The 132,260-nt window shown below is 40.2% G+C and overlaps 4 protein-coding genes and 8 non-coding genes across 13 annotated transcripts; 11 read left to right on the forward strand and 1 right to left on the reverse strand.

Moving 5' to 3' along the window:
- Positions 1-16,724: 16,724 nt before the first annotated feature.
- Positions 16,725-46,729, forward strand: emilin1a (elastin microfibril interfacer 1a). The gene is made up of 12 exons (XM_058613829.1): positions 16,725-17,103; positions 31,524-31,640; positions 34,896-35,098; positions 36,852-36,951; positions 37,358-37,466; positions 37,553-37,738; positions 39,035-40,312; positions 41,875-42,289; positions 42,643-42,768; positions 42,925-42,942; positions 43,029-43,163; positions 45,132-46,729. Exons 1-12 carry the CDS (start codon positions 16,967-16,969, stop codon positions 45,449-45,451), a joined length of 3,144 nt encoding a protein of 1,047 aa, XP_058469812.1. The 5' UTR covers positions 16,725-16,966; the 3' UTR covers positions 45,452-46,729.
- A 3,642-nt stretch (positions 46,730-50,371) lies between these two features.
- Positions 50,372-50,444, forward strand: trnaa-agc (transfer RNA alanine (anticodon AGC)). Its single transcript has one exon. It is a non-coding gene; the product is annotated as a tRNA-Ala (tRNA).
- Positions 50,445-53,264: 2,820 nt separating this feature from the next.
- trnaa-agc (transfer RNA alanine (anticodon AGC)) lies at positions 53,265-53,337 on the forward strand. Its single transcript has one exon. It is a non-coding gene; the product is annotated as a tRNA-Ala (tRNA).
- Positions 53,338-56,193: 2,856 nt separating this feature from the next.
- trnaa-agc (transfer RNA alanine (anticodon AGC)) lies at positions 56,194-56,266 on the forward strand. The gene has a single exon. It is a non-coding gene; the product is annotated as a tRNA-Ala (tRNA).
- Positions 56,267-58,137: 1,871 nt separating this feature from the next.
- trnaa-agc (transfer RNA alanine (anticodon AGC)) lies at positions 58,138-58,210 on the forward strand. The gene has a single exon. It is a non-coding gene; the product is annotated as a tRNA-Ala (tRNA).
- Positions 58,211-61,408: 3,198 nt separating this feature from the next.
- On the forward strand, positions 61,409-61,481 carry trnaa-agc (transfer RNA alanine (anticodon AGC)). Its single transcript has one exon. It is a non-coding gene; the product is annotated as a tRNA-Ala (tRNA).
- A 2,362-nt stretch (positions 61,482-63,843) lies between these two features.
- Positions 63,844-63,916, forward strand: trnaa-agc (transfer RNA alanine (anticodon AGC)). Its single transcript has one exon. It is a non-coding gene; the product is annotated as a tRNA-Ala (tRNA).
- A 1,430-nt stretch (positions 63,917-65,346) lies between these two features.
- On the forward strand, positions 65,347-65,419 carry trnaa-agc (transfer RNA alanine (anticodon AGC)). Its single transcript has one exon. It is a non-coding gene; the product is annotated as a tRNA-Ala (tRNA).
- A 923-nt stretch (positions 65,420-66,342) lies between these two features.
- Positions 66,343-66,415, forward strand: trnaa-agc (transfer RNA alanine (anticodon AGC)). Its single transcript has one exon. It is a non-coding gene; the product is annotated as a tRNA-Ala (tRNA).
- A 2,668-nt stretch (positions 66,416-69,083) lies between these two features.
- On the forward strand, positions 69,084-79,489 carry ankef1a (ankyrin repeat and EF-hand domain containing 1a). Its single transcript, XM_058613831.1, has 11 exons — positions 69,084-69,228; positions 69,971-70,178; positions 70,722-70,883; positions 73,302-73,501; positions 73,665-73,814; positions 73,941-74,064; positions 74,378-75,212; positions 75,869-76,095; positions 76,329-76,477; positions 78,663-78,815; positions 79,055-79,489. Exons 2-11 carry the CDS (start codon positions 69,989-69,991, stop codon positions 79,196-79,198), a joined length of 2,334 nt encoding a protein of 777 aa, XP_058469814.1. The 5' UTR covers positions 69,084-69,228; positions 69,971-69,988; the 3' UTR covers positions 79,199-79,489.
- A 17,369-nt stretch (positions 79,490-96,858) lies between these two features.
- snap25a (synaptosome associated protein 25a) lies at positions 96,859-131,399 on the forward strand. 2 transcript variants are annotated; one of them, XM_058612709.1, is made up of 8 exons: positions 96,859-97,022; positions 109,815-109,958; positions 111,213-111,254; positions 116,114-116,162; positions 119,238-119,355; positions 124,744-124,863; positions 125,836-125,980; positions 129,764-131,399. In XM_058612709.1, the coding sequence occupies exons 2-8, from the start codon at positions 109,887-109,889 to the stop codon at positions 129,830-129,832; spliced, it is 615 nt and encodes a 204-aa protein (XP_058468692.1). In that variant the 5' UTR covers positions 96,859-97,022; positions 109,815-109,886; the 3' UTR covers positions 129,833-131,399. The 2 variants fall into 2 exon arrangements, with proteins under 2 accessions (XP_058468692.1, XP_058468691.1); XM_058612708.1 differs by lacking the exon at positions 119,238-119,355 and adding an exon at positions 119,590-119,707 and having other exon boundaries at positions 96,870-97,022.
- LOC131443258 (heat shock 70 kDa protein) lies at positions 126,593-129,416 on the reverse strand. The gene has a single exon (XM_058612707.1). It carries the CDS (start codon positions 128,658-128,660, stop codon positions 126,744-126,746), a length of 1,917 nt encoding a protein of 638 aa, XP_058468690.1. The 5' UTR covers positions 128,661-129,416; the 3' UTR covers positions 126,593-126,743.
- Positions 131,400-132,260: the final 861 nt, after the last annotated feature.

Here is a 132,260-nt window from a genome sequence, read left to right on the forward strand (position 1 = left end):
ATTTGACATGGACAGTGCACATTAATAAACATACAATGTAAATGTGCCAGAATTAGCCAAAATGGCTATTTTCCGTCTGTTGTCAATAAATATAATATAAATATAAAATCAATAAAATCAAATAAAAATAAAATATAAATCAAACCATGAATGATTGCTTGAGATTATGTGAGTAGGTCCACAAAAACATGTGCATGTGTGTGGAACGCTGGCCCTACATGGAAACTCATGTTGGTGTGAGTGACACTGTGGTTGCATGTAGGACACAATATGACCCCAGGTCTGATATTTAACTCGGGTACTTAATGTAAAAATAATTACTAAAATGAAGTTGAAAAAATATAAATATATGAAAAGTCAAAGTCTTTGTCACACACACTGTAGGCTACATGCTCCAGGACCCCAGAGTACTTCTGTCTTACACCAATTACTGGGAGTAGTTCTGCAGAGAGTTACTTACATTAGCCCACATCTGTGAATACAGCTGAATAACTGCATGAAATTCACCAGACCCGTGTTTGTACATGAGCCCCACAGAGAGCATGGGCTTAAAGTCAGAGTTATACAGTTTTACTGTCTCCAGTAACACCACCACCATTTAGTCCTCAATGTTAAAAAATGAGCAAGTTTTTAATACACGGGTCCTGCATCAACTCATAATGTTAAATAATGTTGACTGTGCTGCATAATTCATTTACCAACTTTAGTTTTTTGTTGATTTGACTTTAATGTTTTAATGGTCTTAAGGTTTTCAGTTGCTCTGCACTCAGTTTCCTTTCTGCTGCTGTCGACATCCTTTTGTCATTTGTCAGTTTCCTGTTTTACTTTACAGCCTCCTGCTTGTGTGTCATCCCTCGCCTTGCTTCCTGTCATTGTCTGCGTTCCCTCTGTGGTAATTGTCTGCTCCACCCTGACGACATTCACCTGTCTTCAATCTCCCTGCCTCCCGAGTGTCCCGTGGTGTGCGCCGCGTCTCCACGTCTCTGCGTCTCGTGCTCAGCAGGTATTTGGGATCTTCTCCTTGTTTATACTCTGACCTTCTACGTCTGTAGTAATTCTATCTCTTGTTTTTCTGGTATGTTAAACTGTGTAAATGTTATCCCCCCAGTCCCATTTTTGTCATTAATTCATTCACTCAGTGTTATTCATTAGTTTGACCAAAACTTAACAACATTACGTAAAAAACATACAGCTGGAACTCACAGTCCTCATTAAGGTTTCTAATTATCTGCCTCACCATGACGTTGATTGTTTCCATCAGTTGTATTTGAAGAGAGCCGGAGAACCCAGTGATCCCACTGTCACTCATTTCAACTTTAAATGAGCTGCGCGCTGTCGACGGCACCACTTCTTTATGACACACACTTATTTTTAATATCAACAGTGGTGGCAGAAGTTAATAATGCTCCTGAGCAGATTCAATTCCTCTGTAAACCTCCTCAATGTAGGTCTGGAGCAATTGATAGCAGACCTGGGTCAAGTCAACAAGTTAGCTGGATTACTTCAGCGCCCCAGACGCTCAGTTGCAGGCTACTGGGCCTCTTGAAATCATAATAGTGCCTCTGTTTCTGCAAAAACACATTTAAGTTACACGCGGCCACCTTCAGACAAGAGACGCTCAGGCGGCGTCAATATAACGTTTTAAATTTGAGTTTGAGCTTCATTCGTCTTAAATGTAAAGTTTCCCAAACTAACCGACACTCATCGACCGCTTATATCATGAAATATCTAATCAGCCATTTAGGCATGTAAATTATACGTGATAAAATACATCTGCTGGAGTTTATACCGAGCATCAGAATTAGGAATAAAAGGCGATTTAAGGGACTTTGAACGTGGCATGTGATGATCATGGTGCCAGACAGGCTTCTCCGAGTATACTGTTATATTCATGCACAACTGCCTTTAGTGTCTCCAGGGATCTGCCTGTGACATGCCTTCATGGCTACATACATATCTGATTTATTTTCCATGTTCTGGGCTGTGTAGACCCAGAAATCCAGCTGTCAGTTTAGATTCAAAATCAGATTTGTGTCACTTATGTGGTGCTGGATGAGATATGGCGTAAGAACTGCGTAGTGTGCTTGAAACAAAGTCTCTTCATAAAACCTGGAGGCCAAGTGTTAAAGGGAGTGTAGGTGATGCATACTGTGGAGAATACGGGAGTGATGGAGTAAGAGGGTGAGAGTGGAGCAAGCTGCTGGTGTAGTGTCCACAATGCAGAGTTTACTGAGAGTTTACGCAGAGGAGACGGAGCCATTAACCTTTCATGTGTTTCCATGAGCAGGCAGCAGCATAAGAGAGCGGCTGTTTGAGAGAAAATCCTACAAACACAGTCGAGCAGCCACCTAATGGAGCTGGAGATGTAGCCGTTATTATTTAATGATAATGGCTTACATGACATCAAAGTTTGTATACCGTGCAGTTCTTCCACATCAGGTGACTCCTGCACTGCTGCCTGTGAACAAAAGGGGAGATTTCCAGAGTACAGTGTGAATTAAAGAGGAAAAATAAGGTCATGTCCAAAGAATGTTTAATCATAACATTCAGCCTGTGGAAGGAGGTGATGATTCACTGTGAAGCTTGACAGCGATGGACAAATTGAGGCACAGGGGTCAAATACTTATATTGCACTAATGGTTTGTTTAAAGTCAAATTTACAGTGTTTTGAAGCACAGAGTCATTTTTTACTCTTTCACTTGAACCCCACCAGACAAAAGTTATTTGATCTGTATCCGGTGTTTGATTCAGAAGTGGTGACGTTATGGAATGCAATTAGGAGAGTCCTTGATGAGTCTAACTACAGTACTCCGCCTGCCAGTTGTCAGCGATAAAAGGAAATCTTGCTCCCAGATCAGTGAAGCCCGTCTATCGCTGGCTCAGAGCTGAGGTCAAGGTGCCTGCCATTTCCACAAAGCCCACACACACACACACACACACACAGTTCTCTGCACTGGACTAAGTTACTGGCACATTCATTAAAGGGAAAGTCTGGCAACAAAATCAATTCAAATTCGGTTTGTGGATTCATTCGAGTCAAATATCAACATCATCTTTCAGTCTTGGTCAGTTTTGTAAGCAGATTTAGCTTCGAAGTGACACAGAGGACTCAGCCCGAGTCTGGACCACATAGTCCTGTATGTCCACATCCTGGCTCCAGTATTGACTCACAGCACAGAGAGATTTTCTCTCTCTGTTCTCTACAGTTGATCTAATTGTTGGAGAAGATGGTAAATGTTGCTAGAAGGTTCTCCTCTCTAGATCAGATGTAGGTTGCCAATCAGGACCAGATGACAATGATCACCAAATGTTAATGACCTCCTGCAGATGGAAGATCGCATGTCTTTACGTCATTAGATGTTTTGGCCTTTTTATCACAGGACATTTTCTGCTCAGGCCAACCACACACTGATCAGACCTGACTGTGTGGTCCCAGGACTGTGTGTAATGGCAATCATGCTTCATGTGGGCCGGACTTGGGCTGAGGACTCGGTACTCTACTGTACATTGAGCCAGAAGAAACATCATTTGTGGCCAAAGTGTTTGCCAGGATAGTTTGACCTACCTGGGAAAAGGTGGAGTGTAGCACTCACTTAGTTAGCGCCGATGAGCTAATTTACTGATAATTATACTGAAGAATATCTCATTAAAAGTCATCCTGGAGTGATTGTCTGTCTGGTACAAAAACAAAACAAGGTCATTTTATAGTATGAACCGAACTCACCACAGTTCACTGTGAGATTCTAGAACAGAAGATCTTGCAAAAAACTATTATTTTCTGGTTATTCTAATGCATTTGGTGCATCTAGAGCAGGGGTGTCAAACATACGGCCCGGGTGCCAGAACCGGCCCGCCAGAGGGTCCAATCCGGCCCACAGGATGAATTTGTTAAAATTTCACACTACAATCTAAACGTAATGTCAAATACAATATTTTTCTCTTCCAGATACCTGTGACTAAATGTTTGTGCCTTTTTTAGATCCAGTGTGATGTGTAAATAGTAAATTTAGGCATGACATTGTTGAAATTGCACTTATGTTTCTCAAGAAATTTCATGTTTTCATTAAATGTAAAACAAAGGAGAAAAAAAGCAAGGAGTTCTTGTTGTTCATAGGTTATTATGCTATTATTTTACTATTTTTACTGGTCCGGCCCACTTGAGATCAAATTGTGCTGTTTGTGGCCCCTGAACAAAAATGAGTTTGACACCCCTGATCTAGAGTATCAAGCCTTAGTCTAATATCAGTTCTAACTCAGGGAGCAATCATTCAGAAGAGCTGCCATAAATGTGGTAAATGGAGTCAACCTTCCAGGTCAATATGAACACGTTAAGTTGGTCAGTAACTCTCAGGATTGACCTAACGACCACCAGTGTAATAGGTTTTAAAGAATATTACATGCAGAGGCCTACACTGAGTGTGTGTGAGCAGCGAGTCTGCCTCAGACAACATCTTGCTTTTCCGTTCGGTGTCCATGTGTCGAACAGATTAGAACAACCACACTGCATGGGTGTGAGCAAGCTGTGCTGCTCTTCTCGTCTTGACAACAGAGCTCTTGCTTATTTGTCGCCTTCTGTAACTCCCTTCAAATTAAAAGCATTGCTGTTCCCTGAATTTAATTATCTATGTCAACAAGGCAAATATTTTGCAGGACGAGCAGATCAGCAAAATCACACAGTGCACATGCATGCAGTCTGGCCCAGGCAATCAAAGTGGCTTCATACTGAAGAGAGCTTTGGCAATGGACTCTAAAAACCCCAATTATAATTCTAAAAACAACAGTCTGAAGCCCAAACCCATGCACGCACGGTCTTTTCCTCACTGTTCTCCACACAACTCTCTTCAGAAGCAGCAGTTACGCCTTTGCTTTTCTTAAGTATTAAAATTGGCCGGGCTTGAAACACTGGTGTGTTGTCCTCAAACAGTGGCCCTTTAGAGTTCAATGCTAAAAACACTACATTGAAGGCACTATTCATTCAGCACTATTCGTGTTTTTCCTTCCCATGAAATATCAGCTCCTGCCCATCCTGTTGGCTGCTGCCGTCTGTATGCTGTCAGAGCTGTGGGCGTCCAGGATGGTGCAGCGGTGTATGAATGCCCAGCTTTGTGATGCTGGCTCGAGTGGGCTACGCTCACCTCTAGTGTTACCGTTTAGTTCTAAGAGTTATAAGAGTTGGAAAAAACATTTGGCGACTGCTGCCAGAGATTCAAACCTTACTTTTTAAAGGGAATTCCAGACTGATGCTGATGATTTTTTTTTAAAGTGAAATGAGTGTTGTTCAAAGCTCAGGGAGGAGCTGGGAAAGTTCTGGCTTTACATAAAATATAAGTGAGGTTTGCAGCAGCAGAAATGTGCTTTTCTCCAGCCAAAACCTTGGGCCTCTTACTTTGAGGGAAAATTTGCAGGAAGGAAGGTAGAGGAGGAAGAGGAGGGTGGGGAACAGACTGGCCTTATTGGCAGCACCAACTTGGCAACTCATCGTCAGTGCACATATTCAGGTGGCTGTTCTGTTTCAGCTAAACAACCCACCTGGGCCACTTATAAGTCCCACGTGCCTCCCCATGTCAGCACACGTCAGCAGGGGGGGGGGGGGAGGATGGGGACAAAGAGCGCCTTTTAGAAAACAAAAATTCCAAGGAGCGGGAATCCAAAGTGAAACAGAGGCAGCGCGGTGTTTGTGTTGGATGAGGGTTCACTGTTCCACTGCTGCTGCTGCAGCACAACCTGCTGCTCAAGGCAATGGGGTGGTGTCAGTGCATGGTGGGTTTATAGGATGGTCTACTCCTCCTACAAACACAAACATGCATACATGGAAAGAACCAACACATTTAAACGCATTTTTCTCTCCCCTTTGCATTCTCCCACTCACACACTCATACACACATAAAGGAAGGCTTTCTCCACTTTGTAACTCTAAGGCCTGGTTCACACTGAATGTCTCTCCACACCACAGAATGATGTGATTTTTGATGGACATAGAAAGAGAGAGACACTCTGATATAATTAAACACCTACATAGGGCTTGTTGTAGTTGTAGCCTCCACTATGTGACTCTTTACAGCTCTCACTGCCTCTGCTGCACCCGAGGGAATCGGTTGTGAGTGGTCAGGTTTGGTCCAAGAGCAGTGGAGCACAAATTTGACCCCTGAACACCCTGAAATGTCAAGGCTGAACATTCCCTTTTAGGGAGTTTTGGGATCACTTAGGCACTAAACTTTGACATTTTCTAAATGAGATTATGCTGAAATATTATTCACATTCTCTGTGGTTTTGACACAGCAAATCCTGCATACTCTACGCCCTTGTATATTTAGTTATCTATTTCTGGGTTTTACATAAATCATACTCTGTGTGTTCCCCATTTGAATTGTTCCCCAATTCTTTTACCTTTTTAAGCAACAGTGTACTTATCTTTATGAATAACATATACTGCAGGTGTTTATTGCAGGGTAACGTTTACACAACACTGGTGACGAGAGAGACGTATAAAAACATAAGGAAAATAAAATAGAAGAGTAATGTAATTCAAAAATGTCACATGTGTTAAGTTTATTATTGAATTTTCTTTGTATTTGCAGTCCTGACCTGCTCTGACCTCAGCACCACAGGAGGACCATCAAGTCCCTGTCCCTTTTCTCTGGGACACTTCTGCGAGGCAGATGCTCATCATCTAGCTGAGGAACAAGCTTCACCCTAACACTCAGTCACTCACTCACTCACTCAGTCACTCAGTCATCTTCTACCACTTTATCCTGGTGCCAATCCCAGCCTGGACAGATCCTTCACCCAAACATTTGACCTTAAACATAAAATCCTTTATCTGCACAACAGGCACACACATCACAGACTGTATCAGCGCTTAGTCTTTGGTGAGAAGTTGACAGAATAAATGTCAGCACAGGCTGTTATTCAGCCAAGACCGAGCTGTTATTCTGAGTTTAGACTCATGTTTTCCCAGGAGTATACCAGCCTCAGACTGAAGGTTCAAATAAAGGACTGCTGCACTGAAAATGCACATAATAAGCACATTAAGCCTAATAAAACCTCTATTTTAACAAGCGTAAGGTTTTGGTCTTATTTTCCCATGAGACTGAGCCACTCAACAACAAAGCAGCCACTGCCATATATATATATATATATATATATATATATATATACATACATATACACTGCCGCGGACAGATGGTAAACATTTAGTATCAGCCGAGTGCAACCGTCATGTGCATATCTATTGTTTTAAACAGCTTATCTTAACCATGTGTGTGTGTGTGTTACGGTGTTGAACTCGTAGTTTAGGTTCAGGTTTAAAAAGTTGCAGATGGATCGTGGACTGATCGACCCTCGCTCTTCTCTTTCTCTTAGTCTGTGTCCGTCTCTCATGCAAAACCATCTCCATCTGGAATCTCCTACAGGATAGTGTGTGAAAATGACTTTCACAGTCACAGAACACACTGCATTTAAACTAAACTTGTTAATGCAATTTAAAAGTGGTTTTACTGGTTTAGTTTGATAGTGGTTTGTACTTTTTTTTGTTGGACGGAACACGAAGAAGATCGAGTGTATGGTTTTTGTATACATGTGTGTTTGTGCATGCATGTGTGTGTGTATATAATATATTTATATATATATAATGTGTGGTGAGGGCCCGGTGCTTAAAAGCCTGCGGTTTCTAATTCATCCTACCTCACATCCCCATAAACATCCTGCTGAAACTCCCTTGTGGTTTGTTTATGAGCTCAGCCTCTTCAAACAAAGCCCACACAGGAGGTCGGGTTTTGTGTTGTATGACGACAGGAGACTCGGAGCAAACGGCACGGCATCATTCACACAGCTAGCCATCGCTGGCAGCCATTATCGGTAGCTTACGACATGTCGTAAAAGAAGAGGAACACAACACATCAGCACTTCACTCCAAAACACACGCTACACGGCTACTTCCAGGGAGGCATGTGGTACAAGCTCACACCCTGGATCTACTTTGCACTTGCACGGCATGATTTCCCGAATAATTCCCCGTCTTCTTGAAATAAGTCAATTTGTATGATTTGCGATGCAAACTGAAGGTTGTTACTTATTATAAATAATGAATGAACTTATAATTTAGTGCGCAAAGTATCACAGATTAATGTCCAATTCATCTTCATCTCCATGAAGGATGATCCTCACAAGAACAGTACCATTGCAGGACATCTTAGACAAACATCCGTAATGATAAGGGCCGGGGTAATGACTATAATGACTGAGAAATTGTTTCCCCCTGCGCCCCACCCAGCTCCAGCTCAGCAGAGCCAAATAAATGGAAAGGGCCAAGACCCTGGGCTGCATATTTATTTCCACATGTAACAGTGATGAGACATTATCTCAAGAAAATAAACGCAAGTGTGCCTGTGTTAGTGCTGGCACGCTTCAACAAACCTTTAAAGTTGTAAAGTGCAAGTAATTGTAGCTCTCTTCTTTAAATTTGGGCTTTGTAGGTTATAAAAAGTAATGTTTCGGCGCTGCTCTCATTTTTTAAATGATAATAAGGCGGCTAAGTGAAATGTGAGCGCATGATGTGAAGTGACAGATGTTGCCCCGCACACTTTGCCAAGCTGCTGAGCTTCACCTCACAATTCTCACCTCGATGCCAAAAACTATATTGATTTGAAAGCTCCTATAAAGCCACAAATAAACACACACATTTGACCAAATTTCATGGAAATCAGTTCAGTAAGTTCCCACTGATCAATAAACACTTTAAACCCAAGTTTAAAACAGGGTTTTTATTCAGCATTCAGGATCAAACCTGGTATTTGGCTTTGGTTGGCATCAGTAAGGCGTACAGTAAGTGAATACGTTGATTTCCTCTTCCTCTGCTCTATTGCAGATAACAGCAATGCACCATTTCTGCTGCAATGCTATGATGCACGTTCATCCTCATGAATGTTTGCTGCAATCCCTACTTTTAAGAACTTGGGATAGTGCTCAGTTTCATTTATTTCATCAATAAGATCATCTAAACCCATGGTTCTCAAACTGTGGTACATGTTCCACCAAGTGGCACACAAGCTTCCTCTGGTGGTACTCATAGATACTGTTTTCCTGTTTATAACAGGGTATATCTCTCGCTCCATCTTCATCTGATCTGACTATAGCAGTGTGTGAAGTATATGTGAGGAAGAGGAGGAGGATCATAAAAGAGCAAATGATCTTATTGGGACTAAATCTGCCTTTGCTCGGTCTATTTACACCGCTGTATTTTAAGACATACCAAGACATCGGTCAGTGCATTTAAATGTTTGCTAAAAGACAACAATTTAGTTTTCTTAATGTAACGTGAACAAGTTAGTCCGACTAAAATCGAGCCGGTCTTCATCAGACTAACATACCTGGATAATGCATTTCATAGTCTGATTACTCCTGCTCTGTGTTCTGTGCATGCACCAACGTTCCCTCTCTGGTCTTTAGACCGGAAGTAGGAGGCGACGTATAAACTGCAGTACTGTTGCCGGAAATTGTACAGCGGCAGCGTCTTTCTTCAGACAACGCAGCAAGTATACAACATACATACAGAACCACAGCACCATCCATCTCACCATTTGCAGGAAACAGTTTCAGTACAGACTATAGCTTCTAGAGATACAGGCGGAGTCAGACATACATGTACATGTACACAGCCAGTACATGTTCTCTTCCACGTGTACTCCGACTGGGCAAGTTCTCCTCAGTGCTGCGGTTGTTTTGTGTCATAACAAGCAGCCCTGCTTTAAAAACACGGTCCATACCGACTGACATAATTCCCTTCATTGTTTTGGTCACAGGATAAAGAAGCTCTTTGTGCTGTAATTCGAGTAGTAAAAACAGCGTCCCTGTATTGGCCAGAGAATAACAGTAAAATTCATAGGGGAGTGTTATAAATGTTGATGCTTTCTACAATCAATTTTAACATCATAATGACTGTCATAATAAAGTTTAAGCCAAAAGATTTCTCTTCCAGCTTCCAGCTGGTTTGACTACAAGGTCAGGGAGCGGGAAACCTGAACCAAGAGCCAGGAAATTAACTTAAAATAAGATTGAATTTAACCTTAAACGTGACTTTAACGTCAACTTTCACCTTGGACTAAATTAGAAACTTTAACAGCACTTTATTGTACTTGTTGCCATTTGCACAGTCGGTGAGAAACACTATTTTATCTTTGGTCTTATCTCAGCCGAATTCTATCTTTTACTTGCTTATGCTGAAATTCACGTACACCAGTATCACTGTGCTGCATGATGGAGCACAGTGATGACTTTTTCCTGGCTTGTTGATTGCACTGGCTTTTTATGTCTTTGTTTATTTCTTTTATCAACTGTCTTGTCTATTTTGTGAGCTGCCGGTCGACTGAATATGTCGTATCTTAAATGATCTTACACATTCTAAATGAGAGAGCTGTATGTCTGCATATGTAAATGGCCAGTGTTTGTTTTGCATGCTCAGACAGTTTAAAATTGTCACCTTTTCTTTTATTGCTTAATGCCACCAGAACGTCTGACGTCTGACCCCAGCAGCTGAATTTAGTCGGATTAAAGAAGTAAAATATGGTATTCATCAAACTAATACATCTATAATACCTTGCGAATGGCTCAGGAATGCTGCTGAAGCGGTGGATTATAAATCTGTTACATAATTCATGGTGCCATTATCCTCCTTGTCTCAGAACATAACATAGATGTGAATCAAGGAGGATCAAGAGTTCAAGGTTCCCGTAACATGAGTGACTGTATGTGAAGGTATGTTCTGCGAGGATTCCATGTATTCACGTTTCCTTTTTAGGAATGTGAACACACCATCGCTAATAATTTACTATGAAACTATAGTGAGAGATATTTATGCTCTTAAACCTACATTTACTGTTTCATTGTCTGACAAGAGGATTGTAGAGGAGGTGAGATATGCTTCTCCTGCAGAGTCTGTAAAATCCTTTGTGGGACAGGAACTTGAGTTTGCATAGGACTTGTGTGTGTTTGCTGCACACACACACACACACACACACACACACACACACACACACACACACACGTGTATTCCATCTTGGAAGTTCATGCGGTCTCGACACCAAAAGCTTCAAAAGAAGCAGGACCTCAGTCAGTGTGTCCTGAGTTTGACGGAAGCCTGACAGAAATACACTCAAAGGACACCTCCCCCGAGGCGCCGGCCTTTTTTTACTCCTGAAGAACACAAGAGCACAACACAGCAGCAGCAGCAGCAGCAGCAGCAGCAGAGGCATTTTAAAGGTTCCTCCAAAGTGCGAAATAACAACTGGGGGTCTCCCATAATAGTCAAAGCAAACAAAAGCCCATGACCTGCCCAAATGTGAAATGCAGGCCAAGTCCTGAAGAATGTCAACATGGCAGCCACAAAGCACTAGAAACATGCACCCCACTCACACACACACACACAAGAGTAGATAACGCCACAGAGGAAGGAGTGGGAAGGAGAAATTGGCTACAATAGGAACAATAGAGGAGCACAGAATACTAAGTTTTTCAAAGTAAACAGACTTCAGACTTCTATACTAACTGTTTAGAGCAATGGCACCCTTATCAACACATATTATATGGTGCTACAACAGGACGCCTTGTTTGTTTGGTTGTGTATGACCTAATCCGGCCTATTTATAATGGCAGAGATACAGTGGTCCACCCGCAGGAATGTTAATCTTCCAAAGGGCTTTGGTCAAGAGTCCAGCGGCCCTCGCCAGCGAACGCCACACGGTTTCGAGGCTCGATCCAAGCACGTCCCCAGTGCAAACTGGCTCCTGGAGGAAACACAATTAATCCAAAGCCACAGGAGAAGGAGAGAAACACAATCCAGTCGCATTTTTCAAAGATAGCCTCATCGTGCGACCGCGTAAACCAAGAGAAGCGCCAGAGATTCCAGCGAAGTGAAACGAACCGTGAGCAAGGGAAGCAGAAAAAGACCTCTCAGCAAGTTTCACTCTGCAGCATCTGCAGCAGAAGATAAAAGTTAACAGCACATGAACGGAAAGAAACAGCCTGTCACACTGTCAAACGGCCTGCAGCTTCCTCTGGAGGGTCTGACTTTATCATGCTATGGAGACGAGAGTCGGATTGTACTGTGGCTCTTGTGTGACACAGTGTAACAGAGACGTATGTCTTTACATGAAAACAACATAACAATCTATATATATGTCATTTACAATTGCCATGAAAATATGAGTTGAGAGTAAAACCAGGTGTTTATACTGTTATACTGCCATGAAACTATGGTACTGTTGGTGTATTTGTTATATACGGTGCCCTGAGGATGCACCGTGAGGCTGACCTCTGGGTTGACCTTTGTTGACATTTGGCTTAAGGTTATTTGGCAGTGCGTAACTTTTGGGGATTTTTTTGTTGTTGATGTCATTACTTGTGCTATCGAACATTATTAATGTGCCGCATCCTTCGTCTGCAAACAGGCTCCATCAACCTGCCGAGGGTGCGTTTGTGTGCATACACTGGCAGCACATGGGCGGGTGGGAGCAGGAAGCATCAAAATGCTGAACAACTAGGATTTTTTTGAGCAGTAGAAATTTCTCATGTGGCGTTTTTTTGTGTGTTTTCACTTATACTCCAACCTGTTTGCAGCCATCTCACTTTACTAGCTCCACGTTCCCGTTGCGTCCATCTATCATGAACTTCCTGTGTGCGGCACAGGAATGTGGCCAGGCAACACACGCTCTAAACAATCATTTTGACAATGGTTTGTTTTTCTTTAAAGGTGACGCACTAGAGTTTAAGGAAATAATTGAAAGTTAAGAAATCTGGTGTATGCATTTATGCCCAGAGGACGTACTCTATCTAGATTTCACCATGACATCATTGTCTGACCTTTCCTTTAGTCCCACTACAAGGATTAAACCCTTTTTTTAAATGCTATAACAAATTTTAGACGGATTGCTGTAAAACTCAGAAGTGTAATTATGTGCATGCAGCACAAGAAAACACATAAATATGTTATCGGGCTGTGTATACAGGTGTATGCTGTCTGTTCTGCTCCACGACTGTGAGAAATGCAGCTGCACACAGAGTGTAATTTTGTTAGCACATGAAACGCTGTGGAATTATGATGATTTAAAGCAGTGGTTCCCAACACTGGGGGTGATACGAGGCACAGAGAGGGGGGTCCTGAGAAGACTTCCATGAGGGGAAAATAGAATTATTAGTTGTAGAATTATTCATTAGTTGCAGCTGGTCAATTTACAGTACCACAGGAAGTGTTATTATGTGTAATATCCTTAAGAATGATGGGGGTCCTGAGTCTTTGGCCCTGTTATTATGGGGGTCAGGGGCTGAAAGGCGTTGGGAACACCTGACTTAGTGAGTTTTTTTAAGAACTTTAGTTTCCCACGGACAACTGCAAGTATTAAAATGAAAGTTTTCACTTTTTTCTTTTTTTTTCTCTATTGAAAACATCCATTTTCTACCACTTTATCTGATACATGAGGGTCGTGGGGGGCGCTGTGCCAATAAATTGATGTAAAAAATAAAACAAAGTATATGAGAAAACAAGTCAATAAATGTATTATAATAAAAAGAGTGGGATGCAACACTTGATTTTTGTAGAGCAGATTGCAACCAGCAGCAAACGATGACAACTGTTTGAGTAAATATGTGACGATAGCTCGCCAGAAACTGTCAAAGCCACATTTCTGCCCCATTAATACAAATTGTATCCTCTCTAATTTGAAGAATTGCAATGTTTCTTTCATCCAATGTTTGATGGGCTTTTTACCAACTGAGCAAAATGAGCCTCCTGGCTAATAAGACGACAACTTCCACACAATTCCCCTGTGCTGTGGTTAAAGGATCGGCCTGAACGTATGATTTCATCACAAAAAGTCGCTGCTACAGGGATTATTATTATGTTCTGTTGGTAAATGAACGTAAATCGCTTCAGGAACTCATCCAAGAGATGAAAGTATGTCATGTTGTGGTGAAGCTTCAGTTCATCTGACGTGATCAGCAGATCAGCTGATGATACCCTGTTGGAGATTAATCTGGGCGAGCGTTGGCGTCGGAGTAGGAAGTCATTTAGGGAAGGAATTTGGCCGAAATGTGAGAGGGTGTGACTGAATCTATGTGTGTGTATCTCCAGATGATTTGCTTTCCTCAGATTTATAGTTAAACAAAGAGAGGATGTGGGTGATCATTTGTACTCTCCAGTATGATGGACGCTGCTCTCCCTCAAAGTTTCTTTCAACTTACTCATAGTCCGATTGCTTTTACGCTGCATCTGGTTAGTGTCACACGTCACATGTTATACCCTCGTATATCCTCGGCGTTATCGCTCGTGCTCGCTGCCTGGCCAGCATCTCACACCAACCACACAGCTACAGAAGTGGAGCGAATCTCCCATCACCAACCCCCCGATCTCTGCATTCATGTTCCCACTCTCGCTTTGTCACGCATTTCCATGCATTGTTTTGCATGGACCCGAGTTCAGAGGTCTGCGTTCTGGGAATCTGTTTTACGAGCGTATTAGCAAAACCAGATACTATGACTTGTGTCGACTACATTTACAATACACTGGTGATGAGTCACATGCTCACGGGCATAAAACCCAAGAAAGTAAAAACAATTGCACCACATTTTACTGGCACTGTACCTGACCTGCAGTTAACATGTGAAATTGACTTAATTCACGCCAATGCAGAATGAGACACCATGTTACCGTGAGCCTGTTTTACATCATGCACGTACATGTGGTGGCTGTGTGTGTTTCCATTATCGTCTCGCCCTCCTCAGCACGCCTGGCTACGCTCTCAGTGGGGAGTCGCTGTGTCTGTGACAGAGCAGCTGCATGGGAGAGCCCATCTCATTAGCGGGCTGGTGGGAGAGAGGGAGAGATTGCAGAGCTGCTTCATTCCTCAGTGTGTGGCAGCGCTGGAAGAAAAAGTGTAAAGTTAAAAGTAATTCACCACCAACAGATCTCCAAAAATACGACTATTGTGTCATTGGAGATGAGTTGTGGGTTGGGGTGTATCTGTACCTCACGCACTGACGATGAACTGGAATGTAAACTGACATGTGTTCCGGTAAAGTGTCTGACAGCACTGCTGAGATTGCATGGGTCTATTTTTAACTTTTTGGCACGTACGCTAAATTTAGTCATAGATAATGACAGGAAAGTGGAAAAGGAGGCAAATGAAGAGCAATGTAAATGATGGCGTAGAGTCAAAACTCCGACTCCAGATATACAGTACAGCATCATCAATCAAAGACTGAGAACAGACCCTTTATACAGCGGATAAGGAGGCGCCACTACTGCATGTATGTGTGTGTGTGTGTGTGTCCTTTCTTTGAATTGGGCTGTTAAATGACATCCGATTGAAATCTGCCATGGAAATCTAAAGGGAAACGGTGCAGACCGGCTAATTTAGTTTGAAGTATGAAGATGGAGGCAAAGAAACCAGAAAGCAGTCGCCCCTGTAGACACAGACACACTCATTCATGCATTTAAGCAGAATGACTTAATTGTGAAAAGGCAAAGATAATTAAAGCATCTTCTACAGTAGATGCACAGGAATGATGGTGTTTGTTGGGTCTGATAAAAAGCTGCACCTGTTGTTGAAGTTTTCCGGAGCTTATGCTTGATTTTCTTGGACCATTTTCCTCATCATTCACAGTAGTGTTGCAACAAGGTATGGAAATTAAGAACGAGCCTGGGGCTGCCAACTGAGAGGGGCCCCCTCAAAACGGCAGAGTAACTTAAAGCTGTAGTACGTAACTTCTTGTGTTTTTCTTGTTGTTGTTCTTATTCAGCTTCTGTAATCAATGTTACATTATACATTATACATTGTAACATGTGGAGCATTTGTGAGACTATTCATGCATAAGTAACACATGTATTGCTTTCAGTACTGACATGAAGGTTTGTTGCTGTGAGTTCCATTGGAAAACTTTTTAAGTGAGATTTTCCATCATTGGAGCGATGGTAGCTCAGTGGTAGAGCGAGCTGTCTTTCAACTGAAAGGTTCAGGGTTCGACTCCACTAGTCTAAATGCTGATGTGTCCTTGGGCAAGACACTTAACCCCACGTTGCTCCAAAACTGTAGTGTAAAGCAGCTTTCAGGGGCCATCAAGACTAGAAATGTGCTCTATAAATACAGACCATTGTCATGATGGAAGTCACTGTGGATAAACACGTCTGCTAAATGTTAAAATATTAGATAATAATAGATATTTCACAGTAAAGGTGCCTGATTTGATATGAATGATGTATACTCCACAGTAAAAACATTAATGGTGCAAAATAAACCCATTCATATCAAAAACAGACAGAAATAAACTTTGAATAAACACTTTGAAACATCATTCATTGTTTGGTGTAGTGCCACATAGTGGTTTCTTCTCCGTCTTTGGGTTGTGTCGTGGAATTTGTCGCAATAATTATTTAACATGAGTGATTAAAGCATTGTATTACCTTATTTCTGCTCTCTTATTCTGTACTATATTACTTTATTTACTACAAATTGCTTTGGAGAGGTTACTACTGATTTGAACAGAGGACGGTTGAGCTGATCTGAGGCTTAAAGAGAAACAGAAAAATGGTGAGGGGAGGGAGGGGGGAGAGGGACGCACACACACACACACACACGGAGAGAGAGAGAGAGAGAGAGAGAGAGAGAGAGAGAGAGGGACTGAGCTGGCACGGCTGCTGCTGGAGCTCTGACAGGAAACTTTCCTCGTGCTGCTCTACTCCTCACTCACTCACACACTCACTCACTCAGTCTGGGAGTCAGTCAGAGTCCGCAGCGTCTCCAGCGTCAGTTGCCTGTAGGAGAACATGCACTTGACTGAGCTGAAGTCATGGCTTTCCATCTTCATTCACCGACAGCACTGAGAGACTGACTGTCTGTGCGCGCGCGTGTGTGTGAGTGTGTGTGTGTGTGCGGGACTAAAGGACACATTTGTTTCTGTGGAGTAGATCACGAGGAGGATGATGAGGATGGTGACGATGGCGATGAAGGGGACCTCGTTTTACCTGCTCGCCGTCATGTTGGCCCGGGTCTGCTCGGGTCTTGGATATGCGGAGTCCAGTGTTCAGACCGGACAGAGAGCAGCGAGCAGACACAGGTACGCACGTGTACGCACGCACGCGCACGCACGCACGCTCGCGCGTGGAAAAGTCACTGACCTGTTGGTTGTTTTTGTCCTGCAGTTCAAACAGTGGGAAAAGGTCATGTTAAATGATTGTGTCTATGTGTGGGCTTCTGATTCGTCGCCCGTTGGATTTAATCTATGAATTGATTAATTGGTTATTGATTAAGCAATTATTGCATTTCAGTAAATGTGTAACACTTTCCCCCTTTTATACTTATTTTAAAGAATATTTATATCCTCAATTATTATTCTCCAGCCACAACAGGAGCTTTTTGTTTTGCCTCACCATCAGATATAGAGATAAACATGATTAAAAACAATTAATATTAAACAAAATAAGAAAGAAAAGAAAAATATTATTCTATTTTTAAAAGTTGTTGTGCTATAAGTGCATTTATACCTATAATATAGTAAAATATCCAGCCTATAGTCTTATATTAAACTTGACTGTGGTTGATTTATTACAGCATTGGAGACAAAATAACCTTTATAAAAACTTGATTGTAATAGTTATAATGAACAATGAATCAATTAAAAATACATCATCAATAGGTTAATCAACAGTAAAAAGAACTGATAGGTTAGTTGCTGCCCATAATCAACTCGACCAATTTACTTAGAGTTCCAATAAATCAAAGAATGACAACTAAGACACCACCAAATATGTGTTTTTGTGATTGGACATAAATCACTTTTGGAGACTGTGGCTGTGTCAAAATAAATTCCTGCAGATGAGCACATGGTCATGGTGTAAATTCTCATTTTAAGTGGAAATGTCTAATTTGTGGGTGGGTCTCTCTCTGCACTCAGCAGGGACACAGTGAGCGATGGATTGTGATGGTTCAGGGAGGCCCCAGAGCTGGGCAGGGATTTACACAGGATTTATAGATATTTACTGTTTCCTGGACCCCATGCGTAACGTTTTTAGGGGGCCCAGAGTCTCACGCAGTGCCCCAAGTGTCAGCCTCATTGGAGGGGGAATTTATCATCCTGCTGAAAAGAGAATTGCAGTCAGGTCGAGGTGACTGTGCCAGGGGTTCTAGACTTTGACTGATACAGTTTAAAAAGTGTTTTGTTTTTTTCCCATGAACACTTGAGGCATTCAGATCTACTGTTGTTCACTGTGTGATGGGACAGTCAGGAAATGATTCAGACGATTGCTGATTAATGATCTCTCATTAAATGGCTGTTGGAGTCCCCGCCTATAAAACTGTTAATGCGTCAGTCAGAGCCAACACATGTGTTATTAGCGCGTAATTGAACTTCTGCCTGAGGGGTCGTGTGTGTTGACGACCCCTCACCTCTGTGCGTAGATTGTGTGTGTGTGTGTGTGCATGTCATTAAATGAACGAGTTAAGTTTTTTGGGCAATTTCAAGGACTGAATATGTAAGTGTGTGTGTGTATAAAGGAGGTCACAAGTGAATTTGTGAATGAGTAACAGAGCTCTCTTATGTGCCTGCATGTGTTTGCACTTAGCGTGTGTGTGTGTGTGTGTGTGTGTGTGTGTGTGTGCAAGGCAGGCCAGGCTTCTGCTGAGTCGAGCTCCTCCAATATGAGTTCCGATCAAGTTTCTCTCCACATCATCACAATCACAGCAGTTTGCTGCTGATGCTGCTGCTGCCTGTGAAGCGTCTGGACGATCTGGAGAGAAGACGGAGAGCTTGAGTGGGTGTGACAAGGAGAGGATGAAAGAGTGAGAAAAGACTGAAAGCTGTGATACAGGCAGACAACAACAGACTGCCTGGAGAAAATTAGAGGGCCGAGGGCCTTAAAAACACTACTCGTACATGAAAATTCTAAGCAATGAAGCATGGTCAACCTCTGATTTATACACACACACACACTCAAAGTGACGCTTCGGGGAAAAGAATGCGCCGGCCCGTGGCAGTGCGGTTTGCCCCCCTGACATCTGTTTGAACTCAAGTGATGTGTTTTGACAGATGTGCGAAGTATTCCATAAGTGGTAAAGGCAGCCGAACGAACTGAAGACATCCAGCGGGGGTCTTATCGGGGGCTCAGGAGGATCTAGATCTCTCGGACACATCTCGTGCCAAGATGTCAGAGCTACACACCGTCCTATCTGCTTCGGACAGACCCACAGGGAAGACGAGGGATGAAGTGGTGTGTTGACGCGTTGGTGTTGATGGAAGTGAACGATTGAGTTCAAAGGACAAAGCGGTTTGTGCACGACTGGAGGCTGATGCAGAGCTTCGTCTTCGTCGCTGTGATCGTCGCTTACTTCGGTGTTGTTTCTGCTCATTACTGTGAACATTTCATTTAGTTTAGTCTCCAGCTGTGGTGCAGTTGTCAGTGTGATGTATATGTAGGAATATGCTGTATGTTCTGTATAATAAGCTTGACCGGTTAGGATTATCACTTCATGTGAATTGAACCACGGTAAAATGAAGCAGAAGCAAAGCAACACTTTTTTGAGTTCTCTCAACAGTGTGACAGTGTGTCTGCAGGAAAAACAGATGCTAACATGACTCCCATTGGTAATTAAAGGCTTCAGGGTGCGTTTGCACCTAATAGTCCACTTTGCTTGTGCTCACCTGATGGAAATGTGGTTCACTGATTGGTTTTTTCAGCTTATGCTGACAAAGGCAAATGTCAAACACGTTATAGATTGTAAACAGAAGCCATGAGCACAGACATATCACTCATTTATTGGTCAGACTTGTGCAGCTTTCTTGTTTCATTCACTTTACTTGGTGAGGAGCTGAGTGCACCATTGGTAGTTAGACCAGAGTCAGAAGACTCGTGCCGATGCATCCTCCAGGTCGGAGAGGCCTCTACTCCTCACTGCAGAGGGCCAGGAAATTGCTGTACCTCTGCTTTGGGTACGAGGGTCCTGAGCCACAGGTGTCGATCTCGTCCTGCTGCCCAGTCGATGGCTTTGTGGTTGTGCTTTGAGGTGACGATGCTCAGCTAAATGCGCTGGTTTACCTGCGGAGGAGGAAGCTTTGAGACCTGCCAAACACGGAGGATGGAGGCGCTGTTCTCAGTGCCATCAATCAGCAGCTGTCCTCCCGGTTCTCCACTCTCCTCACTGGGGTAAGTGCATGAGAACACTCAGGCTGTAGCCGTAAATACTGCCCTTCCAGTGATCAGTGCGGATCTGAACTGCTGATGAACCGCTCCAGAGTTCTCTCGCAAGTGGTCCGAGACCCCCTCTTTCAAGCGGGACAGGGTCCGGTTCCTTGGTTCGCTGACAGGGGCGTAAACAAATATAACAGAGGTTTTCTATTGTAAATTGGTTTGCTGTTTTTTCTAAGAATAACACAGTGACACTTAGTTGAGTTCAATATGATCAATGACAAGTTAAAGTCAAAAAGTTGCGTATTATAGCTTTAAAACGCAGCGACTCCTGGCTTCTACAGGAATGAGCAAATTGTTTTACAGCCTTGTATCTTGCGGTTAGTCCACCTCATATGTTTACAATATTTTCAGTGATAAACAACACTTATCAGTGAAGCTCTACTCCCATCAGCCTCACCTGGCATGATTGGCCAGATGTGGTAAACGTCAGAGGCTGTGATTAATGTAAATAAATTATAATGACCAAAAAAGAAAAGAAATGGTGTAATGGGATAAACAAATGGAGACACTTATTTTACAATAAAAGAATATATTGAGAAAGAGAGTAAACTGTTGAACACTTTGATGATTTGAGGATGGTCCAGACTCTGCACATTTACATAGTTCATTTGAATATTTGGAATTTCACGGAGAATCCTGGTCGTTGTTGTGACACCACGTATGCTGAAACAGGACTGTCCTCTTCTTGACCCCGCCTTAATTGGAAAGCGTCCAAAGTAACATCATCTAATGTGATTTTCTGCTTTCTGCTAATTGGGCCAGTAAACGAATCTCCTTACATATGTTAATGATAATGTGGGAAAGGGGTTCCTTTTCCAGTCACAGCCTTTGTAATCTAATGACCACGGTTCCTGGAATGCACAGCGTTTTGAGAGGCTCTTCTTTACCTTGTTTATACAGAGTGAAGTTACACAACGGTGAGACTCATCCCATTTAACCGCTCATGAAGTCAATCTATAAATCTTCTGTCAAGTTAATGGACCAATGGAACAACTTGACGAGACTGTTTCATGCTGTCGTGCGCTGTAGCTCATGTGGGACTCTAGTTAAATGACTCTTTAGTCCATGTGGGGTTTTATCAGCTTTGGCTCCATTTGGCATTGGTGGGGAACACAAGACCCAGGGTTATTTCTTCATTTTCTTCTTTATGTTTGGCAGCCATGCAAATTCTGGCATCACATTCAGCACATCGCTTAGGACGTCACTCAATGAGTGTTTTAAAATCGTTTACTCACCACTGAGTTTGAAAGAGGGGTTAAAGTTACATAATTGTAGCCACTGTAATAGTCAGTGTGTTTACATAACCTTAGGATAAACTAATTATTGTTAGTTTGACTAAAACCACACATTCAAAATGCTTGTTAACAGTGTATTCCAACTAAAATTGTACTAAATTTAATTTCTCAAAGTAGGAGATCCAACAAGATAATGTGAATGGGATTTTAGTTATAACTTCATATATATATATACATATATATACATATACATATATATAAATAATTATACTTCGCCTGGGTGAACCTAGTCGAGTCTGCCAGCGATTAGATTTCACTGAGACATGTCTGGCGAGGATGTCTTTTTTCCCCTGGCACGCTGCAGGCAGGCTTAATGTGATGGCGATGGAGAAGCGACATCTAGCAGCTTTTATATATATCCAACATGGCGGCCAATGAAGACCAGCTGTCTTTCCATTTGGCTGTTGCTTCCATTTTAAGCGACTTGCTCCACGGAGCTCCCGTCGTTAGACACCATAACTACTGTAATGGTGTCCCAGCATCGCTGCAAGCAAACTACAACAAGCACGTTTGTTGACACATTGATACATCACCAGGATCATTGGTCTGATTCTGACTGGTCTAGGCGTTCAAAATGCCTAGACCAGTTGAACTGAGCTGAAACTTACAGTTTTGACCCCAGCCAAAAAGCTGTTACAAGGAAACGTGATAATTATGTAAATCTGAAACAAGGTAATGCTATAATAGTGTTCTTATGTACAGTGTATAACACGTACAAATGGAAATAGGCTATATCACCAAGCAAATAACACACAATGGCCTGCTATTTGTTTCTAGACTTCACTTGCAAAGTCTCCGGTGACAACGCTGTCAATCAATAAGTGGTTCCGCCTTTCACACAGTTCCTCCAATCATCATGCATCAGCCCAGCCTCTGCTCCACATTTATCCAATCAGCATCTCGCTCACCGCAGTGGAAAAAAGTAGTTCCGTCTCATAGAGATTAATTGAAGCTGAGCTGGGCTTAGTAGGATCAACTGAGTTGACTTGAGTTCAAAAATGAGGCTTTAATTTTACTTTCTTGGCAATATTTTGGGAAACTTTAATTTCAAGGCATGGAAGAAGCGTGTTTTTAAATGCACCTGCCTCCATAAATGGCTAAAATGTCAGGGGAACCTCAAAGGAACTCATGTGTGCACGGGGCCACGTATGTCAGCAGCAACGTTAAAGCAAATAGTCGTATCGCGAACATTCCCTGTATATCTTTGTGACCGCCAGGCTAAACAATCAGAGACACAGAAGTTTACACAGTCACGCTGTCCCTTGATGTTGGTGCAGGTCCAAAGAGAAAATGTGCGTGTGTGTGTGTGTGTGTGTGTGTGTGTGTGCTGCGAGTAAAACTACATTTATAGAGAGAGAACAGAAGGTCTGGAAGAATGTGTGCGTCTGTCGTTCTGTGTGTTTGTCTGTCGCCATGCGATCAATCAAGCCTGAGTGAGAGCGCTCGAGTGTGTATATCGTCGTGTGTGACAGTCTGTGTGCTTTTCGGTGCGAGTACTGGGGGATACCTTTACAAGGACGTCAGAGGGGGTGCTTGACCTCTGGGTCACAGTTCAAACATGAGGACACGCCCCTTTCCAGCCACTCATTCAGGTGGCTGTCAAAGCCTTCCCTTGAAGCCCAATGAAAGATCCGGCAACAATAGACGTCGCAGAGTGATTTCTTTGTTCGAGTCTTATACCTCAGCTTCCTTCTTCCTCCCACTTAGCCATCTATTTCACTTCTGTCATTGAATACTCTATTTTTAACCCACAATTCTGCTCCACGGGGCTCATGCAAAAATGCTTTTCAATAAAATGAAGATGGTATGTAGAGGGTTGAGATGTCAGGCAGACACTTTCTACTCGGCTATGAGGCGTGCTGCTGCTGCTGCTGCTGCTGCTGCTGCTGCTGCTGCTGCTGCTGCTGCTGCTGCTGCTGCTGCTGCTGCTGCTGCTGCTGCTGCTGCTGCTGCTGCTGCTGCTGCTGCTGCTGCTGCTGCTGCTGCTGCTGCTGCTGCTTTTTAAGAGTAATGAAATTTATAGGGTTATAAAGAAATGCTGAGACAGGTGCAAGAGTTCCTCACTCCTGCTGTTACAGCTTCATAAATAAATATGTACAATGGACGTTTCACTGCTGCAGAAAAGTAATGAAGATGTTTGAATGTGTCTGTCTGTGATAAACAGTGTGTGTGTGTGTGTGTGTGTGTGTGTTAACTAAGGCTTGTTTCCTGTTCTTATATGTGAATGTGTGACATGTGTTTATTGTTTGTCAGGCTAGGCGATAAAACTATCAATAATTATAGCAATATAATTGATTGAGCGTTACTTATTTCTCTGTCCATAAAGACGTTTAAAACCACAATTAACTCACAGCTCAGCATTCAGATTTAGCAATTACATAGTGAACGTCATTTTTTGTCACATGGCATATGACGGTTTTGGACAAAAATGTCAATCTACACTGTTGTCACTTACCATATACCACCTCTATACCATGGAAGATATCGGGATTTTTCCCACACATAGTGATGCACTTCTAGGCATCACATGGGCAGTTAAGGGGGTGTTTAAATGCTCCTCCAAGTTCAAATGGATATCCTGATTTTGGATAGGTGATCCTCCTCCGTAATTAACTCAACTATAAAATGAATCCCTCTACGTATTATAAAAGCATAGAAACCATTATTATCCGTATCATCACAACTTAAAAAGAAGCCTCTTGGTGAAATGCTATCGTTCTAACTATAGGAAGTCTTCTTACATACAGCTAAACTATATTTTCACAGGTGTAAATACTCAAACTAAAGATTGTCTTCAGATCAGAGTGCATCCTGGTTCTCTTTACAGGCAGTGAACAAACAAGCATTGTTCATGTGATCATCCTGTCTTCCATATCAATGTATTATCCTCCCATCCATATCAATCCAATCAACCTCTATTTCCTATTGCTTTCTCTTTCTCTTTCTCTTTCAGTTTTTTGCTCTGGCTCCTAATTGAAGCTATTTTTAACAGGGGCCTTCCAGACCCAGTTTTTTTGGCAGCTGCGTTGAAAATGAATATTTCACAATCAGATATTTCCATGCAATATAAATAGTCTGGATGAATTTATATAGTCATTATCCTGGTTTCAGCTGCAGTTCACTGTATTGAGGGAGTTGTGCCAGATCAACCAGTAGACCTCGGCCTTTAAGACTTTCCACTTGTAAAAGAGTAACAAGGTTAAAGAAAATCTTTGCAATATAAATCTTCACACCATGTTTTGTTGTTGTATGATTGCAGGCTATAAGGATGGATACTAACCTAAATGGTTTGCCAGCCAGTAAAGTCTGGTTAACTTTTCCACACCCGGGAGGCAAGCATGAGATAATCCCGAGTTGGGCAAACGCTACCACAAAATTAGCTTGAAATATTTGGTGTCTTTGAAACTGTTTCCACAAGAATTTGAGTGTAAGGCTTCAATAATGTTGCTGTGCAGCGTGAGCCCATGATGACCTATTCATTATTGTGTGGAGGAACTGGACTGTTCTCTGTGTTGCTGTGTTTTAAAGGAAAGTGAACATCAACAAGGACGCAATCATAGACTATTAATAACAAGATAAAACATAAAATAAGTAATAAACAGATGATATTGCACCACATTAGAAATGAGTAGACCAGATCATTATATCACAGTGGGAATTGTACAAGAGTAAAGTGACAAGAACATGACAGTAAATAACATGAGTCGTGGTTGAGTTGAGAGAAAGATGGTGGAATAAAAGAGAGCTGAAGACACTTTATAACGTCTGCCTGAAGGTAACAGATTATATTCAGAGAACACAATCTGTGACGGGTCATTTAACATCCTGTTTACCAGTTTATAGCTGGTAAACAGCTGATATTCATAAATGATATGAAGCTTCACTTTCAGGGCTGTCTCTAGGGTCTCTGGGGGCCCTGTTTCACCATCCATGACCTCATCAACTGGATTTTTTTAATTTTTACAGAACACATATAGCAATACAACACAAACAGCACATGAAATAGTTAAATAATGTAAGAGCTATGCCGTCTACTGAAGCGCAGACTCTTGACTTGGATGACATACTTTAGGTGGAATCCAGGCGTTGCATTGTTTTCTGCAGTTTACAAATGATGTAATGTCATTGCTGTGTGGTTGTATCAGTTGTCCATTGGAGGCCCAACTCATGGCCCCGGGCAGTTGCCTAGTTTGCCTACTTTATTTATCTCTTATTAACAGTGGAATGTGAGCTCTAAACTTGAAAATCTTTTCCTTCATGTCACTAACATTAAAAAGTAGATGGCGGTCGTCACACCAGGCTTAAAAAGTGGCAAACACGGTACGTGACACATCACACTGACTGGAATGAAGGTGTGTCGTGTAAAGGGAAGTGGGTGTGTCTGTGTCCTGTGACCTGTGTGAGCATCCTTGTCTGTTTGTGTGAGACTCAAGTCAATACACCCCCCCCCTTCTCTCTCTCGCTCTCTCTCTCTCTCCCTCCCTCCCTGTCTCTCTCTGTATTTGAGTGTTTGTACTTGTAATTGCATTTAACACTTTCGGACAATATGCCAAGTTTAGTTAGTGGACTTTCATCTGAGGGATTTCTCCACAGCCATTTGGATTAATGGGACCTTATTGGATTACTGTTTGGAATGCTTAACTTCACGCTGGTTAGAGAGACAGAGAGAGAGAATAGAGAGAGAATAGAGAGAGAATAGAGAGAGAGAACAGGCCGCTGAATTAGTAGCCGAGCCCTAGTTATGAAGGAGTTTTCCCATGCAAAAGATAACATTCATATTGGAAAACGTCTCATGTTTTGTGAAGGGTCACGTACACACACTGCTTTCACAGACCTTTCCGTTGTACAGTCATGCTTAGTCATGCTCCCTCCAATATAAAGCCTCTTGTTGTGTATTTCATTGGAGTAAAAAGCCAGTGATGGAATGATGGAAAATGGACTGGGAGGGAGGGAGGGAGGGAGGGAGGGCGTTACTCCGAGTACCAAATGCTGCAGAGATGGTGGGGAGTCATATGTGTGTGTGTATGTGAGCACCACATGTCGGTTTGCGCTGTCGTGAGTCTGTGAAGTCAATTTATGAGACACAGCGCCTGCTCTCCATCAGAGCCGAGGAGGCGTGAGTGTTGCCAAAATTTACGCTTTATCTGCCGCCCGTGGCCCTGAGCGTGAGTACGTCGGGATAACAGACCGACAGAGCTGCTTCACTGAATCACAAGTGACAAAAAACAACAGCAGCAAGAGACGGAGCTGTTTTTATTTATAACTGCTGTCTGCTTTCAGATGCTAACCTTTCCCAGCTGCACTGGTTCAAGCCCCCGACGGAGATGCTAAATATCGTGTTTCTGCTCAACTCTGAGTCGTACACACAAAGTAAAACAAACCACAGAACAAGATAAGCCAGAAAACTCTAACATGGCGTAATGCAATAAGGATCGTTGGGATGAACCGCAAGACTCCGGGAATACATAAGGGGAGAAGCAGCCGTGTTTGGAAGCACCAACGTCGGCTGGTTTCTGGCGTATCTTGGCAGAGTTTTGCTCTGAATCAACAGTGCTCCGGGCTCCGATGGACACATTGAATGTACTAGTCTGCAAAATTGCACAGCACAACCTAATTCAATTGAACCCATTGCTGGAGGAGGTGGATCACTGCGAAGAACCGGAAATCAGTGGAAATGCCCACTGGGAGCTGCAGCCCACTTTAGATTCTTGCTTTTAGTTCAAAGCCACACAATAAAGTGTGAATGTACAGTCGTTAAGTGTCTTATGTTTGTTTGTCTTTTCATAAAGTTGAGAATCTACTGAGAATAAAGGAACCATTGTACAACATTGGCCCTTAAGACTAGAGTATTGTCACCAGATTGATTCACATTGAAAAGAACAACACATGCAGGGATCTTGTGGAGAGACATTTTTTCCAGAATTAAATGAACCGACCTGTAGAAGAATCTATGTATTATAATACGGTTATGGTTTTTGCCGAGATACTGTGGACAACTGTTGGCTATAACAGTGCTGGAATGTTTAATTTGACTTTTCAAAGATATAATATGGAACATTTCTGCATTCAATTATCCTTTTTGGCTCTAATGATGTCATCTGCTTTTCTGGTACAAAGCAAAACCACTTATGAAACATCGTCGTGAGGAAGGACATATTTGGTACTACTAGTTCTCCAGTGTGTTGAGCTTTTTTTGTATCTGTCACTAGTTACTGGATCACAGTTACTTAATGCCATGTGTCACCAAAGATCTCCATTTTTGATTAGTAATATGTAAATATTACACATTTGATCATTGATCAATGTTGATTGCACTTACCTTCAGTGATTGTGGGGGTCGGCACAAAAACTGATGCAAACCAACATATCTCAATAGTATTTATGTTGAAGATACATTTACCTGAGAGACTAATCTTTATTGCAATATTTACAGGATATATCATATATACTGTATACACTCACCAAGCATCTTGAACTTGCACAGGACAGTTAAGTTCCTCCCTTTGCTTTCAAACTCCCTCGGTCCAGTGTGGACTCGGAACCACGAAACTGTAAATATTGAAAACATTCCTCTGAGATTGTGGTCCGTGATGATCAATCTCCCGTTTGACCACATGAATAAAGGTCGCACAGTTCAGGAGAAGTTCAGTGCGAGTTCACTTCAAGTTCACTCAACCCATTGTTAAGTTCATGAATGTAGCCGTTGATGACTTTTGCTCTGTGATCTCGCTGCACGGAGCCAGCAGAAGTTGATGAATTGTGGCCATAAAGGAATGAACACGGTCAGCAACAGTCATTCTCTGGTCGGCTGGCTTTATGAGTCCCAAACTGTGGCAGGAAAACATCCTCCACACTAATTTCACCACCACCAGCTTGGACTGTTGACACAAGGCAGGTTGGGTCCATGGATTCATGCTGTTCACTCAACGTTCTGACCCTGCACAATCTGCAGCCTCAGCAAAAACAAACCCGCCAGATTCATCTGAGCAGACTACTTGAGAACAACCTTTACATTAGGATCTGGCAGCTAATTAGTCATTTTTATTTTCCCATCTACAGGAGCAACAGGAGCAGCAGGTCATGAGGGAATAGGGAGGATGATACTGTGATAAACTCTTCTCGCTCTGGAATGAAGAGGAGGATCACAGTGCTGGGGGGGGGGGGGGGGTGGGGGGGGGTGGGAAGAAGTGTAGTCAGTGAGGAAACAGAGGGAGATAAACAGATGATGTGGAATGACAAGGATGAAACGAAACAATCTGCAACAAAAAGTTGGAGAAGTGTGCGAAGGAATGCGACAGATCCACTTAAGCGAAGGCAGAAAGCAAAGTGAGTTAGATCAAGAGAATAAGACATGAAGAAGGACAGGAGAACGAGAGACAGACAGACTGACGGACATGTGAAGTCAGAGAAATGAAAACTGCTGATTGACTTTTCCGAGCATGAAGGAACTCCTTGTATGCGCCAACCTTTTTCCGTGAGCCCTTACTTCTGTTGAGATGAGTGTAAGAGTGACACTAATTGGCTTTAATAACCACCAGGGCAAAAAGGAGTGGATGAGGATTCTGGGTAATGTGAACATGATGAAAGACAGAGACTGACGGACGTCGGTGTCTTAAATCTATCTGTGGTTATCCAGAGAGATATCTGTGGGTCAAGGAAGGTCAGGGCGAGTAGCGTGCAGAATGGGGGCGTATATGGGAGTGTGTGTGTGTGTGTGTTTAAATGCAGTTTATGTTGTGTACATTTTGATATCCATCATTCTCCCTGTTTAAAAGCGTATGAAATCCTCCTTCTCCTCTGACTCGTTCGCAGTGGAGTCCATGAACAGAAAACATCATTTTTTTTCTGTTGAAGAGACGTATGTAGCAAAACCTGGTGAGATGGATGCAGTTGGCCTCCAGGGGGCGACTGGGATGAAGGTGTTTTGCAAAAATAAGGCAATTTGAATGGAAGTCCTATGGGAAAATGAGTCCATTTCTTACTTGATTTATAACATCAGTAGTTTTCCTGAGTTGTTAATGGTCTCAATTGCTCAAATAATGTTCTGATTTAGTGGAAAATAGATGATAAAACATGGCAAATATGAGTAAACATAGTCCAGTAGCAGCAGGTGTGAATTGGTGGTTTCAAAAACAGACATGGCAACAGTGCTAATCTCTAAGCTTTTGACATAAAGTCCGGACATTTTTACATCTTTCAGTTGTATGAATGTGTGTGTGTGTGTGTGACTAGTTGTTGTTGCTGTGATGAACTGTTCAGGATGTTCCCCACCTCCAACAGAGACCTCCAAAAGATAAGCCCTGCTGATAATTGGTGGATTAATGGACAATGGAAAAAGAAAAGGAAAATAAAAGCTTTGGTGTAACTGCATGTAGTACTCACAATACACAAAGCAGGAAAATGCTATAAAAAACGAGAGCTAAGTGCTCTCACTCAGGTGTCTCCTCTGTGTGTCATCTATTTAAAAGATGGCAGTCAACAGGAACAGTGGAAGTCAAGGTGAGGCCTAGAAGACTAAGAAGAGTTTCGGAGTAAACAGCTCGTAACGTTGTTGGAAAGGATAACAATATAAGACGCGCCTCACAATCCACAATGGACTTGTTAAAGAGACACAAGCGGAAGGTTGTTGCCGTGGCTCTCGTTATCCAAGGATACAGACATCATAAAACCTCCACACAGCAGTGTATGAAAGACCTCTGGTGAAAAGTCTTTTGTGAAAACTAAGGGATAAATATCTGCCAAACAAGTTGTAAAAGAGTCATGAAGTCATAAAGCTATAAAAAAACACTTACAAACTGTTATTGGTGACATTATTCCCATCCCTACAGGCAGATATGTAATATGAAATAATCACACTGATGTTTTAAGAGTGTACATTCACCAGAATATATGCATTGTTGTGTTCATTACCCCAGAATTCAAACAATCAAACAATGAACAAGAAAACTCGCTCATCTGTTGGTTAATGCAGGACAACTTCTGTTTCCAAGCAAAACATGGAGCTGCGTCAAATCCTATCCTTTTTTAGTTTTTTATTTAGTTTTATGCAAACATTTGACACATACACATGCGTATGTTTTAGGTGTGTTTACCCTTAATGCTCTGTGTTGTACCCACAATGCCCTGCGTTGTAGTCCGCTTCCTGCATTTGGTTCACTTGAAGCTAACTGAGACCTACGTTTCGAGGCGGACCAGAGTTCGCTTCTTTGATGCGCATCAGAGTTCGGTTGTGCATTCACACTTTCTGAGAAAACTAACACACTAGGGTTAGAAGAAGTAAGAAGGGCTGGTCTAAATGCATCCTTCAAGATAACTGTAGATAACCACATGTTCTTAGAAGAACAATTTGATTTGAGGGATGTTTGAATGTAACATTAGATGTTATACAGTGTATCTTTCAGCAATTTGGTATACTGTAAAATAATAAAGAAATGTATCATGTTCAACTTTACTGGCTTAGAAACATAAATTACATATATTTTGAGCAGGATTTACCAAAATATTAATGCCAATTTATACAAATGTATTGCCAATATCACAACCAGTAACTGGTTATTATTTCTGTGTGTGTGTGTGTGTGTGTGTGTGTAGGTTGGTTGATGTTGACAGTCATACAATGCGAGCCCTTGTTGAAGCCCTTGTTGAAGCCCTTTTTGAAGCCCTACTTGCTTTATCTTGAACTGATCTGACATCTGCAGCGAGCTCCTTACGACGATTTCTCCTTACACAGAAAAATAATGAGCCCGGGTTTTTGAGATATTGATCTGAAAACTCACTGGAGCTGTGATTATTATTATTTTCCACATCTTATCTTTATTTCCCCCAGTAACAAGAAACAGCTGAGCGTTCAGTAATGGCGTATGTGTGTTAGATGACTGCTGTGTTTGTGATGACGCCCGACTCTAAATTTATCCTGAAAGTTCGAGTCATAGCACAGTTATTTATTTGTCATTTCCTTTTCCCTGTGTGTGTGTGTGTGTGTGTGTGTGATTTCACAGGAATTGGTGTGCTTATGTGGTGACTCGCACAGTTAGCTGTGTGATGGAGGACGGGGTGGAGACGTACATAAAACCGGATTACCAGCGCTGCACCTGGGGACAGTGTCCTAGAGTTGCGTGAGTATCTTTTATTCTCTCCTCAAGTACAGTATCCCAAATTTCCTCCGTTTCACTCTTTGCCACTGGAATTTAATTTCTGAAAATGCTTCTCCAACTTCCTGTCATCAGTTCCACTGAATGTTTTCTTTTTTCTTTCTGTACTCTCTGTACAAACCATGAATCATCTTTCCCGCTCTCCTTCTGTGGACAGTGGCTTCAGTCAGATTTTCATTTTCAGTCCATATTTCACTCAGCAGCTTGAACTGTGCTTGTGTGAATCTAAACATCCACATATACAGGAACTACTAAAACTGATGCTGTTGAAGCAGGATCGCTCGTAAAATAATGTAATAAATTATTAATAATTAGGAGTTTTTATTGCAGGTTATTAAATACTCAAGTTTTGAGATTGCGTGTCTCTGTACTGAGCTGCTGATATTCACACACATATGATATTATTGCATTTATTAGGTCGAGATTAAGGGGAAACTTGGCAGAGACTCTTGCAGACCTGGTTCCAAATTGTTTATTTATAATGTTTTCTTCATCTAAATTCACTGAAATCCACCAGCCTTTGGGCTCCATCCCTCCCTGATGTAAACATGGCGCGACAGTCAATCAGTAAAGCCGACTTTAAGGTAAAAACTAAGCTCGTTTTAATGAGAAACAGGTCACGCCATAACACGATAAGTCATGTTATCTGATATCAGATCAGTTAATCCTTAATAATCAGCGCTTATTATTTGACCTGTCAATCTCTGTAATTAACTGAAGTTCACTAGTTTAAAGGACAGGTTTGCCTGGTGCAGACATGAGGATATAAATACTGGAGCAAACTTACTGTAGCTGTGATTGTGTGAGTTATTTTTCCAGGTGTTTTGGTGCAAGACAACATCAGTCAAGATGTTTTTCCTCCTTTTGAAGTTCTCCAAAGACTCTGACCCTGACCTGTCTGCCTGATCCCCGTGTCTGCCCGGGACCACGGCCTAAAACCTGGGCTATGCTAAGAATGAAGCTGAGATTCCAGACACCACAGCCTCGTATCCCTCGCTGTAAAAACAATTACTTCTTCTTACTCTTTGTATGACTCTGCTCCTTTCTTTGACGTCTTTCACTAGCTCTACAGAACTCCGCCTCCCTCCATCTCTCAAGCCCTGTTTTTGTTTTTCCTCTGAGAGTTTGTTGGATTCCTTTTTCTCACGCTCTCAGCGCAGGGAGCTGGAACACCAGATCTTTTCAGTGGCACAGTAACAGCTCTGAAATACCTACAGTGACATTTGTGGGTTAGCAAAAAAAAAGTGTGAGCAACCTGCTGAAGTCTCACAGTCAGGGCTTGTTAACATGACTCTGACGCTGCTGTTAATCTTCATGGCGACTTCCAGCCAATCTTAGTCTGTTTATTGCAGACTAGGGGTCCCTTCTGTGGCAGAGTTGAATAGCACATTAATGATACGACCAGAGAGCAGCGTTCCAACTAAAACATTCATATCTCTTTTCTGAGGACTCATCTGTGAGCGAGAAGATTTAAGTCTGTCCAGCAGATTCATTTGGAAACTGGGACAGAAATAATAGTTAAAGTTTATAAAGCTCTCTTAACCTCATCCATCATAAGTGCATGATTTGTTGCTATTTCCAATCATCTAATGACTCGCACATTAATATAAAGACAGTACAGTCATTATACTCCAGTAAAGGGTTCATGGACAGCTGGTCCTTGACTTGGTTGTCAGGATCCCACCACAAATTTGAAATCTCATTGTATAGCATCCTGGCACCAGTCGACTTTGCTCAATTCTCAAGTGAGGCAGAAGATTTAACGTATAAATTATTTGTTAGTCGCTCTGTGACACTGTAGAAACACAGTGGTGGTTGTACAACATCTGTGTTAACTCTCATACAGTACCTTTAACCCTCTTATGACCATCATAATATTCCGGCTGCCTGGGTTTATTTTGATTTTATGTTCTGTAGAAATCTGCCTTCTGCCCCTTTTTCCAAGATAACTCTCACTTCGATATCTGGCAGTTATTCAACTATTTAAGAATTACGGTAGTGAGAAGCTGAATCTTGTCTGTGATTGGACGGTCGATCCGTGGAAGTCCTGAGGGCTACTGTAATGACAAGTATAAGGGTGCAAAGCTCTATTTCTCTGCTTTCCGGTATCCATCCATCTATCCATCTTCTGCCATTTTATCTTCCATATGAGGGTCATGGGGGTTGCTGTGCCAATCTCAGCTGACATAGGGCGAAAGGCGGGGTTCACCCTGGACAGATTGCCAGTCCATAGTTTTTCGAATTTTCGAGATATCACAAACAGTCGAGGAGTTACGGTAATGAGAAGTATTTGTAACAGAAAGGTTAAAATGGTAGTGCGTAACTTTCAAATATAAACAAATCAAGTCAGGTCTGATAGTATTGCTTGACAGTGCCCATTGTCAGATGAAGGACACAGCAAATAAATAACGTTCCATAATTTCTGTTCACTAATGCCAAACAGAGGCAGAATAATAACATCAATAACAACAAAAACCTACACACTGCAGCTTTAACACAAGGTGAGCTTTGTAAATATGTGGTCATAAATATCAATGTTTAAAATTGTCAATGAAAATGAACTCAAATGAAAAGTCACAACATGAGTCATTTCTGGACGGTCCGTCCTCTGAGGATTATACAGATCATAATAATAATCATAATTAAAGTGGTGGACAAACATAGTAATCTATATACAGGGATGATGAAGATTTTTCTTCATCCGAAGCCTGTTCTCTTAGGTCTATTGAGTGTAATTTGTCAGCATGTACATATCTGTAGCACCACGATGTTCATAATGCTTTAAAAAAACTTTTACAGATTTTACAATTATCAAGAAAACTACATCTCCTCCTCCTTGGATGTTACACTTGGCCATATTACGATTTCAATAACATTTCAATGAATTGTTGCCCTACACGCATCCAATCCAATCCAACTTTATTTGTTAAGCACTTTAAACAAACCACAGTGGACCAAAGTAAAATAAAAGACATAATAAGTAAATGAGATAAAACAGCTTAAAATAAATAAAAAATCATAAAAACACAATAAGAAATAGCAGCCATACAATAAAAAACAATACAATCAATAAAAAAATAAAAATAAATAAAAAGAATAAAAATAAACGTCTCATAAAGTGTCAAAGGCCAAAGAGAAAAAGATTTAAAAACAGACATGAAGCCACATCTCTGGCAAAAATCAAATGTCTAAATATGATGTCGTAACTTTCGTCCACAGCTACCGGACATACAGGAGGCCGAGGTATAAGGTAGCTTACAAGATGGTGACAGAAATGGAGTGGAAGTGTTGCCATGGTTACTCCGGGCAAGACTGCCATGATGGGCCACAGGTAACCACCACCACCAACACTCAGGTCAATGCAGGGCGACCTCGCGTCACACAGACGGGCTTCAACACAGGTGGCGGGCAGAGAGGAGAAGGTAGGGGAAATGAAGATGCTGTCATATTTAAACTGCATGCACTAAAGCGGAACTTTGGCTGCTTTTTCACCTATTTCTCACCACTGCAAACATCCATCCATTGTCTACCGCTTTATCCTCACTGTCATAAGAAGTCGCTGCTGACGCTCCCCCTCCCTTCCCCTCTCCTGGCCATGTGCATTTGTTGTCCACAGAGCAGATGTCCACGCTGCACAGCTTCTGTGTTTTTTCAACTCTCACCATTAGGGGAAAAACCGGCAGTCCCATGTTTACTCATGTGTGGCCCCTCGCTCAGCTCGGGTGTGTGTGTGTGTGTGTGTGTGTGTGTGTGTGTGTGTGGTTTCGTGAAGCAATGCACGTTTCTTACAAGAACCGAGACTTCACAAGATCCCCGGATTCTGAGGACTCCAGGCTGGTTTTCTGCTAACAGATGGTAGGGAGAGTGGAGGCAGCCCCCCCATCTCCATGCAACAAGACATTTAACCATCACAATGACCCCAAAGCTGTTCAATTAGTTCTGCTTTCAAAGTCTAATATGCAGAACTCTAGTTCCACTAGTCAAAGCTACTGAGTACACGTCAGACCAAAACAAAAAGTGCTTGTGCTATCACACCTATTAAGCCAGTTACTATTAAAAACAGACATGAAACATAATGTATGCATCAAGTGACTCATGAGTCCAGAAGGAGAAGGGGCCCCTTCTCTACCTGTGAGTCATTTTGGAGCCCAGTCATAGTTTGTAGAGAGCTCCATTTGCAGAAATACAAAGGTAGATTTAATCTAGTGCAATCTCTGTATGTGTTTGAAGACAAAGAACAAGCTTTCAGCTGAGAAACTACTTTCTGCCATGTGGCTGTCACTCCCACTACTCAACTGCATGCCTTATGCATCTCATTACTTCCTATCTGTGTTTACTGTCGCATTAAAGTGAACATTTTAAGCTCTCAGAAAACCTTTGTGGTCTTGAATGTGACAGTCTGAGTGTTGAAAAGGGCTGAACACGGTAAACATCCCCATTTGAAAGCAGGATATTTATAAACAGGATCCAACAGGTTCTCAAACGCAGCTGCCGGGCCGGCTACCTAAACACAGCTTCAAACTTCATCTTTGTTTCAAGGTATCTTGTGAGGGCCGAATATTGCATATTGGACCTTTAAGGATCCAGATACTGTAAGCTTTATTCATTTTGTAAAATTGTGTTTTAAACATTTATGAGAGAGAGAGAGAGAAAGCGTGGGCTCACCTCTCAGGAAGTCTTATAAGCCAAGCAAAACGAAGACTTCTAATAATAAATGGAACATGATGCTCGCTGAGACACAGCTGGAGATCTCGTAAATCCAATATGCCCTTGATTCCAATCTCATTTTTGTCTCTATAATAATAGATATTACAGATAATAGGCAATAGCTCAGGACTATCTTATAAACACTATAACTCTAAATATAATTCATGAAGAGTGTAACACTCAGAGACCTAATATGCTTCATTCAGGCAGACTGTTTGGGTTTCACAAATATGTGACCTTTTTCACCTTCATCACCTTTTTCCAACTGAGACCGACCCTATGAAAACAAGGAGTCAGTCGATGATTGGCAGTTGTGTTCATGTGAGGCCACCATTGCTCTTCTTAACAGGGTTTTCTGGACAATAAAGAACTCATATCTTTACATTGTGATGGTCCCATGCTTTGTGACTTGAGCATGTCACAAATTCATCCTCTTCCTCACTAACCCTTCATTTCCCTTGTTCCAAGGTGACTCGGAGAAGATTAAACAGCTGGAGGAGACGATCCGCGGTCTGAGCAAAGACCTCCACAACATGCAGACCACCATGCACGGCATGAACCAGAGGCTGTACGTGAATGTTGTCTTCAATATGTTACATGCACTGTGAAGAAAGTCCTGAGAAACACTGGAAAAAGCTCAAAATACAAACTCATACCACTGATGCTGAAGGACAGGCAGTGTGTGTCTTTTCCTGTTTATTAATGTTTATTGCTGCAGGTCAGTTTATAGTGAGAGGATTAACTTGTTTATTAACACATACATTGAGATTGGTAATTAGTTTAGGAAGACATACATCACTCTGTCTGTTATTGTGCTTGTCATAGCAGAATGAGAATGAGTCTTCCCACCCAACCACATTCATGTATACACAAAATATTATGTTAAAACATTTTTCCTCTGATGTTATTTATTTAACACGTGCCTCTTTCACACCATAGCTACATCATTATGGGATATCTCTTCCTCTATGTAGGTCTGGTCTGAGTGGATCAATTGTCCCCGCTGATTCAGCTCAGCCACACATGAAAGAAACCATCAACAGCATCCAGACGAAGCTGGACCACCTGTATAACAGGACGCAGGTGGGCTATCTGCGTTCCTGCCTGCTCACTTACACGTCTGCATCTTGCATGATGAGCAGTTCATGTGAACATTTGGTTGTTCGTAGGTCCATGATCAGACTCTGCTCACCATCAACAACCACCTGGTGAACGGTGGGGGCAACGAGCTGGATGGAGCTGGCACAGGAGGAGGAGGTGGAGGAGGAGCTGCGGGGAACCAGCTGAACTCACTGAAGGAGGAGATACTGACAGAGCTTGAGAGAAGAGTGTCTCTGTCCTGCTCCGCCTGCCAGGTGAACCTCAATACATAAAAATTCTAATGGAAATATCATGCTACAAGAATAACAAAGACTTAAAAAAACTGTTTGTTTGCTTCTAGTAGTGGTCTAATCAGTGATTTCTGCTGCCTGAAGCCATTAAACATAATGGCAGGCACATGTATCCCTAGTGGTTTTAGCGCTCCTGCTAAAACCTCTGCACAAACTAACAATAAAACTAAAAAACATCATTTATCATCCTGGAAAAGAGGGGAGAAAATCTGTTTTCCACCTGTTTACAATAAATGCTGCACTGTGGGTTTTTTTCTGCGGTTTATCGAATTTTACTACATCAAACCGATCACTTCCTGTGTGCGGTGTGGGAATGTCATCAAATGACGCAAGAACTAGAGAAACACAGACTCTTGTGGAGGCCTAATCAGAATTGTGTGAGCTCATAGGACAATGGGGTTATTTAGTCTGAATATAAAGTTGCACACTGCAGTTTTAAGTGATGTCACACATGAGTCAGCAGCATTTGTGCTGAAGGCTACAATGTTGGGAGTGAAAGAAAATATGGAGCTCATCATCATCAGTGGCTTACTCATCACGTCTGCTTGAGGCAGCATAATCTCAATCCAGACTCAGTGAGGGGATAAATTACAGATGTGCACTTCACAGCTCTTATGTCTCAGGGTCACTTTATAAATCAGTAGATAAAGGTTACTTTCAAATCAGCCCAGGACACTGCACTCACATTTATGCATAATCTGTATGCTTTAAAGTGGGCGTGTTTAACTCCGTCTCTCATGAGAATATGAAATCCTGTTGTGAAGACTCCAAATATGTGATTTGTTTGGACGTCCCCTGCAGTCAGGCTCCTATTGGATGACACTAGCTGTCAATCATACTGGTGTCCACTCATATGTGCTATGTGTTTATTGTTTTTTTGTCTGAATGAGGGCATGATCTAAAAAACTGACATCATGTTCTTCTCCTGAAGACCTAAAACTAGGGATTGAGGATTTGATTGAAATTAAGCTACTAGTGATGCTCGGGTAGAACCACATGTATGAATAACCTCTTCCTACACAAGTGCCTGGGATATGGAAGGATCACTCAGGACAGTACTCAGATCGAGACATCCTGATTATTGTAGTACTATAAGATATAAATAAAGCCTAAATAAAATGAAAGGATTCTTAAACTTCCTCCAGTTTGGGTTGTTATATATACTGTGTATTTGCAGGTCATAAAAATCTCCACATCACTACAACCTACACGTCTGAGGGGAAAAACACTCACAGTCCCTGTATGTCCTGTTTGTTTCAGGCTGGTGTGGAGGACCTGAGGCGCCAGCAGCAAGAAGACCGGGAGAGGATCCAGGCCCTGGAGAAACTGCTCAGTTCTATGGACCAGCACTTGAGGCAGAGCGTGGAAATTTCCCACAGTGAGACTGAGCGCTCCCAGGCCTGCTGTAAAACAGTCTCAGAGTTTGAAAAGAAGCTGTCTGATGTAGAGGTCCGAGTCACCTCCACTGCAAACAAATGTGAAACCATTAAAGGACGCCTGGACAAGGAGCTCGCCGGGACGGGTGGAGGAAAGGGAAAAGTGACGGAGGACAGGTTGAATGGCAGACTGAGAGAATTAGAGAAGAGGGTGAACAACACTGTGAGGAAGATAGAGCAGAGGTGCACTAATAGTGGGAACAACATAAAGGACAGTGTCCAGAGAGACGTCACACAGCTGCGTAACATGGTCCTCACTCAGATGGATGACCACACCATTAAGATAGGCCAAATAGAGCTGGACGTGGCCGTCCTCGGAGACACAGTGAGGGATCACAGTCGACGTTTAGGTCAGCTGGAGAACATTACAACGATTTTAGACCGAAGATTAACGTCAATCACAAACATGTGCAATGAGACCTGTGGGCCGAATGGAAAAGGAGAAAAGACTGAGGACACTGTGAAAACACTAGAGTGGAGAGTTGTGGCCAATCAAGAGGACATCCAGAAGTTTGACACCAAGTTAAATGATTTGTCTGTGTCAGGAGACTCCTTAAGTGACAAAGTGATCACCTTAACGGATGACGTCAAAAAGATCATTGCGGTGACCGGGCTAAACGGTGAGCGCTTTAATCGGATTGTCTCAGAAGTTGATGAGCTGGCCCGTAGTTTTGAGGATTGCTCGATTTGCAGCTCAGTAAGAAACGATTTGCTCTCGCTGACCAACACCACCATCAGCGGCCTCAGCATGTGCCAGTCAGAGCTGACCGACCTGAGGAGAAAAGTGGATTCTGGAGAATCTGCGTGCTCTCAGGTGTGCTCTAACCTTCAGGAGGAGGTGGGACGACTCCGAGAGGAAGTGGAGGAGTGCACAGGACAGTGTAAAACCAACATCAATGACCTGGAGAAACGCCTGGATGGTCACACTGTCCACAATGGGAGATTAGGAGGGGATCTGAAGTCCATCCAAGGAGAACTTGCTGGGGTCATCGTCACATTCAACTCCATTAATAACACGCTGAAGGGCCTGGGAAGGACTGTGCACACACATGGGAACACGCTGACTGATCTGACCAACAGCAAGGATGACATCATTTCCGAGGTAAGATGGTGAAATGGTGAGCATAAAATTACTGCCACTCATAGTGACATTTACAAGGACGCTTGCGTACGATCTTTCATGGCATTAAAGTTAGGGTGTGGAATGTTTCAGTCGCCTGTGCACTGTTCGAAAAATGTGTCATGCTTGATCTTGCTGGTCTGCTGTAGAGAACGGTGGCACAGGATGGTAGACCTTGTAAAGCAAGACCCTTACTCTAAAGTACATATAAAAGGCTTATTCTAAGGCTACAAAAAGCAAATGATTCTTGTTTTAAAGCAAGTTTACGCCACTAGCTTTTCCTTGTTCAACTTATCCAAGGACTCTTTCAAGAGATGGAGCAGAAACTACTGATATCTCTTGCAGATCTTGTCCAAACACCACCAAGGTTAACACTACACACACTGGTGTCTTTAGTTAGTCACCTGCCAAGTTTGACGCCAGACAGATGTTCCTTGAATTAATTAAGAGATTTGTTGACATCCCGATAGGCATGTTTAAACAAAAACTTTAAAATAATAAAGGAAATAGGCAGGTGTCCGTGGCCCTCAGACTATGAGAGTAAACACAACCAATCACTTCAGTCATATTGCATTGAATGACTGGCACAGAGAAAGTGCAGCCAAACCTGGAGACAGTTTCATTTTTATTTTTATTCCAGACTATTGGACACAAACGTTAATCATCCATAAACATAAATTCATGTTGCCGTACAATGGCCCAGAGGCCCGGTCTGACCAAGTTTGCATGTTCTCCTCGTTTTCTCCGGTTTCCTTCCACGGTCCAAACTTGCAGAGGTTCACTGGACTAAACTGAATATGAATTAGTAATATAAGAATGTAAAATGAGATGAGGTAAATATTTATTCATGCCTGAAGAGGTTAAAGTATCAAGGATTTCACAGTATATATATATATATATAGTATCTGTAGTAAAAGTCTGAACCTGCTGTAAACACAACTAAATGATGACATTCTCACACTGAAAATGTTGTTTATTAAGTAGATCATCGCCATCCTAGTTTCACTAAAACCCCCGATATGGGCCCAGTATCCTACCATGCAGCGTACTTGAGTGATGCCTCATGGTTAAAACGGGAAAAGTCAGAAAAATAATCAAAACTCTATACTTAAACCCCCCTTGATTCTTGTCTTGTAAACACTTGTGACCCTTTTACATTTTTCTCGTGACCCCGTGTTGGAAACCACAGATCATAATAAACTACAAAAAAAAAAGAGATCAAGCTACCTTTACAAGAACGATTGTGTTGTTTCACTGATGCTCTGCAAGAACAATATTATGTCAATCAAACATTTCTCCCAAAAATGTCTCGGCCAATATGTTGGCAGTCTTATTTTCCCATAATATTATTGTAGTTACAAAAATATTTGAGTCTTGTTGACAGACATGGTTTAGATAATACGCCATAACATATACTGTATGTGTGTATAAGATACTATAGAAAACAATGGAAGCAAAGACGTGAAGAAGTATATTTATAGTAGAACTTTGTCAAAGGAAGCTCATCCAAAAAAACATACATTAATATCTCGTTTGTTGTCAAGGTGAACAACCTGCAGACGGAGCTGATGGAGCACGTTGACGACTCAAAGGTTCGACTCGACAGCTTGGGTAACGAAATCCAAATAATCACGAGCAACTATGTGAAGGAGGTGACGGAGTGCCGGCGGACCAGCGAAGGCCTTGATCGAAGAATCACCACGCTGGAGTCAGTGTGTGTACACACCGACTCCTTTTCAGACGGCCTGGACGGGATCAAGGACGGACTGGACGGACACGTGACAGAGCTTTGGAGTAGCATTAATGGACTCAACGTCACGGTGACATCTCAAGGAGACGTTATCCACCACATCCAGCACGTACAGCTGGAGAACGTCCACAACAAGATACGCGGGCTGAATTCCTCAGTGCTCGACTTGGCCAGGGAGTTCCACAGTTTCCTAGAACAGGACTTCATGGGTAAGTTAGAGAGCTCGAACAAAGGGCATGAGACTTGACAAGGGATAATAACTCAGTTGAAAGACGACGAGGACGAGGGAAGAAAAATAGACCATAAGAAAGTCCAGCCTGTTTTCCTCATCCTCAAACATTTACTTAAAAGCTCGTAACATCTGCAATCTCTCTGAAGAGCAGTTTTTGTAAACACAGGGGTGAAAGGCACATCCTGAGTCATAGCAGGTTAAATGTCTCTGCTTTCTTGTCTTATTCTACATGTTTTTGGAATTTTCTGAAGAAACTCTATTTATGTTGGAGAAAAAAAAGACGTTTAGTATCCTCTCTCATTCTTTCTCTCCACATTTGACTCTCCCTAGGTCCACCAGGTCTGCCAGGACCACGTGGAGAGACTGGCGGGCGTGGAGTCCAGGGTCTTATAGGACCTCAAGGGAGGGTGGGACCCCCAGGCAGAGAAGGCAAGCAGGGGCCAGTGGGACCACCAGGTAAAAACAACAAACTTTGTTTATGCTTTGTGGAATTTCATAAAAATCACTGATTTATAAGTTTACAAGTGGTTTTAACTGTTTTTCTGCTCATGTAGTGGAAATACTATATGATAAGTGGATGATTAACTCTCGTTCTCTCTTTCATCTTCTCAGGTCTCAGAGGTGAACAGGGTACGTGTTGTTGTTTTTTTACTAGACAGCATGCTCTGATCTTTATATTACACTAACTCCCACTCTGTTTCTTCCTCCATGACCAGGTGCTGCAGGGTCCGATGCCCACGTGCCACGCCTTTCTTTCTCGGCTTCACTGACTCGTCCGATGAGACGCGCGGGAACCATCGTGTTTAACGAGGTCTTTGTCAATGAAAACAATGTCTACAATCCAAGAACAGGTCAGTTTTATCATTCAGTTGGAAGATGGGAAATACATGTGGATCGCTTTACTTGCTTGAGTTGATAGAGTTGAACTTGAGCAAAAACATTGACGTTACGCAAGGTTCCCACGCACTGAGATTCTTTCATCGTCCAGACGTTGAAATAGAAAGAGAGAGAGAGAGAAAGCAAAGACGGAGGGGGCTCAGCATGAACTGAGCAAGAACGTTGGACTACCCACTACCTAATGAAGATAATGTGTGTGTCACTTGGTTTGTTGGTTGCACTGGTTTGAATGAGAGTGGGCTGTCTGTGTTTCAGGCCACCCTAGTTTCTGTGAGGCAAAAGGTATTCAGTTGGTTTCCGTGACCCAGTCTGAGCGAGGGCCTGTTTGTATTGGTTTTTTTCCTCTGGGTTCTCCAGTTTCCTACAGTCTAAAAACATGCAGCGGTTAATTGAACGCTCTAAATTGCCCATATGTGTGAATATGAGCGTTGGCCCTGTGAAGGACTGGAGATCTGTCCAGGGTGGACCCCACCTTTCTCCAACCCCTGACCCTCATGTGGAGGATAAAGTGGTAGACAATGAATGAATGAATGAAGCCTAGATGCCACAAAATGTAACACAAGTCCAGTCTAACAGTCATGACATAATCACTGTGCAACTGTGTGCACAACCTTTCGGTTGAATGAGACTCAGACAGACGTCAGCGTAAAGGAAAAGCCCAACCTCACAGGTCAATCCTCTAAATAGTTATGGTTGCTAGATTCGGGACTTATTTGACATAAAAAGAAAAAGAAAAAAAAACAGCTAAATGAGTCTGACAATGTTCCAAGTTGTCAACAGTGGCTGTAAAAGCCACGCTGATTATGTAGTAATAACTGTTTGTGCCAAACCATGTTGGAAAAGCCATGAGCAATGGGAACATTCCAAAACAGTCAATCGGTCTGAGCAGTCAGTGACTGAACACTGGTGCTGCTGTTGCAGCCCAGACAAAAAACAATATTGCAACTGCAGATTCATATTGCCAACATTATATAAACAACATATTTCTGTGAGAATTCATTTGAAATGAAAGCAGTTTCATTTGTCTTGCTCACAGCTGTGCATTTCTTTAGATAAGCTCAAACGACACAGAAATAACACATCATTCTTCCTGCCTTTAAAGCTGATTGGTCAATTTTTCTCTCACTTTTCTCAGCTAGTTGTTTGGAACTACCCTATTTCACTCATGAGAGCACCAGAATGTAAAGTTAATAACATTATGTAACTTCAGGTGGGTTGTTGATGTTATTATTGTTTGTGGACAGAAGCAATGTAACATGACTTCTTAATCTAATGTTTGTGTTTATGTACTGGTAACGCAGGAGTGGGCGGGGACAAGGAGCATTTATCCCATCAACTGTTGAACAACTGGGATTTTTAACAGTAGAATTCACATGTGAAAAGTTCCCACCTCTTTGCAGTAATCTCGTTTTACTTGCATTATCACCGCCATCTGTCTTGTACTGATGTCTAATATGGGATTGTCGCCGGGCAACACAAGAGCTAAACACTGCTATACTGACAAACACATGGAGACTCATATGGAGCTGATAGTCTAATCTAAGCTGTATTCACACCAAATCCTAGTTTGTTTGCTTGGAACGTCTGGTTCGTTAGGGTAGGTCTGAACCGTACTCTGATCCGCACCAAAGAAACAAACTCTGGTCCACCTGAAAACATAGGTCTCGGTTCACTTCAAGCTAACCGAATGCAGGAAGCGGACTACAAAGCAGGGCATTGTGGGTAAACACAACCAAAACAGACTATTAGGTGTGAATATGACTTTAATCAACATTGGGTGAACTCATTTGACGATGGTTTGAATTTAACAGATGATTATTTTATTATTTACTTGCTACATTTATAAGTTTTCAAGCAAACTATACATTTGGAAGCAATTGATTCAAATGAAACTATCCTTGTTACTTGTATCAATTTCCCAGGTTACTTCACTGCTCCTGTGAGTGGAAAGTACTTCTTCAGTGGTATTCTTACGGGCCACAAGAACGTGAAGATCGAGGCCGTGCTGTCCAAGTCCAACACCGGCGTGGCCCGCGTGGACTCGGCCGGGTATCAGCCAGAAGGCCTGGAGAAACCCATGGCAGAGGCCAAACACATTCCCGGAGCTGTAGCCGTCTTCAACATCATCCTGCCCATGGAGGCTGGGGACACCGTGTGCATCGACCTCGTCACTGGGAAGCTGGCCTACTCCTCTGAACCTCTGACCATCTTCAGCGGGATGCTGCTGTACCAGACCGTCTGATCACACGTGGTTTATTTATGACTAGTCAGTCCGGGTGAAACCGTCAGCACGCAACTGGACTCTTAAAGAGACAGAGACATTGACTGAGTCATCAAGAAGACTGACAAATGTGGACTGGATTCATTCAGCAAGACAATAGAGAATATACTTATACATCTTATTTTGTTAAGAGAGAATGAAAAAGGAAACTAATGTTCAGTCACAGTGATCTGTGTTTCACAGCTTTAAGGAAAACTTTGTTGCCACTGTGGGGTTTTCATGTCATTCTATACGTAACGTGCTATAAACTTGAATTCTTTACTGATTACACAATATTAGCCGTCAGGCCTTACAGGTGTTAATGAAAGGCTACTTACTCAGATGATACAAGATAAAATACACGTGTGTTTGTTTTGTTTTCCACACACAGACACTATCAAGACTGTTATGACACATTTCTGCCCCCAGTGTGTTTTGTAGTTTGTTTTCTTTCTTTTTTTTCGCTCAGTTTCACTTTGACCGCAAGCAAATTCCCAGAAACATAATGCTGAAAAGACATTCACAGTGATGTAGGTGGAGTGGGGCACAGTCCAAACCACTATTCTTCAGAGGGGAAATCTGAAATGAAGTCACAGACAGTTCAGAAACCGCAGGATTTCAGAAATCGGACGTCAGCAAAACAATAAGACCATTTTAGGAGGGATAATAAGAAGATTGAATGGCCAAGGGGAAAGTGTGGGGATTTCTGTTCTCTGACCTAATAAGGCCCATCTAAATTCTCTGGAAGATCAGACAGTTACAGTTTGGAGTCCACATTACATTGAAGTATTTATGTAAAGCTAACAATAACAAACGAAGAAGCTACACATACCATTGTCTCTGTGCTGCGAATCCCTAGCAACCTTTCATCCTCCGTTTAATTGAAAAGCTTCCAAATGAAAGTATGTGCAAGTTATATTATAAGTCTGTAGATATTCTTGAGTGGATTTTTTTTAAAAGGAAGATTGCACATTTTCTATACACATACGGCATTATATTATGGTGGAAGTGACACATTAATATCAGCTTATCAGGGTTTGCTCATATTCTGACACTTGTTTTCATCAGTGTTAAGTGTGGAAATGTATTTTTGTGCTTCCAGGACTTATAACGTGTAACCATAAAGGAGTGTAAATATTTTTCATCTGTTTTGCCCTTATAAGATTTTTATGAATTGCCACTTCACTTTGCCAGGTACTGTACATGTTTTGTATGATTTGACCACGTGTGCCTCAAATACAGCTACCCTGTTTTTACACAGCTGATGTCAACAGTCTCCCTGTTATCAGGATTCTTTTATTGGTGCCAGACTTTACACACTGTTGGACTTCTCTTCTGTAATCTAGCACTTTTGTTTAGTTTTTCACAAATACACACAGCTGGCTTAATTCTGCTTCGAGCGCTGACGTGAACCTCTCCTATGAGTGAAGCCCTCGTATGCTGCGCTGCAGTGACACCCTGTGTTCAGTGTCGTCACTACCTTCATTTTAGATAGTTTAAGACTGCACGGAGAAGGACAGGGGCTTCAATCTCCCCTCTATTCCTGATGCATTCATAACTTTATGAAGCAAGAAATGTTGGAAAGAAAAACTGGAAAAAGTAAAGGATGGATTAGGATTACATTAACTCGGGTTGTAGCCAAAAGAAATAGGGTTTGTACCCTCTGCTCAAAAAGCTCACGCTAAGATCAATCATATAATCAAAATGAGCCTAAATGACACATACTCAAACCAAAACAGGTCATGCTCGTTCTGGGCTGATTCACTACTTTAATTTGGTCCAATTGATTGATAATTATCAAAAATGTTATTATTGCTCAAGAAATTATCTATTTAATTGTATGTTATTTTTTTTTTTTAGAATCCTATCTAAGAAAGGGAGAGTGGGCAGTGGCCTATACTTGTTATTCTGAAGGACAGGAGCGATTACTCACTGCATGCCCGACAGAGACCAGGAGGTGCCAGAGACTAATGATGATTTTGTAATATATATCAATCGTTTGATCAATTTATGGGCTGGAATTTACCTATTAAAGTTTCTTTCAAACACTTAATAGGAGGTGGATAGTGTTGCTGAAGTGAATAACACTAGTAGAAGAAGTAATGGATAGTTAAATCCAGTAGATGGCAGTAATGCAACATAACATTGAACGCTACTAAGAAGCTTACATTTATTTATTTTATTTTTTTCAAATTCATTTAAAAAATACATTTGTTGAGTCTTCTAAAATATGTCTGGTGATTCACTTGGAAGTTATTTTCTTTTTATGGTTTTAGTCACCATTTCCTTCTGTCTACTAAGAGTCGCTTATTAGTTAGTTAGTTAGTTAGTGACTCAGTAAGTTTGTAACTTAGTAGTGGAGTTAAGCAGCAAACTACTTGTAATGTTGCAATACTGCAAAGCATCAGTGATGCTATTTGGAAAAATGTGATTTGTGTAAAAAAAACTGTTTTGCTTTTAAGACCCTGTTACCTCACTATGTCATAAATACTATACTATGACCTTTTTGAGTGATTTTGGACGACATACTATACTATGACTTTTTTGAGTGATTTTGGACGACATACTATACTATGACTTTTTTGAGTGATTTTGGACGATATACTATACTATGACCTTTTTGAGTGATTTTGGACGATATACTATACTATGACTTTTTTGAGTGATTTTGGACGACATACTATACTATGACTTTTTTGAGTGATTTTGGACGACATACTATACTACGACTTTTTTGAGTGATTTTGGACGACATACTATACTATGACTTTTTTGAGTGATTTTGGACGATATACTATACTATGACCTTTTTGAGTGATTTTGGACGACATACTATACTATGACTTTTTTGAGTGATTTTGGACGACATACTATACTATGACCTTTTTGAGTGATTTTGGACGATATACTATACTATGACTTTTTGGAGTGATTTTGGACGACATACTATACTATGACTTTTTTGTCTCATTTTGGACAACATACTATACTATGACCTTTTTGAGTGATTTTGGACGACATACTATACTATGACTTTTTTGAGTGATTTTGGACGATATACTATACTATGACCTTTTTGAGTGATTTTGGACGACATACTATACTATGACTTTTTTGAGTGATTTTGGACGACATACTATACTATGACTTTTTTGAGTGATTTTGTACAACATACTATACTATGACTTTTTGTAGTGATTTTGGACGACATACTATACGATGACTTTTTTGAGTGATTTTGGACGACATACTATACTATGACTTTTTTGAGTGATTTTGGACGACATACTATACTATGACTTTTTTGAGTGATTTTGGACGACATACTATACTATGACTTTTTTGAGTGATTTTGGACGACATACTATACTATGACTTTTTTGTCTCATTTTGGACGACATACTATACTATGACTTTTTGAGTGATTTTGGACGACATACTGTACTATGACTTTTTTGAGTGATTTTGGACGACATACTATACTATGACTTTTTTGAGTGATTTTGGACGACATACTATACTATGACTTTTTTGAGTGATTTTGGACGACATACTATACTATGACTTTTTTGAGTGATTTTGGACGACATACTATACTATGACTTTTTGGAGTGATTTTGGACGACATACTATACGATGACTTTTTTGAGTGATTTTGGACGACATACTATACTATGACTTTTTTGAGTGATTTTGGACGACATACTATACTATGACTTTTTTGAGTGATTTTGGACGACATACTATACTATGACTTTTTTGAGTGATTTTGGACGACATACTATACTATGACTTTTTTGTCTCATTTTGGACGACATACTATACTATGACTTTCTTGAGTGATTTTGGACGACATACTATACTATGACTTTTTTGAGTGATTTTGGACGACATACTATACTATGACTTTTTGGAGTGATTTTGGACGACATACTATACTATGACTTTTTGAGTGATTTTGGACGACATACTATACTATGACTTTTTTGAGTGATTTTGGACGACATACTATACTATGACTTTTTGGAGTGATTTTGGACGACATACTATACTATGACTTTTTTGAGTGATTTTGGACGACATACTATACTATGACTTTTTTGAGTGATTTTGGACGACATACTATACTATGACTTTTTGGAGTGATTTTGGACGACATACTATACTATGACTTTTTTGAGTGATTTTGGACGACATACTATACTAAGACTTTTTTGAGTGATTTTGGACGACATACTATACTATGACTTTTTTGAGTGATTTTGGACGATATACTATACTATGACTTTTTTGTCTCATTTTGGACGACATACTATACTATGACGTTCTTGAGTGACTTTGGACGACATACTATACTATGACTTTTTTGAGTGATTTTGGACGACATACTATACTATGACTTTTTTGAGTGATTTTGGACGACATACTATACTATGACTTTTTGGAGTGATTTTGGACGACATACTATACTATGACTTTTTGAGTGATTTTGGACAACATACTATACTATGACTTTTTTGAGTGATTTTGGACGACATACTATACTATGACTTTTTTGAGTGATTTTGGACGACATACTATACTATGACCTTTTTTGGTGATTTTGGACGACATACTATACAGAGATGTTTTTTGAGTGATTTTGGACAACATACTATACTATGACATTTTTGTCTCATTTTAGACGACATACTATATTATGACCTTTTTTAGTGATTTTGGACGACATACTATAATATGACTGACATACAATTGACAAAGCCACGTAGTAATTTCCACATATACAAAAAACACCTTCACCCACAAAAATGTATTTAGTTTAGAAAATATGACTGAATTCTGTTGTATTGATGAACGTCTGATGTCGTGTCTGTCTCTTTGCGTTTTAGTTCATAATAGAACGGGGGATTAGCTCAAATGGTAGAGCGCTCGCTTAGCATGTGAGAGGTAGCGGGATCGATGCCCGCATCCTCCAATTGTGTTTAGCCACTAAACTCTAAGTATTTCCTGAAAATTACAGTCCAAGATATTTCGTAGTAATAGGGCAAAACATGACTTGTGTCCATAGAAATTAATCATTGTGGGTGAATAGTAATGTAGGAATAAATGTAAAGCTTATTTATTTATTTATGGTGATTTTGGACGACATACAGTAGTATACTATGATATTTTTTAGTGATTTTGGACAACATACCTTACTATGACCTTTTTTGGTGATTTTGGACGACATACTATACTATGACTTTTTTGAGTGATTTTGGACGACATACTATACTATGACCTTTTTGAGTGATTTTGGACGACATACTATACTATGACCTTTTTGAGTGATTTTGGACGACATACTATACTATGACTTTTTTGAGTGATTTTGGACGATATACTATACTATGACCTTTTTGAGTGATTTTGGACGATATACTATACTATGACTTTTTTGAGTGATTTTGGACGACATACTATACTATGACTTTTTTGAGTGATTTTGGACGACATACTATACTACGACTTTTTTGAGTGATTTTGGACGACATACTATACTATGACTTTTTTGAGTGATTTTGGACGATATACTATACTATGACCTTTTTGAGTGATTTTGGACGACATACTATACTATGACTTTTTTGAGTGATTTTGGACGACATACTATACTATGACCTTTTTGAGTGATTTTGGACGATATACTATACTATGACTTTTTGGAGTGATTTTGGACGACATACTATACTATGACTTTTTTGTCTCATTTTGGACAACATACTATACTATGACCTTTTTGAGTGATTTTGGACGACATACTATACTATGACTTTTTTGAGTGATTTTGGACGATATACTATACTATGACCTTTTTGAGTGATTTTGGACGACATACTATACTATGACTTTTTTGAGTGATTTTGGACGACATACTATACTATGACTTTTTTGAGTGATTTTGTACAACATACTATACTATGACTTTTTGTAGTGATTTTGGACGACATACTATACGATGACTTTTTTGAGTGATTTTGGACGACATACTATACTATGACTTTTTTGAGTGATTTTGGACGACATACTATACTATGACTTTTTTGAGTGATTTTGGACGACATACTATACTATGACTTTTTTGAGTGATTTTGGACGACATACTATACTATGACTTTTTTGAGTGATTTTGGACGACATACTATACTATGACTTTTTTGAGTGATTTTGGACGACATACTATACTATGACTTTTTTGTCTCATTTTGGACGACATACTATACTATGACTTTTTGAGTGATTTTGGACGACATACTGTACTATGACTTTTTTGAGTGATTTTGGACGACATACTATACTATGACTTTTTTGAGTGATTTTGGACGACATACTATACTATGACTTTTTTGAGTGATTTTGGACGACATACTATACTATGACTTTTTTGAGTGATTTTGGACGACATACTATACTATGACTTTTTGGAGTGATTTTGGACGACATACTATACGATGACTTTTTTGAGTGATTTTGGACGACATACTATACTATGACTTTTTTGAGTGATTTTGGACGACATACTATACTATGACTTTTTTGAGTGATTTTGGACGACATACTATACTATGACTTTTTTGAGTGATTTTGGACGACATACTATACTATGACTTTTTTGAGTGATTTTGGACGACATACTATACTATGACTTTTTTGAGTGATTTTGGACGACATACTATACTATGACTTTTTGAGTGATTTTGGACGACATACTATACTATGACTTTTTTGAGTGATTTTGGACGACATACTATACTATGACTTTTTTGAGTGATTTTGGACGACATACTATACTATGACTTTTTTGAGTGATTTTGGACGACATACTATACTATGACTTTTTTGAGTGATTTTGGACGACATACTATACTATGACTTTTTGGAGTGATTTTGGACGACATACTATACGATGACTTTTTTGAGTGATTTTGGACGACATACTATACTAAGACTTTTTTGAGTGATTTTGGACGACATACTATACTATGACTTTTTTGAGTGATTTTGGACGACATACTATACTATGACTTTTTTGAGTGATTTTGGACGATATACTATACTATGACTTTTTTGTCTCATTTTGGACGACATACTATACTATGACGTTCTTGAGTGACTTTGGACGACATACTATACTATGACTTTTTTGAGTGATTTTGGACGACATACTATACTATGACTTTTTTGAGTGATTTTGGACGACATACTATACTATGACTTTTTGGAGTGATTTTGGACGACATACTATACTATGACTTTTTGAGTGATTTTGGACAACATACTATACTATGACTTTTTTGAGTGATTTTGGACGACATACTATACTATGACTTTTTTGAGTGATTTTGGACGACATACTATACTATGACTTTTTTTGGTGATTTTGGACGACATACTATAATATGACCTTTTATGGTGATTTTTTACGACATACTATACTATGACCTTTTTTGGTGATTTTGGACGACATACTATACAGAGATGTTTTTTGAGTGATTTTGGACAACATACTATACTATGACATTTTTGTCTCATTTTAGACGACATACTATATTATGACCTTTTTTAGTGATTTTGGACGACATACTATAATATGACTGACATACAATTGACAAAGCCACGTAGTAATTTCCACATATACAAAAAACACCTTCACCCACAAAAATGTATTTAGTTTAGAAAATATGACTGAATTCTGTTGTATTGATGAACGTCTGATGTCGTGTCTGTCTCTTTGCGTTTTAGTTCATAATAGAACGGGGGATTAGCTCAAATGGTAGAGCGCTCGCTTAGCATGTGAGAGGTAGCGGGATCGATGCCCGCATCCTCCAATTGTGTTTAGCCACTAAACTCTTAAGTATTTCCTGAAAATTACAGTCCAAGATATTTCGTAGTAATAGGGCAAAACATGACTTGTGTCCATAGAAATTAATCATTGTGGGTGAATAGTAATGTAGGAATAAATGTAAAGCTTATTTATTTATTTATGGTGATTTTGGACGACATACAGTAGTATACTATGACTTTTTTGAGTGATTTTGGACGACATACTATACTATGACTTTTTTGAGTGATTTTGGACGACATACTATACTATGACTTTTTTGAGTGATTTTGGACGACATACTATACTATGACTTTTTTGAGTGATTTTGGACGACATACTATACTATGACTTTTTTGTCTCATTTTGGACGACATACTATACTATGACTTTTTGAGTGATTTTGTACAACATACTATACTATGACTTTTTGTAGTGATTTTGGACGACATACTATACGATGACTTTTTTGAGTGATTTTGGACGACATACTATACTATGACTTTTTTGAGTGATTTTGGACGACATACTATACTATGACTTTTTTGAGTGATTTTGGACGACATACTATACTATGACTTTTTTGAGTGATTTTGGACGACATACTATACTATGACTTTTTTGAGTGATTTTGGACGACATACTATACTATGACTTTTTTGAGTGATTTTGGACGACATACTATACTATGACTTTTTTGTCTCATTTTGGACGACATACTATACTATGACTTTTTGAGTGATTTTGGACGACATACTGTACTATGACTTTTTTGAGTGATTTTGGACGACATACTATACTATGACTTTTTTGAGTGATTTTGGACGACATACTATACTATGACTTTTTTGAGTGATTTTGGACGACATACTATACTATGACTTTTTTGAGTGATTTTGGACGACATACTATACTATGACTTTTTGGAGTGATTTTGGACGACATACTATACGATGACTTTTTTGAGTGATTTTGGACGACATACTATACTATGACTTTTTTGAGTGATTTTGGACGACATACTATACTATGACTTTTTTGAGTGATTTTGGACGACATACTATACTATGACTTTTTTGAGTGATTTTGGACGACATACTATACTATGACTTTTTTGTCTCATTTTGGACGACATACTATACTATGACTTTCTTGAGTGATTTTGGACGACATACTATACTATGACTTTTTTGAGTGATTTTGGACGACATACTATACTATGACTTTTTTGAGTGATTTTGGACGACATACTATACTATGACTTTTTGAGTGATTTTGGACGACATACTATACTATGACTTTTTTGAGTGATTTTGGACGACATACTATACTATGACTTTTTGGAGTGATTTTGGACGACATACTATACGATGACTTTTTTGAGTGATTTTGGACGACATACTATACTATGACTTTTTTGAGTGATTTTGGACGACATACTATACTATGACGTTCTTGAGTGATTTTGGACGACATACTATACTATGACTTTTTTGAGTGATTTTGGACGACATACTATACTATGACTTTTTTGAGTGATTTTGGACGACATACTATACTATGACTTTTTGGAGTGGTTTTGGACGACATACTATACTATGACTTTTTGAGTGATTTTGGACGACATACTATACTATGACTTTTTTGAGTGATTTTGGACGACATACTATACTATGACTTTTTTGAGTGATTTTGGACGACATACTATACTATGACTTTTTTGAGTGATTTTGGACGACATACTATACTATGACTTTTTGAGTGATTTTGGACGACATACTATACTATGACTTTTTTGAGTGATTTTGGACGACATACTATACTATGACTTTTTTGAGTGATTTTGGACGACATACTATACTATGACTTTTTTGAGTGATTTTGGACGACATACTATACTATGACTTTTTTGAGTGATTTTGGACGACATACTATACTATGACTTTTTTGAGTGATTTTGGACGACATACTATACTATGACTTTTTGGAGTGATTTTGGACGACATACTATACGATGACTTTTTTGAGTGATTTTGGACGACATACTATACTAAGACTTTTTTGAGTGATTTTGGACGACATACTATACTATGACTTTTTTGAGTGATTTTGGACGACATACTATACTATGACTTTTTTGAGTGATTTTGGACGATATACTATACTATGACTTTTTTGTCTCATTTTGGACGACATACTATACTATGACGTTCTTGAGTGACTTTGGACGACATACTATACTATGACTTTTTTGAGTGATTTTGGACGACATACTATACTATGACTTTTTTGAGTGATTTTGGACGACATACTATACTATGACTTTTTGGAGTGATTTTGGACGACATACTATACTATGACTTTTTGAGTGATTTTGGACAACATACTATACTATGACTTTTTTGAGTGATTTTGGACGACATACTATACTATGACTTTTTTGAGTGATTTTGGACGACATACTATACTATGACTTTTTTTGGTGATTTTGGACGACATACTATAATATGACCTTTTATGGTGATTTTTTACGACATACTATACTATGACCTTTTTTGGTGATTTTGGACGACATACTATACAGAGATGTTTTTTGAGTGATTTTGGACAACATACTATACTATGACATTTTTGTCTCATTTTAGACGACATACTATATTATGACCTTTTTTAGTGATTTTGGACGACATACTATAATATGACTGACATACAATTGACAAAGCCACGTAGTAATTTCCACATATACAAAAAACACCTTCACCCACAAAAATGTATTTAGTTTAGAAAATATGACTGAATTCTGTTGTATTGATGAACGTCTGATGTCGTGTCTGTCTCTTTGCGTTTTAGTTCATAATAGAACGGGGGATTAGCTCAAATGGTAGAGCGCTCGCTTAGCATGTGAGAGGTAGCGGGATCGATGCCCGCATCCTCCAATTGTGTTTAGCCACTAAACTCTTAAGTATTTCCTGAAAATTACAGTCCAAGATATTTCGTAGTAATAGGGCAAAACATGACTTGTGTCCATAGAAATTAATCATTGTGGGTGAATAGTAATGTAGGAATAAATGTAAAGCTTATTTATTTATTTATGGTGATTTTGGACGACATACAGTAGTATACTATGACTTTTTTGAGTGATTTTGGACGACATACTATACTATGACTTTTTTGAGTGATTTTGGACGACATACTATACTATGACTTTTTTGAGTGATTTTGGACGACATACTATACTATGACTTTTTTGAGTGATTTTGGACGACATACTATACTATGACTTTTTTGAGTGATTTTGGACGACATACTATACTATGACTTTTTTGTCTCATTTTGGACGACATACTATACTATGACTTTTTGAGTGATTTTGGACGACATACTGTACTATGACTTTTTTGAGTGATTTTGGACGACATACTATACTATGACTTTTTTGAGTGATTTTGGACGACATACTATACTATGACTTTTTTGAGTGATTTTGGACGACATACTATACTATGACTTTTTGGAGTGATTTTGGACGACATACTATACGATGACTTTTTTGAGTGATTTTGGACGACATACTATACTATGACTTTTTTGAGTGATTTTGGACGACATACTATACTATGACTTTTTTGAGTGATTTTGGACGACATACTATACTATGACTTTTTTGAGTGATTTTGGACGACATACTATACTATGACTTTTTTGTCTCATTTTGGACGACATACTATACTATGACTTTCTTGAGTGATTTTGGACGACATACTATACTATGACTTTTTTGAGTGATTTTGGACGACATACTATACTATGACTTTTTGGAGTGATTTTGGACGACATACTATACTATGACTTTTTGAGTGATTTTGGACGACATACTATACTATGACTTTTTTGAGTGATTTTGGACGACATACTATACTATGACTTTTTGGAGTGATTTTGGACGACATACTATACTATGACTTTTTTGAGTGATTTTGGACGACATACTATACTATGACTTTTTTGAGTGATTTTGGACGACATACTATACTATGACTTTTTGGAGTGATTTTGGACGACATACTATACTATGACTTTTTTGAGTGATTTTGGACGACATACTATACTAAGACTTTTTTGAGTGATTTTGGACGACATACTATACTATGACTTTTTTGAGTGATTTTGGACGATATACTATACTATGACTTTTTTGTCTCATTTTGGACGACATACTATACTATGACGTTCTTGAGTGACTTTGGACGACATACTATACTATGACTTTTTTGAGTGATTTTGGACGACATACTATACTATGACTTTTTTGAGTGATTTTGGACGACATACTATACTATGACTTTTTGGAGTGATTTTGGACGACATACTATACTATGACTTTTTGAGTGATTTTGGACAACATACTATACTATGACTTTTTTGAGTGATTTTGGACGACATACTATACTATGACTTTTTTGAGTGATTTTGGACGACATACTATACTATGACCTTTTTTGGTGATTTTGGACGACATACTATACAGAGATGTTTTTTGAGTGATTTTGGACAACATACTATACTATGACATTTTTGTCTCATTTTAGACGACATACTATATTATGACCTTTTTTAGTGATTTTGGACGACATACTATAATATGACTGACATACAATTGACAAAGCCACGTAGTAATTTCCACATATACAAAAAACACCTTCACCCACAAAAATGTATTTAGTTTAGAAAATATGACTGAATTCTGTTGTATTGATGAACGTCTGATGTCGTGTCTGTCTCTTTGCGTTTTAGTTCATAATAGAACGGGGGATTAGCTCAAATGGTAGAGCGCTCGCTTAGCATGTGAGAGGTAGCGGGATCGATGCCCGCATCCTCCAATTGTGTTTAGCCACTAAACTCTAAGTATTTCCTGAAAATTACAGTCCAAGATATTTCGTAGTAATAGGGCAAAACATGACTTGTGTCCATAGAAATTAATCATTGTGGGTGAATACTAATGTAGGAATAAATGTAAAGCTTATTTATTTATTTATGGTGATTTTGGACGACATACAGTAGTATACTATGATATTTTTTAGTGATTTTGGACAACATACCTTACTATGACCTTTTTTGGTGATTTTGGACGACATACTATACTATGACTTTTTTGAGTGATTTTGGACGACATACTATACTATGACCTTTTTGAGTGATTTTGGACGACATACTATACTATGACCTTTTTGAGTGATTTTGGACGACATACTATACTATGACTTTTTTGAGTGATTTTGGACGATATACTATACTATGACCTTTTTGAGTGATTTTGGACGATATACTATACTATGACTTTTTTGAGTGATTTTGGACGACATACTATACTATGACTTTTTTGAGTGATTTTGGACGACATACTATACTACGACTTTTTTGAGTGATTTTGGACGACATACTATACTATGACTTTTTTGAGTGATTTTGGACGATATACTATACTATGACCTTTTTGAGTGATTTTGGACGACATACTATACTATGACTTTTTTGAGTGATTTTGGACGACATACTATACTATGACCTTTTTGAGTGATTTTGGACGATATACTATACTATGACTTTTTGGAGTGATTTTGGACGACATACTATACTATGACTTTTTTGTCTCATTTTGGACAACATACTATACTATGACCTTTTTGAGTGATTTTGGACGACATACTATACTATGACTTTTTTGAGTGATTTTGGACGATATACTATACTATGACCTTTTTGAGTGATTTTGGACGACATACTATACTATGACTTTTTTGAGTGATTTTGGACGACATACTATACTATGACTTTTTTGAGTGATTTTGTACAACATACTATACTATGACTTTTTGTAGTGATTTTGGACGACATACTATACGATGACTTTTTTGAGTGATTTTGGACGACATACTATACTATGACTTTTTTGAGTGATTTTGGACGACATACTATACTATGACTTTTTTGAGTGATTTTGGACGACATACTATACTATGACTTTTTTGAGTGATTTTGGACGACATACTATACTATGACTTTTTTGAGTGATTTTGGACGACATACTATACTATGACTTTTTTGTCTCATTTTGGACGACATACTATACTATGACTTTTTGAGTGATTTTGGACGACATACTGTACTATGACTTTTTTGAGTGATTTTGGACGACATACTATACTATGACTTTTTTGAGTGATTTTGGACGACATACTATACTATGACTTTTTTGAGTGATTTTGGACGACATACTATACTATGACTTTTTTGAGTGATTTTGGACGACATACTATACTATGACTTTTTGGAGTGATTTTGGACGACATACTATACGATGACTTTTTTGAGTGATTTTGGACGACATACTATACTATGACTTTTTTGAGTGATTTTGGACGACATACTATACTATGACTTTTTTGAGTGATTTTGGACGACATACTATACTATGACTTTTTTGAGTGATTTTGGACGACATACTATACTATGACTTTTTTGTCTCATTTTGGACGACATACTATACTATGACTTTCTTGAGTGATTTTGGACGACATACTATACTATGACTTTTTTGAGTGATTTTGGACGACATACTATACTATGACTTTTTTGAGTGATTTTGGACGACATACTATACTATGACTTTTTGAGTGATTTTGGACGACATACTATACTATGACTTTTTTGAGTGATTTTGGACGACATACTATACTATGACTTTTTGGAGTGATTTTGGACGACATACTATACGATGACTTTTTTGAGTGATTTTGGACGACATACTATACTATGACTTTTTTGAGTGATTTTGGACGACATACTATACTATGACGTTCTTGAGTGATTTTGGACGACATACTATACTATGACTTTTTTGAGTGATTTTGGACGACATACTATACTATGACTTTTTTGAGTGATTTTGGACGACATACTATACTATGACTTTTTGGAGTGGTTTTGGACGACATACTATACTATGACTTTTTGAGTGATTTTGGACGACATACTATACTATGACTTTTTTGAGTGATTTTGGACGACATACTATACTATGACTTTTTTGAGTGATTTTGGACGACATACTATACTATGACTTTTTTGAGTGATTTTGGACGACATACTATACTATGACTTTTTGAGTGATTTTGGACGACATACTATACTATGACTTTTTTGAGTGATTTTGGACGACATACTATACTATGACTTTTTTGAGTGATTTTGGACGACATACTATACTAAGACTTTTTTGAGTGATTTTGGACGACATACTATACTATGACTTTTTTGAGTGATTTTGGACGACATACTATACTATGACTTTTTTGAGTGATTTTGGACGATATACTATACTATGACTTTTTTGTCTCATTTTGGACGACATACTATACTATGACGTTCTTGAGTGACTTTGGACGACATACTATACTATGACTTTTTTGAGTGATTTTGGACGACATACTATACTATGACTTTTTTGAGTGATTTTGGACGACATACTATACTATGACTTTTTGGAGTGATTTTGGACGACATACTATACTATGACTTTTTGAGTGATTTTGGACAACATACTATACTATGACTTTTTTGAGTGATTTTGGACGACATACTATACTATGACTTTTTTGAGTGATTTTGGACGACATACTATACTATGACTTTTTTTGGTGATTTTGGACGACATACTATAATATGACCTTTTATGGTGATTTTTTACGACATACTATACTATGACCTTTTTTGGTGATTTTGGACGACATACTATACAGAGATGTTTTTTGAGTGATTTTGGACAACATACTATACTATGACATTTTTGTCTCATTTTAGACGACATACTATATTATGACCTTTTTTAGTGATTTTGGACGACATACTATAATATGACTGACATACAATTGACAAAGCCACGTAGTAATTTCCACATATACAAAAAACACCTTCACCCACAAAAATGTATTTAGTTTAGAAAATATGACTGAATTCTGTTGTATTGATGAACGTCTGATGTCGTGTCTGTTTCTTTGCGTTTTAGTTCATAATAGAACGGGGGATTAGCTCAAATGGTAGAGCGCTCGCTTAGCATGTGAGAGGTAGCGGGATCGATGCCCGCATCCTCCAATTGTGTTTAGCCACTAAACTCTTAAGTATTTCCTGAAAATTACAGTCCAAGATATTTCGTAGTAATAGGGCAAAACATGACTTGTGTCCATAGAAATTAATCATTGTGGGTGAATAGTAATGTAGGAATAAATGTAAAGCTTATTTATTTATTTATGGTGATTTTGGACGACATACAGTAGTATACTATGATATTTTTTAGTGATTTTGGACAACATACCTTACTATGACCTTTTTTGGTGATTTTGGACGACATACTATACTATGACTTTTTTGAGTGATTTTGGACGACATACTATACTATGACTTTTTTGAATGATTTTGGACGACATACTATACTATGACCTTTTATGGTGATTTTTTACGACATACTATACTATGACTTTTTTGAGTGATTTTGGACGACATACTATACTATGACCTTTTTTGGTGATTTTTTACGACATACTATACAGAGATGTTTTTTGAGTGATTTTGGACAACATACTATACTATGACATTTTTGTCTCATTTTAGACGACATACTATATTATGACCTTTTTTGGTGATTTTGGACGACATACTATACTATGACTTTTTTGTCTCATTTTGGACGACATACTATACTATGACCTTTTGTGGTGATTTTGGACGACATACTACACTATGACTTTTTTGAGTGATTTTGGACGACATACTATACTATGACTTTTTTGAGTGATTTTGGACGACATACTATACCCCCTTTTTTGAGTTTTTGGACGACATACTATACTATGACATTTTTGTCTCATTTTAGACGACATACTATATTATGACCTTTTTTAGTGATTTTGGACGACATACTTTACTATGACTTTTTTCTCTCATTTTGGACGACATACTATAATATGACTGACATACAATTGACAAAGCCACGTAGTAATTTCCACATATACAAAAAACACCATCACCCACAAAAATGTATTTAGTTTAGAAAATATGACTGAATTCTGTTGTATTGATGAACGTCTGATGTCGTGTCTGTCTCTTTGCGTTTTAGTTCATAATAGAACGGGGGATTAGCTCAAATGGTAGAGCGCTCGCTTAGCAGGTGAGAGGTAGCGGGATCGATGCCCGCATCCTCCAATTGTGTTTAGCCACTAAACTGTAAGTATTTCCTGAAAATTACAGTCCAAGATATTTCGTAGTAATAGGGCAAAACATGACTTGTGTCCATAGAAATTAATCATTGTGGGTGAATAGTAATGTAGGAATAAATGTAAAGCTTATTTATTTATTTATGGTGATTTTGGACGACATACAGTAGTATACTATGATATTTTTTAGTGATTTTGGACAACATACCTTACTATGACCTTTTTTGGTGATTTTGGACGACATACTATACTATGACTTTTTTGAGTGATTTTGGACGACATACTATACTATGACTTTTTTGAATGATTTTGGACGACATACTATACTATGACCTTTTATGGTGATTTTTTACGACATACTATACTATGACTTTTTTGAGTGATTTTGGACGACATACTATACTATGACCTTTTTTGGTGATTTTTTACGACATACTATACAGAGATGTTTTTTGAGTGATTTTGGACAACATACTATACTATGACATTTTTGTCTCATTTTAGACGACATACTATATTATGACCTTTTTTGGTGATTTTGGACGACATACTATACTATGACTTTTTTGTCTCATTTTGGACGACATACTATACTATGACCTTTTGTGGTGATTTTGGACGACATACTACACTATGACTTTTTTGAGTGATTTTGGACGACATACTATACTATGACTTTTTTGAGTGATTTTGGACAACATACTATACTATGACTTTTTTGACTGATTTTGGACGAAATACTATTCTATGACCTTTTTGAGTGATTTTGGACGACATACCTTTTTGGTGATTTTGGATTACATACTATACTATGACTTTTTTGAGTGATTTTGGACGACATACTATATACTATGATGTTATTGAGAGATTTTGGACAACATACTATACTATGATGTTTTTGAGTGATTTTGGACGACATACTATACGATGATGTTTTTGTCTCATTTTGGACGACATACTTTACTATGACTTTTTTTGTCTCATTTTGGACGACATACTATACTATGACTTTTTGTCTCATTTTGGACGACATACCATAATATGACTTTTTTGTCTCATTTTGGACGACATACTATAATATGACTGACATACAACTGACAAAGCCATGTAGTAATTTCCACATATACAAAAAACACCATCACCCACAAAAATGTATTTAGTTTAGAAAATATGACTGAATTCTGTTGTATTGATGACTGTCTGATGTCGTGTCTGTGTGTTTGCGTTTTAATTCACAACAGAATGGGGGATTAGCTCAAATGGTAGAGCGCTCGCTTAGCATGTGAGAGGTAGCGGGATCGATGCCCGCATCCTCCAATCGTGTTTAGCCACTAAACTCTAAGTATTTCCTGAAAATTACAGTCCAAGATATTAAGTAGTAATAGGGCAAAACATGACTTGTGTCCATAGAAATTAATCATTGTGGGTGAATAGTAATGTAGGAATAAATGTAAAGCTTATTTATTTATTCATGGTGATTTTGGACGACATAGTATACTATGATATTTTTTAGTGATTTTGGACAACATACCTTACTATGACCTTTTTTGAGTGATTTTGGACGACATACTATACTATGACCTTTTGTGGTGATTTTGGATGACATACTACACTATGACTTTTTTGAGTGATTTTGGACGACATACTATACTATGACTTTTTTTGGTGATTTTGGACGACATACTATACTATGACTTTTTTGAATGATTTTGGACGACGTACTATACTATGACCTTTATGGTGATTTTTTACGACATACTATACTATGACTTTTTTGAGTGATTTTGGACGACATACTACACTATGACCTTTTTTGGTGATTTTGGACGACATACTATACAGAGATGTTTTTTGAGTGATTTTGGACAACATACTATACTATGACATTTTTGTCTCATTTTAGACGACATACTATATTATGACCTTTTTTGGTGATTTTGGACGACATACTATACAGAGATGTTTTTTGACTGATTATGGACAACATACTATACTATGAGGGCCACACAGTGGTGTAGTGGTTAGCACTCTCGCCTTGCAGCGAGAAGACCCGGGTTCGAGCCCCAGTTGGAACAAGGGCCTTTCTGCATGGAGTTTGCATGTTCTCCCTGTGTGTGCGTGGGTTCTCTCCGGGTACTCCGGCTTCCTCCCACAGTCCAAAAACATGCAATGTGGGGATAGGTAAATTGGACACTCCAAATTGACCATAGGAGTGAGTGTGAGAGTGAATGGTTGTTTGTCTCTATCTGTGTGTGGCCCTGCGATGGACTGGCGAACTGTCCAGGGTGTACCCCGCCTATCGCCCGATGTAGCTGAGATTGGCACAGCACCCCCCGCGACCCTCTGGCAGAGGATAAAGCGGTAGATGCTGACTGACTATACTATGACTTTTTTGTCTCATTTTGGACGACATACTATACTATGATTTTTTTTAGTGATTTTGGACGACATACTACACTATGACTTTTTTGAGTGATTTTGGACAACATACTATACTATGACTTTTTTGTCTCATTTTGGACGACATACTTACTATGACATACTATAATATGACTTTTTTGTCTCATTTTGGACGACATACTATAATATGAGTGACATACAATTGACAAAGCCACGTAGTAATTTCCACATATACAAAAAACACCATCACCCACAAAAATGTATTTAGTTTAGAAAATATGACTGAATTTGTTGTATTAATGACCGTCTGATGTCGTGTGTGTTTGCGTTTTCATTCACAAGAGAACGGGGGATTAGCTCAAATGGTAGAGCGCTCGCTTAGCATGTGAGAGGTAGCGGGATCGATGCCCGCATCCTCCAATCGTATTTAGCCACTTCACTCTAAGTATTTCCTGAAAATTACAGTCCAAGATATTAAGTAGTAATAAGGCAAAACATGACTTGTGTCCATAGAAATTAATCATTGTTGGTGAATAGTAATGTAGGAATAAATGTAAAGCATATTTATGCAATTATTATTTATTTATGGTGATTTTGGACGACATAGTATACTATGATATTTTTTAGTGATTTTGGACAACATACCTTACTATGACCTTTTTTGGTGATTTTGGACAACATACCTTACTATGACCTTTTTTGGTGAATTTGGACGACATACTATACTATGACCTTTTTTGGTGATTTTGGACGACATACTACACTATGACTTTTTTGAGTGATTTTGGACGACATACTATACTATGACTTTTTTTGGTGATTTTGGACGACATACTATACTATGACTTTTTTGAATGATTTTGGACGATATACTATACTATGACTGTTATGGTGATTTTTTACGACATACTATACTATGACCTTTTTTGGTGATTTTGGACAACATACTATACTATGACTTTTTTGATTGATTTTGGACGACATACTACACCAAGACTTTTTTGAGTGATTTTGGACAACATACTATACTATGACTTTTTTGAGTGATTTTTTACGACATACTATACTATGACCTTTTTTGAGTGATTTTTTACGACATAGTATACTATGACTTTTTTGGTGATTGTTTTACGACATACTATACTATGACCTTTTTTGGTGATTTTTTATGACATACTATAATATTACTGACATACAATTGACAAAGCCACGTAGTAATTTCCACATATACAAAAAACACCATCACCCACAAAAATGTATTTAGTTTAGAAAATATGACTGAATTTGTTGTATTAATGACCGTCTGATGTCGTGTCTGTTTGCGTTTTCATTCACAAGAGAACGGGGGATTAGCTCAAATGGTAGAGCGCTCGCTTAGCATGTGAGAGGTAGCGGGATCGATGCCCGCATCCTCCAATCGTGTTTAGCCACTAAACTCTAAGTATTTCCTGAAAATTACAGTCCAAGATATTAAGTAGTAATAGGGCAAAACATGACTTGTGTCCATAGAAATTAATCATTGTGGGTGAATAGTAATGTAGGAAAAAATGTAAAGCATATTTATGCAATTATTTATTTATTATGGTGATTTTGGACGACATAGTATACTATGATATTTTTTAGGGATTTTGGACAACATACCTTACTATGACCTTTTTTGGTGATTTTGGACGACATACTATACTATGACCTTTTTTGGTGATTTTGGACAACATACTATACTATGACTTTTTTGAGTGATTTTGGACGACATACTATACTTTGATGTTTTTGAGTGATTTTGGACGACATACTATACTATGACCTTTTTTTGGTGATTTTTTATGACATACTATACTATGACCTTTTTTGGTGATTTTGGACAACATACTATACTATGACTCTTTTGAGTGATTTTGGATGACATACTATACTATGACCTTTTTTGGTGATTTTGGACAACATACTATACTTTGACTTTTTTGTCTCATTTTGGACGACATACTATACTATGACTTTTTTGAGTGATTTTGGACGACATACTATACTATGACTTTTTGGAGTGATTTTGGACGACATACTATACTATGACTTTTTTGAGTGATTTTGGACGACATACTATACTATGACTCTTTTTGTCTCATTTTGGACGACATACTATACTATGACTTTTTTGGTGATTTTGGACGACATACTATACAGAGATGTTTTTTGACTGATTATGGACAACATACTATACTATGAGGGCCACACAGTGGTGTAGTGGTTAGCACTCTCGCCTTGCAGCGAGAAGACCCGGGTTCGAGCCCCAGTTGGAACAAGGGCCTTTCTGCATGGAGTTTGCATGTTCTCCCTGTGTGTGCGTGGGTTCTCTCCGGGTACTCCGGCTTCCTCCCACAGTCCAAAAACATGCAATGTGGGGATAGGTAAATTGGACACTCCAAATTGACCATAGGAGTGAGTGTGAGAGTGAATGGTTGTTTGTCTCTATCTGTGTGTGGCCCTGCGATGGACTGGCGAACTGTCCAGGGTGTACCCCGCCTATCGCCCGATGTAGCTGAGATTGGCACAGCACCCCCCGCGACCCTCCCGTTGAGGATACAGCGGTAGATGATGACTGACTGACTGACTATACTATGATCTTTTTTGAGTGATTTTGGACGACATACTATACTATGACTTTTTTGAGTGATTTTGGACGACATACTATACTATGACTCTTTTTGTCTCATTTTGGACGACATACTATACTATGACTTTTTTGTCTCATTTTGGACGACATACTATAATATGACTGACATACAATTGACAAAGCCACGTAGTAATTTCCACATATACAAAAAACACCATCACCCACAAAAATGTATTTAGTTTAGAAAATATGACTGAATTCTGTTGTATTGATGACTGTCTGATGTCGTGTCTGTCTTTTTCGTTTTAAACCTCAATAGAACGGGGGATTAGCTCAAATGGTAGAGTGCTCGCTTAGCATGTGAGAGGTAGCGGGATCGATGCCTGCATCCTCCAATGGTGTTTAGCCACTTCACAACTACTTCCTGAAAATTACAGTCCAAGATGTTTCGTAGTAATAGGGCAAACCATGACTTGCGTCTGTAGAAATGTAGGAATAAATGCGAAGCATTTATTTATTCATGCAATAATTTATTTATTTATTTATTTATGGTGATTTTGGACGACATAGTATACTATGATATTTTTTAGTTATTTTGGACAACATACCATACTATGATATTTTTTGGTGATTTTGGACGACATACTATATTATGACCTTTTTTTGTCATTTTGGACGACATACTATATTATGATGTTTTTGATTGATTTTGGACAACATAATATACTCTGACCTTTTTTGGTGATTTTGGATGACATACTATATTATGATGTTTTTGAGTGATTTTGGACAACATAATATACTCTGACCTTTTTTGGTGATTTTGGACGACATACTATACTATGACATTTTGGTCAAATTTTGGATGACATACTAAACTATGACATTTTTGTCACATTTTTTGTCACAATCATGACTGGAAGAACGTTTACGCATGCAAAGCGTTTAGTAAACAAACAAACAAATAGATAAATAAATAAATGTATTACTTTTTGTTATTATTGGTTTTACCTTCTTTTAATTTGCCTATAATATACTATGACCTTTTTTGGTGATTTTGGACGACATACAAAACTATGACGTTTTTGTCAAATGTTGGACGACATACTAAACTATGACATTTTTGTACATAGTTAGTCAAGACCTACTAACCACTACACCACCATGCCACTCTGGTATTACAGTAAAATGTCATAGTTTAGTATGTCGTCCAAAATCACCAAAAAAGGTCATAGTATATTATAGGCAAATTAAAAGAAGGTAAAACCAATAATAACAAAAAGTAATACATTTATTTATTTATCTATTTGTTTGTTTGTTTACTAAACGCTTTGCATGCGTAAACGTTCTTCCAGTCATGATTGTTCCGGTGATATCTCCGTATTACGAGCTCATCAGCAGCACTTGAAGGCAGCACGGCTCACACACTCAGGAGCAGGAACAGCTAACACGTCCTTCCAGGGATTTTCAGGCGTTCGGTTGCCATGGAGCTGAGTGTGTCTCGTCACTCCGGCTCATTCACAGTGAAAGGTTGTGCTTTGAGAAACAAAAAAGTAACGAGCCTGTAGAAAAAAGTTGGAAATTGTCGTCTATTGTGCCTCCTGTCCGGACGTGTCTGGTATGTCGACAACAATATTGTTATTTTTTAAGAAGTTTTTACCCGCGGTAAAAGTCGCGTGCAAACCAGGAAACAAATATTGGTATGCTAACATTTTTCGTTTACGTCATCATGACATAAAGGAAGCTTTATTTGTGTTTTATTTCCACACTTATTCAGGGTGGGTTAAATTGTTTGTTTATCACTAGTATCATTAGCTTTTGTTTAGCAGACATTTTGACATTGTTTAGCAGGAAAAGCACAGGTGTTACTGATCACACTAATTGCATGCACCTCTCAAACTGAGTAAGCTAAATGGAACTTAGCCATGATTAATTACATTACATGTCATTTAGCAGACACTTTTATCCAAATTGACTTACAAGGGAATTGAGTACAACCTGCCAGGGGTGGAGTTGAACTTGCAACCATGAAATCTTTCACACACAAACTACCGGTCTTACCCACTCCTCACCAGTGATTTTCCTACTCTGCTCTATCAAAATGTCTGCCATGAAAATGGCCCATAAGTAATCTATAGCTGAGTGAAGATGACTTATATGAGCTTCAGATGGGAAATATGCAAATATGCAGGTTTTGAAATATGTGATTAATTGACGCAGTGTAGTTTTAAATGCACATTTTTTTTAAATTAAGTCTTAATTTATAACATACACACGCCACTTCAGGAGGATATGCAATACTGTATGTGTGCCTGCATGATTGTCAGAGTTACAGTTCCCTTTGTCTTATTTTCCACTAGCCTCCCTCTGTCCCCACAATGAGTGTCAGAGTAGCAGAAGGCCGTCTGCAGGTCCTTCAGATCTACCGCCTGCTGCAGTGTGTTCATGATGGGGATACGGCGCAGATTGAGAAGATGGTGAAGCTCGGGGTGGAAAACGTCATCAACCTCACGGAGCCGCAAGATGGCACAGGGGTTCTTCATGTGGCGGTTTCAGCCAATAACCAGGGTAATGGACCTATTCCTGGTTCTGTCAGATCATACAATATTGGCATATTTGTGCTTATATGTTCAATACTCCACTGTGCCAAACAGCTCCCTATGAGTTTGACAAATCATTCAAAGCTGAAGCAATTTCTTCATGCAATAATTTTTGAAATAATGTCCAGAAAGTTGTGTTACAGTTTACACATTGAAAGAAAATGTGAGAAATTTGAGGAAATTCCTTACATTTAAAAAAAATACTCAATCTCAATTAGAGCAACATGATCGTTCTGTGATTACTTTTATTGTTATTGCAACACAATTCAACAATGGTAAAAGTGATCATTTTTTCCACTTGACTCATTTTTATCAAAGAGAAGTTTGCAGTCTGTCAACAAACAAACATATTTTCTCCTCTGAAGAGCAAGATATTTAGTCCAGTGATTTTCTGCAGCACTGCAAAAATTTTGTTTGTGCCTTTATTTTTTAATGTGATCTCAAGAGTCAATCGATTTTTGAAATGTACTGCAAAATAAAAAGTAATGCCTGTGTCTCTGACCCGTCACAGACCTGGTCAGCTTCCTTCTGTCTCAGGGAGCAGACCCCAACATCCAGGACAAGAAGGGCCGCACCCCAGTCATGTTAGCTGCTGAGCTGGGCAATGATACCATCGTGGCTGTGCTAGCGCGAAGCCGAGCGGACCTGAGGCTCCAGGATGCTGAGGGCAAAGGTGAGCAGGAGGAGTCTAATGGGAATAAATTATTCCTTTGGAAATAAATAATTGATGTGGAAAGGATATAAGAACTAACTAAAAAGGAAGTAAGGCTATAAATACTAGTTGGTAAATACAGAAAACAGCAGATTGTGTTAAAGATGTGAGCACATGAATCATGAATCACACGGACATGAATCATGTAATGTATCAGAGATGGCAAATGTATTGTTATGTTAAGAGCTTGTTAAGTGTCAATTTCTCAAATAGAGGCGTTTTCCATCTCAATTTAGAGCAGCAGGGTGAACTTGAATGCCTGTCCTTGTCTTACAACTCATGAAAATGCATGGTGCCTCTGTTTAGATATTGATGAGGAGACAGTATCCAACATAGACAACTCCAATCAGAGACTCTGAATTTCATTCCTGGAAGTTTTTAAACCGATTGTAATTCAGTGACAGTATGGAGTCCAGAGACTCCAATAACTGCAAATGGCGCTCTTCTACTGAGAATGAAAATAAGAAAAGACGGTAGTAGAAAATCATCTGTGTGTGCATAAATACATGTTTTTATATGATGCACTTTATGCTGAGTATGTGTAGAAACAATTGTGTGTGTCAAGGCTGGTGGGTACACGTAATTACAGATCAAGCACTAAGGGAGATCCTCTTGTGTGAAACATGCTGAGTAACTTGATACCTCCTGCACTCTCAAAGGACTTGTTTGGCCAAGTCTCAACACTCACAGCCCAGTCACATCTCTCTGGACATTTGGATTCCTGTGGGTGTAGAAACTGAAAGAAAATGTTCCTCTTCCTCTCTTGTTTTAACTAAGAAGGCCCTCTGTACCACTAAGAGTCACTGTTGTTGACGGATCACTTGTGAAGTGTGTGAGCAGGAGCAGAGTCACATATCACATATCTGTTGAATGGTTTGCGGTGACTTCGTAAGGACACCAGTGTGTGTGGTGTTGGCAAGGAATGCTTATCTGTCAGTGATTATTCAAACACACCAAAAATACACAAACGAAACCAACAAGCAAACCACAAACTCAAAAATACACAATAAACAGGCACATATTGAATGGGTGCACCATTGATGCGTATCCTTCTTTGCCAGTTGCAGATTCCTTGGCACAAACACATTCAGACTTACTGATAAATTAGTACCATAGTGTTTTAAAACTTCAGACCCAGAAACCATCGAGCGTCTACCACCGTGCACTTGTGACTGAGCGTGGTCGGCGTTCAGTTTCAAGACTGGACATCGCTCATGAGATTAGTGTCATGTGACTTCACTGGCATAGCAGGTACTTGTTGATTAATCACACTCTCCTCTTTAATGCAGTAGCGTGCTGGCCTTCAGGTGACACGGTATGTCGGCCTGTTGGATATTGTTTGTTGAACTGCATATTTGACTCCTATGTTTGCTAAAGAAGGTGGATGACCACAGGGAAATGACACATTATGAAGAATAATTTAATTTACAATACTATTTAGGACTCCAGCTAATGAGTGTCTTTATCTGTCAGTATGTTGTTGTTTTTTCAATCAATTGATCAGGTATTTGTTACATAAAATAACAGAAAATTCTGAGAAATGTTGATTGTTGTTTGCCAAACCTTAAAATGATCGCAACCTTCACTTTATTTGGCAACAAAACAAAAGATGTTCAGTTCAGTCATATTAGAGACCATCACAGCATCATCCTTTTTGACTAAAACAAACCTACTATTCATTTTGTATCCTTCTACAAAATCTTTTAAATGGTAAATAGCCCTTGGATTCTTTTCAGATTATTTTGTCATAGTTTGTCATGTCACTTTGTTTATTCCAATCCTGTCTGTTTTTGTGCACTAGCTTTTTAAAAAGAAATTGAGTGAATGGGGAAAAAACCCCACATTCTATTGAATATCCGGTAAACCATTCAGGATGGTTTATTGTCATACATTTGAATACAATACATATTACTTTTTTGAATGCATGAATGCATAATTGCTTTAAAATATAGGCTTAAAAAAGGCCTTTTTATATGTACTATTTTTGGCAATGGATTTGCTTGATTGAGGCTGCCATCTTGCACTGACATGTTTCTACAGCAACCTCAATGAACCAACCAGCCAAAGCATGTATTTCAAAGCTTGCATATAAACCTTATGCACAACCAGTTTAAAAGGAGGAAATGGCAGGGAGAGTGGAGAAGGTTGGTTCTTTCTGATATCGAAAGGTCACCGTAGTTCCCTGACGTGCCTGTGAAAGGGAGGGGTAAGCGATCCTTTATATAAAAGAATTGCTACAACAGAAAGGAAACAAGGGAAGTGAAAAATAGAAGGGTATGACCCGCGCTGCTTGAATTGGAACAGTTCTTTTATCTTGTATTTGATAATGTGCTTTTCATAAAGTTACAGTATCTCCTGTTTCATTAACTCTCATTGCAGGTGTTCTCTTCTACTGTATCTACCCCACCAAGCGCCATAACCGCTGTCTGCAGGTGGCGCTGAAGTGCCAGGCAGACGTCAACAACGTGTCGGCGCAGGGGACTCATGTCTTCCAGCAGATGTGTGAGAAGGCTCAGCAGTGCACCTCCATGTGTCTCCTCATGCTGGATAGTGGAGCAGATCCCAGTGCAACAAACCAGGTTGTTAATTAGATGGTATGGATAACCATAAGGAAATCTTTGAACTGTAACAACTGAGTGTGAGGAAACTGATGTCCCATCAGTTCACAGCATACTGTGATGTGTTCTGTGGCCATATGTGGTGTGTTTGCTTTGGTACTGATTCCTCTCCTCCTCTCCGCAGGATACTGGCATCACAGCATTGATGGAAGCAGCCAAAGCTGGCTCCCTGCAGCTTGTGAGAGCAATTCTCAAGAAAGGGGGAAACCCTAATGCCCTGGACCATAACCGTCTAACAGCAGTGCACTATGCTGCAATGGGGGGCTTTTTTGAGGTGCAGTTACTTCTGGGAGACCTGACCTTACTCAATATTATAACAGCAAGAAATGTTTGAATACAAAGAAGGTTTTGCTAAACAAATGTCCTGTTTTGTTTCGCTGTGGTGATTTATGCATTGCAGGTGATCCAGGTGCTGTCTGCTTTCTCAGCAGACATGGGCATGATTAACCTTGACGGCTGCACTCCCCTACACTATGCTGCTGCCATGGGCAACGCAAACTGCTGCAAGTTCCTGGCACAAAGAGGTGCTGAGAGAGAGAGTTAAACAATAACAAGCATCCTGATGTCACTACAATCAGTATCAGCTTTTAGACTTTTGTGACATAAATAAAGAAAATCCCTGGGGCTGCGTCTCATAATGAACTGGCATCACAGGATTAACACAGACTTAATACTGGTCACTGTGTGTCTTGATATGTTGAATTGATGATAGCTATAAAGCCAGGAAAATTGAATTTAATCAAATTAAATGGCAGATTATCTATCCTGCAAGCACAATCTCAAATTCAGTAATTCAACCTTGTGTTCATATGTTCTATCAAACTGCTCTGTGTTCAGGTTGCAACCCCAAGCTAAAGAACCATGAAGGTTTCTTGCCACGTCTGATTGCCAAAGACGCCGGTCACAAAGCAGCAGCCAAGGAGCTGAGGAAAGCTGAGCGGCAACAGGGCAAAGGCAACAAATCCAGCGGTGTCAGCCTCATGTCAGGTCTCTGGGCTTTGACCCTCCACGACTGGTCCCACGAGTATGAGACTGAGTTACGACAAGCCTTTGGGAACAAATCCGACACAGTTACCAAAGATCTGTTCATTTCAGTTTTGCAGAAACTAAAAGCCCCGGCTGATGTGGACCAACTCCAAACAGTAATGTCAGCACATGACAAGAGGAAAGAGAGCTGTGTCAACATTAATGATTTCATCAAAGGTGTCAAGTACATCAAGAAACCGTTCCTCCTCTCCTCTTACTTACCAAAAAAGAAAAAAGGGTCAAAAGGAGGAAAAGGGGGAGGAAAGAAGAAGAAAAAGAAAGATAAATTTGTCCTCCCGATTCCTATTTGCACCCTCACACCAGAACTCATGCTCCGGCGGAAGGATGGAGGTCCACCAGAGTTCATGATTGAGACGTACTACAACTGCTCAGACAGCCGACGCTTTGACCGTGACCACCCTCCAGAACATCCCATAATGAACGACTCGGGGTGGTACGTAGAGAAGCCAGAGAAGATCTTCGTGAACATCAACTATTGTGTCAAAAGTGGGGATCTGGAGTCGTTGGACCTTGCCTTCAGTCAGGGGGTTCCTGTGGATGTTCAAGATGAGTTTTATAAAACTCCACTGATGGTGGCCTGTTCCAATGGCAACTATGAGGTGGCTCAGTATCTCCTGAGCCGGGGGTAAGTAACATTGTCTATTTCCTTTCAGATTTAATGGTTTTAGCAACACATTCATGGTTTTTAGTTGCACTTGTGAATAAAGTCACTATTATGTGTGAAACTCGTCATATATTCTGTGTCTGTTTACATGCTGAAAATGACAATGTCCTATTTTCAAGTCCACGTGATTATTGTACACATGACAAATGCTCTTGACTCTCTAGCACTATTTGATAGGTATTACCAGTCATTTTATATAAATTTGAATCCCAATTGGGAATAGCTGATCCCACATTAGAGTAGATAGAAGTAGATGTGATTATGAATGCACTGAAAGGCTGTTACAGGGAAAACAATCCCAAGGGTTATATCATTAAATGCACTGTAAAATTGTAGTGCAAGTTTAAGTATACCAATTACTTTTCAACATTGTTTTGTACACAAAATGTAATTGTAAGACGGAGAAAATCAGCAATTAGCAGTTCCCTAAAAGTATTTAAATGTAGTCATTTCGGTGTACTTTGTTTTCAGAATGTCTAAATTGTTTCATATGAATATGGTCAGCAGTGAATGTTTGAGCTAAGTTTCTTATGCAGGTTTCTTGGATATCTAGTATGGTAAATGGTATATTTAATTTTATATTTAAATCACACCGTGCTGTGGACTGTACTTGACAGGGCCGATGTAAATGCCTGTGACCAGTTCTCCTGGACGCCGCTGCACCACGCGGCTCGCGCTGGCCAACTGGAACTAATGGAACTTCTGGTGGAGGCCGGGGCTGCTGTAGACGCCCAAGCTCTCAGTGGTGGAACTCCCCTCATGAGGGCCATCCAGAGCTCCAGACCCGCCTGTGTGGACTTTCTCATCAAGGCTGGTGCCAGTGTTATTGCAGAGAACAAGAAAGGTTTGACGGTGCACATCTGAAACATATCCTTTGAAAAATACTATTGAAATAAATTTTGCATATTTATTTTTTAATGTGTAAGTCAGTAACAGATTATTATGGTCATAAAACTTTCAGTGAACTATCATTTGTTTTACAACAAAAAACTGCAGTCTCTGTAGCAAACTGCTCTCACTGAGTTAACAACTGTGACTGTTGCTATTTAACTGACGTTGAGTTTAATGTCTCTTTAGAACAAAACTGCCTTGACATCGCTCGAGCTTTTGCAGACTCCAGGACAATTGACTTGGTCAAAAACAAGATGGATTCTCTGCCTAAACCAAAGGAGCCATCAAGAGGAAACAGGAGCAAAGCTCAGCAGCCTAAACCCTCCAAAGAGAAGGTAATATTAAAATCTTGTCTTCTCATAAACGGAGCAGTTTATGACACGGTGTAGAATTCAACTCATAACAGGGTGAATGGCACCTCTGTGAACGTCTGAGCAGCTCTGAGTCGCCTGCATTGGGACTATGTAACTTCTTATTTCTGGTCCGTGCCATAAAAAGAACTTCTACTTTCTACTTTACAGCATGTAGTTGCAGTCATCGCCTCCTCTCGTCCATCTTGTTCCTAAATCAAGTGATTCAAACAATGAGATATAGGTTACACAAAATAAAGCACTGTGGTTCTTTTGTCATATTTTGGGCGTGGGGGGGTAGTTTATGTTTCTAATATATTTAAAAACTAAAACACTGTAATCATATTTGTATAAAATGCTGTAACATAGGCTACCAGTACATTTTATGACATAAGGGGTGAGATTCACAGCGTACCTCACAATACGCGATACATGGTCCAACGATACCATTAATATCACAATACAACGATTCTGTGATGATCAATATAGGAGAGATGAAGTAGTGACGCCCACTGGCAACGACTGTTCACTTTAGAGCGTCGCAATTTATTAATTAAAATAGCGATATTTGTCCTGGCATATTGATTTTTGTATTGAAATTCAATGAGAATTTAATGAATTAAATCAACAGTACACAATACATGTAAATGATGTTAAACTAAAAGTTACCCAACAATTTGGACATTACCACATTAACATTTCTTCTTCTCCTACACTACCTGGTCCATCCTCGGTGTCATCCTCCCATGCATTTTATTGTCATAGTGCTTGCTTACAATGCATTATTAAGATGTATTATGTGGAATCAGTTGAGCATCTTCAATCACACACTTTGATCAAATCTCAAACACAAAAAGAGACCAAAGCTGAATATAAAGCACACATCAGTGTCTCACCCAGTGTGCTGTGGCCTCTTGTTTCAACAAAAGAAACTCAAGCCTGTAAAGAGATCTGATGGCTGTAAGGCTTCTAACTTGTAAGCAAATTAGACCAGACGTGTTATGTTACAACTAGACCATGCTGTTGCTTGAATTTGCATTTCCTATAAGCAGGCCACAATCAGATGAAATGTATTGATTTTGTCATCAGTACTCTGAATGTAGCAGGTGTGGCGCAGCGGTGCAAATTCATCAGGGATATTCATAGCTCAATATAGTTGCAAGCAGCAGTTCTAGGAAGCCAGAAAGAGTCTACCCAGCAGAATAAATAGCACACGGGCATAATGTGGAGCTGTCTGCCCTCTAAGCATTTATAGAAGGTGCCCCTGTTTTCTGCTAATTCCAAACTGTCACAATAAATGACAGTATTCCTCCACAGAACTGCAGGAGTTTGCTCACTATTGTAAGAATGTGATAAGCCCATTAAACTTCCATTCTCTGTGACTCATGAGCCAGTCAGTCTGTGTAAATAATGCATGCACCCTCAAGTCAAAGTGCATGTTTTTCATTGAATGTTGAATGGCTTTGAACTGGTTATCCTGAGATCATTTGCTGGACTCAGGTATTAAATCTCCAATAATAATCATCACTGATTCTGACCACACACACACACACACACACAAACCTGACTTTAACATTGTGTTGCAGTACTTTGTTAACACCCGAATTTCAACCTTGGTTGCTGTTGCTGAGCTGCTCTGTTATTCATCTAGTGACTGATTAAAAGTGAAAGACTATAAAACAAGGTGAGGCTGAAACAAGGGCACAATGGCATTGATGCAAAGAAACTGGGCCGGGACAATATTCCGTTCTAGAGACACAAGAACTTCACGTGAAATGAGAGAGAGTCACAGCAACGGTGGCAGCAGCAGCTGGTTACATTACGTAATATGTAAACATCAGGATGTGTGTGACCTCTTTAGGCCATTAAAGGTCCTTTGTTGCTTTCATTTATGTGTCTGAGTCGGGTTATAGATACATTGGTCACTACTGTGACATGAATTTATAGTCTTAAGAGTCTACAGTTGATACAGGTTGTCATTTTTATCGGAATCTTCCAAGCTTCATGAACTGCAAAATGGTGCTTGTTGTTGCCTAAGTGTGTGTGTGTTGTGCCTGATTGTGCCCCCCCCCCTTTGCTTGAACTAAATCTGACATTAACCTTTGTATTTGTTGCAACTGCATTTAGTACTCGTATAAAATAAGGCAAATCTAAAAAGTGTACCCCGCAGGTCATTTCAGCAACAGTAACTGTGCAAGCAGAGTCATCAACTGCAACAGCAGGGAAGACTTCACAGAAGGGTTCAAACAGCACTATCCTGCAGAACACAAAGATCACAACAGGGAAAACCAACATCATGCAGACTACCTTTGTGCCAAAAACGGTAGGACTTACCACCATCAGTGTATTGTAGCATCTCCCTGTGTAGTTATTACTTCTGTCTGTAGCTTTTGGTGTTTTGCTGAAGCAGAGGGTGACGGCGTGCATGAGGATTGGAGTAAGCAAATAACTTGAAGCAAACAAAAATATTCACAGTATAGTGAGTTACAGCTAAGCTCTCTTGTTTTGCGGTCTCTTTCTTTGACTCGTCCCTCTGTCTCCGTCTGTCTCCGTCTGTCTCAGGTCTGGGGAAAGCCGCCCACCACCAGCCAGCTGATGTCAAAGATAGAGAGACGGAAGGAGCTCTTGTCTCTCGAGATGGACTTTGACGACTTCATGATGCCTTTCAGCCGGAACATCCAGAGGACAACATGGACCACAGACTAGACACGAAGTAGGAGAGAGACACTCGGAAACTTTGAAATTAAACTCATATTTTACCTCAGTGAGTTGATCACCTGCCACAATTAATGGACATTTCCCTCTCATGCAAATCCTCATTTTGGTAAAAAGCTGCTTATCTTGATACTCAGTAACGTGAATAATCACTGATGATATATCCATTTTATATACATAATGTTCTGTAGGGACAGTTTTGTGTTGTTTGGTAATTGTCAAGCACAGTAAAAACCCAACATGTCAAAACTCTGCTACTGAATGTGAATACTTTATAACTGAATATGGTAATACTAATACTGGTACTTTAAATCCAGAGCAATTTGTCTATCTGAAAGTATAAGCCTCACCGTAGAGAAACTGAAGACTTAGACATTAATCACATTTACACTTTTCTCAGTGTGATTCATCAAATGATCTGTGCAGTTAACAGGTCCAATTAGATGAATATTGTATGAAATATTCAAAGACTACGAGATTCAAGGTATGGTTGAACTAAAACTTGGAGTACACGGGTAAAATAGTGCTGTAATTATTAAACAGTAGTGTAAGTATCTTCTGCAGTTAAACTTTATAGTTGTTTGACTCTGCAGTGTCTGGAGCTGCAGTGAGACATGAAGACAGAAAGATGCTGCTTTGGAGACTGATGGCCCAATCATAATTTTCTTTCTTTCTTCTACATTCGTTTTCTCTCACTTGTGTGAAAACATACACCTCTCTCTCTCTCCTTTAAGCGTGTGAAACCTGCATCAAACCATCGGACAATAACGCTGTGGTGTTTGATTTCACTACTGTTTCACGTCCATGTGTCTCGAATAGCCTTCGGTTGCTTTACACCTCCTCTGCTCTGCAGCTGAATGCAGTTCCACATTGGAGCCAGGGCATGGCGCTGTTTGGCAAACTTAGCAATGCAGGGGTTTGGTTGTTTATAAAGCAGAGAGGACAGAAAACTTGGTGGGAGCTCTTGTGTTTCAAGCACAGATAGGCATTAAAATGGCAGCCATGTGTTTACTGTTCTCATATATAACAGTCACTCTGCTGCTGCTTTGCAAACTTGAAAGAGTATTGATGATATTTTAGTAATTTTTTTAGCTTCCCCTTTTTTATTTTCTCTTGGCTGTGTTCTGGTCCTGTTCTAACATTTCATGCATATCTGGAATCATATGAGAGAAAATATCTGTTTGTGTGTTAAATGCTGCATTGATGCATGCGCCCATCATCGCTATTGCCATCACCAGATAAAATTAGATTGCTCAGTGTCCTCAAGGTCCATGGGGACTCGGTTATATAATGAAATTCACAGGCAGAAGGGGGTGGGGGTAGCATCTTTGAAGTCTTTGTAATACAGGGCCTGAAATATTAAAATAAAAACGCTCACAATACCAATGATGACAAGGACGTGAGGAGAGGAAGAGGAGAGTGATGACAGTGAGGCAGACGAGGAGCAGGAGCAGAGAGGATTGAGTTGGGCACGTGCACTCTGTATGTAACGATACACAAGACGAGAAGCAGAGACTGGGAGTGAAAAACGTCTATGAAAGCCCAGCAGAGCCATTCATAACGTGGCACAAGACGGGGGAGAGAGAGCGAGAGAGAGAGAGGAGGCCGTGAGGAGACGAGGTGGCAGTAGAGGTTGAGAAGGAGTCACCGATGGGGAGGGGGCATGACAGAGGAATGAGCGGGGAAGCAGAGGAGTGGGCGGGAGGAGGAGATGAGGGCTTTTCTAGCACAATCAGTGGGCGCACAGGTTAGAGGAGTAAACAAGGCTGCTGGCTCTGATTGTTGGCCATGACGCAGTGTGTCTGTCGGGGCGTGGGCTCGGGCTTATATGGTCATGCAGTATGTGTGTTTGTCTGTCTGTCTGTCTGTCTTTTACACTGGAGACATGTATGTAGCTGCTTTTACGACTTGCATTCTTTATTTTATACACAATGTGTTATTTAAGGACCTGCAACACAGACAGATAGGCATGTGTTTGCATGTGTTGCCTCTTTAGGACCTTTTCTGTTGGAGACCAGTAATGAACCCCAAAACCTGGTCCTAATGAGGCAGAACCTGATTTCGCAGGTGCTAGTTCAGTTTGGGGCTAAGATTTGGTTAGTTTAAGTTTTAGGGTTCGGCATTAACTGGTTCTGGTTAAATTAGGGATAACATTAAGGTGTTCTAAGTCTGTGTGTGTGTGTGTGTGATTCTGGCTTTTGCATCCAAAAACATTGCAGACCTTGTTATATTTGGCTCGGTGATGGGGAGTCCAGGTGTGCTGTCTTACTCCTTTTCCTCTCTTGTAATCCTCCTTTCCTTTGCCTCTCTCCTCTCCTCTCCTCTCCTCTCTTCTCCCCTGTCTCTGCTGAGTATCAGTCTGAGCTGAAATCAGTGTGTTGTTGCCAGCAGCACTGCAGTCTCCCAGCTCTGGACCTGCACCGCTTACTCAGCATTCAGGACTCCAACCCTTGACTTCCCAAAACAACCCACTGGGACACACACACACACACACACACACACACACACACACACACACACCCACGCATGCACGCAGATTGCATTATCGTTGTTTACCACATTAGGGTTTGGTATTATTACTATGTGTTATCGAATTACTTGCATTAAATATGCATGCACATTAAAAGATGTGCTCACACATGCATATAATCCAATAACTGCATACTTTAAGCTGACATGTATATGCAGGCTGACACTGTGGATATAAAGTGGGATGCACACAGAGCCACTGTAAGAGTGCAAACCCAGATTAGAGCTGTTTCCATTAATGATTCATCTGCTTGCTGGTTTTTTGTTTTTCTCAATGAATCCACCTACAGATAAAATGTCACTACATCATCTTCACATGTTCATTTTGTTCATCAAACAATCTGAAACCCACAGATATTTAGTAAAATTCCAGATACTGAACATAACACTGGATGTAATGTAGACCTAGATGACTGTACATGCACCAGGTAACCTCAGTCTAAGGCTAAGGTTGTAATTTGGTAAGTGGTCCCCTTCTGCATTTTTAATAAGAATAACTTAATGAAGGATATTATACCCACGATATGTCCACATCCTAAAAGGTAGATGGTATAAGGTTTTCAAAATCAAATGGGTTTTGTTTTTTTTGTAATTTCATGCTAAAATGGATTCACTGCTCATAGTGTCCAGTAACTGTAAACACACTAGCTGTGGTATGAAGATGCTGTTTCTAGTGAAACAATGGCCACTTTGTACAGATCCTGGTTTGCATTCATTATTGATGAGGGAGTCATGTTTCACACCAGCCTGACTGACTGTGTGAGAGACCAAAGAGCCGCTTCATGTGTATGTATGTATACTTTACTATGTGTGTAAGCATTTGTGTGTGTGTATCTGTGTGTGTTGCAGTGATTCATCATTCATTAGTGCAGCCTTGGCAGTGCCATAGATCTCTTTAGCTTTTCAAGCTATGGATTCCAATTTGCTGCAAGCCTGGGACTTTTATTATGAGGATATTGATTTGAATTTCATAGTGAAACCAATAATGCTGGGTGGTAAACAGAGGATTGTGCCTTTGCTTCAGATAAACAGACCAATTCCTGTGAAAGAGGCCCAAAACAGATGCAGTGAATATCTCGCTGGACAGATTACATTTGCGGTGCACTTCATGAAAAGTTAATTTCGAGAGATGAATTGTAAAAGATGAGTAAATCGCCCTATAATTATTCTTTATCATGTGTTGAGTCAATAAATGTTCTGTTACAGTTATGTTAATGTTTGAACAATCAACATAATCCATCCTTGACAAAAAAAACTATTTCAGGATCATAAAATTACTCAAGGTACTGACCCATTTCATTTCGGGTTTTTTTCTTTCTTGCTCTGATTGTAGAAAAAGACATTTCCTCTGGCCTAAAAATATCAGTGTTGCTGACAGTGGTAGTGTAAATCCACTATTATCCAAAGCCACAGTGGTTGGAAAATAATTGGAATGGAATGAAAGATAACCTGAGCAGGGTTTCAGGGGGAAATAAGAATATACTTGTGGTGATACGACAATGTTTTATATTTAAGTAGCAAACTAATGACTGTAGGGGGCCACACGGTGGTGTAGTGGTTAGCACTCTAGCCTTGCAGTGAGAAGACCAGGGTTCGAGCCCCGGTTGGAACAAGGGCCTTTCTGCATGGAGTTTGCATGTTCTCCCCGTGTGTGCGTGGGTTCTCTCCGGGTTCTCCGGCTTCCTCCCTCAGTCCAAAAACATGCAATGTGGGGATTAGGTAAATTGGACACTCTAAATTGACCATAGGAGTGAGTGTGAGAGTGAATGGTTGTTTGTGTCTATCTGTGTGTGGCCCTGCGATGGACTGGCGAACTGTCCAGGGTGTACCCCGCCTATCGCCCGATGTAGCTGAGATTGGCACAGCACCACCCGCGACCCTCTGGTGGAGGATAAAGCGGTAGATGATGACTGACTGACTAGTGACTGTAGTACAAACTGATGAACACAGTGAAATATTTAGCAACAGATATTTTCATTAGGACTTAGTAGAGATTGGGAGATCTTTTTTTTCTAATTATCAAATACCTTTAAAGCAGAAAAGCAACAGTCATTGTTGGGTAAAATGGGATTTACAATATAAAAGAAATCTGTTATTAAATGATCATATTATTGATATACAGTCAGTATAATATATTATTTGCCCACTGTTTGCGACAAGTTTACACCTTTTGTTATTTCTTTGCACTTGGCTCTGTTCTATACTGCAGTATCATCTGCTCCCTCCCAATCTGTCTCCTTTAGTCTTTCAGAAAAAAGAAAAAGGAGGAGATGGGCTCTTTCTTTATTTCCTTCTCTCTCACACACACTCACGCTCACACTCCCTGTTGATTAAGGCCTCCTCTGCGACCGATTGCTCAGCGAGTGGTTCAATTCCTGAGCAAGAGGGACATTTTAATCAAACTTCAACCAGGAAACACAGTCATAAAATATGAATGTTATATAAGAAATTGACAGCAGGGCTTTCTGATAAGCCCATAAATATTACAGATGAATGTAATGCAAATGGATAGGGTGACAAGAGGAGAGAACACATTTTAGAAATCCCTCTGCCACTCATGCGTTAGCCCATGACTAATGGAGATTTATACATGTTAGTATAACTCAAAAATCTAGATTGTTATTCTGTCACACATCAGCAATTGTAAGTTAATTGAGAATGCAATATTTTAGAAAACGTCCTTTTGTCTTTTGAAACATCATGTGGCCTAATGAGGAGTTTTAGTTGCTTGTGATTACGTTTCTCATTAGCATTAATTTCCCTTAGAGCTGTGCACATCACATTTATCATTCTCACTCTTTTCTCCTCCTGCTTTCTCTCACTGCATGGTAATGATGCTGCATCCAGTTTGCTACAGCTGGAAAAGGCAAGAAACATGAACACAAAACAATGAACACACCATGTTTTCACGTGTTCCTGATCTGATCATGTCTGTAGGTGAAGACGTGGTGGAGAGGCTTGTTTCCTGTCAACCTGTGAAGGATAAAGAGGAGGTAAAGTGAGGAGCGTGAGGTGACTGAAATTGAGAATCTGCATGGAGGTTATAGTAGGTCAAGAGAGACCTACCTTTGTCAGACGCAATAGAAGCTGTGATAGCAGAAGCGTGGTGATGTTCATTGGCCTGCTACAGCTGTGCCGGGACATATCGACTAGGAAATGCTGTGTCAGTAGTTCGCGGTGGGGGCATGAGGAGGAAAAGGCGTGAAAAAAAGGAGGGTGTTTTCCAAAAGCTGGCCAGCCACTGCAGAGCCTCTAGCTGAGATTTATTTTTTTTTTTTTTATGTAGGAGTTTTGTTATGCTGCTGCACCACTGAATCGATGAAGGAAGAGCAGAGGAGGAGGGTCAGTCTGATCAGGGTTGTTTCACTGCAGTGGAGGCTCTTTGTTCTCCCCCACATGCCTCTCATTAATAAACCCCATCTTTCTCACTCTCACTTCTACTGTCATTCTCACTGAAGTCTCATCCGCCTGTCTTCCTCTCTGCCTCTTTCTTTCCGCATCCTCCCTTTCCTCCTTCTCTCTGGTACCTGGCGCCCCACTGTCCAAAACATATCTGGCAACCCCAAGTGAAGTCTTGCTGTGTGTGGGCATCACGCAGCTAGCCAAAGACCTACTCTTTCCCTTATTAGCTGCATCAGCGTCTGCCAAATACAAAGTTAGCTCAATTGCAAGAAACTTCTAGAGTTTGAGAATGAAAACACAGTTTTTTTATATACATGTCAGAGGTCATCGTCTTTCTGTAGGAACACACTGATGCACTTTGAATGGGGCCATCCCAATCATTGATCTAAGCAAATTGTGCGTTAGTGAGTTGTGACACGGCATTTGTTGTTCTTCTGTCTCAGGACAAACAATGACATCAGCTGTTTCAATAACTGACTGAAGACGGTTTATAGAAAGTTGTCTTCTGTTTGCAAAATGAAGCTACAAGATTTGCGATTTGATAGAAGCACTGTCGGTTTTTGAATCTAGAAGTTTACATGTGTCCATAATAATTTCCTTTGTCTTGCTGATGTTGAGTTGAAGGTCGTTACTGTTGCACCACAATGTTAGAGCATTAATCTCATCTCTAAGCGTTGCAGCCAGTAATGTTGGTAATCATCACTGCAAATTCCATGATGGTTTTGGAGCGGTGTATAGAGGTTCAGTCAAGTGTACAGAGAGAATAACGGGGCCGAGGATACATCCCTGAGGAGCCCCAGTGTGGTTCTGGTCTAGATGGTACTGGTGAGCATGGCAACAATCGCTTGGTTTCCTCCTCAACTGTGTTTTTCTTGTATTTTTTGTGTTGTTTTCCTCTCTACTGGTGACTAGTGAGGTACTGATCAAATATGGTAGACAAGTCCTTTTGGACCTCAGACCAAATTGTGACTACATCTGAGGAATTTGCTCTCCAGCTTGTTGTGAAGGTGCAGTGAGAGCACAGGCAGGGTGCTCATAAGTAGGCACGTGTATGTTCACATACATCAGATGTTTGTTTTTTTTGTTACTTTTGCCAGCAAACTTTATTTATTGATGTGGACATCAACAAATTAGATTAAAAATGTTCATAAAGAAATGTAAACACAGGATAGCGCTGCATGTTTTCCATTTGCAACATAGAGCTAACAGTTGTCTTTTTGCTGCATCACCACGGTCCTTCCTATGCGAAGTTATTATAACTGGCTGGTGGCCATAAGTATTATTTAAAACCAGTTTTAGCTAGAAATATGGAAAATTGTTGTGTTTTCTACATTGCATAACTAATAATTTTAGAATTGATGCACACTTGCAGTCTCAGATTAAAAAAATCATCTTTGATATATGGATTTTTAAGATTAGGAAGGTCCCATGAGGGTCACTATTTTCAAGCTCTGCTCATCATGTTTAACTGTGAGCCTCGCTGTTTCTGGTTGCCGGTTCATTAATGACACAATTGTTTATGTTAATCGAAATTTAAATATTAATTGTAATGTTACCTGTTCCAATATGATCCATGTCTTTTCAATATAGTTTTCCTCATAGCGTGATCTGTCTGATGTGTTTTGTGTGTGTGTTTGTGATTCATTTGTTTAACAGAGGAGTTGATGGTTGTGGTCTGTGTTTGTGTGTGTTTCTGTTTCAGTGTGTGGTTTGCACTTCAGTGAAAGGGAGAGAGACATAGACAGCAAATTAGGGCAAAAGAGAGCAAGAGGGAAGCTGATAGAAGGGAGCAGGAAACCAGACCAAACATGGGCACAGGTGACGCAGAGAGGATACCCAGTTTCCATAGCAACAGGCAGGTGCAAGACACTGGGAGCTAATCTAGCTTTGGATCTGCTGAGGTGAAACATTTGCATGCGCATCACTGTGTGAGTAGCCCAGTTCACACAGACACACATGAAATGTACACAAAAACAAACACAGAGGGATTCTTAGAGGAAAAATCACAACACACACAGACAGGACCATGAAGCCAGAAAACCACATGTACCATTGGTAATATGTGAACATTTTGAATTTATGACTGGCCAACCAGAACGCTGACCTTGATGACCCTGCACACACACATACAGAGAAACGACTGATGCACTGAACCTACAGGGTGACGAGGATCAAAGAGGGTTGTCAAGAAGGGAAGAGGAGGAGAGGGATGAGCAGTAGAGCAAGATTAAAGCGGATGGAGAGCTAGGGGAAAACAGTGTTGATCCATCCCTGGGGGATGTACTACACGATGAAGAGGAGGGAGATGAGGGGGGGCTTGCATGCTGAGAAGGAAAGAGGTTAAGAGGATGGAACCAGAGAAATGGAGGTGAAAGGGTTAGGGTTGGGGTTCTTCTTAATTGTTTAGGTCACTTTCAGCCACCACATTACTTATCATTAGGCCTCAGCATAATGCTTAATAAGAAAATGGTTGTAATTAAAGTCATAGTAACTGTGTTGTGCACGTGCACCAGGAACTAACTGTACACTGACTTCACCCTCAGTGAAACCATGAAAGCCAGTGGTAGATGAAGGAAACAGATTTTAGCCACTTAATAAAAGACAAAATTCAAATACAAAATCTGTGCCTGCTTAAATCTGTTGAATGTTTGCCATTTGATCTCGCCACTCTGCAGAAAAGTATGTTTGTGAACTGCATGCCAAGGTTCACAGGAGCTGCTGGACAACTGCTCCTTTTGTTCGGTAAGTTTGTGTCAATCTTAACAAAGAATTTCTAACACTGAAGTCACACAATTACACATTTGAACTTAATGATGGAGGCAGAAGTGGAACAACAACTCCTGTGTGCTGTGATCTAACATTTCTGATTTTCTCTATAGAGGTTGGAGTGGGGAGCGCGGTATACAAAGCAACACAGACGTCTGGCAGTTTTCAGTGTCTGAAGCTGGTTTCTGCCCTACCCACTGATGATGTCACAAAAATACACAATAAAAATGACACAATTTATACAAAAAAAAAATCTGTCACTCTTATAATGGGCAAAACTGTGAAAAACAGTTTAATGTGGATCTAATGAAGCAGATTACAGATTAAGCATCAATGTAAATGTGAGATTGTTCATGTCCTTATGTGAATTTAACAAGTTCACATGTGTAAATCTCAGTGATATCTTAACAGATCAGGATGTATTTTGTCATGTTTATACAGGATTCTATACAGATCCATGAAGTCTTCTAGATCCAGTGGATCAAAATATAAAAATATCAGTTATGTAAAACACAGGTGACAAAGTGTTTAAACCTTGGCAGAGGTCTGCGCTCTCTGAGTGCTCTTGTTTTATGATGTTTTCCTTCTTTTACGTCTGGTGTTGAATGCTAATGAGCGCAGCCTTGTTGAGCTCAAGACAAATCTCTCAGTCGGGACAATAAGGTACCGTTCTCACTCGCTGCCTCATAGAACTACACTTAAAAAACTGATCTGTCCCTTTACTGTGTTGTCTGTGCTTTGCTGTCTCATCAACAGGGTGGAAAAAGAATTCTGTCAGTGGCAAGACACATAGTATGTGGATGAGGAAAGTCATGCTAGACGGCCTTGATATGTTGCTTCGGTGAGTTCAAACCCTGGACGTTCAGTGTAAAAGACTAAAGATTGCTTTCAGAAAAGAGGGGAGTGTTGGATTATTACATGTGTGTCCTTGTTCTCAGAGAGGCTGCATTTAAGGACCGCAGGGCTTTGATAAATGCCCACATCAATGTTGACCGAGTTTAGATTACAATCTTCATTTACCTAGTTGTGGAGTAGAGACAAAAGTGAACAAATGGAATCTGTGTGGGCTTCTCTGCCCGTTTGTTCTTGCAGTTTTAGATGAGATTAGATTAGAATGTTTTGCTCAGGTCTGTAGCATACAGCAGACGAGGCAATAAATAAATATGTAACAAAACAGTTCAGAACATATGAAGAGATAAGAATTGTAAAAGAAGAGCAATGTCCTCTGCCTCGAGGAACCGTCTGTGTTTGTTTGTAATGTTTATTCCAAATATGCAAATAGTACAAGGCTTCCCGATTACTACTCAACAAATAGAAATGAAATTGAGGAAGCAAAATAATAAAACACAGGAAAAAGAAAATAAATGACATATTCATTTATAAGGAGTGAGAAGAAGCATAGCCTTAGTGCCTAGTCAGGAGCTCTACACATGCTTTGTTTGCATACTTTAATAACTATCCTGTTCCTTTCTGGTATATTGTTTGTTGAAGATATGTTCATTTAAATTCTGTGCTGTGTATTATAAATTGGAGTGATAGCAACTAAACTAGAAATGTCTACATGGTGGCACATTTATCAAAATGGGGTTTAGTGAAAAGACAAAAAGAAAATGTGGCAGGAGAGAAAATGACTTGGTAACAAAGTAGGACAGGAAGTGGGTGCCAAAGCAGCAGGACCTTAGAAGGATGCATTTATTGCTAAAAATAATTGAATCCATTCAGTCTTTCTCTACACAATTATTTATTTTTTTCATGCTGTAGCTCATTACATTTCCCTCAAACCGAGTCATGCGGCAGTGTGATCTCAGCTGTTCCTATATTATCACACACAGTTAATGCACATATGAGGACTAAAGACTAAAGAGGACGCACATTTGGAGTTCAGTCAGCAGTCGTGTGCTCTGTCCTGTGAGCTGTAGCCAGGAGGGACGTTAGATTATGGGCCAGTGCACCCTCTCAGATTCAGTTTGGTTCCTTTTCCTCCACCGTTTTTGTAACAATGCATTTTGTCAACTTGTCTTACATTGTGTTACTTTATGTGACACCATATGTTTATGTGTGCCTTTATTGTCTAAGATGAAGATCGTGGATAACTTACATAAGCGTGTGTTGCAGCATGTGATGTTTTTATTTTTTTCCTCTGCTGTGTCCGGCTGCTCCAGCCTCCTCTGTTCTCTGCTTATCTGTTTAAACACAAACCGTCCAGCTCAGGCTTTAGCTGTTTGCTGTTGATTCACAAATACCACATCCCACCTGAAATCTGTTCCTGGTGCCACACAGTTGATAGGAGAGGTGGTGCGAATTTTACCGAAATGGAGATGAAAACACAGGCAGGAGCATGAGTAAGGAGAACGTCAACAAAAGCACAAAAAAAGAATGAGGGATAGAAAAGACGAGATGAAACAGGCCAGTGAGGTGTAGAGCTGCATGTCGATATGGATCGATCCTCCCTCTGACAGCCATCCTCACCATTAGATTCAGGACCTTCAGTCCCACACTTATCAATGTCGCTACTCACTCCCGATCTATCAGTGCCTCAATTATCAGATTGAATGTCTTTCTCCACAGTGAGCTGGATGAGACTGAAACCGATTCTTCACGCACGTCTTTGTTGATGTGCATTCGCTCACAGCTCGGTGACTCTGTAAAGACAAAAACACAACAACGGCCCTGCAGGTTAATGTGACGTGAAATGCAGCAGAATTTTCAGGTGAGGCTACAGAAATGGAGTCAGCCATGTTTATGAGAAAATGCATTTAAATACTGGAGCTTAAATATATAACACAAATACATTTATTAATTTACCTTTTCATATTTTTGTTAATGTATACTTTTATTTATGTACTTATTATGTACTTTTTTATGTACTTATTATGTACTTTTTATTATATATATATATATATATATATATATATATTTGTTTATGTATACTTTTGTAACACTTTTTATTGTGCTGCTTGACAAATCCAGTGTCATTGTATAAGATTTTTAAAAATATAGAGCATTTTCATACAAGGATTAATACATAGTTTTTATAGTTTTTGTTGTGGACAGGCCTTCAATTTTCTCATTGATGTCTCAAATATTATTCCTGACAAATCATTTGTAAAGCGGATTATGGAAAGTTTTGAATTTTGCTTTTGTGGCGTTCATTTTGGCTCATTTTTGCATAAAAACAGCAGCAGTTACATGTGATCATGTGCTCTCATACAGCACCCCCCGCGACCCTCTGGCAGAGGATAAAGCGGTAGATGATGACTGACTGACTCTTATACTTTAATACTTTTTATCCTTCTTAATGAGTTTGCGTTGGTAAATTTGTATTAGCTATTAATCATCAATTCATTACCACCTGAAAATGACCTAAAAGGAGCCTTTGGAGTTGGCTCGATGCTGCTTTTTTGTACCGGATACCAATATCACAACCTTGAGTATCTTCCAATACCAATATATAAAGGTAGAGTGTTTTTGAACTAATAAGCCGTTAACTTCACATTTGTGTTGATGTGTTGACCACAGAGCCATAACCAGCCATTTCAAAAACATAATGCTCCAATTGTTTAACAAGTATTCTGCTGACTCATGCTTAACCTGACTCAATTCAAATGTTGCTGCTGCTTTTTACTGCCTGTGCTTGGTTACATATGTACATGATATTTAGGGAGTATCGCAGTACTTTACTATTGTATCCCTTTTGTGTACAGTTTGTACAGTAGCCCGATATGGACATATCAAATACAGGCTCTATAGTATCAAATACATACTATATTACTATACTATGTAATATACACTTGGATGGGGAATGTGAGGCAACATCACCCTTAAATGCAATTTAATTCTTCACACTACTCCTTTAAGCAAAATGACCTAGTCATTCCTATAATGCAGGAAGTTCAGTGGAGAAAGCAATGTATATTTGTAGGTGGTACATGTGCCAAGTTATACATATAATGCAAATTTATTTCATTTGTTTATGTATGTGCACACGGCGCATATACAGGTTTTTGTAAATATTCATATTCAGGTTTTTGTAAATATTCATATTCATTTGGATCCATCTGGATTGTATAGTTAAGGCTTTAAATAGACATCCTCAGCTAAATTGTACATGTTATTTAACCACATAAATATTTACAGCAGATATCAGACGGAACATTTTCACCACAACAGTCAAATCGCTGTCGTGACCGGCTCTCCACAGACGTGTGAACAAACGCTTTAATGGTATGCTTGGTACAATGACTAAGGACTGATATTTGGGAGAGGAAGGAGAGAGAGGGAGAGAGAGAGAGAGAGAGAGGCAGATTTTAGTGCTGAGTCACAGCACGGCTGCCGCTGCTGCTGCAGCACCCTCCCCCACACTGAAGCTCACAGCCTGGCTGACTGTTTTCATCTCTCATCCTACCCTCTCCATACACACACACATATATAAACACTGTATTTATACACCTCTCTTTGCATCCAATCATATGGAGAGTGTTCACTGTCTCACTTAATTGTTAATGTCCTTCCTCCTGTGTCCTGTCTCTGTGGATGCTTGTCCCATCTGGATCTCTCACGACTCCTTTGGTGTTTTCAGCTCCAACTTTCCTTTCCACTTTGTCATTCCTTCACATATCAACCTTTGTCCTCTTCTCCTCCCTCACTTCCTTCAGCCGTCCACCTTCTGCCTGTTAACTTTAATTAAGACTGGAATCAGTCAAAGTGGATGGAAGGCTTCAGGGTGTGTGAGCTTGTCTGTTACAGGGCTGATAATGCTGCGGCTAATCTTCTTCTCCACTTGCTGTGTTTTGCTCTTTGACCGTCAGATGAAGCATTGCTGAAGCCAGGCTCTCCATCCCATGGCCTCCCTAGACACTTCACACAGGCACACACTCACACTCACACACACACACACACTCTTGCTGCAAATACCACTCTGACTTCAAAGGGCTCTTCTGGAAACTTAGCCAGTCTCTTTAATCTCTGCTCAGTGCTAAGATTCAGAAAGGTTGAATGGATGAACATAGAAGTAAAAGTAAAGGAAGTATGAGTGGGTAAAGATATTATTCTTTCAGTGACAGTGCTCAGCTCACTTTTGAAAAATCTTACCATCTGATGGAAGCATTATTCTCCCCAAATGCTGAAGGACTAGAACAGACAATCTCTAAAACAGAAGACAAAGAAGTAAGAACCTGCAGTGAGGAGAGACTCACATTGTCTAACCTGACTCTCCTCTGCAGTAGATGCAGTGTGAACGAATAGCAGCACTGGGGGGATGTTTCCGGCAATTGGCTGAGGGCCTGGGTCACATGACTTCATGACCTTGTCAGACAAAAATATATTTATATTAATTTTTACATTATAAAATATTTCACTTTTAATTAGTTCAAATCATAAATGGGATTAACCTTAATAGAGGTAAAAGAGTCATTTTCTCTCTTTTTTTCCTTGTTTCTTTAACAAATCTGGTATTCTGGGAGTAAGACAAAGGAGTTTTTTGCTGTCTGTTGTATAGAATAAAGCATGAATCCCTCAACAATGAATGAACATGCATAATATTATTGATAATACAACCAGAGCCTGTTATTTGGGAGGTTTTATGCTACAGTGCATTCTGGTAAACAGTAGTAACAAATCAAGACATGTCTCATTGAGTAATGTCAGTAAACCTTAGACTCAAGAATGCAATGTTTCCATTTTTTCACCCTCAGGAGATGGTGGAGATGAAAACAGAGCAAAAAGAAAAAGTGAACATCAGTTAGCAGAGATGTGACTGCAAATGATTTAATTAGTTTGCTTCATATTTGTCATCATCATATATAAATCTCTGTTTGCTAACCGGTTTACAATAGAATTTTAAAGGTGACAGGATGTTGTGTCTGCTGCCCCCAGGTGGTCAAACGTTTTTTTTAGAATGAAGAATTTACCACTTTAGTAATGGCAACAATTACTACTTGTATAGTTAATACCTTTATTAGGCTATTTTAATTTAGTTGTGTTTAATAAGTGATGTGCAGAAGCTGTAAAGCTAATTATGTCATTGCAGCACAGGGGGAGACACGTGGATCATACCATTAACACGGGGGGAGGACCAGCGGCTAATGTTTGTGTCCTATTAGCCTCTTGCACATATGGACGTGTGTGTATTTGTGGTGTCTTATAAGCCACAGATCTATCAATATAGTTATTGAGAGCTGAAACGTACCATGTTTTAATAGTTATTCCTTGTAGAATGTATTTTGTATCAGTGGACTGTCTTGCATTATTTAAAAGCTGAGGTTTGTCAGCTTGACTTCAAAACACGTTTACTGCAAATTAGTTTTGGTTTGAAGTCGGAGAGTTAGTGTCCCACCATGACGCAAAGACGCTCTCTGGTAGACGTGGCGGTCCAGAAACTGAGATTCTGCTCCATGTTGACATGATTGCATGACATCATTTCCACAGATTTATCTTGCTGTCAGTCTCCTGTTTCTGCCACATCCCAAAGGTGTTACACTGCATTCAGTTCTGGTGACTGTGTCGGCTGCTAAAGTTCACTAAACACTTCACCCACTTCACTCACATTTCTCTTTTTGGCTGACAGGAGTGGAATCTGATGTGTCGTGCTGTCAGAACTCCAGATCCTGGATCTGCAGGAATTTATGCAATCTACTCCCTTTCCCATGCAACTGGCCGACGAGATAGCTTTACCATTAGACTCTAACGTTTATTTCAGCTAATCTCATTTGAGCATATGTTTGCTCTTGATTATAACTTAATTATCTGTCATTACCCTGGTTAAAATGTGGCCCATGATCAGAGCAATCATGTCCTTGTTCTCAGAGGTGCAAAGTAATGAATTACATTCACTCAAGTTACTGTAATTTAGTAGGTTTGTTTGTGTACTATTTTACTTTTACTTTGGTAGGTTTTTTTGGAAGTATTGTATTTTATCGTTTTAATTTTTATCAAAATAGTGGTTCTTTTACTTAGAATATTTCAGTACTCTTTCCACCTCTGCTTGTTCTTAAGGGTCATTTATTCCATCAAAGAATACATATTAGAATTAAATGATATGCTTTGTGTTGCATGTCCACTATTGTTGATTCTTGGGTCCATAGAGGATCGTGGACCTCGGAGTGGAAACCCTCTCTAAAGTAATGTGATCCTGCATGGTTTCTGTTTCCTCTCATCAAACTGAGCCACAATTCTCCACTTCCATCTATTCCCAATTTGCTTTGTTGTTCCTCTGTAATATTGTTTTCGAGGGGAATGAATGAATGAATGAATGATTTGTAGATTCATTCTCCTCACTTGCACACACACACATGTCCATTCTTTCCTCACAGACGTTCATGGAGTGTGTGTGCACACCCGCTCCCTCCCTCCACTTCTCCCCTGGCTTTCCTCGCCAAATGGATTTTTCATGCAGAGTTATCATTATCACTAATTTAGGAGACAGGTTCGCTTCAGAGCAATTGAAGACACATTTGTTACAGTGCCAAGCAGAGGCAGCTGCTGGAGGAGAAGAGAGGGGGGACATTCCCATCCTGCCGAGTCCACAGACCGTCCAGTGTGGACGTGCTGAGAAAACATCATCTCATTTGTCATGTAGGAAGACTGTAAACTTTTGACTACATCATTGTATGTTTTGGTCTTTACATGTGACTTATGACAATGACTGTATATATCACCATCCTTGTTGTTTAATACCCAGGTGGTGACTCGTTTGTCCATGGGAGAATCTGTACTTCACAGCAGGCCAGTAAATATATTCTATATTCTATATTCTGTGTTTGCATCTTTGTTTTGGACCCTCATTGTTATCAGCACGATATGTTAATTATTAGACAGCAAACAACTATCTTGCTATCGAAGTAGCTCCATAGATTTGTCAAAAGTCTGGGCGAGTGAGTTGTTCCTTCTCATCTTTGAGCAATGTGCATTTTCTGTATTGAACTGTCTATTATTGGAGGAATGTGCATAAGTGATTATAGGTCTGGTGCTGTCAATTAGGTACAGTCTACCATTTTAGGATGTAAAGATATTTCATGTTTTAGTTGATTCCATATCAATAATGGCTCCACATTTGCCCGATTTGTAATCCATCCGTGGTCACCACAGTCACTATAATATCAACCAGTGAAATATGATTATTCACTAGTTAAACACATCTACAACATGTCAGATGGCATGTAAAGGCCATCATCTCATTCTATGATGTGAGATTTAAAAGGATTATACACTGATACCAGAGGTCTCAAACTGGCTGCCCTTCAAGATCTTTTGTATTAATATATTCATTTTGCATCATAAATTAATTTCACTGTGAACAATATATTGTTTATTTTGAAATTCTCTGAAATATCATAACAAATATTGTTATTCCAATACCACCATGGAATACTGTTTAATAAATGTAAACACATGTTGCCCACCCCTCCTGACCAGACTTGATGCTCAGTGGCCCACAGGTCATTTCAGTTTGAGACCCCTTATTTATACAGAAATATGTATGGTAAGTATATTCAATATACACACACGTGCTCTTAAATGTTGAATACTGTGTCCCACAGCTTAAACAGTGATATTTGGTAACTTTTGTGACTGATGTACTCCTTTGATTCAGTTTTGTAATGAACTAGTTGCAAATGACAAGTAGCAGTTGCTTCAATCTGAGATTATATAAAGAAAATATGATAGTCATGAATAATCTGCATAATAGTGTGGCTTTGATGCAACATGAAAACACACAGCACTGTAGCAGTGTTTCCAAACATCTGAAATATTCAGGTGTTGTGTTGTGTCATGCAGCTGCCCATTGTAACAAACTCTTTCTGAAGTCTCTCTCTCTCTCTCTCTCTCTCTCTCTCTCTCTCTCTCTCTCTCTCTCTCTATCCCCCCCCCCCCCCTCTCTCTCTTTTGACTACTATCTATTAAAAGCTGCTGCTGACGTCAAAAGTGTCCGCCATCTTTGACGAGAGCTGCACTGCCACCCCCACCCCCCCTGACTGAAGAAGAAACGAGGAGGAATCAGCCGACGCGCAGTGCCTTTGCAGCATCTCAGTCATATACAGAGAGAGAGGCTGGTATCGGTTAGCTGTTGGTATACAGACATTTCCTCCCATACTGACCGGGCCACCGACAACAGGCTCAGGTAAGACTTCTCATCCATCCTTACCACTTGCATTTCCTCACTTCAGGTTTTATTTTAACACTTGTGGCAGCGGGTGCGTGATGTTGGAGAAACGCGATGGATGGACGTTCTGTTTCCTCTCAGTCCGAATCGTTTTTGTATGTACTGTATAGAGCGGGTGATTTTCAGCACGGATTTGTGTGAGGAGAGGAGTAAAGGAGGCAGAGGAAGGAAGGGAAGAAGGCAGCGACGTCCCGGGTGATAAATCTCAAACGCGCAGTGGATCACAGTGAGGATGGATGCGGTGCAGCTTTAATGCGTATATTCAATGTGGGCGTTTTCAGCGTTTCAGCACCGTGGACAGCGCCACAGAGATAGAGCGTGCGCGCACGTTGACAGGATGAAACAATCACTCTGTGTCCAGACAAACGCTGAGAAAACAGGGTTTTTATTAGGTCTGATTTCTCACAGCCATTTTAATAAAGCTAGCCTTTAGAACCGGTGTCGTGTCTGGTCGAGAAAGCTGCACCAAGTGCGGAGCGCTGATGCCGCATCGACGCGGTGAAATCACTTTAACAGTCTGCCGCACACCTGTCAGACAGCAAAGCAAATGAAGCATCAACAACAGCGCGACCACAAAGTAGACAATAGGTGGATGAGTTCTGAGTGAAATAATAATAGTAAACTGCGCCATGGTGAGGTCGGTGTGGGAGGAGGAGAGTAGCCGATATAAACAGGAGGGAGGGGGCATGAAGCATGATCCAGCTCCATGAATGCGCCTCCTCCTTTTATTTCATTATTTCTCTCTCTCTCTCTCTCTCTCTCTCTCCTTCTCTCTCTCTCTCTCTCTCTCAACGCGGCGTTTTTGCATCACGAGGAGTCAAATCTGAGCCACATTTACGCGACAGAGGCGAGAAGAATTTCCCGGCGGTAACAGTGGGGTGTGTGGGTGGGAGATGGGGGAGGACCGCGGTGAAACCCGCACTATGACACCTCCCCTCCCCTCCTTTCCTCCCCCTCACCAGCTCCGTCCAGTCATCCATCCACCGTCTCCGTAGCGACGCACAAAACTGTCAATGAGCCCCTCGTGAGCTGTCTGTAAATGGCGCACGACGGCACCAGAGCAGCAAACACGCGCAAGTGTGATTGATGCATTTAGGATGTGGGATTTTAACTACAGAAAACAGTGATGGATCAAACGTGACATTACCAGCTTCTAATGCACATATAGTAGCAGTTAAGACTGTTCTGTGTTTGTTGTCATTTGTTGTCGTAATGTTAAAATTCCAAGTTATTTGCCAAACTGAAATGATCTTTCCCCTGGAGAGCGTGCATGGTTGATATCTGCAAACATCTCTGATTGATCTAGTGACAAACAGTAATCAATGTATGGATTCATGTGTGGTGCATTGACACCCATGTGCTGCTTTGGCACACACCAGCCTGCATGGATGCTGTGAATACCTAAGCTTCATGAAGCACAACTGAAGTTCTATTGATTTGTGGCGCATCTGGAATTATTATTTTCATTTTATGGCTTCATGGAGTGACGCTGAGGTTAGATTATAACTGATATTTTTTTTGCAATTGGTGCTATAACATGAGTTATAAGTGGGTCTGGTGATCTTTAACACCCTATGTTTAATAAACAAGTAAACAAAGAGGCCTTGTGTTCATATCTGCAGAGCAAGGCCCTATAAATACACAACCAGCTGTGAATTCATGGCAGTGGCAGATTATAGCGTACAGTGGGGCCTATACAGAGAACACAGTCAACCCTCCAGGGACCCTCTGCTTGCCATGACCGCTATCTCAGCTCACATTATGCGGCTTGCACTGTTTGGACTGCAGAGAGAGAGAGCGAGAGAGTGAGGGAGGGAGGGTGGTGGTGGGAGGGGGTGTCAGGCCTGTAGCGCACACACTGTGAAGGCACTGCTCTATGTGGATAAATGGGTGACTCACAACACCATCACCAGCCGCTGATTGTTTCTCAGAAACACCCTGGCCATTGTTCATTTCACAGGGGCACCGTTATACGAGCCCGCGTTGTGCTGTTTGGAAATGGAGCTAAAGTCTGCGTGATTGATGCCGGTGCTGCGCACTGCGTGCTTTGGTGCAGGTACAGTTTTTATGTGTGTAGCAACTTTCAGCCTCAAGAAAGCCCTTGTTTTGTATGGATTGAAAGGCTTTAAACCATCCAGTTCATGTATAAGCAACTAAACATAGAATATTAACCTCATGTTCCAGCCACGTCGATGTGATCTAAAATGAAATGAGTCATATTCGACATCAGGGATCTTTTATAACTCATCATCTCTTTCTCTGACATGGGGAATTGTAATCAAAAACATTTAAATTAGCTTTGTAAACACTAGATGACAGCATTCTGAAATGTTGACCCAACATTCACCTTTAGTATTGTTTCATATTACACAATTCCAGCTGCTGTTTCATAGTGTGCAGATACTGTATCACTCAGGGGTAAATGTCATGTTTACCCCTGAGTTGTCAGAAAGACTAAGATCAAATGTATAGCATTCACATTTCTTCAGCACAGAACCAGACTTGCTCCATCTTTTGTAAAGTTTTGTGGACGTGAATGTGAATGTGAATCAAAAGCCTCTGGATTTAGCTGCATGACAGACAAAATGGATTCAACAGAGCTGATGTCGCATTAACAACTCTGAGATATCCTGAATGAGGATGACAAATATGTTTCCTCTCTTTTCACGGGATAATGAAGCCAATTCTGCAGGAACCATGTCTCCTCTGATTCGAGATGAGCTGAGAGTTTGATAGAGGATTATGAGACGTTAGATTTTAATTCATATTTCAGGATATTTTTATGTCATGCTTAAAGTTTTTTCCTGGTAGCCAGTGCATTTGTTTTAATACAAACTCTACATAGCTTTAGCTTTGGAATAGAAAATGCTGTTAGGCTCAGGTATTACTCCCTTAATTTAAATTTTTTAGGTTTGATACTATCACCATGTCTGTTTAGCTGAGTAAGCTAAACTAACAGACACGAGCCAGTTTGCCTGGCTAAGCTCACATAAGGAAAACCAAGAGACAGTTTGATCACAACAAAATCCCCCAACCAGAATATCCACCCTTGAACATGTGTAACCCATTCACAGACAATACTGCAACAATGTCAACACAAACCCTGAAACAAGCCCCCAATCAAGTGTTACCTGTTCTATAGGAGGTTATGGAAGTGTTCCATCTGTTGTTTATGTGAAGATACTTGGGAATGACCATGAGCCACTTTACCATAATAATGGCAGGTGAGGTTTAAAGCATGCAACATTTGTAGTTTGACTGGAGCCATGTCAGTTTTTAAACTACAAGTTTACAGATGTGACCTGCAACCATTACACTCATGTGTGCTATGCTTAATTGTCTATTCTCCTCTGAATGGGAACATAATTTACAAAATTAATCATGCTCTAATGGAGACGAGTTGAAAGTAGTGGTTGAGACAATTACATTCCCAGGTAAATGTTTACTGACCTTGTAAATCACGTGAAAAGTAGGCTTATTTTCCCCAAAACGTCCATTCGAATGGAGTTCTTTTGGAAACCAGTGGAGTCACCCTCTTGTGGCTAACTGCGAGGTCCCTCTTATATCCTCAGCTTGACTTTTCAAAAGGCTTCTTCCATTTGTTCACTAGATTTTATAGTTTAAAGGCAGCTTTGCGGTGTCTTGAGTCCAGTCACCGCTTATTTTCTCTGATACTCTGCATGTAAACAAAAGCAGATGAACAAAATGGCTGCACATGAGGCCTTGGGAATTGCTGTGGCAATTCATAGACACTGAGCTAATGTGGTGCTTTTATAAGTTCTTGTTTTCTAAAATTATTTTAGGAAGATACAATTGTGTGTCATTGCATTATTTTGGGTAGTTTGACCGTCATTCATGGAGATTAGTCCGCGGGGATATGAGCCACACACTTGTCATGAATCCTTTCATACTCACACAAAAACACTCCTTCTCTAAATTTAGCTGAAATGATGTGGTTAATATTATCTCCTAAGTAATGCGCTTCCTTTTTTAAGCTTTCCTGGACATCAAAAAAACGTTTAAAAGCCCATTTATGAGACTGCGCTGTCAGGCACTGTCATCATTCTGCCATCTGTCCTCTCTCTCTCCTGCTCTCTAGGGTTTTAGTGTTATTCTTTTTGATTCATGAAATGAATTTCAGGAGAGAAAATTAAAGTGATTAGAAAGAAAAAGGGAGGTGTGGAGAGACAGGAAATGGAAACAGATTATAACTATGAAAGAATGACTGCCAGGTTAAACTGAAGTAGTTCATACTCTCTATGTGGGGAAGAAAATCATAAATATATAGATTTCTAAATAACAGGCAGAGAGCTTCACTTACATATGCAGGAAACTTGGATGTCACATTTTGTTATGGCAAGATGATGAAGTAAAACTTGGCTACATTTCATGTGGAGGGCCTGGTGCAACCTGCTTGGGTTTCATGCAGATCTGCAGCCTCAAACGTATCGTTTTCACTACCAGCATTTACCGTCACTTCAGTAGCATTGTACCGTAAAAGTATCCTCATGTGATTCACGCTCCCATTTTCCAGAATAAAAGCCAAGTATAGACATCTTATCCCTGCATGGGTGAAGCATAATATTGCCAGTCAATCTGCTCGGGTCAACATGAATACACACCCTCTGTGCTGCTGGGGTTTGTGTGTTCAGGTGCAGGGATAATACCACTGTATCAGTCTTCAGTGGCTTGTGGAGGTGGTTTTTCGTTCAAGGGTCAGAGGAGTGTTGTGTGGCTGTTTTTTTTTGGTGATGCTGTTGCTGTAGGTCTGCCAGTTGTGCTGGGTAATTTATGATGCTGCAGTGCAGCTGACCGGAGCTGTTAGTGCAGGTTAGCCTCTGCATCACTTTTACATCCACCTTTTAAAAGTCACAAGAGAAGTTGGCTTTCCGAGGGTGTCTCAATTGTTGTCACGTTTTAGATTCCTCACACAGCTTCATATTAATCATACAAAACAACATGCATGAATGCATGGGGTGATGTACCATACCTTTTAGCCACACAGTCACCACACAGTTTATAGTAAACTCTAATGTGTTTTGTAGTACTGCTTTAAATAATACTGTGTAAATATATCTTGTGAGCAGTATCAGTAGTATTGATTTACTATGGCCAGCACTGGAGGTCAGCATTGCAGCATTCACTGTAGGAACTGAAGTATTACAGTGTTTATGTATGTATTATTAATGTTTTGGACCATTTTATACTCAGTAAAATGTGCTGGAGTTGAACAGATTTTTAGCACTCATATATTTTTTTGTTTAACATTATAGTTTTGAATATTACATTTGACCATAAAAGTATTATTTTGCGTTTCTACAGTAGCTGCAGAGATGTAATTTGATATTTTTGTTGTCTGTTAGTAGGTGTTTCTTGTCCTCTGGTTGCTCATAATTGCCTCGTTTTTATGACGCCTCAAATATTCAACAGGCCATAAATGTGACACTGAAGAAGCAACACAATCCCATGAAGTATAAAAACCAAATTTAAGAACCAAATGTATCCCCCTGAACTGGGACATAAACCTCACGAGATCTCTGATCTGATTTCTGATCTCTGATTGGATTTTTTTGATGGAAACTCGTACCACAATCCTCAGGTTTCCATATCTGCTCTCTGCCAAAAAGCTGTGACCGAAGGGCCAATGAAAGTCATGGTTATTGATTATGGCATAAGACTTTATGCTCTGTTACTGCTGCTTTACTGAAACATCAGGAATTCTCTTTACCCTGTGGTTTACGTGAACGCTTCTTGCCTGAGATTTCATCTGACATGTAGATATAAAACAGACATCTGCTGTGTTTCTCACCCGGGGAGCCTCACATCTCTCTCTCCCCCCCTGACATTTATTACGCTGTAAAACACACAAGGTTGTGCTTCTAATACAAAACCACCAACCTCCCGAACCACCACCCCCACCTGAACCTTCCCCACTGTTGTTGCCTTCAACTTTACTGCCCCATAAGTGGCCTTCCCTGTCACGTTTGGCTTGTCAAATGTCAAATCTCCACAGCTTTCTAGGTGTCCAAATATCAAAGCCTCACTGTAATAAATGTGCTCTTATGAGACGGCAAATAACGAAGCCAGCGCTGTAGGGCGTGGTACATTGTGCATACTAAACCCTTATTTTATTCTCTTTTTTACATGTACCATCTGTTTCACTCATCCTCCTATTTTAGCTTTAGATGTTCCTGTCTTGACCACGCATCTGTTCTTCTCTTCACCTGTTTCCACGGAGCAGGGAGCTGACTGATAAGAAGCTATGCAGCTCATAGCAACAGTGAGGAGAGGGATAGTGGGATATCACCCCATTTAACACCCTTAGACTATCTGGTCTCTATTAGCGAAAAAGCTGCCCGAACACCACCTTCAAGAGGCAATAAATATGGCGATGACAGCGTTTTAACCTTAGTGCTGAATGATAATTGATGAGCTGCACTGCAGCGATCACATTTACACGCCCACATGGTCATGTGCACATCCATCAAGCTCTTCAGACTGAGCGGTCACTCTTGGACAGGTAGTTTATGAGAGGAGGGGCATGACTGGAATACCACGGTCGTCTCCTAACCTTGTGTAATTTGGGTTCAGCGTTTCCAGAAAGCTGTAAACTCCACGTTTCAGCATCCCATGATCACACTCACTCACTCTCTCTTACTGATGGGAAACTTCTAAACCCGAGAATCAACCTGGCTGTGTACAGCACTTTAAACTCATTAGAAACCACAATGTGCACTGCCAACAGTAATGTTTCAGAGTAGACTCCTTTGTCTGCTCTGTCCCAACCCCCGACTGGAAATAGCTCGGTAAACTGCCACGGGCTTGGATGTGATGTGTCCTGTTTACTTATGTGTTGTATAACACGCCTTGTAGGATGTTGTGAGTAGATTGTGTTGGTTTTTTATGTTTAGATTGTGGGCTCTTCACTGACTTGTATTCATATTTTCATATTCCCCCAATATTCTAAAGCTCTGTCTTGTTTTTTTTTTTACCTGTTCTAACTCAATGATGTGGTTTGTGTGACGTTGCAGGGTTTATATGCAGGTGTGTGTGTGGCATCTGATTTTAATTAGTGGAGTTTAGTAACTATTTTGTAGCCTAATCTCAAGTTTTGTCTTGAGAAATGATTTTCATAAAATCCAACCTTCCACAAGCCCGTATATTTGTTTTTAAAAAGATAGAATCAGTGAGTTTTTGGTATTTTAAACTCAAAGTAAGATATCTTTAATGTAGTATATCTGAGCATACACAGCCATGGTAGCAGCTCTGTGTGGCTGAACTAAGACACTAAGGCACCGCAGTGCTTTATGCTTCACCTGACAGCGACACGCTGACAACACGCTGATGTTTAGAAGCTAGAAAATGTCACAACAATAGTAATTTGTGTTAGTACTCGAACATTTGACTGACAGAATGCTGCTCCCGTCCTGAGCGAGCTGTGTTTCTGAAGCGGTCCTGGCTCCAACACTGAACAAGTATTCCCGCCTAATTTTGTGGTGACAAAAATGAATGTATTAGCCTTCATTAAATCTGGTTTACATCGCCTAATGAATTCCATTTTTGAAATGTCCTCTGTGTGTGCTGTGTGTGTGTGTGTGTGTGTGCGTGTGTGGCTGCCCAGATGCGCTGGTGATGATGTGATTACAGTGGAGCCAGATGAATAAGTGATGGCCTCTTAGACTCCTCAGGTCAATAATTTATTGCATTCTTCCTAGAGCGGCCTGTTGAGATGTCGCTTCAGCACTTAATGCTATGGCTCCTCACTCACAGTGAGGAGAGAGCTGCAGCTGTAATGACACTCGGACTGGATGAGTAACGTTACATCACTGCTGTTATTGTCCGGGCTCGCTGTGGATCCTGGAAGGATAGTGTCATCCTTTTGTCATGGTTAAACCTCCAAACAAAAGGACTAAAAAAAAAGCTTATTTGTGGGCAAACACATTTGCAGGTTTATTTTCCAGGCTAAAAATGCTTGCTGCAATTCATACGACTTTAATTATCTTTTGACTTTTATAATGATAAATAAATTCAGCCATTTCAGTGTACAAAGGAACAGCCACTCGATCTGTTTTAGTTCTGGGTGACTGCAGTCGTCTGTACGCAGAGATAACAGCCGTATAAATGAAGCTCTATCAGCACCTTCACATTAAAGTCAGTTTACGTTACAAGATTTATTTTTACAGTAGCCAGTCACGTCAGTCTGTCATCTCTTAACCAACTGAAGCCACGTGCTGAGCTTTAAACTCTTAGGCCTCCACATGATTTCCTGTTTTCTTGTCGTTTGAACACAGTGTTTGACCTTTCTCTGAGTTTGAGCTCATCATGAGCTGGTTAAGTAGAGCAGAATTAAAATATGTACGATATTTTGAGCATCGCCCAACCGTATCAGTCACACTCCAGTGATGTATCACCATTAAGGATACGATGTTCAAAGGGACAAAGGAAAACGTCTGGCGACGGCGACGGCACAGAGATATGCATCCAACTGTATGTGCATAAAAAAAACAGTATCCTTTTCACATAGGAGTCATACAGTCGCATATGAATATGTCAGTAGAGGCATTATAAACATTTTAAATAACCTTTGAGTGCAGTTTTTAATGTGAGATTCGGTCTAATATGTTTGATACAGTGTGTCTTTGGGAGTGAATTTGGTTGTTCCAGTCGCAGTTTTACTGGAGGAAAGAGATGATGATGATTCTTAATGTAAGAGAAGATAGAAAAGGGGAGGAGATGCATGGAGATGCTGGTGGGGGCTGGTAATCTCCTCCAGGTAGAACGTGAGTGAATATGGTATGAAATATGTCGTATTCCAGGAGAGAATGTGAGGGGAATGGAAATAATAATGCTATTATTCCCATGGTCGTTACACTGCAGTGTAATTTCTGAGGTAGTAAACAGATGGATGGATGTTCTATTAAAACATCCTTGGATGTATTTTCTTGCTGTAGAGTTTGTAGTATAGTACATAAATGCAAGTGTTAGCCTATGTTCTATTGGTCAAACAATTATTCCAACCACTGTTGACAAATGTGTTTGTCTTTATTCCTGCAGCTGCCTTGAAACATATGATAATTGCTGTATATATATATATATATATATATATATATATATATATATATATATATATATATATATATATATATATATATATATAGTCATATAAAGTCACAGCACCTCCTCTAAAGTTTAGTCATACTGCTAATCAGCAAAGCTCACACTGCCACAGTCCTTACTGGACCAACATGGGTGTAATAAAGTGTGTGCGCCTGCAGATACAGGACAGTACATAGATTGGGGGTGTGTGTGTTTAGTGCACCGCGCCATGGCCTCTTTGTGTGGTTTTAATAACTTTGAGACGATTTTTCTTCCTGCTTTTGTTGCTTATTATCTTCCTGTTTGATTTAGGACAAAGTGCTCATCATTTCCTGTCATAAACGAGTTAACACATGATGACAAGGTGGCAGGAACTCAAGGAGGGGGCAGTTTCAGTCACTTTTTATCACATTTCTGTCAGTTCTGATGATAAGATTACATAGACCACAAGTCTTGTTATAACATTTGATCTGATGAACCTTTACTTGATTTGCAATGTAGTAGTTCCTCACTGTTTTTTTTATAGCACACAGCATTAACATAAATCTACAACATAGAATCCTTTGCTGCTTTTTTGTAACTTACACATGGAAGGAAACATATGTTGCCGCCCCTTCTTCAGCCAGATTTCCCGGATGTGACCTGTCAGTAGTTTATTATCCTCATCCAAAATGCTGACAAAGGGGATTTTATGTGAGTAATTAAAAAGTCAGTGTATCTCAGCTGTGCTGCCCAACATTTAATCAGAAAGGGAAAATCTCCAGACAAATGAGTGTCCTTTGAGAAGGAGCATCCACAGATGAGAGGGCAGAGCAGCTGCTGAAAGACTCTGGAACTCAAAGGTCAGCAGTTAAATTCTTGTAATGGTATCATTTTAACTCTTTCAGGTTGTTGCTACCTGCTCTAGCTCTGCATCAGTGAATGAGTTCATGAGACATGCGTGATAAACAACACTGCATGGGTTGGTCGCAAGTAAAATGTATTAATTTCATACCCTTTGGGGGGGTTGATTAGCAGAAAAACAAAGCTTGCTGAAATAACTCCTGTTCTCATTTTTATATCAGTGGAGCTGCATATCGGTGAATAACAGCTGCTAGAATAACAAACTGATTAGATGACAAATAATTGTAATAATAGTCACACACGTTGTAGATATTTGAAACGAGGGTGCACACATAGACCGTAACAAAGGACAGGGCCTTGTGGTTTGAAAAGTTCTTGATTTATAACATCAGTAAATGTTTTCCTGAGGAGTTAATGGTCTCATTCACTAATATCAGGTCTTCTTCCATAGAAAATGATGCAATTTTTGTAAATTAGGACACTTATGAGTGGACACCACAGTTGCTATCGTATGCTTGTTTGTTTTGCAATTGGAAGACGACGTCCATTTTTCTACACATTCCGTGGATGAACCAGTAGCTTAATTGGTTGTTTCTGTCAGAGCAGAAATCATATCACATGAGTCATTTAGGTAAATGATACAGATACAGAAGTAACTAATAATTAAATAACTTAACGAAGGTTGTGTCTCATTGTGTAATAATGATTTGTCTTAATCAGGTTTGTTCCTCTTGTATATTTTTTGCAGCTTTACCAGTGTAAATGCACATGGTGGACAATGTTGTCATGAGTGAAGTGAAACACAGTAAATTCTGAACCCAACAACAAACACACAGTTAAAAGCGCTGATGATAAAAGTATTTTTGGGTGTTTTTTTTTCATAACACCCAATTCAGCCGGGTTTTCTTTCTGTTCTAATGATGAATTTGCTCCAGTGGTGAACCAGAGCAGCTAAGATGCAAAAATGCAGAGCTGGTAATTGAGACGTAAATTGAAAGGTCAGAACGGCCTGTTAAAACTTGATTGCCTGAGTTGTGTTATATAACAGGGCAGACAGGCAGACAGACAGGCAATGATGCCCCTTTGGTTCCTTCAGCAAGTCGTCGTGAGGAGTGTTTTTTGACTCACTTCAGACATTTGGCAGCGCACTACGCACAGTCTGGCTGCAGGTTTATGTAACCCAACATGGCTGCTGCTGTTGTGAAGTGATGCAGAAGAGTGAGGCGGAAAGGGAACGGTCTAATAATGTGATAAATCCGGGCCAGGAAGGGTGGAATATATGTGATTTCTGTCTCTATCTATTTACACTGACAAGTAAAAAGCTGTAATAAAATGGAGTCTGTACACCATGCACTGTTTAACCAGTATGAGACAGCATTTCGTCTACTGTCGTACACATGACTAAGTCCATCTGGTGAAGGTTGTATCTACATATATTCCAACCCAGGGGTGTTAATGACTCAGACTGGTGTGAAACTGCGGGTTTCTTGTGGGTCACAGTGGTGTGTGGTAAGCAGATGTTAGAAACATCACTTGGCACACAAGTGGATGGACATCGTCTGTCTGAGACTGTGATTGACTTTCAGATTTTTTGTGTTAAAAAAAACAACAGAAACACAAACCTGACAGATAAATATTTTCAGTGCATCAACATCAAACTATTTTAAAATCCAACACTGACTCACCCTCAACTCCAGAGAGAAATAGCCACGTCTTGTGTAATGGTTTGACTTTTGTAACAGTCTCAGATAATAGCCTTTCCTCTGCATGTCTGTTTGTCCTTATTTAAAATAAGGTTAAGTAAAATCAGGTTTTCTTTGCAGATATGAGCCATGACCGTCCGCAACAATGGACCAAAACATGGAATATTTGTATTCCATAATATTACCCTGATGACCTGAATAAAAATCAGCCTTTCTGAGCACTGGACTCAAGTGTTGTAGCAGCATTATTTCTCCAAAGAATTGTCTTTCGTAGGAGATTTTACTAATTTGCCATGTTAAAATTTGATGATTTATTATCTGACACACGACAAGTCGTTTCAAGATCATGTTCAGAGTTAGTTGCCAGTAATCCTACATCTGCTTGACTGCTGATACTGTACGAGCCTCTCCTGAACCTCAGAGGGGAAGAAAGGATCACAGCTACAGGACTAACGGGCTGTTTGTGTCTCTCTGTGACTAATCCCACGATATCCCATCAATGCTGCCTGTCTGAGACTAGTATTCCTTTGCAAACATCGGCCGCCTTTTCCCTTTCCATTTACTGCCCAGTCAGCAAACTCTGCTGCTTCTGCTGCTGCAAGATCGTCTTAATCCTTCGTTATACTGCCTGCAACAGTGAACACAGACTTAGGACACAGCAGCTCCCAATCACTTTGTTTTTCTTTGTTTGGCTGAATGATTTTTATAAATATGAGCCATTATCATTTGGCCATTTTACATATTTGTACTTTTGGCTCTTAGCTGTTGTGGTTATCCAGAATATGAGTATGAAAGAGTATCTTTACAGCATTTGTTCAAGACCAATGACAGAGTCTAAGCCTGCAAATACTACTGCTGTTGATGCTGTTCTGTCATATCCTTCATTTACAAGTGTTGCTGTTCATAGAGTTTCATAGAGTAGAGCATGTGTGTTGTGAGAACCCTGCATTTGATAACTAGTACATTATCATATGTGGATAAAACAGCCGTCTCGCATTAAATTATTCAAGTTGAGAGATTTAAGGCCTCACTGGGCTCAGATGTTGTCACTGCACCCTCCAGCTGTCCATGCTAAAGACTCCTTCTTCTGTTTTTGTCTCTCTTCCAGTCTTCCCCGGATTCCCACTAGGATCTTCTCTTCCCTGTTGGAGACCTTCTCCACCCCCCACATCCAGCAGCCATGGCAGATGACGCAGATATGCGCAATGAGCTGTCAGACATGCAGCAACGCGCTGACCAGCTCGCAGATGAGGTGAGAACAGCACGCTCGCCATAGAGGTCATTTTTTTTCAATCAACATTAACTTGATTTTGAAGGCAGTAGTTCTTCACTCATCGAATGCATTATACTGGAACAGCTACATGTTTTTGTCTGTCTTGGGTTGTGTGTGTGTGTTTCTGATGATGTGTAGTCGTGTCTGTGTTCATGTGTATGTAAGAGGAAAGAGAAAGAGAAAGAGAGTCTCAGTCATGGCCCAGAGCAGATCAGTCCACACCCCTCCAGCTTCACATATGACTCACACTGGCACAGCTGAGCAGAATATTAAATACTCTCTCACACACAGATGCGTGAACATACACAAAATGGCGTCGTCACAATAACACTTCTAGCCTCTGACTTACACAAGCTCACAGACCCGCAGAGAGGACAACAGCCCGTTCCAGATCAAAGAACACGTGACTTTACTTCACATATAAATGAGTCAAATGGAAGATTAAATAATAATGAAAGCTACGAAACGTAAAGAGGACCGACTGCAACAAAGATGGCTTCTGAAGTCGAGGCTGGGCCCGGTTGAGTTCCTCACCCAACCCCCCCCTCTTTCTTCAACCCCCACCACTTTAGAAGATCAGCGGCGCTCGCAGCGAGCACAGCAAGGCGGAGCTGTGTCATTGTAAGAAGGAAGGAGATATCACAGAGCGCCGTCCCCGCCGAGGACGCCAGCGAGCAAGCTGTGCTCTGCAGTTTCACGCTTGTTAGAGAGGGAACTGGAACACTCAGCTACATATCTATCACAGCACATGCTAATAATAGACGTCCAACAGTCAGTGAAGAAGGGATTAAACAGTCTTTCTTTACAAAGAAGGCTGAGCTGATGTGTTCTTGAGTAAATCTTTGGTTATTAGATCTCAAAGGTGTTTAAAAGCACTTCAAATCTAGGTTTAATGTTAAGTTGTAAACTATGTTTACTGCGACTGCCACATTTCCCATCATATGCTATTCAATCATCCAAGTGCAGACAGTCCGTCTCTGTGAGGTTCATGTCGAGTTCATGTCGATACACATCAGATATTGATCTTTTCCATGTCCTGCTGATTGTTCAAATTGACTCCACTTTGTTGTGATGCATGTTCGCTTATGCTCTGTTCGATAAACAACACGCAGACACATGATTGTGTGGGTGTATTTGTGTTACACGTGAAAACTATAATGACCACTGCAGCATTCTGAATGTGTCCTGTGAACATGAATGGAAACTAATCATACTCGTCCTGCTTGTCCACAGTCACTGGAGAGCACCCGTCGTATGCTGCAGCTGGTGGAAGAGGTAAGAAAATACTTTTATTATCATTTAAACATCAAGTTTAAATTATAGTAAGACAAAATATGACATGGGGGGATTATGGAAAGAGTCTGTTACCTCTGATCTCTTCTGCACAGACTAATCATTTATATTGTGTCAGAAAAACTATTTTATATATAAACTAAATTATAATTGTGTCATTGTTTTTGAATAATAACAAAAATGGCACTTTCATGGATGACAGTAAATTCTATTGTCATGTATAACGTTGAGATAAAACAGAATGACCAGGTCAACATAATTCTCTGTGTTCAACACACAACACAACAGTCCACAATGGATGATTGACAGTGGGACAAAAGGTACAAACGTGAAGCAGATGAAGAGTTAACAAATGTACGTCCAAAAATGCAATGATTTAGCAATAATGAGACATAATATTGTCACACATGCCATTGAATTCTATCCGTATATGTTTACATGGACATCAATAATCAGCCTATTCACCTTATTCAGACTAATGCATTCTGATTATGATGTTTACATTAGTCCATAATAACACAAATGATAAAATAACACAAATGATGTCATTGTCTGATCAAGAGTTTTTATCTTAAAAACAAAAAGATATTGTGTGAAATATCACCTACTTACTCTTAATCTGAATATTGTTTATTTTCAGTATGAATCATCTGGATTAAGGAAACCAGAAAATGCTTTCATTACATTCAGACTATTATCAGATCAATATCAGCTGCTGTCCATGTAAACCTGACTTTGAAGGTACAGTGTGTAAAATGGAGAGAGTGCAGATTTTAAGAAACACTCCTTCCTTTACCAAGTGTGTCAGTGAACTACGGTGGCCTTCACGTACCAGAAAGGATATAATTCATCTTCATTAGTGTAGTAAGCTTCTGCTTTCAGAACAATAAATGACCTCTCTGGCTGGTCTGTTTGTTCACGCTGCTGTAAAAACACATCAGCATGCCACTTCATATAAGAGCCTTATACTAAGGTAACAAACAGACAATTTCTATAGACATGGAAACAAAAATACTGGATATAATATTACTTTTTTGCAAATAAACCCTTCTAAATGTTACATTAATGGCATTGAATTCAGTATTAAGGATAGTATTGTGTAAAATGATACTACGACCAGATCATGTGACATACAAAGCTGGAGCCAGGAAGCCATTAGCTTAGTGCAAATACTGGGATCTAAAGTTTAAAAGTTAATTCAGAAAAACATTTTGTGTTCAATCAGAGTTCATTAAACGTTTCCCCTGCCTCATCTTGAACGAATCACATTCTGCCTCAAGCTTTCACTAAGAGTCATATTGACTTGACTTTTTAGTTGTAGCTGGGGAATTCAAGATATTTGTGTTATTATTATGAATCAAAAAATCTGCATTAGCCTTGCAGTATAATGTAAATCAAGTGAGAGCGAGAGATTATAAGATTTGTGCACCTCCTTCAAGGTCTGTTCACGGCCTTGGGGAAATCTGGCTGGTGATAGGGGACTTTGACCAATCACAGGGCAGTTGAGACAGAGAGAGAGAGAGAGAGAGAGGACGCTCCTATTGGCTGTTCCACTGAGCAGCGCAAAGCAACCTAAAAAAGGAAGAATATTCTGAAAGAGAGTTGGACAATTAATACAATGAGACATGTCAATATGGGCGGAGTGTTTCAGTGATGGTGAGATTACCTTGGATCGTCCATTGGATCTCCGCATGGGAGTCGCTCAGGACGGAGGGCTTTGAGTCCAAGATATTAGTAGGTTATAAATTGGGGATTAGTCTAAATAATTTAATAAATAAAAACTATTTTCCCCACTATCCAACCTTCTACAGCTCAATTAGTCACCATGGCCAGACCTTTAGAGTTCATACCACATGAGTAAACATACTCTGCATTACTGCATCACACTCATCACTGTTGCTTTCAAATAAACCCTTAAAATGCACCCTAAACCAATAATAAAAACTTTAAAAAGGAAGCGAATTCACAAATATTTATCTTAGACTGTCAATGTATTCCAAACAATCCTGGAATTTCTGACTCCAATGAATCGAAATCCCAAATTAAAGCCATAAAATCCTTGTTCTGTTAATTGCCTGAGTCCATTAGTCATGTCAGGCAGGATTGAGTCACTCATGAGTCAACAGAGGGACGGCGTGAATAGCACATTACAGGAAATGAGCCAATGTCAGAGAGAGAGAGAGGGAGGGGGAGAGAGGGGGAGAGAATACACACATATTTTTATTAGCTCGTATAAATTCACACTCATAAATAATGCTGCAATAAACTGAGGGTGAACGATGAGGAGAAAGCAACAGAACGGCGGAGAGTGACATGGCAACAAGCAGACAGAGAGAAGGAGGCAATAAAGAGAGAGTGAAGGACAGAGAGAAAGGAAAGGGAAGGCATGGACCGCTGGGGGAGGGAGTGTCCGACAAGCTCCGGGTACAGATCTCAAGGTCATATTGATCATCAGTCAAAATATCTCGCTGCACACCGCTCAACCTCTACAACTGTACTGTGGGTGAGGGAAAACTGAGGGAGAGAGCGAGGGGAGAGAGGGAGTGAAGCGATGGAGTAGATTTATAAAATATAGCCTGATCTTGAGGCGGCATATTTCTGCGGCAGCTATAAGGGATTTGTATTTCACATTTTAAGATGGGAGAGTACTATGAAATTAAATGTTGAGCAGCTTTGTGAGAGTGGGAGAATGGATGAAGGGGTGAAAAGAGTGTTTACATCACATTAACTGTGTTCCATTTAAATAGGAAATCGAAAGTCGGAAGCGGGAGATGAAAACGTATCCTGTGCTATTCATTATTAGCATTATTGCATTATTTTGCACACACAGACAGCGTAGCAACATTTAACAGCACCATGTTCATGACTTGTGATTTACTGTCAAACAAATATGATAACAATTGCTATTCATGGTAAAGGTAGGAAGTTGGAAAGCCGAGTTCGGAGGACTCAAATTCCACGAAATACAAATGGAACGCACCACAGCTGGGCCAGCAGAAATCTGTATGTAATATGTGTCTATACACTTGTCCTTTAGTGAAAATGAGCACATGACTTCATGGCGTCATCTCTTAGCATCACTCAATTAACTAACATGAATCTAAAATGACCCATAATGATTCATCCCAAATATCACTGTAGCAAGACTAGCGAAACACAAATTCTCTCAATTCTGAGCCAAAATGTCTAAATCTATCTACTTAATTTGAGTGAGCGCGCGTCCCTGAACTATTTTCAGTCCTGTACGGGATCATGGCTGTTTCCTGAGGGACACATTTCCACTCCTTTTGAAATGTCTCTCGGACAGAGGCTCTCTGGATTACAGAATAATTGCTCCCCTCTCGCCTCTTAAACATCGAGGTGTAGCTTTCCACCCAAACTGCTGAGTGTGCAGTGGTGTGTGCGTGTGCACTGACACGCCATAATCTTATTTATGACTGCCGAGCCAAGCCAGGTGCTTCATCTTAGTGCGGCAGTGCTGCATTTCTAAGCAGCTGAGATAAGATGAGTTTTGTCATCGAGTGTCACCATCGTCCTGTTCATCCTTGTTTTCTTTGCACCAACATCAAAACCTGTACCTGACCGGACGCATCGGTGACTCTCAGCCTCACTGTTGAATCCTCCTGTAGCCTCCACTTCTCAGATGTTTCACAGTCAGGGAGAAATTCAAACAAAGCTGAAGGAAAACCCATAACCTCCATTTTGACTTTGGAGTAAAACAGCAAAGTCTAAAGGTGTAACATCTGCTGACTCTGCGTCAGATGGGGTGTTTTTAACCACGTCATTTGTAGATGACGTTGGCGATGATTTCCATGTTTCCTGGTGAGACGTGATTGAGAAATGACCTTTGCTCCTTCCAGTCAATACAAGGTCATATACTGATATGGGGGTGGGGCTGAAATATTCAAATGTGTCCTTCCAGAGGGACAGAAGAATCAACATGGAGAGGTCAGGATATCAAGATGCTCAGTTACAGATGCTGTTTGTTTGTTTTGGAAACATGGTAGAGTAAAAAAAAAAGGATTAAAGACAACAAGAAAAAAAACTGTCTTCATAAATGTTAGAATGTGTACTGTTTGTAGTCAATAGCATCAATAAATGAGCTTGCTTACATGCAAAGACATGAAAGCAAGCGAGAGAGAGCTACCATTTGCCTCTTTCAGAATGTAAAACAAAGATCTCTGCAGCTAAATAATTAACATGCTGATTTAGTTTCACCAGTAGTTATAATGTATGTTGTTATAAGTGCATCTGGCTCCTGCATAGCTGGAGACAATCTAGCTTTCTTCTTTTTACCATTTCTGAGCAAACCACCTGCTGCCTCCACTGTATGTCTGTATCTTGTTTAGTGCGAAAACATCTCATCTAACGCTCAGTTGGAAACCAAATAAACAGGTTCACAAAACCCTCCTTTAATCATACCATGCATGCATTTTAATTTTTTTTTATCCCGTAAAAGTGTAATGTATCCAGCAGAGAGGCCGGCCTTTGTCAGCATTGCTAATTTAAAGGCGAGCAGAGGTGGCCTGAGCTGCTCTCCCTCTGCTAACTGTGTTTTTATTTTCCATCAATCACAACAGTGTTCTGCTGCACTGGGACAATTTAATATCAAAGAATATAAAATGGAGACAGAGAAAGTTGAGAATCGATGTCCAAACGCTGTTGTTTGTGCTGAGAAGAGATAAAGTGAATTTAAAATGGCCACTGATTCTTTGAACTATACTGTGGCCTCGTTACTGACCTCTGTTTCATTTTGATTTTCTCTCCCTCCCTCCCTCGTGCCCTCCCTCTCCTCTCCTCTCCTCCCTCCCTCCCTCCACCTGCCTGTCCTTGGGGAGTAGAGCAAAGATGCCGGCATCAGGACTTTGGTTATGCTGGACGAGCAGGGCGGTAAGTGTGCCAGAGGGGATAATGTGTCTTTCATCACATATGTATCAGTAACAGATTTATTCACCTGAAACAGAGCTAATGAGACAAAGCATTCAATTATGATATTATTCACATATGAAAATAACATTTACAGACATCAATGTTGTTAAGTTAATGGTATCACAACACTTGGATGAATGAATCGCTTCATATGTAGTTGCTTGTTTTCATTTAAATGCATTTACAAACTAATTCATTTTTTTCCCCTATTTTTAATATTTTTAAGCATCAATATCTTATTTAATCAGTCAAAGTACTGATATAACGCTGGGGAAATTTTCTTTCTTTCAGCTTTCTTTAATTGTTGTTTCCTTTGGCTAACATTTTTTTGTTGTGTTTTTTTTTTTTTTTTCATTTTAATTTGCCTTAAAGTGTTTGATTTGCCTCACAAAGACAAGAACAGGAAATCTTGAAAGTGCCAAAACATGAACAAATCAAGCGATGATTATTTAATGGCAGCCAAAGCAGTGCCTAAACCCGACAGCTCAACAGCAAGATAAATGATTCCTTTTGCATAATCCATCTGAGTGAACGTGTTTGTCTCTGTGGCAGCCGGTGGCAGGGTGACTTCTTTGGCTGTTCTTAGATCTGTTTGTGTTCTCTACAATCACTTAGGAAAATTGCTAGTTGCGTGATGACGACGATAGTGTCACAGACTTAGTCACCTTGAATTCAGTGCCAGTCGATTTTATATCATAGCACAACATTTACAGCAAATGTGCTTTCTCCCCAAAATTGCTCATACAATATGGAACAGATGACCTTTAATCTAGTATAATTAAGCAAATGTTGACTAATAACAGTTGAGAGAACAGTCGAACAGTCTCTGCCACACTGCTGACAAATCAAAGGTGGAAAGGGGAAAAAAAAAGAAACGATCGATTTAGCTGGTAAAGACAAAAATGTTCACTTCTGTCTCAGCTCACATTCGGCATTGTACAATCCCTGCTTTCATGCAATTAGTTCATGAACAAACCAACCACTCACATTTAATTAAACGCTTTATTGTGTTGGAACATCACAGAAGTGGGTATTGAAAAGGTACCTCGAGCTTCACTTGGCTTTTTATTCGGGAGAGGCGCAGACCCGATGTTCTCCAATTGGCTGTGAACCGACTCACCAAGCCTGTGTAAAGGAGCATTAACTCTGGATTCACATGTTCACTGTGGAGGAGTCGACTGAAACGCTTCTCGTTCCCTTTAAATAGAGCGGTGTTAAGCGTCGCCACGCTGCATAATGGGACCACTGCTTCACTTTGCTTGCACCGTGTGCAGCAGAAGTTGAGAAATGTTCAACTTTCCAAGCATTAACTTGAGTGTCAGGCCAATCTAATCCCGTTCACCCTTTAACGCTGCACAGCTCAAACGGAGCTATCGGATCAGGTTGTTCTCCCTGTTACTTTTTATTGGGCAACATCATATCACCATCACCTTAGCAACTCTTACTAACATGTGAATCCAGCGTAAATCAGATTTTTCTGAGAGACATGATTAAATTTGCTTCATCATTATTTTGAGTTGTGTAAAGGATCTAAAATGTGATAGAGTGTTACTGCTCACCACAGTCAAATCATTAATGGCTGTATATTCCGTTGCAAGGATGGAGACTTAACGATAAGAACTGTTTCCAGCATGTATGAGTTACATTTTGTTTTAATTTGCAGTGACAACAATACAATAAAATACAGAATAATTAAGTTGCAGCCTTTGCAATTTGCTAATTTGATTTAATAACAGCTAATTGCTCAGCCCGACCCTCTTCCTTTATCTCCTAATCCTCAGTCTGTCCCCAGCTCTTTTCTGCACCCACAGGATCACCACTCAGAAACTAATTGCAACGACTGACTAGACACACAGGAGGCTGAGAGCCTGAGCTGACCTCTGATCTTGTGTTATTGACTTTAAGTACTGGAGACGGTTATTAACAAGCGTACAGTTTTGCTTCAGGTGATGAAAATGCAAATATTTCACCACCGACCAATTTCTTAACAATGAAATGATAAGTGCAGCATGCTTGGTGCCATTAACCCACTTCACTCTAATAACACTGACTATATTTACATAAATGCATGCCAATCAGGGATTTTACAAATCTGAAAAAAAACTCAATGAACTATTTTCTCAATCCATATTTATAAATGTGCTCCACCCTGTCACACTCTGCCTGCACCGTGTTCCCTTTAATCGTGATGGAAAATCCATTGTGAACCGTCACCGACCCGCCATCCACCACATCAGCTTGACAGAAGCCACACTGCTCATGAACCAGAATCCACTCATACGTACTTTAAATCAGTTCCATTATGTAGCAAAAGCAGCCAAAGCGACACCCATAGCTTTAGCAGTAGAACACGCCCATTTTATCTGCTGTATTATGGCAGAAAATGTGATAGTGTGAGGGCCCTGTATTCACACGCAGCACCTAAAAATGCATGAAGCCAGAGGTGTTTGTCGCATCCATCGTTATTAAGCAGCCAACGATGAGATGACCAGCCTCGCTGAATTAATTCACGCGTTAAACTTACAAAATGAATCAAAATAAAGACACTTTATGCGTTTCCCTTACAGCAGCTTTGCGGGAGCATCCTCTCCTTCACCAGCTGATTCAGGGGCTTCATCTGGATTACCAGAGGTTCTGAGTTTATTTCCCATTTGAACAGTTTGACCTACTTCTCTGACCTTAAAGTTGAGATATTTTCATCTGTGTATTTGTGCACACGAAAGATGCTGCATGTGAACTGGCCCTAAATCTCCACAACTGATTGACTATTAAAGTGTCCCTTTAACGGGAATTATGGGATTTTTCAACCTGAGCCCTATGTTTATAAAAATAATGGGGGTTCCGTGTGAGTCACAACACGGCAACAGTGTAATCCTACGTGGCAATTCTGACATTCTATGTTATGTCCACTAAAAGTGTTTTAATAGACACCAGTGCACACACACACAACTCAAGTTACTGCTCATAATAACTCATATTTCTGTCAATCAGTCAATGAAATTCATTCCACTACTGTCATCCCTTTGTCCTGACCAGAGCAACTCGATCGTGTTGAAGATGGCATGAACCATATCAACCAAGACATGAAGGAAGCCGAGAAAAATTTAAAAGATTTAGGGAAATGCTGTGGGCTTTTCATATGTCCATGTAACAAGTAGGTACTGACAACGTGCCTCAAAGGTTCTTTACATATGTGGTGGCGTCCAGTTTTCCTCTTTTTATTTCTTTTTTTTTGGTTTTGTTTGACTTTCTTTTGTCACAGTGAGTGTCTGAAGTTGTTGTCTTCTCTCCTTTGTCTTCTCTTTATCTCTCTCTTCCTCTCCTCTTCCTCCCTCTCTCTCTTCTCGTGCTTCGTTCTGTGGGGGATAAATGACTTGTGTTTAATCAGAGCAACTGGAGCGCATCGAGGAGGGAATGGACCAGATCAATAAGGACATGAAGGATGCAGAAAAGAATTTGAACGATCTAGGGAAATTCTGTGGTCTTTGCTCCTGTCCATGTAACAAGTAGGTGCTGCTTGCCTGCCTGCCTGCCTGCCATTCAAAGACACGAGTAAATATCTAAGAAATAATAATAATAATAATAAAAAAATTCATTAACCGAGGTAGAAGTGACATCACGGTGGCCATCAGACAATAGTCCGCTCTGCTCCAGCTCCAAATAAATCCTGACTCCAGCCCTTTCTCAGCCACAGGAGATTATGATGTGCTTTAAAATACACACACACACACACACACACACACACACACGCACTGCACTTTTAAAGTCGAACTGAAATTTGAAATAGGAAATACACAGTGCTGATATTGTGTCGGGCTTTAGGCCCTAACGGTGGTTGATTAACATTTTATGGCCAGCATTGTAAAGGTGTTATGCTGCTAATTCCATGGTGAGCTGCTAATTGTACAGTGTGCCACTCAACACGTAAATATTCACAAGGAACCATAACAACTAGCCTCATGGGAGCTAGGGTTAGGGTGAGGGGCAAAGCTAATTAGTTGCTTTATTCTGTGATTTTACACACGTGAGAAGTCGTTTATGGGTAATGTACGGCGTACATTCTGACTCATTAAAACGGTCGTGTGTAATGCTGCTCTCCATGACTGTATTTAGATCTTGGCGCTGCACACAGGAAGTCATTCATTTTATTTCGAGACAGAGCTCATATTCAGATTAAGCAAAGAAATAATGTTATATTGTTTCTATTTATAAAGACCAAACAAAGGCCGACTAAAAATCAACATGCTACAGAGTGCTCTAAGAACAGATAGGACTAACAACTTTTAATGTCTTCCCACACAGATCTCAGAGTAATTCAATTATCACTTGTGACTCTGTCAAGTGGAACCAAAAATCTGTTTCTCCTGACAATAATGTAGTGGATGGTGTGAAGTCTTAATGATTTATTGACTTTAAAATATTATCAACTATTGTTGATTTCAGTTCGACTTTAATGCAACTTGTAATGATGTATGCAGACACGTACTTTAGACCTCAGCGGGCACATGCAGCAGCCTTGGATTCTTACTGAGACTCTCTTGGATTGGCCTCTAGAGTTTGTAGCCCCCCGCAACTGGTGAGCATCCCATAATCCACCAGTGTGATTGACTGATACATAATTAGCCTCCGAAGGTAGCACGGGGGCTTCTAAATTACAGCTCGTCATTTAATAATGTACACACTCAACCCAGGCGTGTGCAAATAGAGTTGGCGAGATCCGAATCCTGAAGCCATCACGTCCAGTCCTCTCCATAAGCTCTCCTCCACTCTGTCAAGGCCAGGGTTCAACAATAAGTGCCTCTCTCAACACTCTTCCACCAAGTGCCCTATTCTCTGAGCTTCCACTTATTCGTCTTTACAATGGGAGTCATATACATGCAGGCGTAGACACTGTAGAAGCCCCTCCTGTCAAACATTTCTACTCATTCCTCTAATAGAGGAGGTTGCTTTTCATATGAATACAAAGTGATAACAGTGATACCACTTCAGCTGTTCCCAGCTTCAATTCCACTTAGATGAGAAAGAGCAGGGCTGCGGCTCCCGAAGCATCTTGGCACTCAGATCATTATCAGTGTTGAGCCAGTGTGGTGATCTAGTGATCTTGGTTCCAAAATGTCCTTTGGTCAGCCTGGTCCAGGACTGTTTGACACTTCTCCTCATCTGCATGACCTCTACCACCACACCGCTCTAACATCCAGTAGATCTTCACCTCTCTGTGGGCAAACAAGATCTTTTTGTTTCCCCTTCCCTCCACCGCACCGCCCTTTTTGAACCACCGAGCGCCAATGACATGGAATGACTGGCGAGCATGACCCTTTGAATGCTCACGCATGCATGACGATGCAACTCATAACAGCAATGCTACACGTGAAGATGCTGAGATCATGATGCTGATGTTAAAAGTGGAATGATGTCGATGATGTTGATGAACAAATGTTTGTTTTTTTTAAAGATGAACAGAACAAAGCCTTGTCTAATTTAAATGAAAACAAATAAGGTCAAATTCTGTTGTATATGATGTTCATACACTGTGAAAATCATGTTGGTAAAAATATCAAAACAATATTTTCATATGGTTTGCCCTCGTCAATAAGACTACAGCCATAAATCAAAAATCAGAGACAAAAATAAATATGTTGAAAACATCTGAGGCTCTCAACGGTTAATAAGTAAACAAAAAAACATATTTAATCAATAATGAATCATACCAACATGTACAAAAATGTGTCAACAAAAATATTCTTTGAACTGATTTCTCGACTGAGATCATTTTCCCTATTGAACACAATCTGTCATGTGACGTAATCTATCTACCACTCTGATCACATGACCACGAGGTCATAAAACCTGCCCTGATGAAGTCTGATAATGGCTGAAACTTGTTGGCATGTTTTTAACTGTTGATGTGATTTTCAAGACTTTTTAACTCCTCCCCCTCTTGAGTGTCTCAGATGTTCTCAATTTGTCTTAAAGATTTGACAGATCCTGAATATTAACCACACCCACGTAGCACCAGCTTGTTTTTTGACAGAAATAGCTTCTTGCGCACACAGATGTGTGATGTGATCACACGTACGATCAAGAAAACAATGAACTCCGTGACTCTCAGTTGTCCTGACTTCCAGAACCTTCCAGTAGCACAGCAGAGTTTGAGTTTATATAATTGCAAAGAAGAGATCAACTTAAGTTATGTCTGCATGAGCGCAGACTCTTAATGTCTTATTTTATAGCTGGGAGAGATTACCACCAATGATCTCTAAACATAATCCAGAACATTCATATCATACTTTATAAGCAATATTACAGACATTAAAAGATGCACTGAATCTGAAATTGCCCTAACAGATTTAAACACAAAAGAGGAGGAAAAAACGCGATATTGTCAAATGCTAGAGGGAAAAAAAAGACACAAGGAAAAAATGTATAATCCGCTTCTTCCTTGGAGCTGAGAACTGGGTTACAACACATGCAAGGAGAGATATTTTAGGGATACAGTGGCATCGGTCTGTAAAGCGGCTACATCATGTAAAAAGACCACATGCACCACATACGCGTGGTTCCTTTGTCTTCACATGGCTCCACGTGGTGCTACAGCTCGCTGCTGCTGCTGCTGCTGCTGCTGCTGCCGCTGCCTTGTTTCTTCTCCCTCTGGCTCTGCTGCAGTTTCTCTGCAGTGCCGTCGCTCCTGCAGAGCGCTGTGCTAAAGTAGCCTTCATCCTGCACTGGCTGCTCAACATTAGTGTTTGCTAAGCTCCTGCTCCTGCGGGGAGCTCGCTCACATGTAGGTCAGCATATCAGACAGAGGCATGATGGCCTGCTGGGAAGTCAACTCAAAGTGAATGCACATATAAATGGAGGCTACAATGATGGGAGATGTGTTAGAAAGTGGGACATAAGTCCGTCCTAATTGACATGTACGTTTCGATAACCCCTGACTTTTTTTGGGGGCTCACTATATTCCTTTTATTGTGCCTGTCTGCATGCCACAGGGAGTGGATTTTGATTGGAAGATAGCTCAACGTGCAGGTCACTCTGGGAATGGATCAGATAGACAGTTTAACCACAGGATCTGTGATACTCATTGGATCTAATCACATCATCTTGGTTCAAGCACAGCAAAACTGATTAGGGAAGTGCATTATATCCATTCTGCAGGAGCAAACTGCAAACGAGAACAAACTGGATATCAAATGAAAGGAAAGTGAGAGGAGAGGAAATGAAACAACCATATGTACATTAGTATGGAATGGGGAATAAAAACAAAGTAGGTAGAAAGAGAAAGGACTCAGGCAAGGGTAGCATGTGTGTTTACCGCGCTGGTTGTGTGGCAGCAGGGACAGGCAGCTCAGCGATGCCTTGCCTCGCCTCAGTCCATTTCTATTAATAAATGCAGTGTAGGAGGCAGAGCCGTCGCCATTCCTCATGGAGCCAGAATACACCAACACGGCACTTCAAGGTTATACAACAAAACCCAGCCACTGACACTGCAACACGACCGCAAGAAGTAACACAACATTGTTGTGTTATACTTATATTATAGTATAAATCTGTGAGTATTTATACATGTGAAAAGATGTGTGGCACCCCCGCCTCCAAAAGTGCCTTAAAACAGTTATCTTCCTCTTTGTGCCAAACAGCTGCTGAAAGTGATCTTTAACAAAGCCCAGCTGTGTTCGCACAGCTGTATTTACTGTTTACTTTACTGTGTTTGTCAGTAAAATGATCTGCCCTCGAAACAAAGGCAGGTACAAGCGTCTGCTTCACTGCGACCTGACGTCCCAGCTTGTCCAGAGACTTAAACCTGGAGGCAAAGCAGTGACATGTAAAAAAAAAATAAAAATGAAAGGATGGGGGGAGGGTTTGGGGTCACTAGGTGTACGAATAATGACCCATGATGTTATTCTCTGTTTATTTTCTTTCTTTTACTCGTTTTGCAGTTTGTCCTCCACATTTATCGTCGTCGTCGTCCCCCCCCCCCCCCCCCCCGAACAATGTGACAGTCCTGTACACTGTGTGTTGTGTGTCTGCCAACAGCTCATCTCTTCTCTGTTTTCTGTCACACTGTGGGAGTGGGGAGGGGTTTTATTATTGCAACGATGTCGAAGTCTCAGTGGGATTGTTGAGCCTAAATATCGCAGCTAGTTAAATGCATGCCTGAATTGTACAGATACACACACACACAGATGTGATTTAGCATACAAGGCTTGCCTGGTTCTGAACAGTATGTTATATACCTAAACGATATAACATCACATACATTATTATTGTGTAACTACAGAATGAGCCTGTACCAATCAGCCCATGCCTGCTATGCTTTGCTTGACTTAGTCTAGTCCTCACCATATATATATGTGCTGGATGCATGAAGTACAGTAACACCTCTGTGTCACATACTGACATGTTGCAGTGCCTCATATCCAAGGCTCTCGCAGTAGATTTTGACTGATGGGGAGTCTGCCTGCTTGAGGTAAATGTCAAGTGTCTCAGTCCAACAGTTGAGTAACTGTCCCTCCTCATCCTCCCTATCACTGCCGGTGGCCAGGATGAAGAGCGGAGCCAGCAAGGCCTGGGGGAACAACCAGGACGGGGTTGTGGCCAGCCAGCCTGCCCGTGTGGTGGACGAGCGTGAACAGATGGCCATCAGTGGAGGCTTCATCCGCAGGTAAGAGGGACCTGAAGCTGAAAGCCCGACATGAAAGAGAAGGAGAGAATATCCATTCGACCATTTTCTACCACTTCATCCTCCATTTGAGGGTTCAGGGGTGAGAGCCAATCAGCAGCTGACATAGGGCGGGAGGCAGGTTACACCCCTGGACAGGTTGCCAGTCCATCACAGTGCCAACATACATGGAGACAAACTATCACACCTGCAGTCAATTCTCCATTTATCAAAATGAATAGGGAACAATTGGGATTGGGTACCATGAGGAACCCCAGCCCTTGACATGTCAGGATTTGAACTTGTTCTCTTACGACTAGTGGCCTTAATCAAGAATATTAAAGAGAAATCTAAATTTATAAGCAGTGATAAATGTAATTTCCAACTAAATCTGCATTTAAACTCTTGTTAGCATTGAAAAAAATCAATCTCTAACATTCATCACGGAGAGATTTGTAAATTGTTATCTTAATAATCCTTTATGGACATTTCACTCAGCCCAAGTTCTTCCACTTTTGTGCTTTGTGTAGCTGTAGTTTTGTCTGTTACAGGCACAGATGTTCACTAAATGTTGATTGATTTGTCCGTCACTCCACAGCCTTTCCAGTTTTACACGGGGCCATCATTTTTTTATCATTTTCCAACTTGTCGTCATTAGTCATTTGACGTAAATTGAGACGCCGAGCATCAATAAATGTTGAATTTGTATGAGGTTACACTGCAGGATGTTACAGAATATAATCCACTGTGCAGATTATTCAGTCCTTCTCTGTGCAGGTGGTTGGTTTCAGACTCAGAAACATGAACTAAAGGATCAGAGGTGAAATATGGAGGAGAATGTCACAGAAGGAGCGGGCAACGCCTTTCTGAACCCGGTCACTGTGCCAGTATGTGCTGTGTGTCACCTGGTGTTTATGCAGACACAACCTCTAATCTTGAGACTGTGTGTGTGTGTGTGTGTGTGTGTGTGTTCAGGGTAACAGAAGATGCCCGGGAAAATGAGATGGACGAGAACCTCGAGCAGGTGGGTGGAATCATCGGTAACCTGCGCCACATGGCTCTGGACATGGGCAACGAGATCGACACCCAGAATCGCCAGATCGACAGGATCATGGAGAAGGTACAGTCCTGACATTTAACTTTTTTACATAATTACATGTCACATATAACAGCTTTTATTCAGGAAGTGTTTCCTGTATGCTGTAAAAAGAAGGTCAAACACCTGAATAGTTTCCCCTTCATTATTGATATGATTTTGTTTTAAATCATGATTTGAGTTGAGTCTGATGTTCACACTGAACCATGTTGTAAAATGCTGACGTTTGTGTCTCTGCTTCTGTGGACTGACTATTAACCGCCATTACTGCGACTCAATATAATGCCATGTATTATTCATGTTTCGCAAAATGGGACTTTCTCATAACCCTCTCTTGTTCTGGAGAGAAAAGCAGCATAAGCAAATACTCCTATTGACAAATTCACCGTTAAGGAAAGTCAGCAGTATGAAACTGGATGAAAGAACACAATGTTCTTTCAATTCTTATTAGCCTCTCAGTAGCTCTATTGATCCACTGTAGTTGACTGAAGTCCTGTCCAGTCTTATTGTACTATTGTTGTTATTTTAGCCTTTATTTACAGAGGCATAAGATAATGTCATCTTTGTTTAAAAGAAGAACTAAATACAAAATTATGAAACAAATGTATAAAACAGCCAGATTTAGATGAGTCCAACTTTTTTATAGTTTGTGATTTATTTACTTTTTATTTTTGTACATAAATAATTTTTATTAAGACAATTCAAGAACAAAATCAGTGATTCTGTTGAACTAAACAATCATATGTGTGACGTCTTTCTGTCCGTAAAATTCTGACATTCGTGGTCATTAGTCCACTTCCTCAATAGTGGGTCCCTGGGAGCTTCCTCCTGCTTGGCCGCTGCAGCTCCCTGGTGCTGCTCCCTGGTACAACTTTGTCACAATGGGCTTGCAAACCTTCTCCAGTTCTTTCTGCTGATGCTCATACTCTTCTTTCTCCGCCAGCTGGTTGTTCTCCAGCCAGGAGATCGTCTCGTTGCACTTGTCGATGACCATCTTTTTATCGTCCTCCTTAATCTTTCCTTTCATACTCTCATCCTCAACACTGCTCTTCATGTGGTAAGCGTAGGACTCCAGTGAGTTCTTTGCGGCGACCTTGTCCCTCTGCAGGTCGTCCTCAGCTTTATACTTATCGGCGTCCTGTACCATGCGCTCAATCTCCTCTTTGCTCAGGCGACCCTTGTCGTTGGTGATGGTGATTTTGTTTTCCTTGCCCGTGCTTTTGTCGGTAGCGGACACGTTCAGAATGCCGTTGGCATCGATGTCAAAGGTTACCTCCACCTGTGGAACACCTCGGGGTGCGGGAGGGATACCTGCCAGCTCAAACTTTCCCAGGAGGTTGTTGTCCTTGGTCATGGCTCTCTCACCCTCATATACCTGGATTAGCACACCTGGCTGATTATCGGAGTATGTGGTGAAGATCTGGGTTTGCTTGCTCGGGATGGTGGTGTTGCGTTTGATGAGAGGCGTCATAACTCCACCAGCAGTCTCAATGCCTAGAGACAGAGGAGCCACATCCAGCAGCAGCAGGTCTTGTACATTCTCCGAGGTGTCACCCATGAGGATGGCAGCTTGGACTGCTGCACCATATGCCACAGCTTCATCTGGGTTAATGCTCTTGTTCAGTTCTCTGCCATTAAAGAAGTCCTGCAAGAGCTTCTGGATTTTGGGAATTCTTGTGGAGCCGCCAACCAGGACAATATCATGGATCTTGGACTTATCCATCTTGGCGTCTTGTAGAGCTTTCTCTACTGGCTCCAGTGTTCCCCTGAAGAGCTCTGAGTTGAGCTCTTCAAAGCGTGCCCTTGTGATGGAGGTGTAGAAGTCAATGCCCTCAAACAGAGAGTCAATCTCAATGCTGGCCTGGGTGCTTGAGGACAGAGTCCTCTTCGCTCTCTCACAAGCTGTTCTCAGTCTCCTCACTGCTCTCTTGTTTTGGCTGATGTCCTTCTTGTGTTTTCTTTTAAATTCCTCCAAAAAGTGGTTGACCATCCGGTTATCAAAGTCCTCCCCACCAAGGTGAGTGTCTCCTGCTGTGGCTTTCACCTCAAAGATGCCGTCCTCAATGGTCAGGATGGACACGTCAAAGGTGCCTCCACCAAGATCGAAGATAAGCACATTGCGTTCACTTCGTTTACCTTTGTCCAAGCCATAGGCGATAGCTGCTGCTGTGGGTTCATTGATGATCCTCAGGACATTAAGTCCAGAGATGACTCCAGCGTCCTTAGTGGCTTGCCTCTGAGAGTCGTTGAAATAAGCTGGCACTGTGATGACTGCATTTGACACCTTTTGTCCCAGGTAGGCCTCAGCTATTTCCTTCATTTTAACTAAAACCATAGATGATATTTCCTCTGGGAAGAAGGTCTTAGTCTCGCCTTTATACTCCACCTGAACTTTGGGCTTTCCATTATCGCTGATCACCTTGAAGGGCCAGAGCTTCATGTCGGACTGGACCACAGAGTCATTAAACTTTCTTCCGATCAATCGTTTGGCATCAAATATCGTGTTGGAGGGATTCATAGCGACTTGGTTCTTGGCGGCGTCTCCAATGAGCCTCTCTGTGTCAGTGAAGGCCACATAGCTGGGGGTGGTCCTGTTGCCTTGGTCATTGGCGATGATTTCCACCTTGCCATGTTGGAAAACCCCAACACATGAATAGGTGGTTCCCAGATCGATGCCGATGGATGTTCCCTTTGCTGAAGACATCTTTCCTGTTGTCTCAGTGATGCGTACTCAGTTGCTTAGAGATGTAGAAGGTTCTCAGCAGAGTCTCCTCAGGTTGTTCCCTTTGTGTCAGCTTCTTGCCAGCCAGTGTTGTTTCTTCTGAAACTCATGCCTGGACTGACTCAGGCCTGTTGCTTATATAGTTACAACCAGGATTCCAGAACAGTCCAGGCCCCTCCCCTGCCCCTCCTCCAGGCTCAGTGACTCAGCTGCTAATAATAGAAACTCGCTCAGTCGGGCTGCTGCGAGAGAGCTGGTGAATATTCTAGAGTGGGACAGAAGGTTTTGCTGCTTAGCCAAAGTTGACACTGAGAGGAACACATTGCTGAGGTTGAAGCTGTGAGGCTAAAACAGGGAGGGCTGTCAGAGGGTGAACATGTAAGTATTGGACACCACTACTTTAATCACCATTCACCTTATATGCCTTCTGTTTCAATTCTTCCTGGTATGAATACAGCTTAACAGGTTCAAAGTCTGTAATCTATATTAAAGGACTTGCTTTATTGTTGATTTAGTTCATTCAATCACACACATAGAATACACACTGATGAATTCTGATCACATGAAATGAGACCAAGCAATGACACGGTGACAGAAAACATAATGGACAGACACCAGATGATGACATGAAAGAAGAAAAGATTGTGTTGTGACCACGTATGTCTTGAGATTGTACTTTATAAATATGCAATAAGGGGATATGATATATTTAATGCATTAGGTCAGCTCAGGTGACCTTTAAGTGCATGTGCCCATGTATGTACACATGTATACAGAATGTTTGTGATTTCAAACATTCAGTGAAACCAGCTTTCTGATTGAGTAGTTTTTGTAAATGATTGCCTTTTCCCCCCAATTCATAGCAGACTTTTTGGACATTAAATAAATATAATTCTTGCAAGTGTTGGCAATAAGTTCTACAATTCCTGAGAATAATGTAAGATCCTAAATAAGGAGGTAACAAACCCAGGATGTCACAAGCAACAGAAATTATATAAAGTACTTACACACAATAACATCAGAACTACTCTAATAATCTTTAGGATTTGACTTTGACATTCTCTCTCTCCTTTTCCTTCACCCAGGCTGATTCCAACAAGACCAGGATCGACGAGGCCAACCAGCGTGCCACAAAGATGCTGGGCAGTGGCTAAGCGCTCCGCGTGCGCGGCGTGACGGTCCCCAGCGCCCCCCACGCCGCACGTTGACAAAGGCGCTGACATGCTTTCATCTTGGTATTGACCTTCTAGGTTTGCACACATGCACATATCACCTCCCCTCCCCATTGTAAATGTTGTTCTGTGTGTCGTCCGTCAAGCTTTTTCAAGATGATTGTCCTCGTAAAAAGATGATTTCTTATACTCCGTATATCATTCTTTCCAAAGGTTGTATATAGTGCTGACTTGATGGCTCTCTAGCTCACCTGTGAAGTTTTTATTCTCTTTATGAACGTATATATATATATACATATATATATATATATATCATATATTATTATATATCATATATCATATATATATATATATATATAAAATTACACCGCTCTGGATGACAAGTATATAATAGGAATGCTAAACAAGCTGTTTGTTTTTATTCTTTTTCCTTTTCAGTATCTCAGTATCGTCCTAGTAAAACTGTGTCATTCCACTTAGGCTACTGTCATGCTCCTGTTTTTTGATGTTGTCGCGATTAAGTGGAGATGAAGTCTGACGGAGCAGCGTGAGTAAGAGCATGCTGAGTGACGGCGCGGATGAATGAGAAAGCAAAGAGCACTTACAATCAAAGGGCAGCCGTTGGGTCATTTTCCCTCATCGCAATCATACTGTTCATACTGAGTTACTGTTTAGACAATGTGCAACTAGACTCTCTGTAGCTGTATTAGACACTGCATTCCAAGTGATGTGAATTGTGCGTTCTCTGCATGACAAATGGTAGATTTTAGTCTTCTAAATAAAACTTGTCTGAAAAATATATATAAAAAATGATAACATGGCAGTAGCAAATTGACAAAACGCATGCTCAGTATTAGGACACAGTTGATCGTTCCATACTCCTGCAAGTTTGCAATAGTGCCACTCTTTCTGTCTCGATATATTTACCGACTGTGACCATCTTGTTGTACAATAATGCAAAAGGGATCAAAAAAAAGTGAGTCAAAGATGAAAAATACGAGGACTTTGGGTTGTATTGCAAAAAAAATGACCTGTTTTCTAAATGATTATGCAGTTCAGTGATGAAGATGTTGATTATGTGCTGAAAGAGAAGGACTGGTTGTGTACTGTAACATAGGTTTTGGATGCTCTGAAAAAAATAAATAAACGTTTGCAATGTAAAGCAAAGACGCATATTTCTGAGAGACCTTACTTTTATAAGAAGACTGTACCTGTAAGTTTATTCTCCCCCCGTGTGGTTTGTTATTGGTAAAAATAATGATCATGTTAAATAACAATGATTATAAGTATACTCTGAAACAAAAAAACACGTACAAAGGGGTTTTTTGTTGCTTCTGTACTTTAGAGCTATGCACACCAAATCGCCAAAATGTTGAGTAGTTAGAGTAAGGTGATTAATTACCTAAACCTGAATGACACAATAGGTTAAACTGTGAGATTGATGTCCTCAACGCATGTAATATTAAAGACTCCCTCTCTGTATCCTGTCAGTGTGTGAAGTGGTGGACATTTTGTAGCTAGCTGAATTGATTAAAAGTAATAAACCCTAGTCGCACCCGTGTCTGTCTTTATTGTTTCTTTTAGTTGAGGGGCTTAAGAGAGGCAGAGAGAGAATACCGTTCAGTTAAAGCTACTTGTAGATGAGCATTAATCTGGCAGACGGTCCACCCAAAGTGCAGGAACACTGACAGTCACCAAGATAGAAGATTTATTTATGGTTATAACGCTTTTCATCTTTATTCTTAGAAATGTAGAGAATCCATTAAAGATGTCAAAATATTACATAAAGTATTTAATCAAGATAATAAATACTTACATTTCAGTAGGCAGCAACATTAATCAATAATTGCATAATAACCTCTTAGTATAATGTAAATAAATTGATCTAAGAGAGAACTGCACTTTTGCACCTCCTCTGTTTACAGACTTTGTCCAATCACAGGACAGTTCATAGACAGAGGCTGCTGCGATTGGCTGAAAAAAACTACTCTGCGTACAGGTCCTCCAGCATCATCAACAACATCCTACGCTGCAAAGAAACCTTCAAAAATAAGAATTATTGTACGCTTTTGTGTTAGTCTTACAATTCAAATAAGTGAGTCACAGAATTGGTGTCGTAACCCTCACTGAAAACTGATTTCTGCTGCATCATCAACCTCCACCCTCACACCTGCAGGGGAGCACGTTGTCTCAAATACCTGTAAACTACACCACTAATCGTCACATTAAAACATGTTTTTTTTTCTTCAGAGTGATACCAGGTCAATCTTCTGTCTGTCAATTCATTATTGCCATTACGTTTCTTTCCTGCAGGTGGCGTAGAGTGACAGAGTTCCCTCTTTGCAGCCTGTTCAGTGACAGTGACAGAGCCAGTCCTCAAAGTTACTGCACACACACACATATTCCTTTT

The sequence above is a fragment of the Solea solea genome, chromosome 17, assembly GCF_958295425.1.
Source record: "Solea solea chromosome 17, fSolSol10.1, whole genome shotgun sequence".
Classification (NCBI taxonomy): Eukaryota; Metazoa; Chordata; class Actinopteri; order Pleuronectiformes; family Soleidae; genus Solea; species Solea solea.

What these genes read in the sequence shown, in the direction of transcription:
- emilin1a (XM_058613829.1), top strand. Translation starts at nt 16,967, where the DNA reads ATGATGAGGATGGTGACGATGGCGATGAAGGGGACCTCGTTTTACCTG. An exon ending in GGACAGTGTCCTAGAGTTGC is followed by an intron (nt 31,641 to 34,895) that starts GTGAGTATCTTT and finishes TTTCGTCCACAG; the next exon opens with CTACCGGACATACAGGAGGC. An exon ending in AGGATGACATCATTTCCGAG is followed by an intron (nt 40,313 to 41,874) that starts GTAAGATGGTGA and finishes TTTGTTGTCAAG; the next exon opens with GTGAACAACCTGCAGACGGA.
- ankef1a (XM_058613831.1), top strand. Translation starts at nt 69,989, where the DNA reads ATGAGTGTCAGAGTAGCAGAAGGCCGTCTGCAGGTCCTTCAGATCTAC. An exon ending in ATCCCAGTGCAACAAACCAG is followed by an intron (nt 73,502 to 73,664) that starts GTTGTTAATTAG and finishes TCCTCTCCGCAG; the next exon opens with GATACTGGCATCACAGCATT. An exon ending in CTACCTTTGTGCCAAAAACG is followed by an intron (nt 78,816 to 79,054) that starts GTAGGACTTACC and finishes CGTCTGTCTCAG; the next exon opens with GTCTGGGGAAAGCCGCCCAC.
- snap25a (XM_058612709.1), top strand. Translation starts at nt 109,887, where the DNA reads ATGGCAGATGACGCAGATATGCGCAATGAGCTGTCAGACATGCAGCAA. An exon ending in CTGACCAGCTCGCAGATGAG is followed by an intron (nt 109,959 to 111,212) that starts GTGAGAACAGCA and finishes GCTTGTCCACAG; the next exon opens with TCACTGGAGAGCACCCGTCG. An exon ending in TCGACAGGATCATGGAGAAG is followed by an intron (nt 125,981 to 129,763) that starts GTACAGTCCTGA and finishes TCCTTCACCCAG; the next exon opens with GCTGATTCCAACAAGACCAG.
- LOC131443258 (XM_058612707.1), bottom strand. Translation starts at nt 128,660, where the DNA reads ATGTCTTCAGCAAAGGGAACATCCATCGGCATCGATCTGGGAACCACC.